This window comes from Phocoena phocoena, chromosome 11 (genome assembly GCF_963924675.1).
Source record: "Phocoena phocoena chromosome 11, mPhoPho1.1, whole genome shotgun sequence".
Lineage (NCBI taxonomy): Eukaryota > Metazoa > Chordata > Mammalia > Artiodactyla > Phocoenidae > Phocoena > Phocoena phocoena.
The window spans coordinates 7,490,888-7,601,632 of record NC_089229.1 but is presented as its reverse complement, the minus strand read 5'-3'; the positions used below and the strand labels follow the sequence as shown (position 1 = coordinate 7,601,632).

Sequence of the window (110,745 nt, the reverse complement as noted above, 5' to 3'; positions counted from 1 at the left end):
CCCGCCTCCTCCAGGAGGATTTTCTGCAGAGCAAGCTGCAAGCCCGCAGAGCAGTCGGTCTGAGAGCTTTCTCACAGAGTTAACAGTCCTCTTGGCAGCTTCCTGGAGAGCCTCTGGGCAGGTACTGTTTCTATGTGAGCAGCATCCTCTTGGGGCCTGGCCTATCATAGATGCTTCGGGTTTCCTCATTTGAACTGGATTCCAGTCAGGGTCACGGGGTGTTTCCTTAAAATGAACCATCATCTGAGAAGGCTGAAAAGCTTCCACTTAGGCCTGATGCTATTCCTGTGCTGATTCCAGCTAGGACTGATCAAATCAGTCTGAATTTTCCTCGGGGTGATCCTCAGCCCCTCCCTTTTCCAGTTTTACTCTCTGAGACGTTTCTCTGATGGACACCTCCCAAAGGGAAGAGAGAGGTGGGCGGCAGAACATCTTAGGCAAGCATCCTTTCCTCCTCCTCTGGGTGATGGATCATAAGGTTTTCACAACTGCAAGAGAATTCTTGGCAGAAACTCAATGGCCTTCAAAGCCCCGGGCAGTAATAGGAGGTAACAGGGGTCCATTGGGGCTTGTGGAGAACCGGCGTGTAGGTGTTCTGCCTGCAGGTGTTCACATTCAAAGCTAAAAATCACAAACCCAGGCCCTTAGCAAAGAGGTTCTGTTTGTTACTCCTGAATCTAGATTCTCTCTCAAACCCCTTTAAAATGGGGAGAGGGCTTCCCCGGTGGCACAGTGGTTGAGAATCTGCCTGCCAATGCGGGGTACACGGGTTCGAGCCCTGGTCTGGGAAGATCTCACATGCTGCGGAGCAACTAGGCCCGTGAGCCACAACTACTGAGCCTGCGCCTCTGGAGCTTGTGAGCAACAAGAGAGGCCATGACAGTGAGAGGCCCGCGCACCACGATGAAGAGTGGCCCCCACTCGCCACAACTAGAGAAAGCCCACGCACAGAAACGAAGACCCAACACAGCCAAAATAAATAAATAAATAAAATGGGGAGACTAGGGTTTAAAAAAGGAGAAGGGGGTTTGCACAGTGAGTCTGAAGAGTCCAGAACCATCAGTGTTTTCAATCAACACATTTGTCGTCATCTTTCTCTCTCTCCCTCCCTTTCTCCAACTCTCTCTCAAGTTACCACCTGAGAGCTAGTCTGTTTGCCTGGCCCCGAGAAATGAAATCAAAGCTTTTGACAGACAGATAGAACCATCTTAGGCCATCCCTCTCCTCTTTTCAACAAATGGAGAACTGAAGCCCAGAGAGGTCAAGTAACATGCCCGAATTACACAGTAATTTAGACAAGAGATAGTAGAACCAGATCTCTGGGGTTCTTTTCAATACACATGCAAAACAAGTCAGTTTATGAGTGTGAGGTGAGAATAAGGGGAGAGTGGATATTCCAGACCTCTTTCTCTCTCTATTGTGCAGCGGTTTTTATTGTTTTCTTTCTTTCTTCCTTCCTTCCTTTCTTCTTTCTTTTAATGTTTTGAAGAGAAAAGCAGACTGCCTCTGATTAGTTTGGTTTACTTTGAGTGTTTTAAATTCCATTCTTGTGCCTGAAAACAAACTTAATTGCCAATTGTAAATGGAATAAACGATATTTATTCTGGTTTCCTGTAGAGCTACCAAGGCTGCAGACTTGCCATTTAGTCAGATCAAAAACAAATGCCCGAACTATGTCAGACATGTGAGGAATGTAGAGAGAAAGTCCCAAGATCCAACTGGATGCTGGCCTTGGGCCCCGGGGGAGAGGCAGGTGGGCCTGGCCTACCCATATTGCTGGAGAGCCTGCCCCCTCCCCTTGTTAAAGATAACTCAAACCACATTCCCCCCTGGGTTCAAGCCCAGGGCTCCCTTAACTATTTTTTTTAACCTCGATAAACAACCATACTTAAAAGAATTCATTCACTCCATTACTCCATAACTACTGGATAACTACTCCAGTAGTTATCTACTATGTACAAGGCACTGTTCCAGAATCCAGTGTTGAATAAGATAGAAAAGGATGGTGTCTGGGGAGGAGCTTAAATTTGGGTCTAACGTGTATGAAGGGTTTCCTGGTACCAAATCCTTTTGGTAGATTATATTTCCTTTGAATAATTCTTTTGTTCCAAAATGGAAATTATTTAAGTTTTTAAATGAAAACTGACAGCAATTTAAAAAATTAGTACAAATGCAAAAGAGCATAAAGAAGAAAGTTAAAAATTACCTGTTTTGTTTTTAACAAAAATGTTATGTAGATTGATGAGTGGATGGATGGATGGAAGGATAAATATATGATAAAGCAAATACAGCAAATTCTTAACAAATGTAGCATAATATAGGGCTGTACAGTTCTTTCAATTTTCTGTATGCTTGAGGGACTTCCTGTGGTGCTCCAAGGACAATGGTGCTTCAATGACATAGGATGACCCTGCCTGAAAAAGTATCAGCGTTACACACCCTACTGGACCCTTAATCGCCATCCGCACCACCATGTTGCGATGGTTACGAAATTCCTCAGCCCACTTGGGCAACGGGACCTGTCCCAAATACGGAAAGTCATCTGCCCTGTCCCACTCTTACCCTATAGAAGGAAGGTGTATGTGCCTCGACCAATCAGTAAACAGAATTACACCTCAGACCATTCCTTTGTTTTCTGGCCATAAAAACTGATCAATAGCACATGTCCGGGCTCCACTCTCCCAGACTACTAGGAAGTCGGCCCGCTGTTCTGGCAGCGACCCTTCCCGCTAATATCTTCTTTACATTCTGCCTTGTGTCTGGAAATTCTTTTCCAACCCACGTTTGGACAACGACATTTGGTGGCCTGTACAGGGACCTCCAGGGGGGTCTCTTTCCCCACCTCCTCTCCTCATTCCTTGGGACTCTCTGTGAACAGGCAAGCTGCCGTGAAATCAACAGAGGAACTCCGGCCAGGGCCACATCCTGGCGTGTTCCGAAGGCTCCACGGCTCACTTCGCCCCAGTAACTGCCGCCCAGACGGCTGAGGATCCCTCTGTCTCCCTTCCAACTGAGGACTAGGCCAATTGGTATCGTGCGGGGATGGGTCAGGCATCTAAAAGCCGTTAGGGCGCCTGCCGCTTGAAGACTCCCGTGAAAGGATAAGAGGGTCACGGAACAGACCAGGCTGTTAGAGCATCCACTCCCGCCAAGACGACTTCCGTGCAATGCGAGGCACACCGTGGACGAAGCAAAGCACAAAGCCCACAGTCCCTTGGCCACTGCCTCCTCGGTAGGGTTAGAAGGCGGAATCCTCAGTCCTCTTTTCTGTCTCTTCTGCTTCTTTCTCCTCAGCTCGGACTGACTCCAGAGGACCTCACTGCCTCTAGATTGTCCTGGGAGAGCTCCTTCCCATCCCTGAGAATTTTCTATCAGTGAGTCAATTCCCAGCTGGTTTCCAGGAATTCCCCTCTCTGGTCACTGGTGCCTTAGTCGCACTGAGGCTAAGAATGGGTTCAGAGACGTCTATTCCCTTAGACTCACCTCTTGGTTGTATTCTCAGGAATTGGAAGGAATTTGACCCAGACAATCTCAAGAAGAAGAGGCTCATTTCCTTTTGTAACACGGCTTGGCCCCAGTACAAACTGAGGCACCAAGAACAATGGCTTCTTAATGGGACCCTAAATTACAACACAGTCCTCCAACTAGTTGGAAACTAGGAAAGGATTCTGAGGTTCCATCCGTGCTGGCCTTCACGGCCCTGGGTCAGAATCTGAGCCTGAGGGACTCCTGTCGCACGTGTCTCTCCATTGCCGCTTTAATGCCTCATCCTCCCACCCTCCTCCTCCAGCTTCACTACTTCGTCCCTCCCCACCTCCCCCTCCACCAGGTATCTTGGATGAGCCTTCTTGTCCTGGTCTCACCAGTCTCCTCCTCGACCTTCTCCCCAACCCCTACCTCCGTACCCAGAAGCAGACCTTCCCTCCACTCCCCACACTCGGTCACGAGCAGCCCGAAACTCAGCATCCAGTCCCAATATGCTTCCCCTACGAGAGGTCGCTGACGGAGACCTAGGTGCTATCAGGATTCATGTCCCCTTCCCCATGTCTGATCTCTCTCATATCCAAGGGAAACTGCGCTCCTTCAGCCAGGACCCCTCCACCTTCATCAGGGAATTCCAGGCCCTAACTATAGCCTTTGACTTAACCTGGCCAGATATTCATGTGGTCCTAACTACCTGCTGCATCACGAAGAAAAGGCCAGGATCGAGGCCGCGGCTCAGGCCTGGGCAGGTGAGGCACACGCCCGAAATCCTAATGAGAACCGAGCAGGGGCAGAGGCAGTCCCAAGGGCAGACCCAGGATGGAGACACCAGGCAGATGAAAATAGGCCAGCAGGAGGGCTCACTAGGAGAAACTACGTGATTACCTGTCTACTAGAAGGTATGAAAAAGGCAATCATCAAACCTGATTATAATAAACTCAGAGAAGTTACATAGGAACGCTCTGAGAATCCGGCCCTTTTTCAGGCCCGATGAGCAGAGGCTATGAGGAAATACACCAACCAAGACCCTGAGACCCCTAAGGGTCAGGCTATACTTGTAGTTCACTTTATAAGCCAGGCATCCCCAAGCATAAGACAGAAATTACAGAAACTAGAGCAAGGGCCACAGACCCCATTTCCTGCTCTACTTGACACGGCCTTTAAGGTCTTTAACAATAGGGAGGAGGCTTCTAGGAACAGAAGAGAATGAAGAGAGGAAGAAAAGTTAAAACGACACGCTCAGTATATGGCTCTTGCCATTGCTCAGTCCCTCCCAAAACAGACCCACGCGAGCCCCTCTCCCGTCTCAGAAACCACCGCTGAGCTGCTACCAGTGCGGTCAGCAGGGGCACAGAGTCAGGAACGGCCCACCAACCGATACCCTGTGCCCTTACTGTCACCAAAAGGGCCAGTGGAAGACAAGTTGTCCCTGCCACCCTCAAGCAGAGAGGCCAACGCCGCGACCACCCAACACTCGGGGCATTTTGGGTCCCAGCCCCCTGGGCCAAGGTCAAGGCCAATTGCCCCTGTTGGTGGTAATTGACTAGCAGGGGCAAGAACCGGACTGCGCTCTAGATCTGGGACTCCTGGGTGCGGATGACTGACGGTGCGCACGGCTCAATCTACAGGCGCCTGTGTTCCCCATAAGACCGGAGGAGCCCCGGGTAAACCTGGATGTGGCAGGGGCTACTATAACCTTTCTAATGGACACAGGGGCTACTTGGCCCTGACCTCCTTCTCTGGTCCCACTTGCTGTTCCTCAATCCTCTTAATGGGAGTAGATGGAAAGCCCTCATATGGCCATTTTACACCTCCCTTACCCTGTTCCCTTGAAAATACTCTATTCACCCATTCTTTCCTAGTTCTCCTGGCCTGTCCAATACCCCTGTTAGGCCGGAACCTTTTAACAAAACTTGAAGCTACTTTATCATTTACGCCGGTAAATATGGTTTTAATAGCCACTGAGAAGCTTACTCTAGCTAAAATCCCACCCCATATCCTTCACCAAGTTCCCCTGGAGGTACCTCCATTGCCTGACAGCTCTCTCTTGAACTCACACAACAGACTGCCTGTCTAGCAGCTCAAATTAACACCCGGCAAGAACAAATAAATTCTCTAGCAGGAGTGGTTTTACAAAATAGAAGAGCTCTGGACCTCCTAACAGCTAATCAAGGAGGGACCTGTGCAATGTTAAAGGAGGATTGCTGGTTTTTTTGTCAACCAGTCGGGCAAGGTCCAGACCAATCTTCGAGCAATTATTGAAAGAGCTAATGGATTCTACAGGGAAGCAGTCTCAGGGGGACTCGACTGGTGGGACTTCAAGACTAATATCTGGTCCTGGTTCTCTTGGCTAACCCCTTTCCTAGGTCCTATAGTAGCCTTTCTACTTCTCCTAATCTTCAGGCCATGTATTTTTTTTTTTTTTTTTTTTTTTTTTTTTTTTTTTTTTGTGGTACGCGGGCCTCTCACTGTTGTGGCCTCTCCCGCCGCGGAGCACAGGCTCCGGACGCGCAGGCTCAGCGGCCATGGCTCACGGGCACAGCCGCTCCGCGACATGTGGGATCTTCCCGCACCGGGGCACGAACCCGTGTCCCCTGCATCTGCAGGCGGACTCTCAACCACTGCGCCACCAGGGAAGCCCCAGGCCATGTATTTTTAACCTCCTTGTTAAGTTTGTCTCTTCCAGAGTACCACAAATAAACCTCCAAATGGTGATGCAACAAGAATACCAGCCAGACAACACTTGTACAACCCTTGAACAAGCTGCCATCACTTTCCATGGGGCCCGCACTCCTCCGTAGATAAACCCTGACAGAGAGCAGGCAACCGGAACCCACGGCCCCACGATGCCCCCGCTCAGCAGGAAGCAGCCAGAGAGAGTTTGTCATCCCTTCTCCTCACAAAGGAGTTCCCGAATGCCTGAGAGGGAATTAGGCAGTTAGGTAGACATGAGCAGGGTATGCATTAGGGCCAAGGAATTGGACCTATAAATAAAGAGAGGGGGGAACGTGGTGCTCCAAGGACAATGGTGCTTCAAGGACAAAGGACGACCCTGCCTGAAAAAGTGTCACTGTTACACACCCTACCGGATTCTTAATCAATCGCCCTCCCCACCACCATGTTGCGATGGTTACGAAATCTGGAGCCCACCTGGGCAACGGGACCTGTCCCAAATAAGGAAAGGCATCTGCCCTATAGAAGGAAGGTGTATGTGCCTCGACCAATCAGTAAACAAAATTACACCTTGGACCATTCCTTTGTTTTCTGGCTATAAAAACTGATCAATAGCATATGCTTGGGCTCCACTCTCCCAGACTACAAGGAAGTCGGCCCGCTGTTCTGGCAGCGACCCTTCCCACTAATAAATTCTATCTTCTTTACATTCTGCCTTGTGTCTGGAAATTCTTTTCCAACCCGTGTTCAGACCACCACACTTCCCTGGTGGTCCAGTGGTAAAGAATCCGCCTTCCAATTCAGGGGACGCGGGTTCAATCCCTGGTCAGGGAACTAAGATCCCACATGCCGAGGGGCAACTAAGCCCACGCACCTCAACGAGAGAGCCCGCGTGCCACAAATCACAGAGCCCACACGCCTGAAGCCCGCGCGCCACAACTAGAGGAGAAGAGAACCCACGCGCCACAACTAGAGAGAAGCCAGCACACTGCAGCGAAGATCCGCCTCAGCCAAAAATAAATAAATTAAATAAATAAATGTACTTCCCTCTAAAAAAAAAATCTTCTCTATGCTTGAACATTTTCAAGCATACTGGGGACAAATGTGACTATGTTTTATCACCTGCATTTCATCCACTGTATTATAACCTATCTCAGCTTCTAGGCTTATGGGTCCACCCCTCTCTTTTTTTTAAAATCACCTTCACCTTTGAGAATCTGAATTCTATGGACCGCTCCCCAGAAGAATGCATTATTTATTTATTATTTATTTAACCACACATTTATCAATGCTTTGCATGCAGGAACTCACTTAATCCTCTTAGTAACCCTATGGGTTACTCAGGTCATTATCCCCAACCTGAGCCTAAAATGGTACATTTTATCTTCAAGGTCTTTCCCTAAACCCCAAGACGCCTTGCTGGAGGACTGGGACCTGGGACTGTGCTGGAGCTGTGGGGAAAGGGGTTTATTTGCAGTCCCAGGACCTCACGTGGGGCCTGGCAATGAATGTTTTTGAGTGAGTGAATGAACACTGTACATGGTTGCACTTAAGACTGCCATGCACTCAGGCTCTTCCCAGGTAATAAGAAGGCATCTCTGGGGTCCAAGCCATGGCAGGCCTAAGCTTGGAGCAAGAGGTGCTTGCTGGAGAAGGGGTAACTGAATGATGTACCTGTCAGTTCCTCAAAGGTCAGAGCATGAGTGTCCACCTCCCATTCTCCAGCGACCCGCTCCTGTGACAGGCTCTTGGGGGTAACCAGTGATACATCCAGATTTAAGATATCCACATCACGATGCTGTGGTCTTACAGAGGGATGAGGCTGGGACTGAATTCTGTCTCTACCTCTTTCTTAGTCAGTTAACTGCTTTGTGTCTGTTTCTTCACCCTGAAATAGGTAAAAACAATCCCTACCTTACAGGGTTTGGGGGAGGGTAAGAGAATCAACATGTGCAAAGTGCTTGACTCATAAGTAAATAAAAAGTCGTGGCTGTTACTGCTATTTCAGCTTTAATGTGGGGACATAGGGCAAACTGTTGGTGCCACCTTTGGGGCCTTTCTCTCCAAAGTACCACCACCTCTGGTTGGGGTCTTGTAAGGGCCCAATTACCATCTCAGGCAGCTCAGATAGTTTAACTAGTTGATACCAAATTCAAGAGGTGAAGGCAGCGAGGGGAGGGCTGGTGTCCAGCTGAATCCTCCTTAAATGATGGACAGTCCTCATTTATTTCTTTTTTTTTTTTTTTTTTAGTTTCAGCATGTGGGATCTGGTTCCCTGACCGGGGATTGAACCCAGGCCCCCTGCACTGGGAGCGTAAAGCCTTAGCCACTGGACCACCAGGAAAGTCCCTCCAGTCCTTTTTTAAGGATATGTGTTATTCCACTGGCAGCCTGGGATGGTGGAATCACCATACCTTTTACCAGCTAGTGCATTTGAGGCAAGGTGCTGTAGTCCAACTGGCCTCAACAGCTTCATCCATAAAATGGGAGTGATAATAACAATGGAACCTAATCTGATAAATTGTCATGAGTGTTTCACTATAAATTGTACAGGAGGTATGGAAACGAACATTTATTCATCCCCGTGGGCTAGGCACTATACTATATGCTTTACAGCTATTATTTAATTGTAGTCCTTGAAACAAAATTTATGTTGATTAGGTTTTCTCATCCTTATTTTACCAATGAGGAGACTAATGCTGCAAGATTGCCTGGGGTCACACAGCTAGCAAGTGGCAGAGCTGGGACTCCAACAGACCTTGGTCTTTCTCATGCTGCCTCAGTGACAGCCCCACCGTACCACCCAGGCTCCCTAAATTGCCAGGCTCATCCTGTCTATGCCTTTAGCCCACGATCTTGGGACTATTACAGGTGACCTAGCTGTGCTTGTCAGAAATACTAAATCAGAATCTCTGGGAGTTCCCTGGTGGCTTAGTGGCTAGGATTCTGGGCTTTCACCGCCGTGGCCTGGGTTCAATCCCTGGTTGGGGAACTGAGAGCCTGCAAACCGCAGGGTGGCAAAAAAAAAAAAAAAAAAAAAAAAAAAAAATCTCTGAGGTGGTGGGAGGGGTTAAAGGTTTTCATTTTAAACAAGGCCCTCCTCGCAGTGAGTCAGAAGGCCATTGGACTTTGCTTTTCGTTTCTGGACATAAATGTCCATCACCCTAAAGCCAGAGGCTGCCTTTTTGTTTATTAATCTTAGAGTAGTGAAGGGAGAGATGGCACCCACAGAAGGAAAAGTTTGAGAAATTCCAGCGGTGCAGGTGCTTTTTACCCCTCTTTCAAGGCTCCCTTATGGTAGATAGTGAAAAGTGTGAGAGGCCATGTAAAGCACACAAGCTCTGGAGTCAGAACTGCCACCTTGGACAAGTCGCTTAATCTCTGAGCCTCAGTTTTCCATTTGTAAAACAGGCATGCTAAAACCAATCTCCCAGGATTATTGTGAGAATTAAATAGGCAAACTGTGCCAGTTTCTGGTCCCTCCTAGCATTTACCACAGCGTGTTTAAAATTTATCTCAGCGATGTATCTCCAGTCCCTAAGATTTTCTGGCACAAATGTGGAAAAGATAACATTTGTAAAGATAAAATCTTTACAAATCTCACAGCTAATCCTCAATAAATAAATTAATATATATATACACACACATATACAGGTACATATATAGGCATATATATAGGTATATATATGTACCTATATACACATATACATACATATGTGTGTGTGTGCGTGTAAAATGAAGAGGGTAGAGAACTCTCAGGAATCCACGGGGCAGGTGGTGGTAGGGTGGGATGACACCGTATTTGGAATCCGAAGCTCTGGATTCAAATCCAACCTGGACCTGGCCAGCTCTGTGTCAGTGCCAGGGATGCTGACAGCCAGTTTCTCCTTTGGTGATCTCCCCTTACCTTCTGGATCTTCTAAGCAGCCTCAAATCCTTTCGGGAAAGATCCCATACATACAACAGTCGAGGGAGGTCCTGATTCCTCTCTGAGCCTTTGGTCCTTATCCTTGAAAAGGTCACAAGGCATCTAGGGTTTTGGGGAGCCTTCACTGAAAGCATCTGGAAACCCCGGGGGGCTCTTTACACACATGAGGAAGGGCGGAGGCGCTGAGTTAGAACAGCATCAGCCCAGAAATGCAGAATTGCCAAAACAAAAGCCCCAAGAGGGAAGGACACTTTCTAAGAAGATAAAGGTTAATTCCAGGCATGAGCTTACCAAGGGGAAGGGGGACTTCCCCGCCCTCTCCGCCCCCAGGTGCTCAGCCCGCGCCGCCCACCCCCGGCGCCCGGCTAGGGGAGCCGCGCTCTAGGACCCGAGGAGGAAGAACTGCTGGGAGACGGTGCCTCCAGCGGGTGCTGCCGCGAGCGGCCGGCCGAGGGGGCTGGAAATGAAAGTAAAGCTCTCCGGAGCCACATGGACGGAGCTGCCGGGGCGGCGGCGCCGGGAGCAGGATGCTGCCGCCCGTAATTAAATAGCATTTACTCTTATTATTACTAATAATAATAACGTAATCATACCTCTAGTCATAGCATACCATTTATCGGGCTCGGCGCAGGCCCGCGGGGAGCGCAGCCCGGCCGAGGTGAGTGAGTGCTGCGCGCGGCCCGAGCCCCGCGGGGCAGAGGCCGGGGCCCGACCGCGAACCGGCGGCCGGCTCTGGAGGGCTCGGGGCGCCCGGGGGCCGCGCCGGGCTGGGAGGAGGTGCGGAAAGCCCTGGCCAGGCCGGAGCTGCGCGGGGACACCCGGAGAGTGCATTTTGCAAAAATGAATAGTCCCCCAACCCCCCTTTCCTTCTTTTTGGGGCTCCCTCTCCCGGCCCCCGTGCCCTGCCCCAAAGTTTCAAAGTTATTGTGCTGCCGGGGGCACCTGCCGCTGGGAGATTTGGCTGCCTCTGCAACCCCCCGAGGGGTGTCTTGGAACTAATTGCGTGGGGGGCTCTCTCCTGGGCGTCCGAAGCTTTGGGGTGTGCGGATGCTTTGCCGGTTCCCGCGATGGGGTTCGAGGCGATTGGCGGGGGCGTCGCTGGCAACGCGCCCCTTCCTTTTGTGTGCGCCTTGGCCCCGCAGCGCCGGGAGTTGGAGGGACCGCAGCCGCCGACGGGCCGCCCCTGCCGGCTGCGGCGGCCACGCGAGCCCGGGGATCCGGGGCCTGCGGCCCGGCCCGGGGGAGAGGGCGGCAGGAAAGGGGGGCGCGGTCTGGGGGGTGCATTTCCGGTCGCGGGATCAGTCCCTGGGCTCAGGCCTGTGAGGGGTCCGTCGTCCTACCAGGGGCGCACAGGGGCTGCGGGGGACAGCTCCAGCGCCTGGGGGGCGCCCCCGGGAGATGAGTGCACGGGAGCCACCCACCCCGGCCTCGGACTCCCCTCCTGCCCTCCGCGGGCCTCAGGGACTCCTCCCGGCCTACTCCTTCCTTTCACCGATTTCCTCTTAAAATCTGTCTGGCTCGGATATTTATAAGGTGCCCGGTTTGGGGGTCTTTCACAGAGACAAAGCAGTATTCCCAGGGGAAAAAAATCAGGATTCACTCTGATAGACTCTGATGGGTGTGATACCTACATGGCATTAATGGGTAAGAATAGGGGCTGGAGAAGGAATGGAGGGGCTGGAGAAGGGGCCTGGGCCCAGAGTGAGGGACTGTGGTGTCCACATCAGCTTTGTCAGGGATTTCATTTCTCTGGGATTGCTTACTGGGACTTTTGTTTCCTGGGTACAAGACTTTGAACTCCAACTTCTTAGCATTTTCCTCAGTGCCTGCAATTCATCCAGTCCCTTGAAAACAGCAGAATGCAGATCCTTGGATTGTCACACAAATGTGATAATTATAGTACATTTAGCAGCTAGTGGACACAAAATTCCAGCAGAATCTTTAATTCTACTACCAAGACTTAGACCACCTCTCCCCCCACATACTACCATACCCACCTTGGTCATCTTTCCCCATTTTCACTTTCCGTGGAAATTGGACTGCAAGCTAGAAATGATGCCCAGCCAATCGCAGTTGGAATAGGTTTGTGGTGTGGGCTTCCTTGAGCTGGGAAGGAGAAACCTGTGTCCAGGAGGGCTGAGATCTGAAGGTAGGAGAGAGATTTTGTGAGCCCTGAGCTGGGACGAGGTTCCATGGGTGCTGTGAATTCTAGGCTGTTGGCTTTTTGTTTAGGATGAACAGTTAAGAATGTGGGTTTGGGTGGATTATTTGGGGCTAAGAGCTGGGCTCTTGAGTCTTAGGTATAGGAAAGTTGAGGCATCAGTAGGTTTGGATTTGAAAATCTGAAAATAATAATCCCTTAAATAGCACTTTTTAGTTTATAACAAAAGGGCTTTCACATATGCTGGCTCATCTGTCCTCCATAGCAACCATGTCAGCTCGACATTTTTCAGTCTTTATTTTCCAGATGAGAAACCTGAGGCTTAGAGAGTTGAAGGTTCTCCCTGGAAGGTCACATAACAGAGCTAGGATTCCCACCTGGTTTTCTGCCTCCAAATCTTCACCTTCTCCCAGAGTCCTGGCTACCTTAGCAAGGTACTTTTCAAGCGCTTCTTGTGAGCTCAATGCGATGCTGTGGGGCAGGCTTGGGTTGAGTTTGCCACTTAGAGGCTGGTTGGGAAGAGAAAGTTAACTAGCGAACCAATGAGAGAACAAGGAAATGGTCAATGCTAGGGTCAATGCGGTGGGAGTGGAGAGAAGAGAGAGCTCTCAGGGTAACCTGGAAAAGTTAGGGAAGGCTTCCTTCAGCAAGTGGGTCTTGAGCTTGAAAGAATGGGGATGCTTGGCTGGGGTGGAGAAGAGGTAGGGGATTCTGGGCTCACCACAATTGCTTCTGCTCTGGGAGGTTGACACACATTCTGGCTAATTCTTACCGTGGCTCCTTGAGGGGTGAGCATTATTATCTCCATCTCACAGCTGAATGCACTGAGGAACCCATGATTTATGTGGCTGGCCCAAGATCACCTGGCTGGATTTGAAGCCAGTCCTCGGTGACTGTTAAGTGTGCTGCATGGCGTCAGAATTGGACCACCTCCATCCCAAATATGTAGAGAAGAACAGAGACCAGGACAGTTTGAACTGGCAAATGTTCCGGGGGTGGGGGCTTAAGCTAAAATGTCAGCAGGCTCCACAAGGCCAGGGAGTTTTAATGAACCAGCCCTGTGCCCCATGGCCTCGCAGGTACTCTCAGGAGGTTTCTGGAAGCCTGACTGCAGAAGGCAGAATGGTGGTGGAAGGAAGACTGAGCCCTGAGTGTGGAGATCCGAGTTCAGTTCCTAGTGCCTGCCAGTGCCTGGCTTGACGCCACGGAGGAGCTTGTGGCTTGGAAAGGAGAAAGATATGGATGATTAACCTGAGCTTCCCAAGGACAGGAACTGGATCTGATTCACCCTCTATGTCCCAGGCCCCCGTGGAGGTGCCAGGAGGACGCATTCAGCCATTTTGTTGTCAAATTGAATTATGTCCCAGTGTAGAGGAAGAAGATTTCTTTTGTTCTGGGGGGTGGAAGGTCTTCTGAGAAGAAGTGCCATTTAAATATTTGAAAGATGGGTTGAGGGCTTCCCTGGTGGCGCAGTGGTTAAGAATCTGCCTGCCAATGCAGGGGACACGGGTTCAATCCCTGGTTGGGAAGATCCCACGTGCCGTGGAGCAACTAAGCCCGTGTGCCACAACTACTGAGCCTGCGCTCTAGAGCCCGCGAGCCACAACTACTGAAGCCCATGTGCCTGGAGCCCGTGCTCCGCAATAAGAGAAGCCACCGCAATGAGAAGCCTGCGCACCACAACAAAGAGTAGCCCCTGCTCGCTGCAACTAGAGAAAGCCCGCGTGCAGCAACGAAGACCCAGCACAGCCAAAAATAAATAAATACATTAAATTTTTTTAAAAATTAAAAACAAAAGAAAGATGGGTTGAGAAAGGCCAGAGAAAGGGCATTCTAAGGAGAGGCACTGAGCTGGACAAAGGCAGGGTGGTGTGAAGTAAGAACAGGCAGATCATCTGGTACAGCCACGGTGCAGGTGGCAGGTGTGAGTTCAGGTTCACGTCAGGCTCTGCCACTGTGGTCCCTTAGGTTCTCCAGGCCCAAGTTTCCTTTTCCGAAAATGAGCCCTGAGGTTTGATGATGTTTGGTGGTAACCTCTGGGAGGAGCCCAAGTGCCCGGGGATCGGGACAGGAGACTCAGATGGGAGGAACTAGAGGGGTTTAAAATTTTTTAGTAACTTAATAAACACCAATCCAGCAATTAGCTAGTGGCCAGCTGTCATGAGTGGTTTCTCCTAGATGAGCTTATTCAATCTTTATGATAGCCCTATAGGTGGGCGCTATAATTGTCCCCATTTTACAGATGAAGAAACTGTGTTACAGAGAGGTTAAGTGACATCGTGTAAGTGACAGAGCTGGAGGGCAAACCCGGGCAGTTTGGCTCTTGAGCTGGCCCAGTGGAGGACTAGGTAAGCCTGGGAGGGAGGGAGGCAGGAGGCTGACGGGGCTGGTGGTGATAAGGTGAGACAGCAGAAGGTGGAGGTATCCTCTGAGGAAGTCTGGCTGCAGCCTCAGCTGGAGCCTCAGCTAGGGTTGATGAAGTGACTGCTACGTGTCAGCTCCCAGGAGTCTCCACAGAAGCCAGTTCCTTTCATCACATTTAATGGCTCATAGAAAACAGGCTCGTTTTCCTTTCTCTGTCATCACCAGCTATGGGGCTCCTTCCCACCTTATTTATTTCTCCTAGTAAGTCTGTTTCTTTGCAGGCGCCCTGATGGCTTCTGCAGGTGTGTTAGCGCTGTTTCCCCATCAGGCTGTGGAGGCCCAGAGGGAAGGGGCGGCAGCATTTCTGCATCCAGGAGACATCTCTAGTTGACTTCAGTTCCGCGGCAATTCCCGAGCCCCGAATCAGAGGCTGAGACCCAGGCCTGATGGTGACAGTGGCAGTAGTGACAGCAGCCACCATGTCTGGAATGCGGCCGTGTGCCGGCCCTGTGCTTGTGCTTTCTGCGCTTTCTCTTACTGAATCCGCTTAGCGACTCTTTGAGGCAGGAACAACTCTTAACAGCCCCATTTTGCAGATGGGGAGACTGAGGTTCCAAGATCACACAGCTGAGGTAGAGCAGGGGGTCAGAGGGAGCCAGGCCTGCTGGACTCCCGAGTCTGAGGTCTTAGCCGTCCTGCAGGAGACATGCTGTCAAGCTATTTCAGTCTCCATGGAGCTCTTTTCTTATCTGTCTGGAGACCCTAATGATCTAACATTTGTATCGTGCTTTTGCCCACAGTCTCTCATTAATCCTCAGGATAATCTTTCAAGGTGAAAGAGGTCTCTGTTTTTGAGAAGAAACCCGAGGGGCCACCCACCCCTCAGTTCTTCCTGTCTTGTCCACACCATGACTCAGAGAGGGAACCGGGTATCAGATTCCCTGACACTGAGAGCTGGGGTCAGCCAGCGAGAATCCATTGAGCACTTCCTTGAGGGTTGCAGGCAAGGTGGAGGCTCTGACCCTTCTGGGCTTTTCAGAGGTTCATCTAAGCTCTTGTTCTCTGGAGCATTCCATGTCATACCCTGTCCCTTTGCAGGCAGAGGAACACAGGGCAGGGAGTCCAAAGTCCTGCCTTCGTTCAGTCCCAGCACACACTTGCTGCATGAGTTGGGGCACCATCATCCCGTCATTCCTGGCCTCAGTCTCCTGTTCTGAAAAATGGCCTTGCTGATTCAGTCCCGTCTGCCTCAGGTTTGCTCTGAAACTTAAATGAAGGAACTTTGAAAGCTATAAAGACCACCTGGTGTGAGGGCATGGTTGTGATTGCCATGAACATTTAATAACGTCCAGAGTGTTCCTGAATCTTCTCCACTGCTCACCTTGATCCAGGCCTGGACCACTGCAGTAGCCTCCTAACTAATCTGACACCTTCCCCTCTTGTCGTCCATCCTCAACACAGCAGCCAAGTGGATGGTCTCAAGAGCAAGACCCTGTCACTCCTCTGCTGAAAACCTTCCAGTGGTTTCCTGGCACACATAGAGCACAGTGCTGGCTCTCCAGCTTGGCCCATGTGTAGCTCTCTGACCAGCCTCAGCCTGTCCCTTGCCCCTTCCTTCCTGCTTGGCCTGCCCTCACTTCAGTACTGCATTGGCCTTCTGTCTTTTCCTTGAATATTCTAAGTTTCTTCCCACCTCAGGGCCATTGTCTTCGCCATAGCCTGTGCCAGGTGTGCCCTTACCCCCCTCCCACGTTCCTGTGACTGGATCCTAATTGTCCCTTTTAAATGCCACCTCCTTGGAAGGGCCTTCACTAAGCTCCCAGCCCACCCCCCTCTCCATCATTCCCTGCCACATTTCCTATTTTAGTTTCTTTGTAACTCTTTTTTTTTTTTTTTGTGGTTCGCGGGCCTCTCACTGTAGTGGCCTCTCCTGCTGCGGAGCACAGGCTCTGGATGTGCAGGCTCAGCGGCCATGGCCCATGGGCCCAGCCACTCCGTGGCATGTGGGATCTTCCTGGACCGGGGCGTGAACCCGTGTCCCCTGCATCGGCAGGCGGACTCCCAACCACTGCGCCACCAGGGAAGCCCTCTTTGTAACTCTTAACTGTATCATTACTTGTGCATTTAACACTGGCCTTTTTATTTGTCTTTCTGTGCATGGACCACAAGCTGTCCAAGGCCAGGGACTTCATTAACCTTGTTCTCCCAGCATCTGGCAGAGCCCATTGCACACAAAGGTGTCCTGTGGTTATTTGTTGAGTAAATGAATAATAGTAGCAGGGTGGTCCAGAGCAGCCCTTGCCAGAAAAGAGTGGCCTAGAAGGAAACTGCAAAGAAATTGGGGTTGACTGACTGAAAAGTACTTACAGGATAATTTTGAAAGTTGCCAAGTATTCTCTGATGGTGCCCAGTTCAGCAGAAACACAAATTTCTGACCTCCTCTGGGTGTGTGTGTGTGTGTGTGTGTGTGTGTGTGTAGGCGGAGGGGACTATGTAAATCTACAAAATAGTCTTGGAAGGTGGATATCATTAGCTCCATCTTGTAAATGACAAAAAAGAGGCTCAGGCTGATTCCCTGAAAGCTAGCATGGGACAGGGCTGGGACTGGAACCGGCTCAGGGCCCTCTGCAGAGCAGCCCATGAAACTCTTGGTGCCCAGGTGGGGATTTCTCCTCCCATGAACAGGAGCAGTGACTTCAAATTGCTCAAAAAAAAAAAAAAAGAATGGTAACCAGTCACTCTGAGCTCTGGACTCTGGGCAAGCTCTGTTTTTTTTTTTAATTTTTATTTTTTAACAGTGAGCTTCTGTTACTTTTCTATTATATATATAAAAGAGTTACAGTTTCAATGTCTCACTTTAGCAGCCTAGCAGGTGGGTCTTGGAGGTGGAGAAGCAGGAGTAGAGCTTGGGCCCCTGGAGAAAGATGTGGGTTTGAACCCTTCTGTGCAGTTGGGCCCTTAGGTTGTTGCGAACAAGAAAAACAAGATGAAGAAACTAAAAGCCTCTTTGGGGGACTTCCCTGGTGGCACAGTGGTTGAGAATCCGCCTGCCAATGCAGTGGACACGGGTTTGAGCCCTGGTCCGGGAAAATCCCACATGCCGCAGAGCAACTAAGCCCGTGCACCACAACTACTGAGCCTGTGCTCTAGAGCCCACGAGCCACAACTACTGAGCCCGCGTGCCACAACTACTGAAGCCCCTGTGCCTAGAGCCCGTGCTCTGCAACAAGAGAAGCCACTGCAATGAGAAGCCCGCGCACCGCAATGAAGAGTAGCCCCTGCTCCCTGCAACCAGAGAAAGCCCGCATGGAGCAACAAAGACCCAACACAGCCAAAAATAAATAACAAAAAAAAAAGCCCTTTGGAACCAGAATGCTGTGGGAGGGTGGAGATTACGCTTTGCAGCTGACTCTTAGTTTGGCTTATAGTGGGGCCGTGGAGGGGGCCTGGGGGAAGTTTTTTGAACTTTGGTTTCTATTCAAGGTGGCCAGTTAAAAGAAACAAACTGCAGGTTGCTGAGGCCTGCGGGTATCCATTGCGTGTTCATTTCTGGACAGATGTTCCTGGCGGAGCCTGGAGGTGCCAGTACCTGCAGCTTCCTTCCCATGCGGCAGTGTGGCCTTGGGCAAGTCACAGATCCCTCCAAGCCTCATTTAAAAAAAAAAAAAAAAAAAAATTTATTTTTGCAAGTCTCGCTTTTTGGTGGAAAGGGGGGATAATAACACCTACTTCTGAGATTACTGTAGGGATAAATAACCTGATTCCTGAGAGCAGGGCTTCTCAAGCACCTCTGTACTGCAGACTTATCAGGCAGCCTGGGGAAGCCCATGCATGCCTTCTCAGAATACTCTTTTTTTTTTTTTTTTTTTTTTTCGGTACACGGGCCTCTCACTGTTGTGGCCTCCCCCGTTGCGGAGCACAGGCTCCGCACGCGCAGGCTCAGCGGCCATGGCTCACGGGCCCAGCCGCTCCGCGGCATGTGGGATCTTCCTGGACCAGGGCACGAATCCATGTCCCCTGCATCGGCAGGCAGACTCTCAACCACTGCGTCACCAGGGAATCCCCTCAGAATACTCTTTTTAAATGCATAAAGTAAAATACACAGGATTACAAAGGAAACCAATTCTCTTGAACTACAGCTGGGCTTTTACATCAATGCACTAAAAAATAAGACCTGCAGTGAGTCTAATGTAACTACTGTAGTTTTGAAGTTGTGGTGAGCGTGAACAATATTTTGTTGTGTCCGCAGTAGCTGAAATTTGACAGGGAAAAAGCTGTGTTTTCTTGTGCTGACATTACTGAGTGTATTGCCTACATTCATAATCGAGTGGAATGTTAAATATCAGGTAGGAGTTAGTGAAAAAAGTTGCAGATGTTTTCCCAGACCCCTGAAGAAAGGTCACATACCCCTGATTTCTCTCCCTGGGCCCCAGGTTCAAAACCCCTGCCATAGAAGGTGCTTCACGCCCAGCAGGTAGCCTCCAGAAGTGAGCTGAGACCCCTCCCTGACCTCCTTGGAGCAGAGGGTCCTCGGGCTCCATGCAGACCCAGAAATCTGATGAGGGAGGTCGGGGACTGTGAAATTAAAGCCTTCCTGGTCTCTCGGAGTAAGCCATCGAGGGCCTGGTGAGTCAGGAGAAGTACCAGGCGTGGAGATGCCGTAAGCTCAGGTGGTGTTCATGCTGTGCGTGGCCCGTCTGCAGGCTGCACTGGGGCAGGTGAGTGCTCAGGGTGGGGGGGTGGGGTGCAGTGTGAGTCTAGGCTGAAAGCGGCCTGTGGGGGTGAGGGAGCACTTTTGAGTCAGGAGGTGACACTGCGTGGTCTCCAGAGTCCAACTACCAGAGTTCAAAGCCCAGCTCTGTCACTTAGTAACTAACCCTGGCCGGTCACTTCACCTCTTTGTGCCTTGGTTTCCTCATCTGTAAAATAAGGATGATAGTAGTACTTTCTTAAGGGGTGTTATGAGGATTAAGTATTATACTTAAAGCTCTTAGAATAATACCTGGTAAGAGAAAGTGCTTAATAAATGATGACTGAGGGATTTCCCTGGCGGTCCAGTGGTTAGGACTCCATGCTGTCACTGCCCAAGGGCCCGGGTTCCATCCCTGGTTGGGGAACTAAGATCCCACAGGCCACGTGGTATGCCAAAAAAAAAAAAAAAAAAAAAAATTACTGAAACCCACATCTTCACTGTTATTCTAGGATTTATGAGACTCCACTTACTCAGAATATGTTTCTCTGTGCTGCTCAGAGATGAATCAGACCCAGCTTCTGGCTTCAAGGAGCTCCTAGTTTAGGGAGAGAATGGGAACATTAACTAGGATCGGTGCAGTGCTTGTGAGCTTGGGGTGCTGTGGAAAGGTGGGGTTTGGGGAAGGAAGGCTTCCTGGTAGAGGAGCCACCTCAGCTGAGCTTTTTTTTTTTTTCTAATTTGTTAATCCTCTTATTTATTTATTTGTTGGCTGCATTGGGTCTTCGTTGCTGCGTGGTCTCTCTCTAGTTGCAGCGAGCGGGGTCTACTCTTTGTTGCGGCGCGTGGACTTCTCATTGCGGTGGCTTTTCTTGTTGTGGAGCACAGGCTCTAGGCACGCGGTCTCCAGTAGTTGTGGCTCGTGGGCTCAGTAGTTGTGGCTCGCGGGCCCTAGAGCACAGTCTCAGTAGTTGTGGTACATGGGCTTAGTGGCTCCATGGCATGTGCGATCTTCCTGGACCAGGGCTCGAACCCGTGTCCCCTGCGTTGGCAGGCAGATTCTTAACTACTGCGCCACCAGGGAAGCCCTCAGCTGAGCTTTAAAGAAGCACTGGCATTAGGGTTGTTCCAGAAAGAGCAGGCAGCTTGAACGGGAAGCTGGGTGCTCCAAAGTTGCTGGAGTGTCACATTCCAGGCCTGGCCATGGGTGGGTGCTGTGTGACCTGGATGAGCAGCTTGGCCTTTGTCCTCCTGGTAGTGGGTGTCATGCAAGGTTTGGTTTTTTTTCTAACTTTCTTCACAGGAAGTTACAAAAATGGTAACAAAGAGTTCCCTTCACCCAGCTTCCCTTGATGGTGATATACAGCCAATATACATGATCAAAACCAGAAAACTGGCATTGGTACATTAGTGGACTACAGAGCTTATTCACTTTCCGCCTTTTCTTAAACCTACATTCATTTGTGCGTGTGCAGGCACCTGGGAGGGTTTTGATGTCGCACGGGGGAGTGACGTTGACATGTATGTCGGATACCCCTGACCACCAAATGACAGCAGATTAGAGGGAGCCTGATGGAGGCTGCTGGCCAGAGATGATGAGGGCCTGCTAGTGGAGATGATGGGAGAAGAGTGAAGAAGTGTTTGGGAGGTGAAGGTGGAAGGAATTGGAGATTGAGAACAGGATGACGGTTGGATCTAGGACTAGAGTTGGGGAATAATGGCGGAGGAGCAGGATTAGGGGAGAAGCTGCTGAGTTAAGTTTGGGATGTGTTGAGTGAGAAGAACACCCAGCCCAACCGGGATGGGCGCCAGGGAGGACTTTCTGGACACGGAGGCATCCAAGCTGGGTCTTAAAGGATGAGTAGGAGTTGGCTGGGGGCGGGCTGGGGAGGAGGAGGGCGTTCCACGTAGAGGGTTCAGGATGAGGAAAGGCACAGAGGTCCTCAACAGTCTGGGGACTGGACATCTGGGTAAGCGCTTCCCAGAAGGTAAGAGATGTGAATCTGAAATACTGGGGAGGGGGTGAGCCTGGTGGGAGGAATAGATTTGTGAGTCACTGACATGACTCATGAGATCATGAAATGCAAGAGCTCATCTGGGGAGAGCATGTCAAGTGAGGAGAGCACCGTCCCTTAACTGGAAGACCTGGGCAGAGGAGTGGAGGACCAGCAGACGCAGCCAGGGGTCCTAGAAAAGGCCAGTAAAAAGCTGTCCCCCACTGGACTCAGCAGCTCGGAGGCCTCTGGGACGGGGAGGACCCTTGGCAGGCACCCTCAGTGGAGTGGGCATGGGCTTGCTGGGAGTAGGAAGTGAGGATGTGGGAACAGCATAGACAACCCTTTCACGAAATGTGACCAAGAGGCGGAAGGGATAAATTAGGAGATTGGCACTGACATATACACGCTACTGTATATAAAATAGGTAACTAAGAAGAACCTGCTGTAGGGCACAGGGAACTCCCCTCAATACTCTGTAATGGCCTATATGGGAAAAGAATCTAAAAAAAAAAAAGGTGGATATATGTGTATGTACAACTGATTCATTTTGCTATACATCTGAAACTAACACAACATTGTAAACTATACTCCAGTAAAAATTTTTCTTAAATGTGACCAAGAAAGGGAATCAAGGTTGTGCTAGCCAGAAGGGGATTCAGGAGCAGAGGAGGGAATTATTTTGGGGGTGGGGGAGTCTTGAGCATGATGACACACTCAGGGTCCTGGGGCTGGGTCTGATTACTTAATGGGTGACAATAAGGGTAATTATGGTGATGTGTGTGGGCCCTGGGGCCAGGCTGCTAGGGTTTGAATCCCAGGTCTACCTTGTTTCAGCTGTGTGACCTTGGGCAAGTCACTTGACTTCTCTGTGGCTCTGTTTCCTCCTCCACAAAATGAGAATGATAGCAGTCCCTATCTCATAGGATTGTGCAATCCTTAAGGAAGGTATTATGTGTATAGGGATCATGACAGCCCCTGGAACATGGTAGCCACTCAGGAAATGTTAATATTATTACCTGATTGTGAATTTATCTCGGTCTCAGTTTTTCTCATTTATTTATTCAACACTCATTCATTCTTATCTAGGTAATGCTTGGATTGGGTGAGTTGATACACATTCATCCATTTCTTTTTCATCCAAACCACCATTTCCTGAGCACTTCCTCTGTGTCAAGCATGGGCCAGACATTGAGATTTTGGAGGGGCTAGCACAGTCCCTGCCTGGTCTGATGAAGATCTGAGTCTTTAAAATTCTGTCATTTTCAAACCCTTCTCCAAAATGGAAAAAACAATGTGTTTCCTTCATGGTTCTCAGGTCAACGGTTTGGTCTTTTTCTTGGGAAGAACAGTCCATGGACATTTTGGCAGTCCTGGAGCACTGGGCTTAAAATCAGGCTACTGGTTCCCATTTGGCCCCTGTCCTACTGTTGGCCTGATGTTAGTCATCTCATTTTGTATTTTAGATTATAAGGCTAATACTTGCTCTCTGCAAAAAGTCCAAACCATGGTGAGGTATATAAAGCAGAAAGGAAAGTGGTCTGTTGCCTCTTGGCAGATCCCAGTTCCCAGAGAGAACCAGTTAAATTGGAGAATATTCTCTCACACAGAGGTAATCATACAACCCAGAATGTTCTGAAGTCTGCTTTTTTCCTTTCTCAACCACGTACAGAGACATCTCCATGACAGTACATATCGATTCAATAGCTGCATTGTATTCCATAATGCAAGTGATTGATTAAGCTAATTCTCTACTGGTGGACATTAAGGTTGCTTCTAGTTTTTTTCTCTTTAAAAAAAAAAAAAGAATCCCTGGGGACTTCCCTGGTGGTCCAGGGGTTAAGACTCCGTGCTCCCAATGCAGCGGGCCCGGGTTTGATCGCTGGTCAGGGAACTAGATCCGCATGCCTGCAACTAAGAGCCTGCATGCCGTAACTAAAAATTCCGCATGCTTAAACTAAAAGGTCCCGCACGCTTCAACGAAGATCCCGCACACAGCAGTGAAGATCCTGAGTGCCGCAGCTAAGACCCAGTGCAGCCAAATAAATAAATAAATATATTTTTAAAATCCCTGTACAAATATAATTTGAGGGCTTGTACAAGGATTTTGGTAGGTTAACTTCTTGGAAGAGAAATTTCTGGGTCAAAGGGAAAGGGCATTTTATCATTTGGAAGGCTTTTGGCTGCAAGTAACAGAATTCCTTCCTCAAAATGGAGTTTATTAAAATCTCAAGTGATAAATGAGGGGGAGCAGTTCATTGAGTCAGTTTATTAAACACCTTTGGGCAGTCTTTCTTCTCTGCCATCTTCTTACTACGCTTTATCATACAGCAGCAGGAAAAAGGATTATTTCTCCTGTCCCATTTTAAGTGTGAAGGAAGTCTTTCCCAGAAGCCCCTTAGCTGATTTCCTCTCCTTCCTATTGGCCAGGGTGATGTCACATGCCCTCGTCCAAGCCAATCCTGGCGAGGAAAAGGACCATTACGATTGGTTTAGCCCAGTGCAGCTTCACCGGGGTACCTGGGAAAGCAACAGTATTGGGGCAGTGCCAGGGAGGAGGAAGGGGAGCTGGCTGGTGGGTAGGCAGCTCGCTCATTTTGGTAGACGTTGCTTCACAGACACCATCAGTTCACACACTCACTGTATTGGCAGTGTTGGAGAGTGCCCATTCCTCCGCCTCATCGACCTGGCTCTCTTCTCTCATTAGCCTCATGAGTGAAAAGTGTCATCTTGTTGTTTTAACATGTGGTTCTGTCATCAGTGAGTTTCTTTTCCTTTTTTTTGGCTGTGCCATGCAGCTTGTTCCCCAACCAGGGATCGAACCCAGGCCCCTAGCAGTGAAAGCACTGAGTCCTAACCACTGGACTGCCAGGGAATTCCCTGAGGATCGTTTATTTTTTTAAAATAAATTTATTTATTTATTTTTATTTATTTTTGGCTGCATTCAGTCTTCGTTGCTGTGCACAGGCTTTCTCTAGTTGTGGCAAGTGGGGGCTACTCTTCATTGCAGTGCACGGGCTTCTCATAGCAGTGGCTTCTCTTGTTGCAGAGCACGGGCTCTAGGCACGCAGGCTTCAGTAATTGTGGCACACAGGCTCAGTAGTTGTGGCTCGCGGGCTCTAGAGCGCAGGCTCAGTAGTTGTGGCGCACGGGCTTTGTTGCTCCGCGGAATGTGGGATCTTCCTGGACCAGGGATCGAACCCCTGTCCCCTGCGTTGGCAGGCGGATTCTTAACCACTGTGCCACCAGGGAAGTCTCCCCAAGTAACTTTTCTTAATGAATTATATTTCCTGTGAATTTCCTGTTCATGTTCTTTGCCCATCTGTTAAAGTAATCATAATGATTATAAAATAAAAATAGTTGATATTAAATGTTTATCTTGTGTCAGACATCTTATTGAACCTTCACATCACCCCTTTACAGTAGATATTACTTTTCCTGTTTTAGAGGCGAGGGAAGTGAGACACCGAGAAATTAAGCAGCTTGTATGCAGCTAATAGGGAACAGATCTTGGAGTTGAACCCAGGTGTGCACCTGGGTGTGAGGTCAGGTACCATGCTGATACATTGAGGGAATCATTTTCTGTTGGCTCTAATTCACAGCTGTATTTCTGAGGAGAGCCCATTTGAGGCAGATCCATCTTGAAATTCCTAAATTATAAGAACCTGGACCCAGGGTTGGGGGACTGCCCAGCTTGGCGGTGGGAGTCTCTTTTCTGTAAAAAGGAATAAGATTTGTTTGGCTTACATGCTCCTTGCTCCTCTACCAAGTGCCCTATCTGAGTCGTGCCTGACCCTCAAGGAACTCGCCTCCCTCTTTAGCTGAGAACACATGATCTTTTTTAACCACTGTCTTAGTCTGCTCTGGCTGCTATAACAAAGTGTCATAGACTGGGCGTCTTAAACAACAGAAATTTATTTTCTCACAGTTTTGGAGGGTGGACGACCCAGATCAAGGTGCTGGCGGATTTGGTTTCTAGTGAGAGCTCTCTTGTGCTTGCAGACAGCTGGCCGCCTTCTCACTGTGGCCTCATCTGGCCTTTCCTTGGTGATGCCTGCTTGCGGGGAGAGGGAGGGAGAACACTCTGGTGTCTCTTCTAATAAAGACACTAATCCTAGCAGATCAGGACCCTACCCTTATAACCCCATTTAACCTTAATTACCTCCTTTGAGGCCCTATTTCCAAACAGTCACATTGGGGGTTAGGGCTTCCAACATAAGGTTTTCGGGGGACACAAACATTCCATCTATCAATTCTGCCCTTGCCTCCCCCACCAAATTCATGTTCTCATCACATGCAAAATGGATTCATTCCATCCCGACAGCGCCCGAATTCTTAACTAATTCCAGCATCAAGTCTCAAGTTCAGAGTCTCATCTGAATGTGATACGGTTAAGACTGGAGGTGTGATTCATCCTGAAGCAGAATTCCTCTCCAGCTGTGAACTTATGACACCAGACAAGTTAGAAGGTTTCAAAATACAGTGGTGGGACAGGCATGGGATAGACGTTTCCATTCCAAAAGGGATTCATCGGAAAGAGGAAAGAGGTCACAGGTTCCAGGCAAGTCCAAAGCCCAATGGGGCAAATTCCATTCGATTTTCAGGCTGGGGAAGCATCTTTGGCTTGATGTTCCCCCTTCCCGGCCCACTGGGGCACAGCATCACCCCCACAGCTCTTCCAGCACTTTGCCCCCCAAGGCTCTGGGCCTGTTGAAAAGGAGGCAGTAGCCCCACCCTTTGAAACCAAGGAGGCAGCCCTGATGATCTCTGAATTATCTTTGGGGTTATATTTCCCTTTTCTTAAAGGATAGAGCATGTTTGCAGCCAAATGGCTCTATGATCCTGTCGTGTAGAATTCCTTCCAGAAGTCCTGCAGCCTTCCTGCATTCCGTCATCCAGCCTTCTCTGTCCCCTTTAGTTCAAACTGGAATTATTTCTGCTGGTATAATCCCATCTCTGTTTCTGACTTCTGCTGGTGGCTGATTTGATGCATACTGATGCATACTGATCTCCTTACCACACGGTTGTTCAGCCACACCCTAGGTGTTCTCTTCAGAACACTCCTCATTTTTTGCAATATGGATAAGCTGAGAATGTTCTAATTCTTCAAGTTCTGGTTCCTTTTGTTAAACGATTCCTTCTTCAATTCATCTCTCTTCTCTCGTGTTTTACCATAAGCGGTAAGGAGGACTCATGCCACAACTCCCATACCTGGCTTAGAAAGCTCCTCTGCTAAATATTGTTTCAGGACTTGCAAAGTCTACCTTCCACCAAACGCTAGAACACTTTTCAGCCAAGTCCTTTGCCACTTTCTAACAAGGATCACCTTTCCTCCAGTTTCCAATAACCTGTCCTTCATTTTCATCTGCGGTCTCACCAGAATTGCCTTAGTGTCCGTATTTTTACCAACAGTCCTTTCATGGCAGTCTGGGGGTTTTTCTAGCATGTACCTCAAAACTCCTTCAGCCTCTACTCATCGTCCAGCTCCAAAGCCACTTTTGTATTTTTACTGTTTTTATTTTTACTGTATTTTTACTGTTATAGCAGCACCCCACTTCTCAGTACCAAAATCTGTATTCGTCTAGCCAGGCTACCAGAAGAAAATTCTGGATCAGAGCCCTACCCTCGTGACCACATTTAACCTGAATTACTTCCTCAGAGGCCCCTTCTCCAAGTACAGTCACACTAGGGGTTAGGGCTTCAACATATTAATTTACTGGGGACACAAACATTTAATTCATAACAACCACGTATAAAAAAGTTCTTCCCAGGGCAGGAAAACTGAGGAAAAGGGAGGCATGTGGGGCATTAGGTGACTGGCAGTTTTGCTAATGAGATGAAATCTATTTGCCAGCCCTGGCCTGGGAACTTTACACTCAATAAAATGAATCTAGAGTGGTCGATATATGGATCCTGGGACAGGAAATTGAGAGAAACATATTTTTGTGTGGGAGCCTTCCCCCTAGTCACTCCACAGACACATCTGCCTTCTGTGGGACACAAGCGCTCACGGACACCAAGCACAGGCTCAGGTGCCTGGGAAGTTTGCTGAGCAGTTCCGCCTCTACTGTGCCTTTGAGGGGGGAGGGCAGCAGTGTCTTTACCAACCTAAAGTCAGCAGTTGTAGGCCTTGTGAGCCGTCTGAGTCTCACTCTCCCCATCTCTCAAATGTGGGTCCCAGCATGGTCCAGCCCACAGTCAGGATCAGATAAAATGTGGAAGATGACAGTGATTTCATAAACCATCACATGCAGCCCGCCAGAAGGCCTGCCCTCCCTGACACCAAGGAGCCAACTCCTACTCAACCTTCAAAACCTAATTCAGACGTTGCCCCTTTTGAGGAGCTTCCACTTTCTTTGTGCCTCATCCTAGCCTGTTTACCACAGGAGCCTGGTTTGGGGTACAGCTGCTGGGATATCTTTGTATGCCTCTAACTAGGTTGTAAGGCCTGAGTAGGGAAGGCACCCTGGCCTTCTCATCTGCATATAATGGGCATATGGCAAACGTTGACTTGAATGTCCAGCACAGGAATTCTGATCTAATAGCCACCATTTATTAAGTGTCTGTGGTATACCAGGCCCTGAAATGAGTGCCTTCTATGTATTAATCCTGTTGATGGGTGCTAGTTGTAATCTCCAATTTACCCAGCAGGAAACTGCCACTCGGGGGATCTGAACCCCTCTCCATAGCCCACGTCCATGGCTGCACTGCTCCTTTGGGATTTTGGTGGTTAGAGAAGTGGATTCACGCCCACCGGGTGAGGAACCTTCTTCATGCTGCCTGGGGCAGAGAATGCTTATTCCCTGGCATGGGCTTCAGACTTATCAGGAATTACCACTGGGATGGTTACAGGCAGCATTTGTTTCTGTTTGCTCAGACCTCAGGGCCTAGAGAGCTGACTCAGAGATGCGTCTGACCACTGAGGTTTTCTGAGAGAACTTTGGGCTGAACGGGGCCGGGGGTTGGGGGTGAGGGAGCGTAATAGGTCAGGTGTTCCCACGAGGCATGGGCTGGTGTGGGGAATTTTGTGTGTGTGTGTGTGTGTGTGTGTGTGTGTGTGGTTCTGTAACTTTATTGGACGATCACCAGTTAGTTCTCATCCACATTAACTGTAGATTTTTTAAAGTGGTGACAGGTACCTAGGTAACCAACTTATAGACTTTGTTTGGTGACTCTTCATTATGTTTTCTGGACAACCACACACGGATACGGTATGGGACATTCCTTATTCCTTTGGCCTAGACAGTTTTGTTGAGCCTGGTGTCAATGCGTCCATCTGGAGTTCCCATCTTCTTTGTGGAAGATTTCTGGATTTCTTTGAGTGCCCGAGGGGCGTGCTTCTTGAAACCCACCCCATGGATGTGCCTGTGAATGTTGACAGTGTATTCTCTGGTCACTACCTCGTTGATGGTGGACCAGCCCTTCTTCTTCTCGCCACCCTTCTTTGCGGGAGCCGTCCTGCCGGGCCGGGGTTGGAAAAGATGGTGTGGGGAGCTGGACCAGCTGTAAAGGTAAAGAGAGGCTCCAGGCTGGATAGGACAGAGTCTGGTTTGTGGTTTGAAAGACCCCTGTGATGACCTTGAGGAGATGGGGGCAGTGAGGAGGCTGGTCCTTGTCTGGGGCAGGTGGTGTGGAGGGATGGGCGTGGCAGCTGTGGCCACACCTGTGTGTGACGGCCAGCGGCACCTTCCCCCATCCCACAGCTCCCCTGCCGGTGCTGGGCCTCCCTGTGTGGTGATGGGTGCACCCTTGTCTTCCCCACCCGAAGACCCTCTCTTCCAGGGCAAGGATTGGGCCTGACCCTAGGCCCCCAGGAAATAGGGTGAATGAGTATGTGATGGTCGTGTCGACGGGACCAGGAGCGGCTCCATGGAGGAGCCAGGCTTTGAAGGATGGATGGAATTTCGTTCACAGGATTGAGAGGAGCATGGCTGCAGAGGTGGAAGGAACTGCAGAAGCACAGGCTAGGAGACAGGAAAGCCCAGCAGCCTGTTCCGGCTGGAAGCCTGCGTGGGGCATGGGTGTGAGGATGATGAGAGCTTGTGTCACAGACAGGGACACTGAGGACAGAGGGACCGATCAAGATACCTGCTCGGCGAGGCACAGGCGGCCCGGGGCCACTGCAGCCTGCCTCCTGCAGGAGAACAGGATCTTTGTGTCCATCCCAGGAGACACTTGCAGAGGTTTTGGCAGGAGGGAGGAGCGGTGCTGGAGAACACACACTTCCGTGGTTGTTGGACTGTTGCTCTGAGCCAGGCGCTCTGCACGAGTCTAACCCCTCACGACAGCCAATGCGGGGGGAGTGCCATCAGCCCCACTTTCCCCATCAGGAATATGACTGAGGTCCAAAGTCACATTGTGTGCACATGCTGGCCTTCACACCCAGGTCTGAGTCCAGAGCCCTGGCCCAAGGCCCTGGCAGGGTGAGCAGGCGTGTAGTGAGCACTTGCCAGTGGCCCTGGCCCTGCCTGGGGTGGGGAGCTGCTGTGTGCGACAGTGTTCTGGGATCCTGGAGATGCGGTGTGGCTCTACCCCTTCTGGGAAGGACAAGCGGGAGGAGGGAGGTTCTGGTGGCCTGAGCTCTTTGCTCCCATACTCTCGTCTCCTTGGAGCCTCACAGACACTCTGCTGGCCCTGGGCCACATGGCGTCTCACAGCTCAGAATGTGGGGCAGGATGTGGCCCTTGACAAGCTGGGTTCCAGCCCTGTTTGCCCGCTCACTGGTTGAGTGACCTTGGGAAAGAGAGTTCACTTCTTCGTGCCCCACTTTCCTCATCTGTAAAACGGGCTTAGTGACCCCTGCCTGCTTACCTTACGTGAAGGCAACATTGTAGAACCCAGGTGGAAATAAAGGACAAGGAAGTAGAGAATTTTTGGAAGGTGTCAATTTGATACACTTGCTGCCTCTCCAAAGTAGCTGGGTGGATTTTACACCTTTTTACACCTGTTTTCCAGTGAGGCAGTGAGGATCCACTCCCTGTGTCTGCATACCGGCCCTCTGTGGATGCTGTGCGGGGGCTGAGGTACAAAGCGGGAGGCCCGTCCCCCAGTCCCGGGCTGGGCAGTCCCACCTCCTGGCCTTGCCCGTATCCTCTTGCAGTAACGGTTTGATGGGGCAGAGCATGGAAATGGCCCATGAATGGCTGGGGCAGAAAGTGCTGGCCAGCTGGGCCGTGGGCACCCCAGCCTCAGATTCTGACCCAGGGAAGGCCCAGCCCCCTCCTGGCTGTCACTGAGTGGGACCAGCTGACCTCCATGGTTGCAGGGAAGGGGAGCCAGGTGGGCTGTCTGGATCTGACCATGAGCTCCCAGCTCCCGGGGGCTCACCCTGGAGGTACCAGACCCCTAGCTGCTCTGTCTGAGCCTCCCTTCTCCTTAAGCACCCCCGCCTTCAGTTTTCACTCCCTTCATCTCCGGAGCACATTCCTGTACGAGTTCAGTGCCTTTCACTTGCTGTGCAACTTTGGGCCATCCCTCAGCCTTGCTGAGGCTTGGTCTCCCTCATCCGTAACGTGGGGAATTCCCTCCACCTCGCCGAGATGGTGCAGGTACCGGGCCACCCCGGCCTGGTGCAGTGGGGGCCAGCCAGCTCATGAAGGGGGCTCCCTGAGCTTTGGTTTCCTCCTTGGTAAAATGGGGACAAAATGACACCCGCCTCATGGCAGATTCAGTGAGACCCTCATACAGAGTGCCTGGCCCATGTGTGGTGCTGCATTGTAGCTGTGATCATCGGCATTGTTTTTCTGTGTCTCTTCTCCCCAAACTGTGCTTAGTGGTAAAACAAGGTTTCTCCCTTGAACTTGAGGGTATCCCGTGCAGTATTGCAGCCCCAGCCATGCATGGGAAAGGGCAAGTGACCTCCAAGCAGTCCGGGCCCATCAAAGTCACTGTGCAAACTCAGGGTCCAGTGGGATATGGGTGTGGAGGGCAGAGCTGTGTACCTGGTTCAGACACTTTGTGTAGACCTCGAGACAGGTCACTGCCCTCGGGGACACTCCTGCCACCCGCCCTGGCACCTGTGAGGTGGGGTGAGCACGGGAGTGAGGGAGCACACGTTGGGGGCTTGGGGGTTGGACGGTGACTGGCCCCCGCTGACTGCCTGATGGACTGTGTTCTTTCCCCAGAGACTGATGGAGAGGCAGAGACGGAAAGCGGACATCGAGAAGGGGCTGCAGTTCATTCAGTGAGTGTGCGGTGGGCCCGGCTGGGCAGGGTCCTCTGAGGCATCCCCGGAGCACGCACTCTCAGGCTGCCTGTGTGTTGGGGAGTGAGGAGGTGGGACAGGCTGGGAAGGGGCTGGCATGGCAGGGGCCAGAGTTACCCCTAACCCTGAGCCGTGAACCCACCCCGCACATCTGCGCTCCCTGACCCTGGTTACCCTTTGGTCTCATCTGGCATATCCTTTTACCCTCCGCCTCCATGCCTGCTCCTACGCTCCCTGTTAATTCTCTTGCTTGTCTGTGCACATCTTATAATAAATCCCTAGTTCTTGCTTACTGAGCATGTCTTTCTGGCTCCGTGCTGGGCCCTTCACATCCATCATCTCTCTAATCTTCACAGCAGCCCAGTAAAGCAGGTGGTCTTGTCTCCATTTTGCAGATGAGAAAACCGAGGCTCAGAGAGGTTAAGAAACGTGTTTACAGTCACACAGCTATTAAGTGACGGAATTCTAACCTGGGTCTCGCTGACTCCAAGCCCACCTCTCTTTGCATTATTTGCCCCCTGTACCCACATGCCATGTTTGTTTTTTCATCTTTTTCTTTACACGTAAAATATTTTTACTAACGCTTTTCTTTTCTCTCTGAAATGGACCCTCAGAGGCATGTTTATCATGATGCTAATGAAGCATAAGCTCCTGGCCCCTCGCTCGCACGGGTCCTTTCTGAAGCCCCGAAAGGCTCCCTAAGCAATTCTTTGTTTCTAATTTTGTGTTCTTTTTCTTAAATACGACTCCCCACAGAACTGGGATTTGCATCTACACACCCTCATATACTCCCCAATTTTGTTCTCTCATAGAGACCTGCAAAACGCAACCTGCCTTTTCACCACAAGCTGGGTCCCTTTTCACACACACACACACACACACACACACACACAGGATCTGTTCCTGTTTATATTCACACACCACGCTCTCCTTCCTCAGCTTGCAGCACAGCCACTTTTCCTGGCTCTGGCCGGCTCAGAGCTGCCCTTCACTGGGGGTTCTTCTTCCATGTTGGGGAGGGCTTTGATTTTGGGAAAGTGCCTGAGTTTTATTCAGAGGCCAGTCTGGTGAACAAGGCAAGCCTTGGGAATTCTGTCTTTTTAAAAAATTTTTACTTTACATTGGAGTATAGTTGATTAACAATGTTGTGTTAGTTTCAGATGTACAGCAAAGTGATTCAGTTATACATATACAAGTATCTATTCATTTTCAACTTCCTTTCCCGTTTAGGTTATTACAGAGCAGAGTTCCCTGTCCTATACAGTAGGTCCTTGTTGGTTATCTATTTTAAGAATTCTGTTTTTTTTTTTAGTAAATTTATTTATTTTTATTTGTTTGTTTTTGGCTGCATTGGGTCTTTGTTGCTGCACGTGGGCTTTCTCTAGTTGCGGTGAGCGGGGGCTGCTCTTTGTTGCGGAGCACGGGCTCTAGGCATGCAGGCTTCAGTAGTTGTGGCACGTGGGCTCAGTAGTTGTGGCTCACGGGCTCTAGAGCACAGGCTCAGTAGTTGTGGCGCACGGGCTTAGTTGCTCCGCAGCCTGTGGGATTTTCCCAGACCAGGGATCAATCCTGTGTCCCCTGCATTGGCAGGCAGATTCTTAACCACTGCGCCACCAGGGAAGTCCCAAGAATTCTGTTTTTAAGTCACTGATTTTTGCGGAGCTGGAACTGTGAGCCCCAGACCTAGATCCATATCCCAGTGTCCCTGCTTCCTGGTGGTCTCAGTGCCTGCGAAATGGAGATGATGCCACTTCCCTCCCAGGGTCATTGTGCTTGGGATAAATGTTAGCCTTGTGTCCTTCTTCCCCTTCCCAAAGGGGAGCTCTGAGAAGGTTTAGCAACAGGCTTCTTGGGAACCCATAGGTTGGTCTCCTGAGGGACTGCTTTGCAGCATACATAGTAGGACCTGCTCCTTTCAAAATGACTGTTTCCTCACGTACCGACTTCGTGTGCTTAGCAAACGTTTATTAGGCACCTCTGGGCACAGAGCACCGTAGGAGCCATAACGTGGTCTGGACAGGTGGGTGGATGGCTTGTGTAGAGCCTTAAACACCAGGATGAGGCGACCTTGAGGACGGGGTATGACCTATTGAAGACGAAGCTGATGCTGGAAGAGGAGAGGCTGGAGGTGGGAGACCAGTTAGGAGGAGAGTGGTGGGGCCAGTGCTGGGGCAGGAGGGACGGGCCCTGGTCTCTGACGGTGGGAGGCAAGTGAGAGGGCAGGTGACTGGCCCCTCTGTCATAATCAGGGATACCTCCTCCCCGACACACAGGGGACCTCCGGCATCTCCTCTCACCACTTGTCACTTACTAGCTTAGGCTGCTCTTTTTCGCCCAGGTGTTCGCGGTGGCTCCGGGCAACAGAAAGAGCCCCAGCCCTGCCCTCTGGCCCTGGCTCTGATCTGCTCTGTGACCTTGGGCAAGTCACTGCCCCTCTCTGAATGTCTGTTTTCCCCTCTGTGACATGAGAGACCAGAAGACAAACCCCAGCTCCCTTCCAGCCCTGCCATTTAGCCTCAGAGATGTGCCTCAAGGCTCCTGGGCTGATGCTTGCTTCTGTACTGAGCTGGCATTGTTTTGGCCATGGGCAGGAGAGGGTGCGTAAGACCCCATCTACTTTTCTGAGTCTGGCATAAGGGGTTAGGTTCTGAGTGCCAGGCCTTGGCTGGGGTTGTGTGGGTTTTGCGGGCAGGGACAGAAGTGCAGAGACTCCCAAACTAAGGGGCCCTGAGGTGGACTTTGGGTGGCACCCAAGGGCCTGCAGTTGCAGGTTTTGTCTGGGGGGACATGGTCGTTCCCAAGGGCTGGTTTCTTAGGCAGAGGACAGCCGGCTGGAGCTGGAGCGCTTTCTCAGCATCTGCACCTGGGAAAGCCTGGCTGCCAGGCCCTGGGGCAAACACAAGACCTTCATCCAGTCTTCCATCGGAAACAGAGGGCCAGCATGGTGTTGATTTAAGGAGAAAAAACTGCTATCCCCTGACCCCAGTCCACAAGGTGATGTCTGAGGTCCGAGCTGGGGAGCCGGCTCTAGGCACAGTCTCTAGTCTGAGGCTCTGGCTCCTGGGCCTCCGGGAGGCTGGGAACTCTGGGCCCACCCGGACCTTGCGTCCTTCTCCTTTTCCTATAGGTCGACCCTACCCCTGAAGCAAGAAGAATATGAGGTTAGCGTCAGGGGCTGGGCTGGGGGAAGGTGAAGGGCGGAGTGTCCCTGGCGGGGGGCGTGGGGCCTGGGTGCCAGGGCTGGGGCTGAGTGGAGAAGGCCCCCTGAGCCACCCTGCACCCTGCCCCGGCAGGCCTTTCTGCTCAAGCTGGTGCAGAACCTGTTCGCTGAGGGCAATGACCTGTTCCGGGAGAAGGACTACAAGCAGGCACTGGTGCAGTACGTGGAGGGGCTGAACGTGGCCGACTACGCCGCCTCTGACCAGGTGGCCCTGCCCCGGGAGCTGCTGTGCAAGCTGCACGTCAACAGGGCCGCCTGCTACTTCACCATGGTGAGCTCCTCTCCTGCACCCGCTGCCCTGACTGGGCCCCCGCCGCCGAGAGCATCTGCAGCTCCACCGTCCGCTCCCGTGGCTCTCGACCCCAGCGCACAACAGACACACCTAGAGAGCTTTTACAGGGCTAATACCTAATAAAAAAAGGTTGGAATGATATTGGTGCCCAAGCCCTCCCCCAGATGAGTTAAGTTAGACTCTCGGGGTGGCCTGGGCCCTGGCAGGAGTCTGTGAGCCGTCAGGGCTGAGGGCTGCTGCCCTCATCGTGTCCACCGCCTCTTTCTGCAAACCTCTCCTGCCCCTGCCCCTGGGCGCCTGCCCCCCTCACGCCCTCAACCTTACTCCTGTCTCCCGACTTCCAGCTTCCTCCTCCTTCGCTCCTCCCTCAGTCTCCAGCCTCCTCCTCTTCTCTGTCCTCGCTCACTGACTCAGTCATTCCTTGACCCTGTGGGAGCCCTGCCGTGGGATCTGCAGAGGATCCAGCCCGTTCTGGAGAAACGGGTCTGCCCGATGCCCGTTCCCAGTTCCCACCGTTCTGCACGCTGAGCTGCCTTCCGGATTTCAGTCCGTGGTCTGCTGAGTGACCGGGCTCATCACTGCACGGTTTAAAGGCCTTTCCCCTCCATGTCCTGCCAGTGCCCCACAGCAGCCCCTTCAGCTGGACACACGGGTGCCCTCGACTGAGCCTGAACGCCAGAGCTGTTTCCCGGAGCTCTCCAGCCCCTCCCCGACACCCTCCTCCTCTGCAGGGAAGGGAGGCTGGTCCTCAGTCCAGGGGGCAGCGGGGTGGGCAGGAGGCTGGGGGAGGGAGGGTAACAGGTTGACCGGCCGCTGCCTGCTCCTGCAGGGCCTGTATGAGAAGGCGCTGGAGGACAGCGAGAAGGCGCTGGGCCTGGACGGAGACAACATCCGGGCGCTGTTCCGCAAGGCGCGGGCCCTGACCGAGCTGGGGCGCCACAAGGAGGCCTACGCGTGCAGCAGCCGGTGCTCCCTGGCCCTGCCCCACGTGAGTGCGGCCCTGCAGCCTTGCCCGCGGAGGCCAGGCTCCCAGCCCTCTGCACTGCCCTCTCTGGGGCCAGGCACCACACCTCTCTGAGCCTCGCTTTCCTCCGCTGAGACACTGATATTAACACCAGGCGTTGCTGAAAATACAGTGTGTATTGACCTACTTAATCCTTGTGACAATCCTTAGAGATAGAGATAGACACTATTATTATCCCCATTTTAAAGATGACGAGACAGAGGCACAGAGAGAAAGAAACTTACCCAGGATCCCGGCTAGGGGCTGGCAGAGCCGAGACTTGAACCCAGGCAGTCTGACTCTTAACTTCCACACTCTGAGAGTACAGGGTTGCAGTGGGCACCAAACGGGGTGCCACACGTGCGGGGACCTGATGTCCAGGCTGTCATCAGGTAGGCACGGTCAATGGGAAAAAAACCAATCGAGTGTCTTGCTTGCCCCAGCCCACGCACAGCTGGGCACACTCCACATCTATAAAGTGCCCTTCCTACTTTATCTCTGAAATAATGGGTGTGAAAGGGCTTGGAGAAGGGTAAATGCTGCCCAGGTAGGGCTGAGAGAGTTCAGGAGTGGGCAGGATCCTGGAGGGCTCCCTGGAGGAGGCAGGGCTTGAGTGGGGCTGGAAGAAGCCATTTGGGTGGGCAAAGCAGAAAGGAGGCTGTATGCACAGTGATCAAGGATGTCAGTTGCAGAGAACTGGCCTGCGTTTGGGTTCTAATCTTGAGTCTGCCACCTACTAGCTCTGTGACCTTGGACACACAGTTTAGCCCCTCTGAATCTTAGTTTGCACCCCTATAAAGTGGGGGTGGTAACATACCATGCATCATAGGGCTGTACTGAGGATGGAATCAGAAAATCACACAGGGCAGTTGGCACAGTGGCTAGACACAGTAAGTGTTCAGAACATTCACTGGTATTATACTTTCTATTTATTATTCTTGCTTCTCCAATGCAGTTTACTTCACCATTGAGAACCTCTCTTATGACCCAGTGCCCAACCTGTACTACATTCTCCAGCGTCTGAAGCAGGTCCACATCCGGGTCCCATGACCACCCACTCGGTGGGCAGGGTGGCTCTCACCCCACTGTACAGGTCAGGGAGCTGGGCCCCGCGAGGGCCGGTAACTCCCCTGAGGAAAGTATCCAAACAAGGACTTCTGGCTTCGAGTTGGAGAATTTCCCCACTTTCCAGTCCTTATGGGTAAATACTGACTGGGCCCTGCTCCTTGCTGGGCATCAGGACCAGAGGTGACCCAGACCCTGGACTCTAGGAGTTCGTCGGTGAGGTGGGGAGGTCGACGAAGGTACAGGATGTCACAGGATCCCCGTTGTCCCTTTGTAGCCCGGACTGCAGTCACTGTTTCTCTGCTTACTGATTGGTCTCCCCACTAGACTGGAGCCTCCGTGAGGCCTGGGCCCTGTCTGCCCTGTGGCTGTGGTGTCCCCGGCCCCTAGCTTGTTGCTGGCACACAGCACACAGAAAGTAGTACAGACCTGGAGGGAGGAAGGAATGCAGGTTCTGTAACAGCACCAACCATGGACCAGGCGCGTTCTAGACTTCACACGGCCTCGCTCCTTTGGGCCTGTGTTCCATCCCTGTGACCTCACTTGCAGAGAGTTCCAAGACATTTTTTGGTGAAAGAACCAAGTTGTAGAACAAATAATAGGTATGATATGATCTCACTTAAATAAAAAAAAGAAAAAAAACCCACAAAGCAAAACTAAGCATCCTTTGTCGTCCATATGCGCGTGTGTAAATTCCCAGGTAAGATCCCTAGGGCAACACAGCAGCACTGTTGGCTGTGCTCCCCCTGGGGAGGAGCCTAGGGTGAGGGTGGGGCTGATCCAGCGAAGCAGTTGCTCTTCCTCTAACATTTCAGCCTTCTACAGTGACACTGTTACTTGACGAATTATGGAAACAAAAGGAAAATATTGAAATAAAACCCCCAAATTATTCCTGTCCACTCCCCACAACACAAGGAAAAACAGAAGCACGGGTTCCTGGCCCCAGCCCTACCACGCACTGGCTGTGTGACTGGGGCAGCCCACGTCCCCTCCCAGGGTCCTGCTTCCTTATCCGTAACCTGGGGTAACAGGGACCCCCCCCTGCAGGGCTGCACAGGTGTCCGGAGCACAGCTCTTGAGTCAGGGCGGACTAACCACCCTACCCTGTGTCTTTCCTTCCCAGGATGAGAGTGTAACTCACCTTGGTCAGGAGCTGGCTCAGAAGCTTGGGCTGCGAGTTCGGAAGGCGTATAAGAGGCCCCAGGTAGGCGCTGGGGCCTGGGCGGGGATGGAGATGGGGAGACCTGAAGAGGGTGACCAGGAGCCTTTGGGAGATGTGCGTGAGGGGGCTGGGGCCAGGACAGGACAGAGGGGGTGACAGCAGGTGTTCTTCCCTGTGTTGGCTGAAAGCCCTGGGATGACTTCCAGAACCTTTTGGCAAAGGAAAGAACAGCCAAAGCTTCTAGCTCACCTTAGACACCAGCCGTTCAAACCCTCTCCGTCCCCTGCCCTGGCCGATTTCAACACCCTGGAGGTGGCCTCAGTTGAAGCTGGCGTCCTTTAGCCTCGTGTTCTCAAATCACCCCTGTGTGGTGCATATTTGAAATGTTGGTACCTGTTTGGCTCGTTCAGATCCACGTGCATTCATCTGGCTCCTACATTTGGCCAAGAAGCTGCACACCGGGGAGGGTATGGCTCTAGAATCTCTGCCGTGACCTTGAGCAAGTTAGTTCTTCTCTCTCCACCCTCTTTTCCGCATCTGGGATGTGGGGGAAATTATGCCCGCCTCAGAGGGCTCATGGGGGATCAAAGGGAGAGAGGTTTGAGGTGGTGCCTGGCACAGTGCCGGGCTCACAGTGGGAGCGTGTACGTGGAAGTCCTCTGCCCAGGCCATGGTTGCAGGAAGGAAATGCCTGAATCTGACCCAGGTGACTCCCTGCAGGCCTGGGGGCAGGGAGCTCAGAGGGCACCACAGACCCCACCCGCCTGGTCGGGGCTCCTCTGCTGCCCTGGCTGGTGGGACCCTGAGCACATTCGCAGAATCGTCATCTCTTCCCACGTCTCTCCAATCTCTGGCAGGAACTGGAAACCTTTTCTCTGCTCAGTAACGGCACTGTGGCTGGTGTGGCAGATCAGGTAGGATGGAGACCAGGACCCCGAGCCTCCCTCCCCAACCCCAACCCGCCCCAGGACCAACCTATCTTGGTTCAACCATCACGAGAGCTTTGGGTTCATTCTCTGGGATATAAATGACCGCAAGCAGCAGGGCCAGAGGTATCACACTGAAGGGTTGGGCTCAATCTGTCCTTGTCCCCACTGCTACAAGGCAGGCCCCTGCCTTGGGAAGAGGGGTGACTGACAGCTTGGGCCTGGGCCAGGGTCTTGAGGGTAGTCCTGGGACGCACAGCACCTCCACGTCCCAAGAGGGGCCTCCTGTGACCACAGGGGCAAAGTATGGGGATGAGCTGTGGCTGCCGGTGCTGGGAGTGGTCACTGCAGGGGAACCGTCGGGGTACCCTCACTCGTGGACCCCTGAGAAAGAAAACAAATGGCAGCAGGCAGGGTGGGAGTAGGAAGGAGGGAGAAAGGCAGTTGAGACCAGACCACCAGGCCTCGTCCTGGTTGGGGGCAGGAGTGGCAGGGCCTAGCACACACATCACACCCCACCGCCCGCCATACAGGAACTGCTCAGGTGGACTTGGGAAGGGACAGGCCGGAAGAGCGTGGATGGCAGCTGGTGCCCTGCCTCTTCGTTGTACGTAAGGGGAGAGTGAGGCACGAGAGTGAGGAGGGGACTTGGCCAGTGTCACACAGTTGGCCCCCGTCCCCCCAGAGCATGACAACACTTTCATTCATTCACTCAACAGACTCCCAGGGAACCACTTCTTGCCCCTGAGCTGCCACTGGGCCAGAGCTGAGTTAGGCGTGTCCTGGCCCTTGGGGCCTACTAGGCTGCAAGGGAGGCAGATGTGGACCTGCCTGTGTAGCAGTCATGATGGTTTGTAACCAAAAATCGTCAGGCCTGGCACCTACTGGGTCCTCAAAAAAAATACAATTAAGTGAATGTCTGAGTCTGTTCAGGCTGCTATAACAAGATGCCGGGAATTCCCTGGCGGTCCGGTGGTTAGGACTCGGTGCTCTCACTTCTGGGGCCTGGGTTCGATCCCTGGTCGGGGCACTAAGATCCCGCAAGCTGTGAGGGGCAGCCAAAAAAAAAAAAAGCCATGTATTAGGTGACTTATAAACAAAAGAGATTTATTACTCACAGTTCTGGAGACTGGGAAGTCCAAGATCAAGGTGCTAGCAGATTCAATCTCTAGAGAGGACCCACGTCCCGGTTCATAGATGGTCTTCTAGTTGTAACCTCACATGAAGGGCGGAAGGGATCTCTCTGGGGTTTCTCTTATAAGGGCCGTAATCTCATTCATGAGGGCTCCACTCTTATGACCTAATCACCTCCCAAAGGCCACACCTCCTAATACCATAATTTTGGGGGTTAGGATTTCAACATATGAATTTCTGGGGGACAGACATTCAGACCATAGCAGTGAGTGAATGAATACATAATCGCAAATAATTTCACAATGCCTGGAGGGAGGTGCTATTTACCCACTATTACAAAGGAGAAACTGAGGCGCAGAGAAGTTAGGAGACTTGTCTGAGTTCGTCCAGTATGTGCCAGGCACTGAGCTGGGGCCTGGGTACGTACGTGCTGAATAAAACCAACATCGTCCCTGCCCTCGAAGAGCTCACAGTCCAGGGCAGATGGACACTAGCCGTTTCTGGTTACAAACCGTGAGGAAAGCTCTAAAGGCAGAGGGTGGGCCACTGGGCCTGGGAGGCCTGATTTAGACTGGGTATCAGCAATCTGTAAGCTGAGACCCGAAGTTGAGAGTAGGGCAGGGCCAGGGTGTGTGGGTAGAACAATTCCAGAGGGCAAGGTGTGTACAAAGGCCCTGAGGCTGGGAGGAGCTCAGAGTGTAGGAGGGACCAAGTGGAGGGGGCCCAGTGGGGCTGGAACAGTGGATAGAAGCCACAGCACCTAGTCCCTGGTGAGGTCTTCATCGTAAGAGTGTTGGGAAAGCATTGAAGGCGGATAGCACTGATTTCGTTCATTCATTCAGAAGATATTTATTGAGTGCTTCTGTGTGCCCGTCATAGAATCGATCTAGGCACTGGGGACACAGCAGAGGGAGAAGCAGCCAAAGAGCCCCACCCTCATAAAACTTGGTCTAATTGGGGGAGACAAACAAAAAGTGGTAAACAAATAGTGACCAGTGCCTTGGAGAAGGGAGCTGGGGGGGGCCAGGCTATTGGTGGGGGGGGGGGGGTGGGTTGCAGGGTTTTTAAATTTTATTTATTTATTTATTTTAAACCTAACTTTTTTTTTTAAGATTTTTTTTTTTATTTGGACCATTTTTAAAGTCTTTATTGAATTCGTTACAATATTGCTTCTGTTTTATGTTTTGGTTTTTTGGCCGTGAGTCATGTGGGCTCTTAGCTCCCCGACCAGGGATCGAACCCCCACCCCCTGCACTGGGAGGCAAAGTCTCAACCACTGGACCGCCAGGGAAGTCCCTGGGTTGCAGTTTTAAACAGTAAATAGTGAGAGGGAGATACTTGAGCAAAGACCCAAAGGAGATGAGGAGTGAACTATGAGGAGGTCTGGGGGACCAGGCAGAGGGAGCAGCCAGTGCAAAGGCCCTGAGGCAGGAGTGTGCCTAGTGTGTGCGAAGAACAGCCAGGAAGCCAGCATGGCTGGAGGGGGCTGTGCAGAGCTCCTCTTCCCTCCTGCCAGTGGTGCTGGGGAGGCAGGGAGTCATCCAGGCAGATCCTATCCAGAGTTCCCAGATCTCGGGCTCCTGCCTCATTCCTGGAGCCAGAGAAACTAGGGCTCCCTTTTGTTTTCTGCTGATAGTGGCACAATTGTGCATTATAGGGCAACTCTGGGGAGACCCTGGCTGGGAATGTTATGGGGTATCCCCGTTCCTTCCTTCTCTTCCCACAGTGACTGCCCTGGTTCAGGTCACATCCCACTCTTCCAGGTCGTGGCTGGCCTCCCCTTCTCGTCCCCTTGACACTGTCTGGACTCCTCTTCCTGTCCCCCAACACTGCTGCTGGATGAACTCCGACAGCCTGGCCTCGTGGGGCTCTCCCCAGCTTAGAAACCCTCAGTGGTTGTAAATTAAAATATCTGAGGGACTTCCCTGCTGGTCCAGTGGTTAAGACTCTGCGCACTTTCACTGCTGAGGGCCCGGGTTCAATCCCTGGTTGGGGAACTAAGATCCAACAAGCCACACAGAGCAGCCGAATAAATAAACAAATAACTAATAAAGTATCTGTTTAAAAGTACTGTTATTAATCACATCCGGATACTGTAGCCTGACATTCAGGCCACTCCATGGTCTGCTTCCAACCTCCCTCTCTGTCCTCACCATCGTCTCCTCACGCGCCAGACGATGTGTGCACACCCATCCCCTTGGCTCCGTAGTGAGCTCACTTGAGAGCGGAGACTTGGGGGTCCTCTCACTGATGGCGTGGCCTAGAGGAAATGACGTCATGTCCTAGCCTTAGGTCCCCTCTGTACAAGGGAGATGACAGTTGTGCCCGGTTCCCAGGGTGGTTGTGCGGATGGGATAAGGGCGGTGGTGCCCGAGGCAAGGCCAGTGCTCGCACCCCTTCCCTCCAGCCAGCTCACAGGTCTCTTCCGGGACCAGGGACAGGGAGCCTGCCTGCAGGTCCTCGCGGGCAGCGAGGGGGTGCGTAGTGTGTCAGCTGCTCATCACAGCAAGCAGAGTGGCACTGGGCACGTACAGCAGGTGCTCGGAAGATCTTTGTTGAATGACTAAATGACCATGGCCAAAGGGCCACAGCAGATGTGGGTGGAATGCCCAGCTCCACAAGGGCCAACCCTCGGTGTCCACGGAGTCTGCAGCCAGGGGACCACAGATGGTGCCGTGCGTGGCAGTGGGTCTGCCTGCCAATGCAGGGGACACGGGTTCGTGCCCTGGTCCGTGAAGATCCCACATGCCGTGGAGCGGCTGGGCCCATGAGCCATGGCCTCTGAGCCTGCGTGTCCGGAGCTTGTGCTCCGCAACGGGAGAGGCCACAACAGTGAGAGGCCTGCGTACCACAAAAAAAAAAAAAAAAAAAAAAAGGAGGGCTGTGAGTTCTAGGATCAGACAGCCTGAGGCAGCCTTGTATTCAGTCTCACCTTAGATGTCACAGAGCCAGGCTGGCAGGATTGGGGCAGGTGGAGAGGAGGGAGCAGCTCGCACAAAGGCATGCAGGCAGGTGGGGAAGTGCACGCCACAGCCCAGAGCTGGACACAAGCCAGGCGAGTCCACTGGGGCCAAATGTGGAGGCCAGTGAACGAGAACACTAGTTTACCCAGGCCAACGTCCTGGTGGCTTGGATTTAAAATTCGATGCTACGCATTTAACAAACACAGCACTTCCTGTGTGTCAGGCACAGTTCTAAGCTCTGTACAAATGTCAAGTGATCTCATCCTTTTTTTTTTTAAAATTATTTATTTATTTATGGCTGTGTTGAGTCTTCGTTGCTGTGCGCGGGCTTTCTCTAGTTGCAGCGCGCAGGGGCTACTCCTTGGTGCAGTGCACGGGCTTCTCATTGTGGTGGCTTCTCTTTGTTGCGGAGCACAGGCTCTAGGCGCACAGGCTTCAGTAGTTGTGGCACGTGGGCTCAGTATTTGTGGCTCGTGGGCTCTAGAGCACAGGCTCAGTAGTTGTGGCGCACGGGCTTAGTTGCTCTGCGGCATGTGGGGTCTTCCTGGACCAGGGCTCGAACCCATGTCCCCTGCATTGGCAGGTGGATTCTTAACCACTGCGCCACCAGGGAAGTCCCGATCTCATCCTTTTTACAGTAGAAGGAGGAGGATGACTGTATCATCCTCACTTTACAGACAAGGAAACGGGCCCAGAGGAGATGAGGAGCTTGGCAAGAACATAGGGCGAGCTTGAGCCCAGCTTTCCCTCCAACAGAAGGTCCACGGGTGGCAGTGGGATCCCACCTGGGCTGGTTCAGCCTGGGGCTGTAACTGGGGGAGGGGATACTGGTGATTCAGGAGTGGCACTTGCAGCTTTGAGCTGCGAACTCTCCCTGCCTGGAACATGCGTGGAGGGCTCTGTACAACACCTCCCTTGACGGGTGAGGAAACGGAGCTCAGAGGTTATATCCCTTCCCCTGAGGGCACTCCGGCAAGGGGCAGATGTGAGGCTTGTCTGACCCCACTCCCCCTGCCTCTGGCCTGTGCCCTTCCAGCCCCCTGGTTAATTAGCATCAGCAGTAGTCACTTGGGGAGGGGCCTTGAGGGCCGGGCACTGTGGCCTTCCCAGCCTGTGTCTGTCTGACCTGCCCTGTCCTCTTCTCCACAGGGATCTTCCAATGGATTGGGGTCCATAGATGACATCGAAACAGGTAGTGTCCCTGACCTGAGGGGACGGGGTGGAGATGGGCCCTGGGGAGAGCTTAGCCCCTCCCTGCCAAGACCCCGGGAGGTCAGATGGGTCAAGCACCTGCCATCCCCGGCCCTGTAGACAGGGCTCCTGGGGGCTCCCTGCCCTGGGGACTACCTGAAGCATGAAAGAAAATAGTGGGTTCAGGAAAACAGACTCCCCTGCAGGGCAGGGAGAGCGTCCCTCCAGCCTGGGAAGGTGAGGGGCTGCCTCAGTTGGGTAGCAGTGGCCCTACCCCCTGCCGGGAGTCCACCTTTCCCCAAGTCCTCCTCTCCCTTTCTCTTCCTCACTGGCTTCCAGGAGGGGTCACATTTTAAAAGTGTCCTTGAGAGAGGGCATTGCATACCCCAGAGGTGGGCTATTCAGGCACTGACCAGGCCCATCGGAGGAACACTGCAGAACGAAAAGGCCCCTCTCCCACCCCATGGGGCCTCCCTTCACTACGGCCTAGCCTCCCCCGATGGGGTCAGGCCAGCAGGGCAGGCAGTGCTCCTGGCGGGAGCCAGGGAAAGGGGGGAAGGTGTTGGAGGAGACCTCAGGCCCTAGGACACCACCCCCAACTCCCACCAAGCAGGACCCCTGCAGCTACTGAGCCCACCCCCATCCACAGACTGCTACATGGACCTGCGAGGCTCCCCGGCCCCCCTCCCCTCCCCACCCCCCATGCCCCTCTTCCCTCACGTTCTGGACCTGCTGGCCCCCCTGGACAGCAGCAGCGGGGCCCTCCCCGGCACCGAGAGTCTGGATGACTTCTCCGATGGGGACGTCTTCGGTCCGGAGCTGGACACCCTCCTGGACTCGCTGGTGAGCCGTGCTGCCCCCTCCTCTTCCCGGAACCCTTCTCCCCGCCGGGACCCCATCACATCCATCCTCACGTCCCGTGTCGGGGGGAGGGAAGGCCCCATCTCACGTCGCAGTTGCAGAAACTGAGGCCTCGGGGGTAGGGGAGGGACTCGCTCTGGATAGAAACACAAAAGTGCAGAACGTGGGTCCAGAAGGGACTGTAAAGATCCCTGTGGTTCCACCTGTGGGACAGGTCGGGACTGAGGCCACCGGGCAGGGGCGGGGGGCGGGGCGAGGTGGGCGGGGTGGGGCGAGGTGGGGAGCCTCACCCGGGCCTGCCCAAGCCTGGGCGCTCGAGTTCTCCTCCAGCCCCTCCCTCTCCTCCCTCTGTTCCCACCTTGCAGTCTCTGGTGCAGGGCGGCCTGCCTGGCAGCGGTGTGCCCAGCGAGTTGCCCCAGCTGATACCCGTGTTCCCCGGCGGGACCCCGCTGCTGCCACCTGTGGTGGGTGGCTCCATCCCCGTCTCCAGCCCACTGCCCCCTGCCTCCTTCGGCCTCGTCATGGACCCCTCCAAGAAGCTGGCTGCCTCGGTGCTGGATGCCCTCGACCCGCCAGGCTCGGCGCTGGACTCCCTGGACCTGCTGCCGTACTCGGAGACCCGACTGGACACCCTCGACAGCTTCGGGTCGACCCGTGGCTCCCTGGACAAGCCCAGCTCCTTCATGGGTGAGACCTGGAGGGGCACATTCACCCCCACCCCCTGTGCAGTTGGGACTGTAACTCTTGTTTTGCCTCGTGGTCTGGGGCCGCGTCTTCCGGCTTTGTGTCTCCTGCAGTGTTCCGCACAGTACGGGGCTGAGGCCTGAGGGGCTGCATGTCTTGTTCAAGGTCAAAGAGCAGGGCTGGGGTAGTCCAGGATTCCAGGCTTGCAGTGTGGTGCTCTTCACCCAGCCTTCCAGGGCCCTGGGTTCACCAGATGGGTGCGCGGATGGTCCTGAGGCTGGGGGAGGGGGTGCCAGGTCGTGGGCTCCTCCAGCACCGCTCTGACCTAGGGACCCCACAAGGAAACAGACCCGCCTGGGCCTCTGCAGGATCGGCTTTCCGACAATCGGACCTAGCTCAGGGCGCTCACTGCCAAGTCGGGTGCGTGGGGCTGCAGGGGGCACAGATGGGCTTCACAGAGACTTCCTGGAGGAGGTAATAGCTGAGCAGGGTCACGTGCTGGCAGAGGAAGCAGTGCGACACAGGCCTAGCGATAGAGGGCCTGGCGGATGAGCAGAGGAGTCAGCCGGAGGGGGAGTGGGTCGGGGGCCTTGAAGGCCTGAGGCTAGTCTCACCGGACCCGCGAGCCGAGCTGAGGAGCTCGGGCTTTGTCCCGGGGCTGTGGGGGTGCAGAAGGTGTAAGTACAGGGTGGGCATGCCCAGGCTGAGACATTTCTCTCTCCCCGGGCGGTGGCCCAAATGGGAGAGGATGTGTGGCCTGGATGGCTTCTCCTAGTTAGAAATACGGGAGAGAAAGTCCTCGGAGGGTCCTCCTGCCCTTCAGCGCAGGACAGGTGACCCCTGTGTCTTCTTGCCCAGACGAAGCCGACTCACAGGACCATCGTCCCCTGAGCGGTACTCAGAGACCAGCCCCCTCGGTGAGTGACTCGGTGAGAATCGGTGCGCAGGTACCTCGTGCTCTCCGGGGGACGGAGAGGAAGTGGTTGTGGTCTCCAGAGTCAGGGGTGAGCCCTCAGCGTGGGATAAGGTGCTGCATCCCCCAAGGAGGCCAAGAGCGGACGGGCCAGAGATGGTCTCTTACCAGCCCTTCCAAATCCTTCCTGGCCCAGCCATGTGCTGGGAGGGTGAGCAGAGGGCACCACCCGCCGTTGTCTGGCCAAATCGGACATCAAGGCTCAGAGGAGTTAAGTAACCTCTCCAGGGTCAGTAACATCCGTGGTCTCAGGACTCAGCCAGGTTTGAGTTGAGGAGAGCGCTTGACCAGGGCTTAGGTGGCCTGTACTCTGGCCTTGGCCTAGACACTAGCTGTGTGGCCCTGGGGAAGCCACCTAACCTCTCTGAGTTTTGCCTTCTTCCCCATCTGTTGATGCCTTGGGGGCTTGGGAGAAAGGATGGGAGTGGGGGAGGGCCTGTGCTTAGGCCCCAATCAGGGCCACTCCTGCTTCTCCACTTTCATGTTGGGTTTTAACTCAAGGAAAGGTTCTGGGCCAAGGTCGCTGTCACCCGTGCATCGCCACTAGGCTGATCTAATCCTGCTGGATTCTTGGATCATGTTACAAGGGGCTCCCCAGCTGGGAGGGTGGAGGAAGAGGGGTCCTGGGCTGCAGTTCTGCTCTTGGGTGGGATTGGGGGATGTCACAGTGCCCCCCAGCCTCTGGTGCCCAGGCTGGTTCTGGTGGCACCGGCCATCGTCCAGCACCCCAAATGGCCAACCTCCCCCTGTCACAGCCAGAGCCTTCCATGCCCAACACCGCCTTGCTCATCAAGAACCCCTTGGCGGCCACCCACGAGTTCAAGCAGGCGTGCCAGCTCTGCTACCCCAAAACAGGTAAGGTCACACCTTCATACTCCACCCTTCTGCCCAGAGATGCCGGGAATCTCAGGAGTGTAGAATCCCAGAATGGTAGAATCCCAGAATGACACAATCCAAGTGTACCAGTCAGAGATAAGTATGGGAAGACAGAAGCCCCACCAGCTACTCCGAGCAGACAGGGATGTCATGTGGGAGGCAGGGACTTTGAAAACTGCCAGAAAGCCTAGAGGAGTGGAAGCCCAGAGATTCCACCGGGCCTTTGGGCTACTTCTCCACAAGCTGAAGCCCAGAAGCCAGGGTCCGCCGCTTTCACACAGAGCCCAGGGGGCTGCTGAGATTGCTGGCCAGCATCACGGCCGCCCCACAGCCCAGAGGCTGAGGAAGGCAGGGTCCAGCTGGCTGCTGCAAAAACACATCTGCCGAGGAAGGGCGCCTGCACCTCTGTCCACATCCTCTCCGTCCACCTCTTGCTGGGTGAATTCAAACCTTGCCTAGAACGCAGAGGGCAGAGGAGTCTGGGAAATGTACTTCCTAGGCTTCCAGCCCTCAAATCCAAGGGAGACTGTAGGAGCAATTCAAAGTAGATGCCCAGTGTTGGTAGACACTTTTCAGCACACCTAGAATTTCAGAATTCTAGAATCATCTTTTTATTTTTTTTCTAATTTATTTTTTTTTTGGCTGCATTGGGTCTTTGTTGCTGTGCGCGGGCTTTATCTAGTTGCAGAGAGCGGGGGCTACTCTTCATTGTGGTGCATGGGCTTCTCATTGCGGTGGCTTCTCTTGTTGCAGAGCACGGGCTGTAGGCTTGTGGGCTCAGTAGTTGTGGCTCATGGGCTCTAGAGCGCAGGCTCAGTAGTTGTGGCGCACGGGCTTAGTTGCTTCGCGACATGTGGGATCCTCCCGGACCAGGGCTCGAACCTGTGTCCCCCGCATTGGCAGGCGGATTCTTAACCACTGCGCCACCAGGGAAGTCCCAGAATTTCAGAATTCTAGACTCTAAGACTCGCAGTATTTCATTTGCCAGAATCCCATAGTTCCGACATTTTAGAATATTCTCTTGGTATCTCAGGGTTACAGATCTTACCAGTCTAGAGTTCTCCCTCTCAGAGGTGCTGACGTTGACAGGACACGCATGTCACGCATGTCACACACATGTCACCCCTGACAGAGCCATCCTGCCAGAGCCCGCGGCCCCGTGCGGTGGGCAGCAGAGCGCCGTCTTGCTGGGTGGCTATGCCCATGAGGAAGTTTCTTCCTTGCACAGACCACACCAGCCTCCCCGATCTGCACGCCCACTGCTCGCTGCCCCCTGTGCTGGGGAAGCAGAGCCGCTGCACACCTGGTGCTGGCCCAGCCACGTCACGTGGGTCCCCACGAGGGACCTTGGTCCTCTTGGTCTCTTTGGGGAGACACCCTCCGCCCCATTGTTGGGGAGAGGAGGCCTTTGGTCAGAAGATTCGAGAGCACCAGGGAAGAGGCAAAGGAGCAGGGGAGGGAGGCCGAGTCTGGCAGTGCTTTTCCGGGGCAGGAAAAGAAAGGGACAGAGCCTGCTCTCTGCCAGGCACCGTCTTCATCATTTGTTCCAAAGAAACACTGAAGTGGTCAGGCTCACTGTAGAGGCAGGGTGGTGGTGGAAAGGGGGTGGGTGCTGAAAAGGGGCTCCCCTCTGCCCAAGCCCCCTGTCCCCAGGGAGCATATGGCAGGGAAGAGATGGCAGGAGCTGGCGGGAGGCCCAGGGGAAGGAGGCGGGCGTTTAGGCAGCAGGGCAGTCAGTCCCCATTGCTCAGGCCCGTTGGCTGTCACCCTTCAGTTCTGCTTCCGGAACCAGTCCCTGTCCTCCCTGCCCCCACAGGCCCCAGGGCGGGCGACTACACCTACCGCGAGGGCCTTGAGCACAAGTGCAAGCGGGACATCCTGCTCGGCCGCCTCCGGAGCTCCGAGGACCAGACCTGGAAGCGGATCCGGCCCCGGCCAACCAAGACCAGCTTCGTGGGCTCCTACTACCTGTGCAAAGGTGGGTGGGCTGCAGCAGGGGCAGGTGGCACGGCCCAGGCCCAGCTTCTCACGCCCGGCCGCAGCTCTGCTTCTCATCACGGGCAGACAGGTAGACAGACGGGTGTGGTCCATGAAGGAGGGATTCCCATCTCAGATCGAGCAGCTCCTGCCCTGACCAGCTCCACAGACAGGTGGGAGTGTTTGGATGTTACGCTCAAGCTGGGGCTTCACCAGCAGAATGCACTCCCGGGTGCAAGGCTCAGGTGGTTCACGGAGAGCTAGTTTCTGTTACACTGCAGGGTCCCAAAGGGCTGTTGGAAGGATATGGAGAGAGAATCCATGTAAATCACTGGGGACTGGCCCACAGTAAGGGCTTGATAAACACTAGCTTTTAAAATTTAATAGGTTGTTGTCATTTTCCTCACTTCTGGCTCATGTCATTTGGTTGACATTTAGTGGACATTTGGCAGGTACCTCATTTGCTTTCTTCTACTCCCAAACCAAGCATCTCGGTGCAGTCTGCACAGCAGGACATAAACAGTCTTGATATTGTTAAGTGTTTCATAGTGTCGCCCTTCTGTACCCACCATCACACATCCTCATGACAGCTCTGGGTGAGGAAGGAGACTTTGGGAGTCTGTTCCAGGTTCCGCCTTTGTCCCCCGACCCAGCCCGTGGCAGTAGCCCACCCAGGCTTCCTGGATCAGCTCTTTGTCTGCCCAGGTGGATCTTAAAGACTTGTCATTTCTGAGCTCGCAGGCCCCCGCCAGCCATGCCCTGGCCAGCGTGGATGGAGTCCCAATTCTACGAGGCCTACAAGTCCCCGTCTGCCCTAAGCATTCCCCAGATACGCTGAACCCTGACTCCTTTGCACATGCTGTGCCCTTTGAACTTGGTCATCCTCTGCTCCTCCTTCAAGCAGCACCTGGATCTTGGGAAGCCCTTCCCTGCAGGCCTCCCCACTGGGTGTGGAGCTGGTCGCAGTGCAGAGCAGTCTGTGAGGTCACCTGGCCATCCGGCCTGCTCATCTTCGTGTGCCTGCAAGCTTGGCAGGGGGCTGGAATGGGGCGGACTTAGAAAGAGGGTGAGGGAGGGAGAAAAAGAAAGAAAAACAGTTCCCACCCCCAGGAAATGGCGGGTCTCTGGATTATAAACCTGCTGCCTTCCCTGCTCCCTGGCCCCCGGGAGTTTTATTTATTGTTTCACTTAATCCACACAACAACCGTGTTCTCTGTTTATGGACAGACAGCTAAGGCTCAGGAATAACGGGATCCCAGCCCAAGTCTGCTGGACCCCAAGGCCCATGCCTTCCTGAACCAGTGGTATATTTTCCTGGTGCAGAATAATAAAGATAAAACGGCTTGTGTATGTCTACAAAGCCCTTTACCCACCTGTCGCCTTGCCTGACCCATACCAGGCAGCCTTGTGGGGTGGTGGAGCCGCGGCGACCGCCATGCTTTGCACGGGAAGGTGCAGATCTGGCCCCCACACCCAAGTGTAGAACAAAGAAGGGCCTGGCCTGGGAAGCGCTCTCCCTGAGCTCCGCCGCTCCACCCCTGCCAAGCCTTCCTGCTCCGCAGGCCCCACCGGGGGTGCTGTGGGCTGCCATCCCGCCTGGCGGAACGTGTGTCCTGTTGCCTCTTTGCAGACATGATTAACAAGCAGGACTGTAAGTACGGGGATAACTGCACCTTCGCCTACCATCAGGAGGAGATCGACGTGTGGACGGAGGAGCGGAAGGGCACCCTCAACCGCGACCTGCTCTTCGACCCGTTGGGGGGCGTCAAGCGCGGCAGCCTCACCATCGCCAAGCTCCTCAAGGAGCACCAGGGCATCTTCACGTTCCTCTGTGAGGTACTGGCCCCTCCACGGTCGATTCACAGATAGGGCTGGGGAGGGGCTCCCGCGGGCTCCACTGTGGACTGTCGGCCCTGGGACCCGCGGGTTTTGGAGGCCTGACCTTAGAATCCACAGGTCCTGGGAGTTTCAGAAAGTTAGACCCATACGCTCCCATCGCGCTAGAGCCCAGATCCTATCCAGTCCCCTCATTGTTCGGAGCTGGAAACTGAGGCCAGAAAGAGAAGTAACCACATCTGCTCTTTGCTTCCTGCCATCGTAGGCCAGACTCAGGTGCTCTAGGAACTCATCCCAACCCACCCCATGCCCCCTCGTCCAGCTGTGCTGGCTTCAATGCCCACTGCACCTTTCTGTCCACTTCCCTGCCTGTGTCCACGCTGTGCCCTCTCCGTGGGGTGCCCTCGCCGTGTGTCTACGTCTTGGACCCTCTGAGGCTCAGCTCTGATCCCAGCAGCTCCACCAAGCTGTTCATTTCCTCTCCAAAGCTGTCACGGAAGACGCTGCTGGCCCCCTGCCTCCCCACCCAGGCGTGGTGTGATGAGGGCAGGGACGGTGTCAGGTCCATCTCCGTGAAGGGAGGGTGCTGGGTCCAGGTTGCTGGCAGGGTTCGGTGCTGCTCGGCCAGCCCCCATCCATCACACAGCCGGCCCTTCCCTCCAACTCTTAGAGCAGGTGGGCTGCCCTCTCCCTTTAGGGGATCACAGCCCACAGCCTGGTGGCTGCATATACTTTACAAAGGACCTGAAGTTCTATTAGATCTTTTTCCAGCTTCACAGTGAAGATGTGGGACAGAGCAGGTGTGGTTTCCCCCAGGTTACAGTTGAGGAAACTGAGACTCAGAGATATGGAGTAACCCCTGCCCCAGGCGTTTGCAGTGGTGGGATCAGAGAGGTGGGGACCACAGATCCTGGAATTCCCTTCCTCACTCCCCTGACTCAGGGCAGGGCTTGCAGGGACCCAGTCTGTCCCTCCTGGGTGGCCATGCTGCATCCCAGCCCACCCCACCCCCTCCCTGGGCAGATCTGCTTTGACAGTAAACCCCGGATCATCAGCAAAGGCACCAAGGACTCTCCGTCTGTCTGCTCCAACCTGGCTGCCAAGCATAGCTTCTATAACAACAAGTGAGTGGGACCCACAGCCGGACCCATGGCCAGGCCTGGGGTGGGGCGGGTGGAGAGTCCCCCTGGGGCAGCTTGGATGCCTGGGGAGCAGAGGGTGGGCCTAGGATGTCAAGGCAAGGGGTAGGATTTGGGACTCAGGTCCAGCATCCACCTGGAAAGGACAGAACCACATTTATTGAGCATTTTCTATATTCCAAGCGTTCTCTTGGGTATTTTAATGATCTTGGCAGTCCTGTGGGGAGGAGTGTCTCTGATGAACAGATGAGAAAACTGAGGCTTGGAAGCAGCTTACTCAGCCGGCAGGTGGGGGCCACATCCCTGACTCCCATCCAGCACCCTCCACTGTCCCAGCATGGGCGTTGGACAGGGAGTGGGAGGGGCTGGGTGGGCTCCGGCACCCACCTGCGCTCCCTCTGACTCCTCTTGGCTGTGCCCCAGCATGGCTGATGGAGCCCAGGCCCTGAGGTCAGACAGAGTTGGGTCCAAATCCCAGCTTGGACAATGGTCTGTTTTATGTCCTCTGGCCACTGTGACCCTTGGTTTCCTCATCCGTAAAGTGAATGATGATCCCAGTCTCCTAGGGTTGCTATGAAGGTAATTAAAATTCCCAGGCCAGAGGAGATACTCGATTATTACTCCTCCGGGTGCAGGACCAGCTCTGGAGCATCGAGCTGGGGAACCTGAGAGAGATGCCCCCTTCTCCCAGCCTCGCAGCAGGTGGGGTCTGGTGCCCTCCTCCTGCTGGCAGCTGTGGCTTTGAGCTGTCCGCAGGTCAAGGCCGGGAGAGGGGCACACAGCTGAGGCCCAAACCAGAACTGCCTGAGCATAGGACCCCCACCTCTTCCCTCCTGTGCCAGCAGTTAATAGGCGGGAGGCACCCACGGAGGAGCCCCTCCCGTGGGTGAACGGCACTGACCCTGGGGAGGGGGCCCCGACCGGGAATGGGCGGGATGCGGACTGCATTGTGCGCCCCCCATCCTGCCCGCCAGGTGCCTGGTGCACATCGTCCGCTCCACCTCCCTCAAGTACTCCAAGGTCCGCCAGTTCCAGGAGCACTTCCAGTTCGACGTGTGCCGCCACGAGGTGCGCTACGGCTGCCTGCGGGAGGACAGCTGCCACTTCGCCCACAGCTTCATAGAGCTCAAAGTCTGGCTGCTGCAGCAGTATTCAGGTGAGGGCGAGGGGCTGCACAGTTCAGAGGAGGGCGGTGCCGGGCTGTGGGGCTGCAGAGGAGCCAGTGCTTCCTGGACGTCACAGGACGCGCAGGCTCTGCATCAGGGAGCTTGCAGGCCCAGAAGACCCTGGATTTCTCCCTGTGTGGCACTGCCAGGGGGACACGCGGGGAGAAGGGCAGGGAGGCAGAGCCCCGCGGGCCACCTGGGGGATCTGGTCATCAGCGGCCCCTCACTGAGCCTCCACTGGTCCTCTGTGAGGGGATGATGTCAGCTTGGCCTCAGGAATGAGGAGGTGGAAAGCCGCTCGTTTTCTCGCTCACCTAATGGGACTCCCTGAGCACCTGCGCTGTCAGGGGCTTGAGCAAAAATGAGTCGGGGCCCTGGTGTGTGTACGCGAGGGCAAGGCAGACAGTCTGACGGGGAGGTACCAGGCCCTACGTCCATCTGCTCTGGGGTGCACACTGTCCCCCACCGCCTGTCATCGTCTGCCTAGCGGCATTGTTGTGTGTGTGTGGAACATAAAATAATGGCGCGTCTTAACAATCGTTGTCTTCTTCGAGCTGATGAAATAGGGTGATAGAATTTCAGATGTGCGTCAGTTGTGTGAGGAAAGTAAAGCAAGCAATAGGATGGAGAGGGACTCGGGGTGGGGGCATTTGGGATAAGATAGTCTGGGAAGGCCTCTCAGAGGAGGTGACATTTGAGCAAGGAAGGGCAGGGAGAGCATTCCAGGCAGAGGGAACAGCAAGGCTGGAGGCCCTGAGGCAGGAGCAAGCTTGGTACAGAAGGAAGGATGTCCTTCTGTATGTGGGGATGTGAGGGCAGAGCAGCTTGCCCCTGGGGGGCGGGGGGGCGTGTCGGAGATGAGGCCTAAGAGGTTGGCAGGGACCCAAGCGTGAAAAAACCTCTAGATGGTACACAGAAATAGTTGGGGTTGTTCTAAATACGGTGTGCAGGGCTTCCCTGGTGGCGCAGTGGTTGAGAGTCCGCCTGCCGATGCAGGGGACACGGGTTCGTGCCCCGGTCCGGGAAGATCCCACATGCCGCGGAGCAGCTGGGCCCGTGAGCCATGGCCGCTGAGCCTGCACATCTGGAGCCTATGCTCCGCAACGGGAGAGGCCACAACAGTGAGAGGCCCGCGTACCGCAAAAAAATAAATAAATACGGTGTGCAGGGTTTGGGGGTAGGGGTTTGAGTAGGTAGAGTTGTATGGCCTGCTCGGTGTCTTTAAGAAGTTGCTCTGGCTGCTGCGTGGAGAACTGAGGGGCCAAGGGCAGATGGAGGGAGACCTGGGAGGGTGTGGCTCAAGCCAGGGTGGCAGCGGGTGGAAGTGGTAGAAGTGATGAGATTCTGGGTGTGTTTTGATGGTGGAGCCAACGGGAGCTGATGGACCAGATATGAAGTATGAGACGAAGGACGGCATCAGGTCGACCCCAGTGGGGTTACCGTGTTCTGAGGAGGGGAGGCTTCAGGAGGAACAGGTTGGGATCACATCAGGGCTCGAGTGGGGCGTGGGGAGTCTGAGCTGCCTGTTGGACTTCAAGTGGAGAGGTTGAGCAGGCAGCCACGTGTGGGGGTCTGCAAGGTCATGGGAGAGCCCTGGGCTAGAGGTACATCCATCAGCAAGAAGATGGGTGTCAAGCACATGCCTGGCCCAGAGTAAGCCCCTGATGGCGAGTGGCCTTGGGGGAGCAGCAACCATAGGGCCAGGTCGAAAACTAAATCAGCTCTGGAAGAGGGACTAGAAGGCTGTAAGGGGTTGGGAGGAGGGTGGGCCTCATGGAAGAGGCTGTGAGCTGCCCCTCGGAGGTGGGCGCAGTGTCCACAGTCACATTGGGAGGGTCTGGGCCACAAGGTTTGGGTATTTGCCCTTTGCCGACTGGCAGTGAAGGGCCCTGGCCCCTCGGTGATCTGGGGAGCCGGGCCGGGCCAGGCACAGAGCCTTAAGAACCAGCACGCTAGAGGCTGCCAAGCAGGGCTCAGGCTTGAGGCCCCGCTGAGGGAGGCGGAGGCCAAGGGAGGGGGCTGAGCACCTGGCCCGAGGGACAGGGCCACGGGCGTGGGTGCGGAGAGGCCCCTGCCATGCTGCCGAGCCCACATCTTGCTCCTGCATTTTATTCTCTGTGTGAGCCTGGAGCAGGCCTCTGTCTGTTCCCAACTGCAGATGAACCAACAGGCCCAGACAGGATGAGTGGTTTCCCTGTTCCCCTCATCTTTCCACGGCCTAACTGGGGAGTGGGGCTCCTCCCTGGGCCTGGGGTGGTACCAGCACCTTGCAGACCCCCTGCCTTTCTCCTCACTGAGCTCCAGGGATGCTGTGTCTGCTCCCCCCTCACCAGGCATGACCCACGAAGACATCGTCCAGGAATCCAAGAAATACTGGCAGCAGATGGAGGCACACGCAGGGAAGGCCAGCAGCAGCTTGGTAAGACCCCGGGCTGGCCTTGGGGGTGAGGTCAGCCCCCACGAGGGCCATCCCCCATCCCTTTACCTGGACATAATTTATTTACCAGGAAATTGTAAGGAGAGTATGAAGAATTTGTGTATACCTTTTTCTGGATTCCCCGGATGTTAACATTTTACTACTTTCCACACTCACTTTGTCCTGTGTGTATGCGTGTGTACGTACACACATACACATTTATTTACAGAAATATACTTTTCTGAACCACTAGGGAGTAAGTTGTAGACATGATGCCCCATTACTCCTAAAAACTTTAGTGTAAATATAAGGATTTCCCTGACCGTCCAGTGGTTAAGACACCACGCTTCCAATGCAGGGTGCGCAGGTTCGATCCCCGGTCGGGGAACAAAGATCCCACATGGCCAAAAAATAAATCAATAAGTAAGTAAATATAAGGACACTTTCTTACATAATAACCACAGTACAGTTATCAACATCACAAAATTCACATTGGTGGACTTATCCGAATCATGATGTGCTATTATTCAGATTTTGTGAATCCTCCCCAAATCCCAGCAACACACTGCATTCATTTGTAGTGTCTTTAATCGCCTTTAGTCTAGAGCAGTTCCTCAGTCTTTCTTTGTCTTTAGTGACATTGGCATTTTTGAAGAGGCAGTTGTTTTGTAAAAGGCCCATCCCTTTGGGATTGTCTGATCGGGCAGGCACGTCATCTCCATCTGTCCCTTCACCAGCAATACCTTGGTAACTTGATTAAAGATGCCTCCACAGTAAAGCTTTCTCTACTATGAAGTTACCCTTTCCTCCTTTGTAATTAATGAATATCTTCCAGGGAGGTCCTTGGAGACCATGTAAATGTCCTGGTATTCCTCAGCCTTTTCCACCACTGCTTGTTTCACCTCCCACCCCTCTGGATCCTCACCCTGGTCCTGAGGACGTGAGCTGGGGCGCAGTAGTGTGTTTGCAGGCAGGAAGACTGAGGCTCAGAACACGCTAGAGACTTGCCCGGGGCGCACGGAGCGGAGTAGGTCCCGGGTTCTCTGACAGCTTCTCTAGAGCTCGCTCAGCTCCCTCCCCACCTGCACCATCCCCATCACCCCTAGGTTTCCTCATATGAAATGGGGATCAGGGCCCAGGAGACAGTGAATGTGAGGTGAGGCCTCTCGCCATCCACACACGAGGGATGACTCCCTCACCATGCCAGGCCCACGCACTGGTCACCTTGGGAGAAGCCTGGGCCTCTGGTCCCTCTTGAGGCCTGCCTGGGTGTGGCAGTGAGCCAGGGAGCAGCGCAGGCTGGCCGGTGGGGTAGGCCTGGGCCAGTCTGGCAGACAGGGCTGCCCGGCCCCCCTGGCCTTCCCCCCGTCTCCCTACCCCCTCGTTCCTGGTCCTTTTTCTTCCTCTCCCCTCTTCCTAGTTGCTCCTGTCCTCTGCCCCTCTCCTGTTCGGTCCTCTTCCCCAACCGCCACATGGTTTATTTTTGCTCCTGGCCAGGAGCCTGGCTGGGAAGCAGTGCGGGGCTCAGGCTGGACCTGCAGCGTCATCTGGTAAAGAGAACACTGAGTCTTCACCACCTCCTATCCCCCTGACCCCCCTGCATCCTGCCCACCCAAGATGCCACTCTCAGGCCTGGCTCAGGAATGGGGCTTCTGTGCCGGACCTGGCTGTGGCCCAGGCATGAGGCATCTTGCTTGCTTGCCATCAGAGGGTGGGGCCAGTGGCAGTGTGAGGCCAAGGACAGGATGCCAGGGTAGAAGCTGCTCATGCCTGGTGCCCGTGGTGCAGCTGTACCGTCCTACAGAAAAGCATGAGCCCCTGCCTCGCACCAGGTCCCTATCCTCGGGCCACTTACCCGTGGCGGGGTTAGTAACCTCTCTGAGCCTCTGCTTCTGCTCAGTCAAATGAGAATGACCCCTACCGCCCCCAGGGCTGTCGAGTCTGTGCAGTTGTGAAAAGGAAGCTCAGTGGGCCGGCATGGCTGTTCCCTAGAGCAGTGGCTAAACCACAGCACCCCTCCGGACCCCACTTACCTCATCCGTGAAATGGGCCTTCTTACGCTTCTGTGAGAATCAGTGGAACATCTAGAGGTCTATAGTGACACGGATAAGCCTCCTGTCTGCTTTAGCCAGACCGTGTCCCAGTTACAGAGGCAGGATTTTACTTTGTTGTCTGGATATGTATTATCCTGGGGCTGAGCCAGGCCGCAAGTCTCCCAGCCAGGGGTCAATCGGCACCCAACAAAGTGAGAGCCCCCTGCTGCTCAGGGGAGGCCCTGGGCTAGGCAGTGCCGAGGACACAGGTACTCCTGTGTCAGAGGAGGAAGAGCGGAGGGGTGACTCCCCATCTGAGGCTCCAGGGAGGATGGGAAGGCTCTAGCTAGCAGGAGGGACAGCAGGGTGGCCAGCACAGCTGGGCGAGGGGGTTGCAGGTGGCAGGAGACAAGGCTGGGTGGGCACTTTTTCTGCCTCTCACCCCCCACCCTTTCCCAGGCAGGGGTGCAGAAGAGCAGGCCCTCCTGCCTGCAGGGGAAGGGCTGAGGCAGAGGACGGGGAGTGAACATGGTGGGGTCTTTGAGAGTCCAGGGCTGGTGCCCAGATGTCTGTCCCACCACCTGAGGCAGCCTCCTCCATCCCCACTCTCTGCGGGTGCATCCCACCTTCTAGGCTCTGCTCTCCACCAGGCCTGGCCCTCATAACTAGATGAGTCAGTCAACATGAGGTAATTCAGGTACTATGGGGGCCCATAGGATGGGCAGCTGCCACCTAGGAGAGCTTCAGGGAAAGCCTCCTGAAGGAGGTAGTGCTTGAGCTGGGTTTTGAAAGTTTTCAGAACAAGCCTGATGAAGAATGGAGAAGGGCATTCCAGGCAGAGGGAACAGCATGTGCAAAAGCAGGGAGATGTGAGGTCGAATGCTGTGCCCAGGGACACGCCAGCAGCTCCAGCAAGCAGGCCCGTGGGAAATAGCCAGTTACGGCAGAGAGCACTCCATCTGGAATCCAAGGCCTGGCTCCCACCCTGAGAGGCCATGGGCCTGGAGTTAGGGGGTCACTTCCCACCACCAAGTGGTAGTGGACCAGCCCACAAGGCTCCAGGTGGCCCTGATGCTCCCGGAGGCCACCTGTATATCAGACCCCGGGGCCTCAGCCTGGTGCCTGTGGCTTCATCAGTGCGTCTCCTCCGCAGGGTGCCCCGCGGACCCATGGGCCTAGCACCTTTGACCTGCAGATGAAGTTTGTGTGTGGCCAGTGCTGGAGGAACGGGCAGGTGGTGGAGCCTGACAAGGACCTCAAGTACTGCAGCGCCAAGGCCCGGCACTGGTGAGCCAGGTGCCGGGCGGGGGCACGGGCAGGGTGGGGACCACCTAAGCACCGCAGGCGAGGAAGCCAGGCTCTCTGTGGAGGTCACACAGCCCGCTCTATCCTGCAGCTGGACCAAGGAGCGGCGGGTCCTCCTGGTGATGTCCAAGGCCAAGAGGAAGTGGGTGTCGGTGAGGCCGCTGCCGTCCATTCGCAACTTCCCACAGCAATACGATGTGAGCGCCGGGGTGGGGTGCAGGGTGGCAGCGGGACCTCGGATATGGGGCCGTGGGGCCCCAGGAGGGCTTGCCCGCTGGCGGGGCAGTGACACAGTCCGGCGAGACTCAGCAGGGTCTCCCCATGCCTGCCCTGCAGCTCTGCATCCATGCGCAGAACGGCCGCAAGTGCCAGTACGTGGGGAACTGCTCCTTCGCGCACAGCCCGGAGGAGAGGGACATGTGGACGTTCATGAAGGAGAACAAGAGTGAGTGGGCAGGGCGGGGCTGATCCGGACACCCCCCTCGTCGGCAGGCCCAAGCGCACCTGCTGAGCCTCGCTTGGCCACGCGGGCCCCACTCCGGCTGCACCGGGCTGAGCCCTCTCTGGGTCTCCAGTTGACCGGGCAGCCCAGCAGCAGGGGTCCCATAGGGGTCGAGGGACAGAGTAGAGGGAGAATCCCCTCTCACCAGGCCCTGCATCCCCTATTGCCCATCAGTCCTGGACATGCAACAGACCTATGACATGTGGCTGAAGAAGCACAACCCAGGGAAGCCGGGGGAAGGGACGCCCATCAGTTCTCGGGAGGGGGAGAAGCAGATCCAGATGCCCACGGACTACGCCGACATCATGGTAACACCCCATCCCCTGGGGGCCCTGGTCCGAGCCTGACCCGGAGCAGCTGTGCGGAGGGGCTCAGCCTCCCTGGGGGAAGTGGTCCCGGCACAGGTGGGAGGAGCGGGCGCCCACGGTGGCTGTGTCCCCAGATGGGTTACCACTGCTGGCTCTGCGGCAAGAACAGCAACAGCAAGAAGCAGTGGCAGCAGCACATCCAGTCTGAGAAGCACAAGGAGAAGGTCTTCACGTCTGACAGCGACGCTAGTGGCTGGGCCTACCGCTTCCCCATGGGCGAGTTCCGGCTCTGCGAAAGGTGCCCCCGGGAGGGCAGGGCTGGGCGGGCTGTGGGGCGGCCTGAAAAGGCGGAGGCCACGGCCAGCTCTGGCTCCACTTGGCCTGGAGGTGGCATAAGGCGGGGTGGGGATGTCCAGAAAGACAGCTGCTCCTGGGTGTGAGGACCCGGGAGTGGGGCGGAGTGGCGTTGGAGGTGGGGACCCGTCGCCAGGCCACGCCCGCTTTCCCCGGGGCTGATGCTGCATGGGGAGAGGCTTGTCGGGGGAGGCGGAGTGGCCGGCCCCAGGTCCGGCAGCCCGTGGAGGAAAGGGCACAGGGCTCGGGCAGTGAGCCTCCTGCCACCCACAGGCTCCAGAAGGGCAAGGCCTGCCCGGACGGGGACAAGTGCCGCTGCGCTCACGGGCAGGAGGAGCTCAACGAGTGGCTGGACCGGCGCGAGGTGCTGAAGCAGAAGCTGGCCAAGGCCCGCAAGGACATGCTTCTGTGCCCACGGGATGACGACTTCGGCAAATACAACTTCCTGCTGCAGGAGGACGGGAATGCCACTGGTGCCGCCCCAGAAGCCCCTGCTGCTGCCTCCGTCACTGGGGAGTAGACCAGCTCCTGGCCGTGGGTGAAGTCCTAGGATCGGGGGCAGGGGTGGGCACGGAGCGCCTGATAGGAGGGCCGGGGCAGGCCAGGGCTGGGTCTGGGGCCCCCAGCCATCCTCTCTGCCCCCACTGCCCCAGTGCATACCCAGGTGCACGAGCTGCAGCCCCACTCGGTCCCAGGGTCCTCATCCTGCTGAAGCCCTGGGCAGGTCCTCCCCTCCCCAACCCCGGCTCTCCTGGTTGCGGAGGGAGGGGCCTGGTTGACCCCTCCAGCTTCAGCCTACAGCTTTAACTTCCGTCTACTCCTAAAGGGGGCCCAGCGCTCAGGGCTGGGGAGCGTGGGGTCCCCACTTGAATCTGCAGCAGAAGGGTCCTTCCCCCTGCGCCACCCTCACCCCTCCCCACCTCCCCTGGGGGCAGATCAGGATAGAACAGAGGGCAGGAGGCCCCACCCAGCTTTAAAATGCAGCCCCAGGTTGGACTGGGGATACTGTACAAGTCACTTACCCTCTGGGACCTCAGTTTCCCCTCTGGTTGGAAGAGTGGGAGGGGCTGGGCTACATGATCTCTGGAGCCTGACCAAGGAGCGTGGCTCTCTGGTGAGGCCACCAGCCCAGCCCCTCTCCTTTGTGGGCCGCTGAATGTAGATTGTAGGTCGTCAGAGGCTTCAGAGATGACCCAGCCCAGACCCCCATTTTGCAGATAGAAAAACAGGCCTAGAAGGAAGGAGTTCTCTACCCAGCATCTCCAGCCCACCGCACGGTAGAGCTGGAATGCAGACTGCGGTCACAAGACTCAGGGCCAGTTATCAGCTGGAGCCTCCAGGCTCTTGGCAGGGATGTGACAGTCTCTGAATCCGCTGGAATCCCGGCAGCACCGCCCAGGGGTTGGTTGTGTCAGCGCCCTGTAGAGGGACAGTCCCCTCTGAGGATGGTCCTAAGGAGTATAGCAGCATAGGTCACTTCCCCATGGCTGCTCCCGGAGAGGTGGTACCTGGCAGGGCACCCGTGGGCTCAGGTTCTGCACGAGGTACTGGGGGGATTGGGAGGGTGGGCGGTCAGGGGACATGGAGAGAAGGGAGACTTAACCGTGGGCAGCATGGGCTACTCCAGGATCGGACACAGCCCCTCTTTCTTGGGGACTCAGAAGAGTCCTTTCCCTTTCTCCCCTAGACCCAGACATACAATTAGGACCATCCATCCCAGCCCCTCCCTGGTCCCGACCCTGCCAGCTGCCTGGGACCCCAGTTGACCCCCAACCCCTGCCCCCCCCAAGCCCTCTCCCATCCCTCTCATCTGACGTGTCTGCGTGCACCCCCCCCTCTCCATCCCACCCCTTGTGGGCAGACCCAGCCTCCCCTGGTTCCCTAGACATTCCAGAACGCCCCACACCATTGGCACAAGGGGTGGGGCCCCCCGGAAGGAGCTGGGGACTGAGGCTGGAGTTGGTGGGAGGGTGAGACAGAGAGAATGGAATACCCTTTATTTCTCCTTAAACAAGCATTTCGAGTGTGCGTTGAGATGATGGCGGGCACCCTGGGCCGCAGAGAACCCTGTTCTTCTCGCTGCCACTGCCCAACCTTTCCCTGATAATTGTGGCATGCATCCTTTCCTCTCCCTGCCCCTTCCCTCAGCAGGCCAGCACTGCGGAGTTTGGGTGCTGGTGGTGTGGCTGGAGGGGAGGAGAGACCCAAGGTGGGGCCTGTGGCCGTGAATGTTGATGACACTTGTTTTCCCTGATCCGTGCTGTTGCAGTCTGTCGTCACCAGCCTTGTTTTTAGTGTGTATATATGTCGCCCCCGTGATGCATATATACACAGGTATTAAATATATCGCTCTATATAATATTACATATGTGTGTGGTATCCAAGGAATCACTTCTAATGAGGGCTAAAGATAAAGAATTTGGCCGGAAAATGCAGCCATCCTGGCATAATGAGGAGGGACTTTCAGGGTCATCATGCCATTTGCAAGGACTGAGGGACTGGAGCGAGGGGTCAGAGGTGATATGGGTAGCGGGGGCAGAAGCGGCCCCTGCCTGGGCCCAGCTCCGCCTGATGGCGTCCAGACCACCCCAGCCTAGTGGGGAGAGAGCATGAGTGCTCGGGGAAGGAAAAGGATTGGTGTTTGTCTCCCACCCAAAAGAATAGGATTAGAATCCAGATTTTTCTTCTCCATCCTGTTATCCCTGCAGGGGCCTTGGGATGTGGTGCTCCCTGGCTTGGCCAGAGCTGGATCCCCCGCAGGCTTGGAAGAAAGCGAGGGGCAGGCGGGGAGTAGGAAGTAGAGGCGTGGCACAGCACACTTCGAATGATGCGTGTGATTATTTCACTTGTGACTCGGAGAGGCTCAGATCGGGCCTGTGCCCCCCGGCGGCAGGCAGGGACAAGACATCACGGCAAATATGGTGAGGGGGGACAGGCACCCTTGATGGGGCAAAGAGGGATGCTGCGTTTCTCAGCTGGGCAGTGATAAATTTAATGGTCCTTTAAAAATGTCTGTGTATTAAAAAATTTAAGAATACCACACTTTAATATTAAATATCCATAAGGTCTAGTATCTTGATAATAATGTAGATGTTTTAATAACAATTTTTGTCCTTCTTAAAATAAAATGAAAGAAACTTCCTTCTTTTAGCCTTTGTTCTAGAAAATAAACGTGTGCACTTTGACCTCTGTCCCTGAGGTGTTACTCCTGTTCCTTGCTTCCTGGCACTTGTGCCCGGGGACCTGGGCCCCTCTTTACTCATGGGGCAGAGCTGGCTGGCGCAGGGCACGCCCCAAGTCAGACATTCCGAGGGGTGAGGGGCAGAAGGTCTGTGTCCTTGTGTAAACAGGGCAGCCCAGCTGACCCCGGCTCACGCAGTGCCTCACTGGCGGGGACAAGTTGTGCTTGTCCGGTGGTCAGGGGGCTCATGGCCTTCTGTGTGGGGCTTTCCACCTGTACCCACACTTCCCTGCTTTTACTGTGTGCACTGTCCTGGGTTCCAGAGGGCTGTCTCTGTGCCCTTTCTGGGTATGGCTTTTCCAGAAAGGTAGGGGGCTATGACATGCTTTGGAATTTGATCCCAACTGCAACCTGGACTCCTCTGGGCCTGAGGGAGATCCAAGTCACATGGGCCCAGCTTCCTCCTCCTTAAAAGAGAGCATATTAGATCAGGGATTTTCAATCAGGGACACTTGTATCTGCTAGAGACACTTTTTTTTTTTTTTGGCCACGTGGCATGTGGGATCTTAGTTCCCCAACCAGGGATCAAACCCGCGCCCCCTGCTGTGGAAGCCCAGAGTCTTAACCGCTGGACCACCAGGGAAGTCCCTGGAGGCACCTTTTCTAGTCTCTTGGATCGTGTGCGGTGACAGTGATGGAGGGGGTCCTGATGGGAGGTGCTGCACACGTTTAAGAGTAAGCTCTCGCCAGACAACTTCATACTACAGTACGCAGTGACCCCAGGAACAGAGGTCCAAGGCCTGTGAATTCTCTCGGGACAGGGAATCATTTGGGCCGGCTAGGCGGTAGGGGCTCAAATACTTGATAAATGACCAGATGAGTAACAGGAGCAGCTGACTTGATTGAGCACCTTCTGTGCGCCAGGCATGATGGATGCAGCAAGTCTGTCTCCATAGCAACCTGTACATTTGGTGTCCACATCTTGGCCCACAGAGGTTCAGTGAAGGTTCCAAGGACCCTCAGAAAGGAGACAAAAAAAGATCCAGAACACTGGGAACTGGGTGATCGGCAAGGTCCCTTCAGCGCTGACGTTCCAGGGTTCTTAGCAACCCTGGCTGCACCGTGAAAAACCAGAGGGGCATGGCAAGGCCCAGCTCCCAGAAGAAAATGCAGACCCATCCTCAGGCTGAAGAGATTGTAAACCTGCGTCAGGACCTCCCTTAAACTTAGAAAATCGAAGAAAAAGATAAGCGGTACTTCAAGTGGACCTAGTGGACTAAATTCTTACATTCTCATAAATTCCCCTAAATTCTCTTCTAGTTCTCTTTTAGCTCAGGCTGGTAAGCACTAACTGAGCACTTACCCCATATCAGATCCTGGGGATACAAGATCACAGACAAAACGTGGCCTTCCTTGAATCCAGTCTGCCAGGGGAGATGGCTCTGCATGGAAGAGTGTAGGATGATGTGACAGGCACGGTGGTGGGAGATGCCAGGTGCCATCAGAAGGCAACTCATCCCAGCTGGGGAGCTGGGGAGGGCTTCCTGGAGGAGGTGAACCTGGATTTGAGCCTTAAGAAGATTGTTGGATCATTGTAAGCCATGTGTACTTACTGTTCTGCACCTTTCCTTTTCTCTCAAGTGTATTTCACACGTGCATCTCCACGCCCCGGTGTATCCTAGATACTTACGGTCAATGGCTTCATTCATCAAGGTGCCAGGTTGGCTTGAGCAGCCCGCAGTTATTGAATGTGGGCCCATTTCTGGTCTTTGGTCCTGTGATTAGGGGCTGCCATGAGCACCACCACTCCCGTGGCGCCGCAGCTCCTCCTCTCTGCCTCTGAGGAAGCTGCTTCTGAAAGGTGGGGTGACAGGCAGAGGTGGAGATGGGGGCAGCTCTGCATCTCTCTAGAGAAAGCCCCAGAGGCCTCTGCCGGAAACTGCATCCGCATATAGCCCCCACCAGGGGAGCCATCTACAGCAGACATTAGACCTCTGAGGCAGGAAACCCAAGGAGTACAGGCAATCCCAACATGCCTGCCATGCGGGCCCCTCCGGATGTCTCCAGGCTTGTTTGTGGCCGCCCCTCTCCCTATCTCTGCCCTCCCCAGCCGCTTGACCCAGCGTCCTGCTGATGTGGCCCCTGTATGAGCCATAGGTGATGCTGCCAGCTGGACACCCTAGCTGCAGAGTGCGGGGTGCCACGTGGGCTGACTTTCAGTGGCATGAAAATTCCCTGAGGCGAGGGACTTGCCTGGCCAGGTCTGTTATTTAGCTTTGAATTCCTTACAAGGTCTAGGCTGGTGCCAGGTATGCAGTGAGCAATCAGTCAGAATCTTAGAGCCTTCGTACATTCATACGTTGGAAGGGGTCTGACAGGAACAAATCGAGAGTGAAATGTCATGCGGCAGGTGGATGTATTTGAGACACATTGGGGACCTCCTGTTGCCTCTGAAATCGTGCTCTGTGGGCGCCTGCCCGCTCCACCTTTGGGGTAAGCCAGTCTCGAACACAAAAGTGTTTTGGGGCCAAGGAATGGTTAATGCACTGGCCCAGCCTCAGCCCCAGCCTGCGAGCCACAGGTCAACTTAAGACAGCCTGTGTGCCAGGTCCTCCGCACCTTTGCTGTCCCCCACTGCCAGGGCCCCCAGTTTCACAGAGGCAAAGGGCACTGGAAGGATAAATAAGAAATTAAATCTGTTATGAGGAAGGGGAACGAGGAGGAGGGACACGGACAGAAATGACATTTCTGAAGTATACCTTTATCAGGGACTTCCCTGGTGGCACACTGGTTAGGAATCCGACTGCCAATGCAGGGGACAGGGGTTCGAGCCCTGGTCCGGGAAGATCCCACATGCCGCGGAGCAACTAAGCCCGTGCAACGCAACTACTGAGTCTGCGCTCTAAAACCCACGAGCCACAGCTACTGAGTCCTTGTGCTGCAACTACTGAAGCCCGTGCACCTAGAGCCCGTGCTCCTCAACAAGAGAAGCCACTGCAATGAGAAGCCCACGCGCCACAACGAAGAGCAGCCCCCGCTCGCCGCAACTAGAGAAAGCCTCAGCAACAGAAAAAAAAACCAACGCAGCCAAAAATAACAAGTATACCTTTATCAAAAGTTTTGAGCTTTGAGCCATATACTGTTTTTTGTATTCAAAACTTGAAATTAATTTTTAATTAATTTGGGAAAAGAACATGGTTTGGGGAGGACTATTAGGGTGGCAAAGTGGGTAATTGGAGGATAAGCTGGGGCTTTTGGGAAGAGGAGAGGCTAGAGGGCATCCTGAAGTATTTGCTGTTTGTGCAAAATGGAATTTTAGAAAGCGGGGAAAGACTACATAGAAATCAGCTGTGGTGCAGGAACCAAATTCTTACTGCATCCAACCTGGAGCGTCAGAGACAGAACCAGAGCTGAAAGGAACCTTGGAGGTCACAACATTCAGTGGTTTTGGAACTGAGACCCAGCAGCTTGTTCTAGATGCCACATCACTGCGTGGAGAGGTGGAGCCAATGCCCCCTCCCCCACCCCACCCCCAGCCCCAGCCGGCCAACGCAGGTGTTGGTCTTTGTGGAGGGCGACATACAGAACTTTGGCTTCAACCACACGTTCAAGTTAAGTGGCCTGGGGACCTCCGAGGCCAGTGTCCTGGTGAGAGGGCCAGGGAGGGGACTACAGCAAACAGCAAATTGCCACCAAGTTCCCCAGGCTGGGACACAGGCTGGGAAGCAGGACATCGTCCAGGACAAGCCTGAGCCCGGTTGACAGAGCTGTCCCCCTTCAGTGGTGCCTGCTCTGCCTGCCCTCCAGCACCTGTTCGCTAGGCACCTGCCTCTTCTCCCCGTCCCCGAAGACCAAAGGAACCCCAGGCTGCAGGTTTGTCGCTCCCCTTAGAAGAGCAGGCTTCAGGCTCTGCAGATGGTGTAAAGCCCCAATTACGCATGCCACATGCACACCGTATGCCTGGGAGGGCACGTGTGCATGCATAGCATATGGACCAGCATCAAAACATGCCAACAACCCCTCGAGACTCACAAGCCCACAGGTAGGTGCGTGACGCCCACTCGTGTGCCTGTGAGTGCCAACACAGTACATCCTTGTGCTGAGCTGCCTGCTGCCAGGGTCTCGGGGCCCAGCCCGGGCTGGCTTCCTCGGCAGGCCCTGCTCTCCGTGGGGCCCAGCCTCCAGGGCTCCTCTGCCCAGTGGGCCGGAGTGTGTAGTGCATGCCCACTGCTCTCACCTGGCAGGCCTGGTCCTGGCTCCCAGCCTGAGGGAGAACTTCCCTTTGCAAAGTTAGATAACACCGGGCTCTCTGTCAGAGGATTGGTGCTGTGTCTCCACGTGCTGAGGCTGGCGCAGGGCCAGGTCCGCCCTGCCAGGCAGCAGGAAGGGAAGGCCTGGCTGCAGCCGGAGCTGGCAGGTGGCCGAGCCGGGGGTGGACGGGCGGGCCGGGGCCCGTGCTGCCCATTGGCTGCCTCGGGCTCCCGCCCCGCCTGCCTCCAGAGCCTGTGGCTCCCCGGCCAGCTCCTGCCTCTCCAGCTGCTTCTAAACTCCCCCAGCAAGCACCCCCTGCCGGGCCATGTCGAGCTGCGACAGGATTGGAGTGGCCCCTGCCATGGACATGCCTGAGGTCCTCAAGTCCCTGCTGGAGCACTCTCTGCCTTGGCCAGAGAAGAGGACAGGTAGGAGAGGACGTGGTCTGTGATGGCTGGCTGCCCAGGTGCCCAAGGGGTGGAGGCCGCCGTAGGCACATTGGCCGGATAGGCATCTCCAGGCAAGGGAGGGTTCCCAGCAGCGGTCTGCCCTTGGCCTCTTCCTGGGCGAGGAAGGGCTGGGGTGCAGAGGGACACGGTAGGGAGTGGCACCGTCACTCAGGGACTGCCCCCAGGGCCTGCTAGCTTTGGGAAGCCGTGGCCAGCGTGTGGCCACTGACAGGTGCCGTGCTCACGCGGGACAAGGACAGGACCAGAGGGCCCTGCTGAGAGTACGCACTGGATGCTGACTGCTTATTAAGTTCCCTCCCTCTGCATGTTGGGGTGGCAGGGGGCTGGCAGAGACTGTAGATTCGGAGAGCCTCCCGTGTCTGGAGAAGAGGCTTTCCTTTGGGCGTCTGCTTCGGCTTCCGCTCGCTGGAGGGCTGAACCCGTGGATGGGCTGGAAGCTGTTATGTAACAGGACCACAGGCTGGAAGCCCCGGTTCCTAGGATACCACAGGCAAGCACGGGGCGAGGGAGCCGGCGGAGGAGGGTGTGGACCGAGGGGCAGAGCGGGCAGCCAGCACCAGGTGTCTCCCGCATCCTGCCTGAGAGGCCCAGGGCCATGCGAACTTTGGGCGCCAGCCTGCTCAGGGGGCCCCCTCTTGCCAAATATTTCTCCAAATCGCTTCTGTTCGAAGATGTCAGGTCCTCATTGCTCAAACTGCACAGGTGCCTTTAAAGGAGCCCAGCTGCCCTCGGCTGCCAGAGTCTGACTTAGGAGTCCCGGGTGTCCCCTCAAGGGACCTTTCTCAGGCCTCTCCCTCACCTGCGTGCTGGCACCTGACACATCTCATCCCCAGGCAGCCCTGGCTGTCCCCACAGGACTTCCTTCCACGGAACCCTTAGGCCACTCCCAAACCGGAGGCCGAGGACACACACCACAGCCCCTGCCCTGACACACCTCGGGGAGCCAGGCTCAGGAAATGAGGGCGGCAGGCTCCGTTCATGGAGACACAGCCCGAGGGAGGAAGGCGGCTCCTAGAGCTCGGGGCAGGGTTCCCCGTGGGCTCTCTCATCGAGCTCCAGGCCCCCCTCAGGCCTCACCTGTGGGCAGTCTGTGCCCTCCTGGCACTCAGGACCCCAGCTGCTCACCAGGAGAAGCCCATCACCTCGAAACTCTCAACTCAGCCTGGCCGATGAACCACAGCTGACTTTTTCTTGCCATCTCTGAACACCCTGTGTGGGTAGGTGAGGCTGGAAGTCCTTCCAAAAGCTGGAGGAATAGGGCTCCCTTCTTGGTCTGGGCACCCAGGGACGGTAGGGTGGCCCAGGTGGCCCAGTGCGGGCACAGGGAGCAGCTGGGCTGCCGGCAGGTCTGCACGGTCAGGTCCCGGCTGAGCAGGGAAGGGGTCTGGGGGGCAACTCAGGGCGCTGCTCCTCGGACCTGAATAACAAGGTCTATGAAGAGCAGCAGCAGCTGCTGGTCCCCAGCTCCCAGCTGGTCCCCAGAGCCCCGCGACAGCTGCAAAGTCCCCACTGCGCACCGTGGACGGCAAAGTCAGGGCCCAGCACGGAGGGGACTTGCCCAGGGTCTCAGGGAGAGCTCTGCTGAGAACTGGTGACCTCACAGAGGACAGTTGGTTTGGTACAGCTGGGTTGGTCCACGGGGGATGGACCAGAGTCTCAGGCCACCTCCTATCACTTCGCTACGTGGTGTCTCACTGAGAGTCAGAAGCATGAGACCCGGGCAGACTGACAGATGCCAATGGGTGGATGAAATAAGGGGACGAGGGTCGAAGAGTCAAGGGGATCAGTGAAACCCACAAAGACCTCGCTCTTATTACTGCCCCTAACCTGCCATCGCCACTTTCCAAAGCTCCCAGACTCTCCAAATCTTTCATAAAAATAAACGTATCCAGCTGAAGGCACTATACCTTGGTGAAGACAGTGCACACACCATCACAACTAGGATTTCCAGTGGGCATGTAGCAAGCATAGTTGACCCTTGAACAACATGGGGGTCAGGGGCCCAACCCCCCTCACAGCTGAAAATCTGCGTATAACTTTATAGTCACCCCGTGGGTACATGTTTCCACATTCTTGGATTCAACCAACCACAGATCACATAGTACTGTACGTAGTTAGTGAAAAAATCCACGTGTAAGTGGACCCGCGCGGTTCAAACCCGTGTCGTTCAAGGGCTTCTCCCCCGTGTGCATCCCTCACTCTGGCTTCAGACCCCCGGGAGGGGGGCAGCAGAGGCGCTGGTTGCTCCTCGGGATTTCTCGCCCGGTGCTGTGGTGTGAGCGGCGCAGGTTTCTCCGGGGTGGGGGACGGAGACCTCTTTACAAAGTCCCCACTCTCCCCAGCCCGGTGACTATGCTTCAGCTCACACGGGGGTCACGTGCAGAGCACACCTTGGGTCCAGCGGGAGGGGACGTCAGAGGGGGGCCGTGCAGAGGGTGAGAACATGCCCTCACGAGACTCTGCTCTCCCTGCAGCCTCTCCATTTTCTAAATCAAGGACGCTCCCTGAGCCCCGACCTCGGGGCCTCTCCCTTTTGCTGCCCCGGGCCTCCCACCCCAGCCTGTGTAGACTCCCCCCTTTCCTGGGTAAGCAGACTTCCTCCAACAGTGCTGACCAGGCTCGAGACTCCTCGGCTTCAGGCTACAGCCACCACCCGGTGGCCCCTCATTCTGAGCCACCCATTCAACCAACTTTCTTGTAGGCAGAGAAATCTACATCCAGCCAGAGAGTGGGTCTGTGTCCCGAGCTCTGACTCAGTTTCCCCTCTGCCTCTGGGCCCTGACCCCTAAGGACTGTTCTTCCTGTTTCCGCACCTGCCTTTTCTCCCAAGGATCCTCTTCCAAGAGGCCACTCTGTTCCAGGCTGCTTGCTCTCACACTTCCTTCTCCAGATTCTGGAAAGACCCTGCTTCTCTAAACCACGCTGTTAGCTCTTTACAGCCTATCCTTTCCTCATTCCTTGGCTGTGTTCAGAGGCTGCCCCTCATCTTTCTGCCAACTTTGGTCACTCGGGCCTCCTTTTCAGGGAACCATGTAGCGTGAAAGCATACCAGAGGTTGAATAAGGCCATCACTTTCAGCTGAGCAGGCAGGTTCCCCGTGTCAGGAGCTCCTAACCAGAATCGCTGTGGGCCACCCAGCACGGTATCCTTGACATGCCTCTCTCCATCCCCAATCTGTGAGAAGAATACTTGCTTCACAGGTTTGTGGCCAGGATTAAGTGAGCTATCCCATGTGAGAGCGTTTGCAAACTGTGAAGTGCCACACTGTTTTCTCTGTGAAAGGCAAACAGCAGCTGGGCCTGGCATTATGCTCCTTCCACGGACATCACTTTTGCAATCCGACCTTCACTCCCTCATTTCCACCCTCCTTTCCATGGATATTCTCCTTGAAAGAAGGGGACGTTGCAAGTTTGTGGGAGCATACTCAGGGCTGTCTCCTTGGAAACACGTGCTGAGGCTCCTGGGGGCATGGTGCCAACAGCCCCGCACCAAACAGGACAGGCCAGCTGAGCTGGCCAGAGAAAGGGCTGAATGATAACAGGCCAGATCTTAGTGGGACTCGCTGGGGCAGAGGCAGGGGTCTGGGTAGCCTCCTCTTGGGGAATTGAGGTGAACAGGCAAGAGAGTGGACTCAGTGCAGCCTGGGCTGTCCTGGGCTTGGCATCAGTAAAGTCCATGTGGTCGCCTCCACTCCCAGTCTTGGGGAACCAGAGCAAACCCGAGAAATCATGAAGTTTGCTTCCAGGGAAGAAGTGCGGGAAGGGACCTTCTTTGTACTGGATGTGTTAGTTCTAACCCTCGTTACCACCTCCTAAATGGCAAGGAAACACGCTCAGAGGAACTGGCTACCCTCGGGGCCAGCATGCAGGCCTGCCTCTTCTTCACCCCAGCGTCAGGGACTCATCCTTCTTCTCTACCTGTCCCCCAACCCCGTCCCATCCCCATCACCAATCAGGGAAACGTGAGAAACTCATTCTCACCGAGTGCCAGAGACTGACAGCAGTGTCCAGCAGTCCAGATGGCTTTTACACCTCAATGGGCCTGTCCCAAGGCTAGGTTGCTAAAGGAATGAATCCTGGTTCTAAAGGCCCCTGTTTCCCAGGTGTGTCCTGGGAACCGTGCTCAGTGCTTTTACATCTCCATCCGTGAAACGGCTTTGCAAGGGAGTTGTGATGATCCATTGTACAGATGAGGAGGCTAACGCTCAGCGATGGGAAGGCCACACAGTTGTCGAGGGGCTCCAACCCAGCTCGGCCGGCTTCCAGGCTCCTCCCTACCCACGGAATTCCCTGGGGTCTCTGGAACCAGGTCTCAGGGCAGTACCTCTCGAGTCATCCAAACATTCATCACGTTGAGTCCTTGCTACACTTGTGGCACAGCGACGAGTGACACAAACACTGCCCTTGTTCGCCTGCTGTTTGCATTCCAGCGGGGAGACAGAGAGTCAGCAATCAGGGAGGTCAGGGCCAGCCTCTCTGAGGGAGTGACATCTGAGCCAAGGCCTGGAGGGTGACGAAGAGCCAGGTACATCAAGAACTTTCAGGCTGAGGGAACAGCACCTGCAAAGGCCCTGTCCTGGGGCAAGAAAGATACATGTGTCTGAGGAATGAAAGGCCACTGTGGCTGCAGGAGGTGTTTTATTAAGTGGGAAGGAAGGAAGGGGTGAGGTTGGAGAGACCCGCAAGGGGGAGAGCCTGCAGGGCCTTGAAGGTCATAGAGAAGAGTGAGGCTATCACCTCCCTGCCTGCAAGGTCCGCCCCACACACGCACACACACACGCACACACACTATTCTTGGGGAAGTGGTAGCTTAGGAGGAACAGGGTGTTTCGAGGACAACCCAACGTGAAATTGTGGTAAGTGACAACCTCAGGTGAGCACTTGCTATGCTCCAAGTGCTAGTCTCAGCAGTGCGCCTGAATTGACTCCTTTACTTCTCAGGCTCAGAGGTTAAGTAACTCGCCCAAGGTCACACAGGAAGTAGTCAAAGCAGGAATCAGACCTAGATGTTCCAGCTCCAGAGCCCACACCCTACCACTGCACCAACACAGCCTCCACTGGAGGGCCCTTGGCTGTCAGGAAGTGGCTGTTGAGACGTGGCAGAGCCTGGAGGTGAGGGCTGCTCTCTGGAAATGGCTCTTGGGGCATTCCCTTCTACAGTCCAAACCTGGGCAGCGGACAAAATGCAAGCCGAACAGGAAACTGGTATTCTTGAGAGTATTGAAGAGATGGGCAAGAGTTAGCGAAGGGCCTCCACCTGCCACTTCTCCCCTAGGACACACTGAGACCGAGGTACAAACCACAGCCCAGAACCATGCAGCCACAAGGTATGTGGGCTCGAAAGGCAGCAGTTGTGGGCAAGGCCAGTGGCGGGAGACTTGCCATAAAAACGGTTCATGTTTGTTATTCCAGGTTTGATTGTGAATCAAACACAATGACTGTTATTTCATGTCAATAACGTTCCAGATGTATATGACTTGGCTCTGAAAGGTTTTGTTAACCCTCCTACCAGCACCCACCACAGAGCGAGCCGACAAATACTTACTGAGTTACTACCCTGAACAAAGCTCTGTGCTCTCCTGCATTTGGTATCACAAAGCACCCAGATCACTGGGCTTTGTTAGAGCTCAATGGAAGCCTTCTCACTGTCCTGCTCTTACAGACACCAGGCTCATGTCACATTGTGCAGTAAGTCAGAAGACGGAGTCGTACTGTCCTGTTAGATGCTGACTATGTGGCCAAAGAGATCATTATGTGGTATCTGGTCAAAGGCTCCCATGCTGGAGTTTTAGTTCCTCTGAACTTCAAATTTAAATAATCCAAGTTGGTATAGCAGCTTAATGAAAGGCACCTGTTCTGCATATGCTCAACCAAATTAAATTTTTAACTTGGGTTGGTTAGCAAGTTTCTGGAACTCTAAAGAGTAGAATTTAAAGCCAGTCCAGCCCTGGAAAATGGATGTTTCACATCCTTTCTCTGCAGTAGCTTAGACTGAAGAACCCACTCACAGCCTTGTCCCCTCAGCCAAAATAATCGTACTCCTCACCCAACACAACCTGAATGAAGGGGAAGGGTGGAGGCCCATGCACTCCACGCCATTCGCTGTTCAGGCTGCCACTTGACGTTGCTTCCCACACGTAATCCTCATAACCACTCTATGAGGTAAGCAGAGCCATTTCCGTTTCCAAGAGAAAAGTAACTGAGACTTAGGCAGCAGAAGTCCCTAGCTCAAGGACAAGTGGCTGGACAGTGCTGTGGAGAGACTCTACCCAGGTCTGCGTCCCAACCCCACAAAGTCACTGCTGCCCCAGGACCACATTTCCCTCAAGAAGTTGCTGCATTGAAACCCTATTGCTATAAAATACTAAGGTATCACTTCATAGCTTTAAAGTCTTAACCATGTAATAATATGTTCTTTTTATAGAGTTTCTTTCTTTGCTGGGCTCACAAACACTATGGAAATTAGCTAATTACTTCTCACAACATTTATTCCTCCACTAAGAGAAGGGGCAAGGCTGTGCTGTTATTCCCACTTTACTGATAGGAGGGAGAGGTAGAGACAGGATGCTGTGGCTCTTCTCGGATCAGCCGGAGAATGAAGACAAGAACATAATGGCTCCCGCCTCCAGGATGGTGCTGTTGAGTGCTGCCAGTTGGCAGTGTAGCTCACCTCCCAGCTTGCAAGTAAGCATGAGAGAGAACATGTTTATAATGTTCCTGCCGTGGTGTTTGTGACACACCATTTACCCTGCGGTTGTCCAGGGGAAAAAAAATCCCTCTTTGGGGAGTGTCGGTACATGAACAGAGGACCGAATCAAAACTAAGTTTTAAGGCCCTAAGCTGCTTACTGAGCTTCTCACCAGTGCCACTCGCCTGTTAAATCAGTTGCTCCAGGACGGGTGATAAGCAGAGTAGGCATTATCCCTTTTGGACAACTGCAGCTTTAAAAAAAAAAATCTAAATCTTTACTCCCTCTTACTACATACCACCTTTGTCATAAAACGAATGTTATAACCTTCCACTGTTATGTTACTACAAATCCTCCTCTAATATCTTGAGAAATTTTTTCTCTTCAATAATGTCACATTAGCCATGAAAATATACATTTAACTCTAATCCAGCAAGCTGCTCTGCGGCCAAACTAGCCATTTTTGTTTTTAAACTTCATACATTGTTTTAATCAATTTCCTCGGACCGTCCTTTGAATTTTGTTTCTAAAAACCTCTAGATCAGGGCTTCCCTGGTGGCGCGGTGGTTGAGAGTCCGCCTGCCGATGCAGGGGACACGGGTTCGTGCTCCGGTCCGGGAAGATCCCACATGCCGTGGAGCGGCTGGGCCCGTGAGCCATGGCCGCTGAGCCTGCGCGTCCGGAGCCTGTGCTCCGCAATGGGAGAGGTCACAACAGTGAGAGGCCCGTGTACCGCAAAAACAAAACAAAACAAAACAAAACCACTAGGTCAGTTTATCCTAAAGATATATTAGTTTAGCCACATACAGAATACCACTAACAACAACCCTGCAACACAACAAATGTTCTGTACACAATTTAGCACTTTCACTAAACAGCGACATGGGCACCATACCTGCCTCTAGGATAACGGATACACCAAGCAGTGGATTTGTACCCATCAGTGGTAGTAAAGCTATGAAAACTACTGTTTGTGGCAGGGTTGCAATTGTACATTTTATACGAACTGGCTTAGGAAGCCTCACAAGGTCAATCCTGCCCTATCGCCGCCATCTGACATATAAGGAAAGGTGGCCTGGAGAGATGAAGCAGTTGGCTGCAGGTATCAGAGTCAGAAAGTGACTGAAGTCTAGTTAGTGTGGCCATAAGAACTTGAATTTTGGAGTCAAGCTCCATCCCCTGGCCTCGACCACCACCCAGATTTTCTTCAAACCTCTTGATTTCCAGGCTTGCTCAGGGGCCCAGCCTCTTCTTCCTCCTCAACTCCCAGTTCTGATTGCATCAGCCTGACAACTTTCATCTAGCTGGGTGTTGCGGTCATGCACCTACCCTATGAACCAGGGACCAGGCCCTGCCATTCCCCAGCCTCGTTCATGGAAGGCGGGAGTCACTGGCCGATACAGGACAAGTAAGCCGAAGTCCCTGCCCTCTCAGGGAGGGAGAGTCTAGTTTTGTTTGGGTTCAAGGCAGGGTATGATCTGTGCTGTAAAGAGGTACAAAGTTCTGGGTGCCACTTAGGAGCAGCTTCCTATAAGGCCTCCACACTTGTGTACCCCCTCACGTTTTGTATTTTTAGGCGTTTCCTGAGGAACTCCCAGGGAGTATTTGTAAATATTTTGAGAAGAGGTAGTTGTCCCACAAAATGTGTAACCGGTACCCTGTGTAAAGGAATTTTGTTTTATTTTTTTCCCTAGGAAAAAGAAGGGAAGGTCCTAGAGAGGAACAGAATTTCAGAGCTGTTTAGGGCTTTAGAGATTATCTAGCCCAACCCCTAAATTTTATGGACGAAGAAACAGGCTCAAGTGAAGCAACTGGACTTTCCCAAGGTCACAAACTAGTAAGTGCGAGGACGGAAGCGTGTACTCTGACTCTGGCTCAGGGCCGGGCTCGCTCTCTCCACCCGCGGCCTCAAGAATGCTCCCTCCACGCTAGTGTTTATCTGGCCGCCACGCCCGCACCAGAAACCCGGGATCAGTGAGGAACCTGACACCCCCTTCAGCGGCGGCCAAGCCTGCTCCGGCCGTCCCTACGGGAACATGTCGCCGTCCCCGGCCCTGCCCTCAGCCAACCTCTAGATCGCGGGGGAGGTAGGGTGAGGACTGGCCTCTGCGTCCCTGTCCCACGACCCTGGGCAGAGTCCCCGGAATAGAAACGCCCGCCCCGCCCCGCCCCGCCCCGCCGCAGCCCCGCACGTGCTGCGCCTCGTGCACCGCCCCGGGCCCCGCCCCCGCCCTCCATTGGCTGTTCCGCGCCTTCCTTCTTCCCCCTCCCCACGAGACTGGACTCGGCTGCATCTCCACGTGACCCGCGCGGGGGGGGGCTCTCTGATAGGCTCCCCCCGCTGGCATGGCTGCTCCCAGCCCCGCCTCCCTTCAGCGCGTCCAGAAGGTGGTGAGATTGGGATGCGAGGGAAGGGAAAGCGGTTACAGTGTTCCGAAAGAAGGGCAGGGGTTACGAAGAAGGAGGCGAAGGTGAAACCGCTGGTAGAAGGGAAGGGGCTGTCGCCGAAAAGGGCCTACGACCAAGACTCCAGCAGGCACCAATCAGGTGACAGAGAGGCGGACGGGGCGGGGCCTTCGGCCCTGCTCCTCACCTGGCCCCGCACGTGTCTCGTTTACCCGGGCGGCCTAACCAATTACGGCCCGGAAGGCTGAGCCTGCCCCTCCCGCGGGGCGGGCCAATCTAAGGCTGCCATCCGGGGAAGTTGGCCTGGCCTTATGAATAATTAATATGACAGAGCCTGTCCGCAGGCGGGGTAGGGATGGAGGGAGGCGGGGGTGCCGCTGGGCGCCTGCGCAATAGCTGCCCGTGTCGGCAGCTGCGGCGGGTCGCACGGCTCCGTCCCATCTCGGGGGGCGGGCGGGGGAGGCGAGGCGCGCGAGCAGAGCGCGGGGCACGATGTCCGACGCGGGCGGCGGAAAGAAGCCGCCTGTAGAGCCGCAGGCGGGGCCGGGCCCGGGGCCGGGGCGCGCAGCCGGGGAAAGGGGCCTGCCGGGCTCCTTCCCTCTGGTCCTGAAGAAGCTGATGGAGAACCCCCCGCGCGAGGCGCGCCTAGGTGAGGGGAGGGGGTCCGCGCGCGCCTGGGGGCGGGGTTTCTGCAGGGGCGGGGCCTTGTGAGGGCGGGGCCTCGGAGGTCGGAGGTCGGGGTGAAGTGGTCCAGCGGAGGGGGATGGGGTCAGGGATGGTGAGGGGCCCGGAGGGCGAGGCAAAGGGGGTGGGAAGAGAAGGTCGGGGACGAGTTGAGAGAGGTTGGGTCAGATGGGGGTTGGCGGGGAAGGGTCAGGAGGGAGATGGTAGAGTGGGGGTCGCAGTGAGGAGGTTCATTGGGGCGGCCGGGAGCGCGCGCGACGTGTAAGGTTTACTGAGGAGGCTGATGGGGGTCGCAGCAGCCCCTTAAACGAGGCTCCAGGGCGCCTTCTCTGGGGACGCCTGCATCAGAATCACTTGGGGGTGCTTGTTTAAAATGCCGATTTCCGGGCCCCACCCTTTACCCACCGACTCTGCGGCTCCTGGGACAGGAATCTGCATTTTAAGGAGAGCCCCACCCCACCTCCGTGATTCCAAAGTCCACTAAAGTTTGAGATGCCCTGATAGTGAATTGTCTTCGTATATGGCCGTCCCCCCTCCTGAGAGGAGGACCTGTCTTCATCCCTGCGTGTGAGTATCCCCAGGTACTAGGTACTCACTGGAGATTTTCTGGAAATGAGTTTCAGGGCTGCTGCTGAGGTGGGGGAGGGGTGTCAGGAGAAGGAATGGGAGGCGACTTCTGAGGGGGAGGTTGGGATGAGACAGGTATAGGGATGAGGGTTAGGACGAGGCCACTGAGGCCCTTCACCTGGTTGTTTGGGGCTGACCCTAGTCTTTGGGGCCACAGTGGCAGGGCTGAGCTTTGTCTTGTTTCCTAGGCCACAAGGGTCCCTGGGGCTTATATGGAAAGCAGGTTTGGCCTTGTTTTTTGGCCTGGGCACATGAGGTTCAAGGAGCAGCAGGAGTGCCACCTACAGTGGAGTTTTAGGTGCACTGAGGGAGGATTTCAATCTGAGAGATTTTAATTTCGTAGAACCACTGGTGTAGTTCAGGGATTTGGGAAAGAATGGGCCTTTTGTGAATTACCTGTCTGGGGGGATTAATTTTATTTTTTAAAATGCCATTTATCTTCCTTTCCTGGGTGTGTTCTCAGGCTCCCATCCCTATGGGTTGGGTTACCAATAGCTTCCACAACATCAGGTGAGGCCAGGCTCTCTTCTCCTGCTTCAGGACCTCATATGCACAGACCCTTTTGTTTGTTTTTAAGGCAATGCTTTGTTCCAAATCTGGGGCTGGGTTAAGCTGCCTCAGGACAGGTGTCCACATCTGTCAGGTTCTGTCAGATTACCAAATAATAACCATCCATCACAATAGTTCTACCTTACCTTTGCAGAATGCTCACAGATCACTTCAGCATAATCTCTATTTAGTCTTCCACAGCCATCCAGTAGGGGATTACCCCACTTCTCAGATGGAGAAAGCTGACACTCAGAGAGGTGAGGATGTTTCCTCAAGGTCACGGAACTAGCCCTTACATGCTCTTTACTGTATCACTGGCAACCACTGATGATGTCAGTCCCTCTGACCTGAGTGAGGGGCCTAGTCCTTTATCATCTCTTACAATTAAAACTCCATCTTATAAAAACACTGATTAAAAATATGCTTAATTGCTTAGGCCAGACAAAACCTGGAACTCAGTGTTACTCGTCCTTTTAGTAGGGCTGTTTTTCTGTCTCCTCCCTTCTCCTGCCTCCTTTGATCCCCATGACCCCGCCCAACATGGATCTCAGTCATTTCTGAACAGAATGTAGAGTCAATATCCCAAGGAAGGAGACCAGGGAGGCCATCTGGCCCACCCAGCCCACCAAAGCTTGGCTCTCTTACTTCCCATTTGGTTTTAAACGAAAGCCTGGTACAGAAGGCAGTTGCAAGAATTCGAGTTAATTTGTATTAGAAGCCGTGACCAAATTCTGTTTGTCAAAACCTCCACCTTCTTAACTCACTGGGTGTGTCCATTTTTATTGGACCAACAGGCTGCTTTTTGGCTGTCTGTGGTCTAGGAGTCCGTGCATGACTGGTTCATTTCCAACATAATCATATTTGATTTCTCTTTTTCATTTCAGAATCCAGAATTCAAAGTTGTCTCCCTCAATTTGAAAACCTATTATGAACTTGTCATGATTTTATCTCCCACTTCTCTGATTAGCCTCCCTGTCACTTTGATTTCCTTCCAACCTTGTCACATTTTTCTTTTGTCTTTTTTCTTAATTTACCCTTTCTTGGATATCCAATCCACGTGTATAACTTTTGGGCTGAAACAATTAGGTGGGATCGCGTCCCCACTGATTGATCAGTTTTGCTTTGAATGGGAGCACGCTTTCTTCTACAGCTCCACCCCTCTCTTCCCTCCCAGAAAACCTGCCTTAAGTCTTCTCTGCTTATTCAGGGATAGAAGTCTCTTGAAATGGTTGCTCTGAAAAAGGTCCTGAAAAGACAGCTCCAGGCCCTCTCTTTTTGAGAAACCTGAAGGGAGTCTGTTTACAAACCCAGCCTTCTTCATTCATTATACACATCTTCCTATGGCTCACTGTCTGCCTGCTCCTGTATTGGTCCCCGAGATCTAGAAATGAATCAGACACAATCCCTGCCCTGAACAAGCTCACGGTAATAATGAATGCCTGCTATGTGCCAGGAGCTCTACAAGACACTTTCAGATGTTACCTCTGATCTTCACCAAAGAGGCAGCTTTTTCCTTATATACAGTGGAGGACACTGAGGCTGGGAGAGGTTGAGTAACATGGCTAAAGTCACACATCACTGCAGTGGGTGGCAGAGCTGGGATTCAAGCCCCGGGCTGGGTTGCTGTGGAGAAGCGCAGCTGGAGGGGACAGGACAGGAGAACACAAAAGTTCTTGGCCTGAGGAATCAGCCCTTTCCTAAGATATCAGGAAGGGTCAGAAACTCCATTTCCTCCCTGTAGCCTCTCTCCAGCAGATGGTAATCCCACAGCCCATTCTGAATTAACCCTGGGGATACATCAGGCCTCAGAGCTTATGGAGAGCATCCTAGGAAACCCAGGCACGGATGAGGGTCTGCTGCCACCTCTAAAGGAGACCGTTGCTCCTGGTTCAAGCACCAGGTTATAACTGGAGAATAGAATGGGCTCTTGACATTCATGGATGGATCAGGACTCCGAGAGAGGTGGGTCCACCCTGTGAGGCTCACTGCTCGCCTCCTGGGATTGAGTTACCCTCTTGAGTGATGTCTCATCACAGATTTTGTGTCTGCAGATAAGGAAAAGGGGAAGGAAAAGCTGGAGGAAGACGAGGCTGCAGCAGCCAGCACCATGGCCGTCTCTGCCTCCCTCATGCCACCCATCTGGGACAAGACCATCCCATATGATGGCGAGTCTTTCCACCTGGAGTACATGGACCTGGATGAGTTCCTGCTGGAGAATGGCATCCCTGCCAGCCCCACCCACCTGGCCCAGAACCTGCTGCTGCCTGTGGCTGAGCTAGAAGGGAAGGAGTCGGCCAGCTCCTCCACGGCGTCCCCACCATCCTCCTCCACCGCTGTCTTTCAGCCCTCGGAAACCGTGTCTAGCACAGGTTGGTGATGGGCCTTCGGGCAGGGCCACCTGCCGCATCCAAGGAAATCTGCTTCCCGCTGAGGGCTGCTTGTGTCCACGCACCTAGTGAGCCCCTCCTCTCAGGGGAGGTCCCAGTGGGCCTACAGGGAGCAGAAACCCTGTGCTCCTCACCCTTCAGGACAGCCTCCCAAGGCTGGACATGAAAACAGCAGTCCCCTCGGCAGCAGCCGGAGCCTTTCTATTGGTTGTTTGCCGCAGCTGGTTAGCCCGGTGGAGCGAGCCCTCCCAGCCAGAGGCTTCACAGGATAGAAATCCCTTCTGCATCCTCGGTGCTGCTCTTTACCCCCACGCGCACCTCGCCACAGATGACTAGGAAGCTCAGGCGACACTAATAATAACAACAACGACAGCTAACATTTATAATGTTTAGCACTTACTCTGTGCCAGGCATTAACATAATCCTCACGAAAACCCCCTTGTGAGACTGATACTGTTATCCTCATTTTATAGGTGAGGAGACTGAGAAGTTAGGTAACTTGCTCAAGGTAACACAGCTGGTAGGAAGTGGAGGCAGCATTGAACCCAGGATGTTTGGCTGTTTAGCCAGGTTCTGCTCAGGCACTGGCATGAAGAAGGCATTTCTGCTGCCAGGACAGATATCGTCTTTGGGATTCCTCCCACATCCTTGTGTCCTTTTTCTGTTTTACCTCTGGAGATCAGTTGGTTGGTTTTCATGCCCCTGGGTCACGAACCCACCAGAGGAGGCATGGCCCCTGTTTCAGGGGCTCTGCAAAGCTTTCTGCAGGCTCAGTTCGAGGCGTATAGGCAGATGTCTCCCAGGAATGACCCCAGGAACTGGTGTGGAACCCAGGGAACCTGCACCCAAGGAATTGTCACGCTCAATTTTTTTTTCTTTTTCTTTTGGAAAAACGTTCAAATACAAAAGTAAAGGGCTGCTATAATGAACCTCCAGTAACCGTCACTCAGCTTCTATAATAATTAACTTGTAATCTATCTTGTTTTCTATAACTTCTTCCATTCCCTTAACCTGATTATTTTCATTCAAATCCTAGGTATTGTATCATTTCATCGATAGATATTTCAATATATATCTAAACTATAAGGGCTCTTTTAAAAAACAGAACAAAAATACCAATTTAACATCTGAAATTGACAATACATCCATCAGCACTCAAATTTCCAAAAAGTTGTCTCATAAGTGTTATTGCTTTACAGTTCCTTTGAATCAGGAGCCAAACAAGACCCACATGTTTCAGTTAGTTATGTTTCTTAAATCTCTTGTAATCTATGGGGTCCCCTCTCCTTTTTATTTCTTTGCAATTTATTTGTTGAAGAAGCTGAATTGTTTGTCCTGTAAAGTATTGCACATGCTAGATTTTTCTGACTATATCTCTGTACTGCCTTTTAACATGTTCCTCTGCCCCTCATTTCTTTCCTGTAAACTGTTCAGCTTGAGAGGCTTCAGCTGATTCCAGCCAAATTTTTGTTTGAAGGCAGCGCTTTTTTTTAAAAAATTATTTATTTAATTTTATTTTTTTAATTTTTGGCTGCATTGGGTCTTTGTACGTGGGCTTTCTCTAGTTGCAGCGAGCAGGGGCTTCTCTTGTTCTCTTGTTGCGGAGCACGGGCTCTAGGTGCTCAGGCTTCAGTAGTTGAAGCACGTAGGTGCAGTAGTTGTGGCTTGTGGGCTCCCGAGCACAGGCTCAGTAGTTGTGGCATAAAGGCTTAGTTGCTTCGCGGTATGTGCGATCTTCCCAGACCAGGGATCAAACCCGTGTCGCCTGCATTGGCAGGTGGATTCTTAACCACTGCGCCACCAGGGAGGTCCCTGAAGGCAGCTCATTTTTGTGCTGGTCAGGTTGTCCTGCAAGGCCGGTTCCATGTGTGGGTAGGGGACAGAGCTGGAAATGAGCCCTCTTCTTACACCTTAGACCACCTAGGTGACATTTGCCTTTGATTTTGTTTTTAAGTAAACCTTCTTAATGAAGTACGGCATCCAGAAATGCCAGTATCATAAGTATACCACTCAGTTAATCTTCACAGAGTGAACCCACCTGTGTAACTACCACCCAGATCAGGATAGAGAACACTGTTGGGATCCCCAAAGTGCCTTGGGACCCCTCTCGGTCCTTACTCCCCAGAGGTAGTCTCTATCCTTATTTCCATCACCAAAGATTCATTTTGCTTATAGTCGAATGTTCTGTAAATGAAACTGTATATTATGTTCCCTTCTTTTTTTCAACAATCATAAGTCAATTACATTTATACTCTCACATTTATAGCATCCTGTAACTAGCCTTACAGTAACATATAAATCATGTGGACATCAGTAACTAACAAAATAGATTTACAGAACATACTTATGGAAAATTCCTGTGACAGAGAGAAAAGCCACGATACAGATGAAGTAAGAGTTGTACACATGGTAGAAATGAAAGAGTTCATTTTTCAGTTCCTTCTATAGAAAAGACATAAGTAGTACGTATTCTTTTGTGCCTAGCTTCTTTCCTCAGCTCCGTTTGTGAAAATCATCCACGTTGTTGCCTGCCTGTAGCAGAACTTTGTTCATTTTCATTGGTGAATGGTATTCCATTGTTGTATTGTATGACTACACCAGTTTATCCACTCTTCAGCTATGGGCACATGAGATGTTTCTAGTTTGGGATTGTGCATAGCACTGCCTTGAACATTTGCGTGTGAGTCTTTGGTAAATACCTGTATGCATTTCTGTCGGGCATTTACCAAGGAATAGAGCAGCTGGGTCATCAGACATTTACTCAATCAGCATTTGTAGATGTTGCCAAATAGTGTACAAAATGGCTGTAGCCATGTATACTTCCACCAGCAGGACAGGGGAGGTCTAGTTGCCAGCCTTGGGTGCCTTGACTGTTGTTTATTCCTATAGTTACCACATTGGTCCCTGGTCATTCACTCCTCTGACACTCATCCTTGTTTGTAATTAACCCCTTTGATAGGATACAGTTAGTTTATATGCATGATCCAGTTAAAACCTAAGTCTGATCATGTCACACCTCTGCTCAGAACCCTCCAATGACTTCTTTCAACTCAGGGTGAAAGTCAAAATCAGTGGCCCTATTGACACTTGGACCAGATAATTTTTTTGTTGGGGTTGGGGAGGGACTGTCCTATGCACTGTGGGATGTTTAGCAGCATCCTTGGCTTCTACCCACTAGATGCCAGTAGAACATACCCCCCCATCCTAACATGGTCACATATCCCCTGCAGAACAAAATCGTCCCCTATTGAGAACCACTGCTTTATAGGGATTAAAGGCCCCATGTTTTCTGTTCTGGGCCTTTCCGGTTACTCCTGCCTCTCATCCACCCACTGCAGCCACAATGGTCTCCTTTGCTCTTCCTTGACTATCCCAGTGCTTGCCTGTGCACAGACCATGCACCTGGTGTTCACTCTCTGAAATGTTCTTCTCTCAAATATCCACATGGCATCTGACAGTTTTATATAGATACTTGTAATTTATCTTGTGTAATGTTGGCCTTCCCCACTAGAATAACATTCCATGAAGGCAAGGACTTTTACTTGTCTTGTTCACTGCTTTGTCTTTGGCATGACAGTTCCTGGCATATAGTAGGTGTTCAATAAGTATCTGTGGACTGAATAATTATTTTGTGTACTCCTATCAGTAGCATTGAACAAGTAGGCCAAAGGCGTAGATTTTTTAAATAAATTATCTCTAATAACACATAACCTTTGGACAGGTTTTTTTGTGTGTTTGTTTGTTTGCTTTGGCCGCTCCACACAGCTTATGGGATCTTAGTTCGCCATCCAGGGATCGAACCCGCGCCCCATGCAGCGGAAGCGTGGAGTCCCAACCACTGGACCGCCAGGGGATTCTCCCTAACACATAACCTTTGACTTCTGAAAGTTCCTTAAATCCAATGTCCACTATAAAGCCACAGCCGGGTAGGGCGGTGAAGAACAAGGATTCAGAGTCAGCCAGACCCAGACTTAAGTTTTAGTTCAGTCATTTACCATCCATGTGATCCTGGGAAAACCATGTCATTGCTTTGAGCCTTAGTTTCCTCATCTGTAAAATAAGGTTAACACCCATCTCCCTTTCAGAGTTGTTATAAGACTAAATGAGCACAGCCACTGATTTGTCTCAGGGGATTCAGAAATGGAAGCCATTTCGTTATTCAGTCTGTGTCCCTAACCCATCACAGTTCCTGGTGAGAGTCCGCTGTTTCTCATTACTTGAGAACTTGAAACCACAGGAAGTTAAAGGGGTATGATGATTTAATGTTCTGCTTACCATTTCCGGGGGGAAAAACAATCGGAAAATTTTGTCTTTTTCGAGGGCCTCTGTTTCCTTTTGAGCATTTTGTTCCTAAAGGGAAGAATTCTTTCCATGTTTGTGTTGTTGAATTGAATCACATATGCCAATCTGGCTTCGGGGCTGGTGCTGCGGTAGTTTTTCTTCCCTCCAAGCGGCAATGGCTTGTGCAACCTTGAGATTCAAGCAGGTGTCTGGGTGTGTGACGTGAGTCTTGGCTGTCCAGTGAGTCTAGACTGTTTCAGGACCACCTGCCTCTGTGTCTTTCAGAATCCTCCCTGGAAAAGGAGAGGGAGACACCCAGTCCCATCGACCCCAACTGCGTGGAGGTGGATGTGAACTTCAATCCCGACCCTGCCGACCTGGTCCTCTCCAGTGTGCCGGGTGGGGAGCTGTTCAACCCTCGGAAGCACAAGTTTGCAGAGGAGGACCTGAAGCCCCAGCCCATGATCAAAAAGGCCAAGAAGGTCTTTGTCCCCGATGAGCAGAAGGTAACCTGGTGTATCCACTGTAGTGAAGGTACAGTGTTGGTTCAGAAGCCAAGGGGCTGTGCTTCTTCACATTCGATTTCATCTAGAGCACCCTCCCTCCTGTGGACACATTTAGGAAGGCTGAGTTCAGAGCTTAGAGCCACATCCTGCAGCAGCTCAGAGAAAGAAAGGGAGTTGGGTGGCATTTGGCCCCAGCGTGACTCCCTGCAGCTTCTCTCTTTCCTTTCTGGCAGCCAGCTGTGCTGATGCTCTCACTTCCCTGGCTTCAACCCAGCCTTCGGGCAAGAGCTCACTAGGCCACAGAAACTGGGGTTGAACAAGCCCTCACTTTGAAGGACAGAGGATGGTTGTGTATTGCCATCCCATGGATTAGCAAGCAGCCTTCAAGCTGGTGGTTTTGTAGGAACTGGGAGGGGGGAGAGAGGAGGATTCTGCAGTTTTTCCCTTCCCTCTGATGAAAAACTCGTAAGAAGGACTTTTCTTGTAAGCTTTGGAGTCAGGCAGACCTCAGGTTCCTCATCTGTAAAGTAGGAATAACCATACCTGCCTCTTGAGATGTTTCTGAGGCTTTAATAAAAACAACAATAAATACAGTAAACCTTACTGTAGGCCAGGCACTGGTAGGCCAAGCACCTTGTACATATTAACTCATCTTATCCTCAAGCAACTCTAAGAGGTCATTACTGTAATTATCCCCTGTTGTAAAGATGAGGGGCACGAGATATTGAGAGGTTAAGGAACTCGCACGGTTCCACTGCTAGAAAGTGGCAGAACCAAGATGTGAACTCAGGGGACTGGACTCAGAGTGCCCACCCTTAGCCACAGCCAGAGTGCCTAAGTGAGGCAAGAGTATAGGCACTGCTTTATGTTGGAGCAGCACAGAGCAGGCCACCAGTAGGTGGAGCGCCCTTCCTTCCACCACAGATCCCACCAAAGGCTTGCATTCTCATCCCGCCTCCCTGGGAAAGGGCGGGGCCCCTCGGTGTCCCGGGGCACGTGCAGCTCCTTCCCCGGGGTCCCAGCTCTCATTCTGGCTGGACCACGTGGGTTATATGAGGAATCGGGTGTATGCAGTGCTGGCAGGAGGGGAAGGTTGGGTTCCCTCATGGGAAAGAGGAGAGACCCACAGAGGACCCTTCCTGACAGGACGAAAAGTACTGGACGAGACGCAAGAAGAACAACGTGGCGGCCAAGCGGTCTCGGGACGCCCGGCGCCTGAAGGAGAACCAGATCACCATCCGGGCGGCCTTCCTGGAGAAGGAGAACACAGCCCTGCGGACGGAGGTGGCGGAGCTGCGCAAGGAGGTGGGCAAGTGCAAGACCATCGTGTCCAAGTACGAGACCAAGTACGGGCCCTTGTAACCCGTGCCCCCACCCGGGCACGCTGCCTCACCTCAGACCTCTGCCTGGGACCCCTGAAACCCACCCATGCGTGGAGACTTATGACTCGTCGTGGGCGCATGGCAGTGCACTTGCCCCAGGAGCCTTCACGTTCAAGCTTCATTATCACATGGCCAGCACGGCGACTTCCCTGGGGGCCAGCCTCCTCCCTGGCGGGATGCGAGAGAATCTATGAGGTGGTGACTCAGCCTTAGTCTCTGTTCTTGGCTGTCTCACCGGAAGGGGACCTCTGGAGCATGGGCTCTTCTTTTCCAGGGTACCCAGGCTTCCCTGACTCTCCCTGCTTCTCCAGCCTGGGCCGTCCTGGCCTGTCTCTGCAGAATGAGTCATGATGGCTGTCGCCCTTACATCTTCTCAGGTAGCAGGGCGCATTTCCAGGCAGGGAGGGTCTGTTGTCCTCCCCAGAAAGTCTTAGAGAAAAACATCCGTTCCCATCTTCCTCAAAGGTAAAAAGACATGCCAGCTCCTCTGTAGTGTCCACGTGGGTGCCAGGCCGCAGCGGCTGGGTGTCTGCACAGCCTGGGACAGGCTTTGCGTCTGGGCCTGCAACAGAAGTGCACCCAACCATTCCTGGCTCCCTCACCCCTTTTCTCTGTGGCTCCGAGGCCTGGAAGGAGGAGGCCCTGGTGAGGGGTTCCCTCTGCGTTCCATCCGCCGTTGGTTGGGGAGAGACTCCCAGGGTGGTGGTCTCTGAGCCTTGGTCGCCGTGCATATCTCCTCTTCTGCAGGTCACTTGTGGAGGCCGCCTGAGTCAAATTTGTCCCACCAGACTGGGCCTCTGGGCCTGCTGTTTCTTTTCATCCAGTGACCAAGCTCAGATCTTGGATTTAAAAGAAAAAGTCTCCTCGTCTAGGAAGCTTAACTTCCTGGAGCTGGGATGCACCTTCTGCATGGTGTTCAGAAAACCGGTCTCCACAGCCCCTCACGCTGTAGGTGGGGAGCTGGGGCATGTTTCTCGAGAAGCTCCCACTCTTTCTTGCTCTGCTTTCCCGTGTGGGCCAGGCCCGAGTCCACTGTCCCTGAAAAGCAGAAGAGGGCTTCCCAGTTCTGGCTTCAGGATCCACCCCGTGCGAGCGGCCTGGAGGGCGTCACCAGGCAGGACACCTGGTCACCTGGTCACAGCACAACTCTTTTGGAACAGCAGGCTCTTGGGACATTTACATAGGCTAGAGCCCCCTCGATCTGGGTCCCAGGAGACAGCCACCCATGCAAGCCTGGCTATGGTGTGGTGCAGAGGGGCCCACCTCCCAGCTGCTCCTTTCTCTTGTGTCCAGCTGGAGTCGTCCTTTGGCTCTGCCCAAGAGATTAATTACGGAGATCCGTGGAAGCATCTGCTCGCTGCGGTCAGCTGGGGCACCCAGAGATGGGTGTATTTATTTGCTCAGGGCAGGCAGCCTGTGGTAAGGAGGGGTCAGAGGTAATGGGCACACTTTGTCACATTCATCACTGGCTTTATTTAAAGTGGTGGCTTGGAGTCCTGGGCCTTGACCCCTAAAGACTTTTCATAACAGATGTTAAGAGCAGGGGAAGCCATCCACTGGCCGTGGACCACACCCCAGGGGAACGCCACGGCCCTCCAGGGACCTGCACACCCGTCTCTCCAGGGGACTTGACAAGGGTCCCTGAGGCCAAGGGATGTCAGCGCCCTCCCTGCAGGCCCCTGACTTTTACTTTGTGGTTCTATGAAAACCATGTTCACACTTTTCACTCTATTGTAACCACAACAGGGCAGTTGCATCCGGCATGTCAGTGTCCTGCCCTGGGCAGCTCGCCCGCCCAGGCACACTCCCTCTGGTCTGGCCACCCACCAAGAGGGCACTTCTCATTTTTGTTATTGGTAGAAGAGCCACCAGCTTAAAAGCTCTTCATTTTCTTTGGCCAGAAGTGTATGGTTTGTGTTTTTTTTCAGTTTTTTTCCCTAAGGGATGGACATTTAGTCTCCGGGTGGTGTCCACTTTCCGACCCCAGCGGGTGAGATGATGACCTGATGTCTCTTCTCTTTGTCCCACCTTCTGCCTGGCCAGTGCCCTCCCCTTTTACACCCCACCCCCCGCCCCCCCCCCGCCCCGCTGCCAGCCAGTGGGTGTCTGGTTCTCTCCTTACTTGGGAAGAGTGTGGTGCTGGCTTCTTTTAGAAGAGCCCCTTTGAGCCAGGAGCCTGGCAGGGACAGGAAGGAGATATCTGTGGAGGTTGACATTTTGGGGAAAAGGGTGCTCAGGTAAGCGTGTCTTCTTCCCAGGCTTAAGAATCAAGCCCTTGCAGGAGGAGAGGGTGGTGCCTACTCAGTTTCCATTGTGGAGTTGGGAGTCTCCTTGACTCCCCGCTGGACCCTCTCTGTCTCGGGGCTGACAGCCAAAGACTGAGGCACCTATGCTCAGATCTTTGACATCCTCTAAAAAGCACTGGAGACTAGAGACGCCAATGTAAATGGCTTTCTATGGGCTTGCAGTGGGCTGGGAAGCGCCATCCCTACTTAAACACCCTGTCTTCAGCCTCATTGCAACCTCAGAACAGACAAATCATGAATGAATGAGCTAGAATCTTGCAAGAATATGCATATAATAAATGTATATCTAGATAGAGAAATATATATATTCAGAGAGAGAGAGAGAGAGAGAGCTTTCACAATGGCCAGCAGCCTTGTGGAGGACCTGGGTAATTCTTACCCTTGGCCAAAGGAAAGGGTTTGCCTGCCTGGGTCCTGAGGTTGCGGAAGGCACGTAGTAGTGAACCTTGACTCGGTAAGCATCACCCTGGTGAGGGGACCTGCTGTGGCCCTGGCAGGCAGCTCCTGCTTGAGGTGGGGTGGCAGGCATGGGGGCCGGCAGAAAAGGGCCCCTTCATGCTGTGTAGCTCTCCATCCAGGGCCCTGGAAGCAAAGGGCTGAAAGGCCCTGTTTTTCATGGCAAAGCCCCACCCCAGAGCTCCTTTAACATCTGTTAATTAAGTGCAATAAATTTTTCTAGAAAATGGCAAAGATGACTTCCAGGTGGATATTGCTGTCTTACAGTGTTGGGGATGCCAGAACACCACTTGGTTTTATTTTTCTAAGTGCATGTGACGTGACAGAGTGTGTGGGGCTCTGCATCCTTCCCTGGGAGCTGGCATTCCAGCAGGCCTCTCTCTCCTTTACCTTTGCTGGGGAAGGAGGCAAGGCGCAAACCCTTCTTCCCAGCCGGTGAGGGCAGAGGCAGAGCGTAGCCCACTGGCCTTATGTGCGTGTGTGCGTGCGAGTGTGCCGCTGCCGGTGGGCCGGAGTGATGTGGCGGGAGGGAAGCGGGGAATGTATCCTTTTCAAACGAAATTAAATATTTTGAGATGAGAGTTGTGGGGCTGTCTTTTCTCTCCTCCCCACTTCAAGGCCAAGTCACCTAACCACGCTGTGCCTCAGTTTCCTTGTCTGTCAGCTAGAAGTAATTTCTGCTCCCTAACCTCACAGTTTACTCAGGAAGGACAAGTATCAGGCCCCAAGCAGTTAGAACAAATAAAAGTGCGGCACAGCTGGTAGAAATACAGGGAACTGCTCGTGAAAAGTGTCTGCAAACAGGGAACCCTCAGTGGCAACATGGAAAAGGGGCTGGTGGTGGGATTCTAGAGCTTTTCCTTTTGCCAAATTTTGTCTACAGCCATGAGACCATCACAATTAAGACAAGGTTACGGGGCTTCCCTGGTGGCGCAGTGGTTAAGAATCCACCTGCCAATGCAGGGGACACGGGTTCGAGCCCTGGTCCGGGGAGATCCCACGTGCCGCGGAGCAGCTAAGCCTGTGTGCCACAACTACTGAGCCTGCACTGTGGAGCCCGCGAGCCGCAACTGCTGAGCCCACATGCCACAACTACTGAAGCCCGTGTGCCTAGAGCCCGTGCTTCACAACAAGAGAAGCCACTGCAGTGAGAAGCCCGTGCACCGCAATGAAGAATAGCCCCTGCTCGCCAAAACTAGAGAGAGCTTGCACACAGCAACAAAGACCCCACGCAGCCAAAAATAAATAAATTTATATATATAAAAAAAAAGACAAGTTTATGGACTTCCCCGGCAGTCCAGTGGTTAAGACTCCGTGCTCCCACTGCAGGGGGTGTGGGTTCGAGCCCTGGGATCCCTGGTCAGGGAAGTTTGGACAAGGTTATACACAAGGGTGCAGCTATTTGCTCAGCACCAGAACTGTCTTGCTGATCCGCTCAGCATTGGCGTCCCCAAGACCCCTACTCAGGACGGGCCCAGGCTCCTGGGGTGGGCACGGAATAGGTGTCCCACCCTTGGCAGAGCCTGCTGCAAATTCCACCCCCTTCCCGCATCTCCACCCACTCTTCATGCTGCTTCTGCTCACTGTGTGTGTGCATGTGCGGAGCTGGTGCCGCCTGCTTCCTCAGTGAGGCCCAGAGCTGCCTGTGGACAACCGTGGCTGTTCTCTCGTGCTTCCCGTGCTGCGTGTTGTTAATGCTCAGGGTTCCTGTGGTTTGAGGGACCAGGAACTATTTTGTTTCTAAGGGGAAAAGCATGCATTTGGAGTGTGGAGATGGGCTGGCAAGGTGGAGGTTTTTTTTTTTTTTTTTGGCTGTGTTTGGTCTTCATTACTACGTGCGGGCTTTCTCTAGTTGCGGATTCTTATTGCGGTGGCTTTTCTTGTTGTGGAGCACGGGCTCTAGGCATGCGGGCTTCAGTAGTTGCAGCACACGGGCTCAGTAGTTGTGGCTCTAGAGTGCAGGCTCAGTAGTTGGGGCGCACGGGCTTAGTTGCTCCGCGGCATGTGGGATCTTCCCGGACCAGGGCTCAAACCCGTGTCCCCTGCACTGGCAGGCGGATTCTTAACCACTGCGCCACCAGGGAAGTCCCAAGGTGGACTTTTTTAAATGGCCATTTTACAGTAAACATTGAAGCTCAGAAAAGCAAAGTGATATGCCCCAAACCAAAGCAGCAGGGCTAGAATTCAAACCCAGGGTGGGTTTCAACTTTTCAAATTCAAATTCCTAGACGGTTCTTGACCTTGGGCTCAGGGCAGTGTCACACACCCCATCTTTTCACCAACTGCACCCTTGGATCTTTCCATTCCTGACAGCTTACAGAGCCTTCCAGCTCAGCCTCCCCTCTATCCCTGCTCCCAGCATCGTGGGTGCCTACCACATTCCTAGGCCTGGGTTGGGTGCTTTGAGGCACTATCTTATTTGAACTTCACGGAGGGATGTTGTTACCCCCTCGTACAGATGGGGAAACCAAAGGTTAGAGAAACTTCATTCAGCAAATATTTATTAAATGTCTATTTTGTGTCAGCCCTGCCTCCAGACTTCACAATCTGCTTGGAAAGACAAACGTTACACGGATAAAAATAAGAGAATGACGGATTGTGGTAAGTGATGTGGCTGAGAAGATTGGGATCTGGGAGAGAACGTTTATATTGGAGGGGTCAGGGAAGACCTCTTTGTGGGTGGCATTTAAGCTGAGACCAGAGGATGAATGGATGTGACTTGCCCCCAAAGCTCCCACACAAGTTGGGCACAGAGTCAAGTCCTCAGGCAGCTGCTTTCTTTTTTTTTTTTTTCTTTCTTTTTAAAGATTTTTTAATTTATTTATGGCTGCGTCAGGTCTTAGTTGCAGCACGCAGGATCTTCGTTGAGGCATGCGGGCTCTTCGTTGTGGTGCGCGGGTTTTCTCTTCTCTAGTTGTGGCGCACGGGTTCCAGAGCGCGTGGGCTCTGTAGTTTGCGGCATGTGGGCTCTAGCTGAGGCGTGCGAGCTCAGTAGTTGTGGCACGTGGGCTTAGTTGCCCTGCAGCATGTGGGATCTTAGTTCCCCACCCAGAGATCAAACCCATGTCCCCTGCATTGTAAGGTGGATTCTTTACCACTGGACCACCAGGGAAGTCCCCTCAGGCAGCTTCTGACCTCCATCCATACACCTCAGTTTCCCGGGCAGACGTGGCCAGACCAGCTGGCCGAAAAGGAATGGGCACAGGAAAGCAGTTACGAGAGGACCCAGGGTGCATGGAACCCCGATACCCCAGCCTCCTGTTACTGAGGTTGGGAATAAGATGCCTGGGGAGGCAGATGTAACTCAAACAGAACCTTTGGCCCAGGGGTCCAATCTTTAGGCAAAGGCCTTGTGCAGGCCCTGCCCCACCCCTGAGCCACCTTGTGGTCTCCAGGGGCTGCTACATGGTTAGCTGACCCTAGCCCTGGGCACAGTTGATTGGTCAAAGAGTGAACATGTGACCCAACTGGGCCTAAGAGGCCCTTCTCTGAGATCTGTGAACTTGGGATTTCTCTCTGGAGATGAACTGCTGTAACCCACTGTGTTTTCTGCTCTGCATACAAACGCTCTCACTCACAGCAGAGATTTGTATGACCGCGGGAAGCACAGGGGCTGTGGGCTCGGACTATGTCAAAGCTGGGAGATCTCTGCCGAGCATGTAGCAGGTAAGAGCGCAGGCTTGGAATTAGTCCTGGGATCAGATCTGCCTCCATCACCAATCTGGGGTGTGATCTTGGGCGAGTCACTTCCCCTGGCTGGGTTTCTGGCTTTTGTCTATAGAATGGGCACCAGCCTCACAGGCACCTGGCACAGGGTGGGTGCTCCCCACACGGCAGCTGCTGTTGTGGCGATGCTGCAGAGGGTAGTGAGCAGCACAGAGATGAGCCCTCGAGGCCTGGCAGCTGCCAGCCGTGGCAAGGGGTACGGGGGTGTCCACCGGATGGTGTGGGATGCAGCCAAGGTTGGAGCAGCTCTGTGGCCCCAGGCAAGTGGCTCCACCTCCCTGAGCTATTTCCCTCTCTGTACAGCAAGGATGTGCTACACAGATGTGCGAGTGCCTGACACAGTGCAGCTCGTCTGACACAGTCCTCCCTCCCACCCACCTCCCTGGAGGACAAATCGCCAAAGCTGGACACATGCCCCCTTCCTTGACTGTACCCAACTACCACACAGCCCCATACACCCCCCGCGGCTGTGCCACACTGGCCCAGCTGGCAGCTCCTGACGTCAGCACCTAATCCGGGAAAGCTGCCAGCCAGAGATAGGGCTGAGCAGCAGAGGAAATCAGAGACAGGTTTGAAGGGGGTGCCCCCAGCCCCCAGCCAGCGCTCCCTGCGCTCCCATCAGCTTCTCACTCCAGCAAAGCCTCCCAACCGAGCAGGTTGATGCCGGGACCCCGTGGAGCGGGGCCTTTTACTGTGAGCAGTGGCTGCACGGTGCTCAGCCTCCGTCAGCTCCCAGGCTGCAGGTGTCTCCAAGCTGGGCAGGGGGCATCCGCTCCCACCTAGATTCCAGGCTGACTCCAAGTCCCCGTGGGCCAGGGGGTTGGGGATGGTGGCGAGCAGAAGGGGCTGGAAGCCAGCAGGGCCAGGTCACTCAGGGCTGAAGAGCATGGCTGTTTTCCTGGGGTCTGAGTCCAGAACTGCTTTGACCCAGCTCTGTGGCAAGGCTGGGCCATGCCCCCGACCCCAGGCCTCTGAGAAGCTGCTAGACCGAGCTCAAATCGCCCTAAGAGCCTACCCTAGAGCCTTGCCAAGGCTGCAGGGGTGTGACTAGAGCAAGTGGAGGTGCCAAAAGCTGGGGCCAGAGTCCTGAGCCAGGAGCCAGTGCCCAACCCACCAGACTTGCTGGGCTTCTCTTGCTCTGGGCCTGAATTTCCCCATCTGCACAAGAGCCCTGGACTTGTGGATCTCAGTACTGAGGTTCAGACTCGGGAACACCCCAGGCATGAGCAAGCCCAGCCTTCCCTTCAGTCTCTTCTCTGCTTCACAAACTCCTAGTCATCCCTCTAGGCCCCAGTCAGCTGTCACCTCCACCAGGAAGGCTTCACAAACACTCTCGGGAACCAGCTGCTCCTCTTGCATGGTCCCACACCTCTACAGGCCACCCAGCCAGGCCCCCTCCCTCCCTCACACTTGAGGTGAAGATCCAATGAGTTAAAACTTGTGAAATGCTTAGAATAGTGCCTGACATGGAGCAAGCAGCCGTAGATGCCAGCTATTACTCTTATCACCACCTGTATTTTACAGGTGAGGAAGCTGAGGCTCAGAAAAAAGGAATGACTTTTTTTTTTTTTTTGCCACACTGCACAGCATGTGGGATCTAGTTCCCCAACCAGGGACTGAACCGGAGCCCCCTGCTTTAGAAGCATGGAGCCTTAACCACTGGACCACCAGGGAAGTCCCAGGAATGACTTGTTCTAATCCCACATTTTGTCAGTGGTTGAGCCAGGATTTGGACCCAGGCAGCCCAACTCCAGGGCCCTCCCTCTCAGTCTTCCTGCCTGTTACTAGAGATGAAGTGTCCCACCCCCAGTAATCCAGTCCCTTCCCAAGGGCACCCATCCCATCCCCACTTGCCTGGGAAAGGACATTGCCACTGAGATTCTCTCTCCCGTGTCATCAGCCCCTCCCTCTCCACAAGATCGTTCTGTCAGCCCAAAACATGCTCTAAAATCTTCCATCCTAAAAATTAAATAACCTGAGCCCCCATTGCCCTCCGGCTACCACCATTCTTCTGCTCCCTTTACCGTGAAACTCCACAGGAGTGAGTCGTACATTCACAGCCCCCCTCAGACTTCCACCCTCCACTGAAGCCACCTTCTCAGGGTCACACTGATGACTGCCTTGGTGTTGCCACATCAACCTGGGTCGATCCCAAGCTCGTCTTTCTCTGCTTCTGAGCAGCGTTTGGCGCAGTTGCTCACTCCTGCCTTCTAGAAACCCTCTCTCCCCGGCTCCAGATTCACCTCCCTCCGTGGCTGCTCCTCCTGTCTCCCCGAACTCTAAATGTCAGAGGCCCCAGGGTCAGCAGGTGCCCTGCTCCCCGGGTCTTTCACTCTGTTCAAGGCCTGGAGTGCCATCCATGCCCCGGCAACTCCCACAGGTGTCTACAGCCCCATCCTCTCCCCTGGGCTCCAGACTCGTGCTCCACCTGCTCCCCTGCCAGCGCCACCTTGACCTGCCCAAAGGCTCCTGGTCTCCCCATAGCTACTCCTCCTCAGTTTTCCCTTCAAAGTGAGGGGCCCCACCATTCCTCAGGTGCTCAGAATAAAGCCTTGGGGTCATCCTTGATCACCTGCTTTATCTCACAGCCGCATCCAATCCATTCACAGTTCCTGTCAGTTCTAGAATCCAGCCATTTCCTTCCACCCCCAAGGCCACCCCGTGGTGTCTGAGCTGCCATATGTCCTGCCTGGGTTATGGCCGCCTCCTCCTGATTTCCTGTTTTCACCCTGCAGACTGTCCTCCTCACAGCTGCCTATAACCATCGTCATATCCCGTGGCTCCCAACACACTCAGAAACAAATCCAAACTTATCACCGCAGCCTAAAAAGCCCTTTGAGACCTGGCTGTCTACCTGGTCCACTTCCCCTCCCTCTCCACCCCTGGCACTTTGACCCTTTTGCTCCGCCTGGGTCACGCCCAACTCCTTCCCATCTCAGAGCCTTTGCACTTGCCGTTCCATCTGCCTGGAGTGCTGTCCCCCAGATCTCAGCCCAGCCCCATTCGCAGTGCCTGGCCTGCCTGGTGCTTGGCACTGTCTGCCAAACCCACAGGGACAGGAGGACTGGACCAGGGCTGGTGTGGCAGGAGCGCCACTGTCACCACCAGGTGGCGCTGCAGACACATCCCTGGGCGGTGACCTCTGGTCCAGCCTCCAGATTTGTCCTCTCAGCAAAGCCTCGCGGGGCCTCCCGTGCCAGGCTGTGCTGTGAGGCACCAGCTGCCTCGGCCCCGCCCTGCCTGCTCTCCAGCGGCTGCTGGCAGACACTGTCTGGAGGTATCCAGGGAGCCTGGAAGAAGGGAAGGCTGGTTGCCTCCCAGGGCCTGTGCTTCTAGGCTCTTTCTGGGCAGGGAGTAGACGTGTAAGCCTGAGAGGGACGTGTGGGGAGAAGGGGGGCTCAGCCAGAGCAAGGTGTCTGGAATGAGGAGTTCCGGGGAGGCCTTGTACTCAGAGTCTGCCCATCGAGCCTGGGTTTGCATCCCACCTCCTTCTGTCCTCTGTATGTCAGCCCTTGCCCAGCCTCCCAGAGCAGCGGTGAGGAGTCAGGGCTCAAGTCATTTTCAAATGGATTTTTCCAACAGAACCTCGTTTTTCAGCCGTAGTCTTCTCCAGAAGGCCAGCATATGACACTGATAAAAGGGGTGTTGATCCAAGCTCAGGGTGCTGACAGGTCCTTAGTCTAAAGTCACTTGAGAGGGTAAGTGTGTGACAACCGTGAGTGATGGACACACCCTACCCAGGGTGTTGGTGAGGGCCGTGGTCCCACTGGGAGCTGCCCCAGCGCTCTGTCTATTTCTGCAGCTGGTCTGAGCTGCAAGGCATCAAGAAAGACTTGAGGCCCGCAGGCAAAAAGCTGTTTTTAAAAATGAATTAAAGAGTGGGTATATGTATACATATGACTGATTCATTTTGCTGTACAGCAAGAAACTAACACAATATTGTAAAGCAACTATACTCCAGTAAAAATTAATTCCAAAAAATGCATTCAAATCAAGACGGTGACAACCCCAAGGCCCAGTCACGGATTCCAGGTGTCTACAGTGCCTGTCTGATGACCCCCAGCCCTGGCTGTGGGACCCTGGCAAGTCCCTTGCCCTCTCTGGACTTCAGGAGGCAGAGGAGGCCACGGTCTACCTCCAGGGGCCCATCTGTTTACCTTGGCAGGTCTGGATTTGGTGATCAGAGACATTTGGCCAACGGCCTGGCTCCACATGGCCCTCAGAAGCCTGGTGGATGCAGTCAGGAAAGCAGAGCATGTGTGAAGAGAACCTTCAAGGAGGGGCCTGGGGGCTTGGGCTGTGGGAGACAGGGTAGGCAGGGTGGGGTGGGGTGGGGAGGGGGCAAGGAGCTGACCAAGCCCTGAGAGTTTAAAACTAAACCCTGCCTGGGGCTTCCCTGGTGGTACAGTGATTAAGAATCTGCCTGCCAATGCAGGGGACACGAGTTCGAGCCCTGGTCCGGGAAGATCCCACATGCCGCGGAGCAACTAAGCCCGTGCACCACAGCTACTGAGCCCGCGTGCCACACTACTGAAGTCCACGCTCCTAGAGCCCGTGCTCCGCAACAAGAGAAGCCACCGCAATGAGAAGCCCGCACACCGCAATGAAGAGTAGCCCCCATTCGCCGCAACTAGAGAAAGCCTGCGCGCAGCAACGAAGACCCAACGCAGCCAAAAATAAAATAAATAATAAAATACGAATAAATAAATAAACCCTGCCTGAGTGCTGTCAGCTACAGCCAACCGTGGCTCCCAGGGCCTGGGCCTGGTGACATCATCAGGGCACAGGATGTCCCTGGCAGTGACTGGAGGTGGCAGAGGGGACATGGTAGGACAGAGGGGGTCCTCATCTGCACTTTCTGCACCTGGGAGTTGTCTGTGTTTGGGGAGAGCCAGCCTGGGTTGTCACCATCCAGAGGGGCTGCCAGGGGTCCCTCCTCCCCCAACACCTGGGAGCATTTCATTTTGCATCTGAGAAAAATGAGGCCCCTACTTTGAGAGATCTGACAGCTCCAGAACTGGAAGCCAGCAGTGCTGGCTCTCAAGTAGTGATTCTTGAAGTCTGGTGGGCATGGGGTGGGGGACCATTTGGGGAGAAGGCTCACTTGGACGAGGGCAGGGGGGAGGCACCAGCTGAGCAAGTGCCTAGGTCTGTGCTCCACGTTGCTCAGAGCAAGCAAGCTCCTCCTGCCTATCCATTTCCTCTGCTCCTCACTCTCATCCCAAGGAGGGACTGGCAGGGATTAGTGCTGCCCCCATTTTATAGATGAGGAAACTGAGACCCAGGAGCATAAAAATCACCTACTCCAGGCCTCACAGCACATCACACCCAGCTGGGATGGGGTCCAGTGTCCCCTGGCAGTCTCCAGCTTGAGCTTCTAGAGCCAGAGTGGGTATAGGGGGCTGCCATGGGAATACAGGGAAGGGGTGGGAGGGAGGCCCTGCCACCTCTGCTGTGGCAGTGTCCTGTGTTTAGCTTCCCTCCCATCCCTCCTCTTCCTCATCCCTCCTCCAGGGGCTCCAAGCCCCCATGCACTCAGGACCAAGTCTGGCCTCCTCGCCTGGCCAAGGCTCGCCCTGCACATCCAGCTTCATCTCTCACCATGCTCCTGACACTCAGCCTCACCAAAGTGCTCATAGATTCCTACAGAGGTTGCTATTTCAGGCCTCTGAGCACTTGAACAAGATGTTCCTGCTGCCTGGAATGCCCCCTCCTGTATCCTATCTTCCCCGGGGAATTCCTATTCATCCTTCACAATTCCGCTCTGAGCCTTCATTGCTCCATCGAATCACAGTTATGATCGTGATTGTAACTGCTGTATGTTTGCTGCCCGCCTCTCTTCCTGGACTGGCGGGGCAGCAACAGTATGGTACTCCGCTCTCCAAGCCCAGGGTCTAGCTAACGCTTGGATGAAGGGATTAAACTGAGCCTTGTAAGGCGGGGCCAAGGCCCACTTTGCAGGAGAACGGTGGGGGTCTGTCCCTTAGTTGGCGTTAAAGGGCTTTACTGGTGGGGGTGGGGTGTTGCTCAGCGTCCACAATTCATTCTCCGGCCAAGTCTCCCAGGCTACCCTCCCCAGAGGCCGTCGATGGCTCTGCCCTAACCTCTCCCCTGCGGGGTCTTTCCATCCTGCTCCATCAAATCAAAGCAGGGGCAGTCCCAATCTGCCACCCTCCTACTGTTTGCTTTCTCCCTCTCCCAAAAGCAACCACAGCACAGACCGCTCTCAAATCTTAGAAAGGCTCATAATTCTACTAGGGAGCCTGTTGCAAATGCAGAGTCCCAGGCATCATCCACGGGAGGCCCACTCAGAGGGACCTGGTGCGGAACCCTGGAATCAGCATTGTTAAGCAGCCTCCCAGTGGCCCCGATGATCCTACTTTAGGAGCTTCCTGGGATGCAATACGGAGACCCAAGATAATGCCCTGACGAGGGGCAGGGAGGGAGAGCCACTGCCGTCAAGGTGGGACTCGGGGCTGGGGACGACCTCCGGTGGCAGTTGCCGGGCCTTATGCACAGGGCTGTCTCAGTCTACTGGCCAAAGGTGGGCCCAGCGGCGAGCGGCATTTGTCGCACCAGGTGTGCCTGCAGGCCTCAGCGCCGGGCCTGCTGCTGCCTCCCTTCTGTGCTGGGGAGACAGACGCGGATATAAATAACAGCGAGGCCGGGCCGGATGAAGTAAGTGCGAGCAGGGAGGCAGGAACGGCCGCCAGGGAGAGGGGGAGGCAGAGGCGCTCCAGCGGGAACGGGGCGGCGCGCGGCTGACGCGGGCCGGGAGCTCCCTCGGGTCCCGGGTGACCTTCGGCCGGGGGGTGGGAGGGCGGCCTCCAGGCCTCAAGGCGGGTCCGCGGCGCTGCTGAGCTCCCAGCCAGGCCCGAGCCGGAGGTGTGACAAGGCCTGGCTAGGGGCTGGGGAGGAGGCTGCGGGGCGCCGAGGTCGGGCACTGGAGAGCCAGCGAGTGGCTCTGAGCAGGAGACTCCCCGCGGTGAGCGGCCTCGGCCACTCCGCACGCCCAGCCCGGGACTCGGCGACTTCGCCGCGCCCGCTCTGGGACTCGGTCTCTCCAGCTGTAGGCCCGCCGGGTTCCCCAGCACTCGCGGGCAGGAGCGGGGAAGGGAGCGCGGAGGGGGCTGTCCTAGTGTGGAGAAGACGGAACAGCCTGGCTCTTCCCGGGAGAGGGCGCCCCCAGCGCCTCCCTATCCCTTATCCGGCGCCGGCGCTGACGCCCGCCCAGCCCCACCTCGCCCCGCCCCGCCCCGCCCCGCGCCCGTTACGTAACCCCTCCCTCCCCTCCCCCTCCCCCTCCCCCTCCCCCTCGTGCTCCGCTGTGGTGTGGGGCTGGGAAAGGAGAGGCTAGGGCTGCCTCTCTCGGCGCTGCCTTGCTTGGCCCGGTATCCTCCCTTTCTGCTTAGTGCCCGAGGGGAAACTGAGGCAGCTGTCCAGCAGGGCACAGTGAGTGGGGGTGCACGCGGGGATGGGGGTAACCGCCCTCGCTAGGGTCCTTGGGCCCCCAGGGGAGCCCAGACTGCGGTGAGAGCCCCAGCTCCGGCTGGGGCCACGACTTCCTCCTCTGAACAAAAGTTCCCTTCCTGGCCCTGACGTTGGGGGCTCTGGAGGTCCCCTGCTGAGGAGTCTTCCGCAGTTGCTTTTCCCATCCCACTGTGTGTGGGCCACCAGTATCTTGAATTCTAAAGTCAGGCAGTGAAGCCCAGTGGTGACTGGTACCTCTGCCTACCCTCTGGGTGACCTTGGGTAAACTGCCTCTCTGAATCTCACTGTCCCCACCTATAAAATGGAGCTGCTCGCAGGCCCTCCTTCTAAGGTCTTAGGGAAGAACCCCACATTTCAGCACCTGCTGAGTACTTAGCAAGTTAACTGTGAACTGTCCTTATCCTCCACTCACCCCTCCCAGGGCCTGACAAAGTGCAGGACCTGGGCCTGGCCCTGGGCTGGTAGGCGGTGCCCCACTGGGCCAGTCAACTCCCAGTGCACCTTGGCTTTTGCCCGGGGAGCACGTGGTCCAGGTCTGCCCTGGGGCCCGGCCGGCAGCTGCAGCTGAGGCTGTTGCTGAAGGGCCTGCTGGTGCAGCACAGCAGGCCCTGCCGGGCTGTCCTCGCACAAGACCCCTGGGAGCACCTGGGGATCCCCTGCAGTGCCACCCGTGGTCTCTCTCTGAGGTAGCCAACCCAACACGTTTTGAGCACCTTCTAAGAACAGGCTTTGGGATGAAGGAGGTATCTGCCCAGATCTCTGTGGGAGCCTCAGTCTCTTCATCTGCAAAATGGGGACAATCACACCTCCCTCCCTCCCCTCTTGCTTGGCCTCTGCCAGGATGAGATGAAATGCCTCTAACCCTGCTCACCTTTATCGGGCCTGGAGTGTGAGTCCAGGGCTACATGTTAATTTTACCTTCAAACAGCAACTTGAGGTGAGAATTGGTATCCTTTTACAGTTGGGGAAACCAAGAAGTGGAGTAACTCCTCCAGGTAGGGTGATCAAAAGTCCTGGTTTGCCCAGGGACAAACACTTTCAATGGGAAAACTGGGAGTCACCAGGCCACACAGCTCGCTAGTGACAGTGTCTGAGTCCGAAGTGGCAGTCCGACTCCAGAGGCCATTTACAGCAACACCGGACTGTATTTCCCTCCATCAGTATTTTCTAACTGTACGAATGCATCTCTTCCTGCACCTGCCTCCAACCCTTGCTGACTACCGTGGCTCGTATATCAGGATCTAGGAGAGTCCTATGGGAAGCAACTGAGGTCTCTGGGTTCTGCTGCTGAGTTCCTAGCACCCCCTTGGCCCCTCCCTGGTTCAGCTCTGCCACAAGGAACCCCCCAGGGTCCACCCATCAGGCCCTAACCATTTTGCCCACAGGGGAGGCTGGGTTCCTACTGAGGGAGCCACTGCCCCCTGATCTCAGCTGTGTCACTTTGGAGCTCAGTTCCCTCACCTATAAAATGAGGGTGATAAAGCTGCTTTCCGGTTGCTGCTGGAGATTCAAGACAATGTAGGTAAAGCTCCTGGCACCCCGGAGGCCCTCAATATATGAACATTGTTATTGCTGCTATAATGTGGTAATTATAGCAAACTGTTCCATCAAGGGCTTCCTCTGTGAGGGTAACTATCCGAAATGCTTTCCAAGCATTGAAGCCCGAAGAAGTAGACACCATTTTTCAGGTGGAGTTCTGTGTCTCAGGGAGGCTGTGACCTGCCTAAGGCCACAACAGTGAGCAGCTGGACTGCCATTTGCAGGGTTCTGTACTCTTGGAGAACTCAGCTCAAGTTACGGCAGCTGCTGGTGATATGGGGCAACTAGGGCACAGGGTAGGGAGGGATTGCTGAGGTCCCCACAGGGCGCCAGGCCCCCTGCCTGCCTCCCGGACAAGCTGGTCCTCTGCTTGCCCAAGGTGGCAGGACAGGTTGTAAGAACCAGCCCTTTGCTCAGGCCAGGCTGCTCCCCCGGCCCGCCCCCCCCCGCCATTCGGCCGGCTCCCTGAACCCTCTGCCAGTCACTGTTCCCTGTCTGCCAGCCAAGCTCTGGAGCAGTCCAGGACATTGTGTCCAGAGAGAGGGCCAAGTGGGCCCCTCGCCCATGGCCGATGACCTCCTGCCCCGCCCCTCTGGGCCTCAGGCCAACCTGGCCTGTCCCCGGGCCTGGCACGCCTCAGCCTCTCCTGCCTCTCTGCATGCCCTGCTGAAGAGGGGTGCCCGCTGTTCCAAACCTTCCTCTCCCAGAAGGCAGCCCTGAGTCCTGAGGGACAGGCTCCCTGGGGTGCCTTTCAGAGGAAGGCAGCTGGGCTCTTGAGAAGCCTATTTTCCTGCTCCTGGCATTTTTGCTCTCCCTGTCCCCAAATCCAGCCAGAGCAGGTGAGAGGCCCCCTTGGGCAGAGAACCGACTGCGACTGCGGGGCCCCGTGCCGACACCGAGACGTGAGAGGATACAGCCTTATCTCCCCTGCCCCCTGCCCCCCATGGCTAAGGAAGCTGAGCTACAGAGCAGTTTGTGCAAAGCCCCACAGCGGCTGAGAGTTAAGAGTTCACCATGGGAAACAGGAAGGGGGCCGCCCCGGGGAGTGAGGGGCACAGAGACGGGAGGAGCTGCACCTGCTCGGAGGCACCCTCCTCACCACTCCCTCTGCCGCGTTCTCACCATGTGGCGCCCTTTTGTTTCCCTGAGGGTATTTTTCTCATTTGTTTATGGATTTACTATTTATCTTGCCCACTAGAACGTGAATTTGGTGAGGGCAGAGACTTTGTCTTGTCCAACAGCTTCATCGAGGAATAATTGATAAACTATAAGCTGCACGTACTTAAAGATTATAATTTGATAAGTTTTGACATATACCGTGAAACAATCAAGATAATGAATATATCCATCACCCCCCAAAATTCCCTTGTTCCCCACTTTAATCCTTCCCTCCAGTCCCTTCCATTCCTCCTCTCCTGTCCCCAAATAACCACTAATCTGTTTTCTCTTGCTACATGATTAGTTTACATTTTCTAGAATTTTCTATAAATGGATTGAAACAGTATGTGTGGGTTTTTTTGTTTTTGCTAGGGCTTTCACTCAGCATTAATATTTTGAGCTTCATTCATGTATCAGTAGTTCGTTTCTTTTTTTTTTTGGTCTTTATTTTATTTTTATTTTTTTGTCCGTGCCACGCGGCATGTGGGATCTTAGTGCCCTCACCAGGGATCCAACCCCAGGCCCCCTGCAGTGGAAGCACAGAGTCTTAACCACTGGACCGCCAGGGAAGTCCCAGTAGTTCATTTCTTTTTATTGCTAAGCAGTATTCATAGTGTGGGTGTACTAGAGTTTGTTCAGCCATTCTCCCCATGAACGACATTGGGTTGTTTACAGTTTAGGGCTAACACATAAAGCTGCTATGAACATTTGTGTACGAGTCTTTGTATGGACAGTTATTTCCTTTTCTTACGGGTGAATAGGAATGGGATGGCTGGATCATATTGTAGGTAGATGTTTAACTTTTTAAAAAATTAAATATCTATTTTTAAATTTTATTTATTTATTTTTGGCTGCATCGGGTCTTAGTTGTGGCACGCAGGATCTTCGTTGAGGCATGTGGGATCTTTCGTTGTGGCGCTCGGGCTTCTCTCTAGTTGTGGCGTGCGGCTTTCCTCTTCTGTAGTTGTGGCATGCAGGCTCCAGGGCGTGTGGGCTGTGTAGTTTTGCGGCACGTGGGCTTTAGTTGAGGTGCGAGCTCAGTAGTTGTGGCACTCGGGCTTAGTTGCCCTGCGGCGTGTGGGATCTTAGTTCCCTGACCAGGGATTGAACCTGTGTCCCCTGCATTGTAAGGCAGTTCTTTACCACTGCGCCACCAGGGAAGCCCCAGAAGTTTAACTTTTAAAGAAGCTTCTAAATTATTTGCAAAGTGGTTGTACCATTTTACATTCCCACCAGCAGTGTATAAAAGTTCCTAATTCCTCCACATCTTCGGTAACACATGGTATGGCCTTTCTTTTTAATTTTAGCTATTTTTAAAATCATTTATTGGGCTTCCCTGGTGGTGCAGTGGTTGAGAGTCCGCCTGCCGATGCGGGGGACACGGGTTCGTGCCCCGGTCTGGGAGGATCCCACGTGCCGCGGAGCGGCTGGGCCCGTGGGCCATGGCCGCTGAGCCTGTGCGTCTGGATCCTGTGCTCCGCAACGGGAGAGGCCACAGCAGTGAGAGGCCCGCGTACTGCAAAAAAAAAAAGTCATTTATTATTTTTCCAAATGTTCAATTTGATTTAACTTTTTAAAAAAATCTATTTATTGATTTGGCTGCAGCAGGTCTTAGTTGCGGCATATGGACTCTTAGTTGCAGCATGCAGGCAGGATGTAGTTCCCTGACCAGCGATTGAAACCAGGCCCCCTGCATTGGGAGCGCGGAGTCTTACCCACTGGACCACCAGGGAAGTCCCTTAATTTTAGCTATTTTAATAGTTGTGTTCATTGTGGCTTTAGTTTGCATTTTCCTAATGACTAATGATGTTGAACATCTTTTCGTGTGTTTATTTGCCATCGATATATCTTCTTTTGATATAGTCAAATCTTTTCCCAATTTTGTGCTGGGTTGTTTGTTCTTTCTTTTTGGCTGTGTTGGGTCTTCGTTGCGGCACGCGGGTTTTCTCTAGTTGCGGTGAGCGGGGGCTACTCTTCGTTGTGGTGCGCGGGCTTCTCATTGTGGTGGCTTCTCTTGTTGCAGAGCACGGACTTTAGGCGCACGGGCTTCAGTAGTTGTGGCACGTGGGCTCAGTAGTTGTGGCTCGCGGGCTCCAGAATACAGGCTCAGTAGGTGTGCACAGGCTTAGTTGCTCTGTGGCATGTGGGATCTTCGCGGGCCAGGGCTCGAACTTATGTCCCTTGCATTGGCAGGCAGATTCTTAACCACTGCGCCACCAGGGACGGGCTGTTTGTTTTCTTATAATTGAGGATTTAAAAAAATTGAGATATAAGTGACTTTTTAAAAAAGATATATTTATTTATTTTATTTATTTTTGGCTGCATGGGGCTTAGTTGCAGCATGCGGGATCTTTTTTGAGGCGTGTGGGATCTTTCGTTGTGGTTCATGGGCTTCTCTCTAGTTGTGGTGTTTGAGTTTTCTCTTCTCTAGTTGTGGCATGCAGGCCCCAGGGCGCGTGAGCTCTGTCGTTGTGGTGCACAGGTTCCAGAGCATGTGGACTCTGTAGTTTGCTGCACACAGGCTCTCCAGTTGAGGCACGAGAGCTCAGTAGTTGTAGCACGTGGGCTTAGTTGCCCCAGGACATGTGGGATCTTAGTTCCCTGACCAGGGATTGAACCTACATTGTAAGGTAGATTCTTTACCACTGGACCACAAGGGAAGTCCCGAGATATAACTGACTTTCAAAATTAGTTTCAGGTGTACAGTGTAGTGATTTGATATTTGTATATCCTGTAAAATGGTATAATTGAGTTTTGAAAGTTCTTCATAGATTCTCTATAAAAGCTCTTTTACAAAGACTGTATTTTGCCTACATTTTCTCCCAGTCTATAGCTTGTCTTTTTATTCTCTTAACAGTATCTAAGGGAATTTTGATGAAGTCCAATTTATCAGTCTTTTCTTTTATGGATCATTCTTTTGAAGTCGTATCTAAGAAATCTTTGCATAACTAAAGATCACAAATATTTTCTCTTGTTGTTTTTTTTTCCTTCTGTTTTTTGGCTGTGCAGCATGCAGGACTTTAGTTCCCAGACCAAGGATCGAACCTGCACCCCTGAAGTGGGAGCGCTGCATCTTAACCACGGGACCACCAGGGAAGTCCCTTTTTTGTTTTCTGTTAAACATTTTATAGTTTTAGTTTTACATTTCTGCCCCCTGGATATCTCTGTGGCTCCGTGAAGGGGGTCATCTGCACTTGCTGTGCCCATGGCTTTACCCCCTCGCTCCTCCGCTCAGGAGTCTTGTTTCTTTTCCCATCTCCCTGCCCACCGCCTGGAGCCCCTCAATGTAGAGTCCAGGTGCCATCGTACCAGCCCAGCCTGAAGTACTTGGCATGTGTGCTGGGCCATAGCCCCTCCCCCATGAGCTTCTATCAACCCTCTGAAGAGCCTTCCGGGGCTGTATAGGAGCCTCCTGCGGCTCGCTGACCTTCCTTCTGCCGTGGATCTGATCAAGGTGTTGAAGTCATAATGACCTGGGGTCTGTCTTCTACTCCACTTTTCTACCACTAGAAGTCTCCCTGTCCTCCAGTAGGCCCATGCCCAGGGCCCAGGTCAGGACCTCGCACAGAGGAGGGGCTCTGGGGAGGTTTGCTGATTGAATGTGTGAGAGAACTCTATCTCTGCTCCTAGCCACAGATGCAGCAACCTGGGCATGAGAGACTTAACTCTCACATTGGAGGTTAGATCCCAGCTCGCCACCTGGGCTATGGGGCCCATGATGCGGCCTTGAGGACTTCTTCGACCTCATCTTTGCCTGTCTCTTGTTTACTGCTGGCCTTTTCATTCCCTGAACACACCGTACTCTTTTCTACCTCGCCTTTGGGAATGGCTGACCTCTCTTCTGCTCTCTCTGCCAATTCTCTTGTAATTCAGATCGCGGGTTGAAAGCCCCCTCCTTGGGAAGGTTCACCTTCCCCCAACTGCTCAATCTCAAGGAGCCACTTGGTCACTAGCTACCATCACCAGTTTTGATTGTCTTAGTGGAACATCCTCACCATCTGACAAATTCTTCACTTATTTGTTTGTGGTTCCTAGAACATCACTTCAGGAAGATGCCTGGAACAGTGTCCAGCACTTATGGGGCCTCCATGTTGAATGGTAAACGTTGAATGTTGAGTGATTTATTGGAGTCAGTTAGGGCAGAGCCAGCCTCAGGACCCAGATGTCCAGGTGGCTGGACCAGGCCTCTTTTGCTTGGCCTCACCAACCCTGCCACAGGTCAGCAGTATTCTGATCGGGTCCTCATGCCTGCGGGGGTCTCGGCTGGTAGCCCTATGGTCCCACCCAGCGATCAGCCCATCACTCTTTTCTCCCCTCCCTGGGGAAGGTGCCACAGCACAGGGTCCTCCAGGGCCCTCACCAGGGCTCAGGAGCCAGTGGGGCAGGAAGAGGTGCTGACCCAGGGACCAGCCCAAATGGCCTAGCTGGACAGGCGCCTAGCCTCACTGCCTCTCGTACAAATGGGACAGAGGTCAAGAGGGGAGAGAGATATTTGAGGTTACACAGTGTCGGCAGCTGTGAGGACCCACTTCTCTCGCTGGCAGTGAAATTCCCCAAATTAAAACCCAGAAAATCAGCAGGTTCCTGTCACCCAGGGGCTTGGACACTTCCTGGCTGGTCCCAGCCTGTCCTTAGGCCTGCCCACTCAGGACTTGGCTGAAGTGGCCAGACCCAGGGAAAGGAGGAGGGAGGGCAAGAGTGTGCCCCTCCACCCCATGACTCACTTGGGGGAGGTGGCATTGAGGGGACCAGACAGTGGCATCCCCTTGGCCCAAGGGCAGTCGCTGACTCAGGCAAGCAGTGACGAATGGAGCAGGGTTCTCCTGCCACCATGACTCACCCCTACCCACCCATCTGTTCTCCAGGAGAAACTATTTTGAGGGTGATTAGTATACGTCCCAGGATGCTACCTTGCTGGGGGACAAGCAGCTTCCCACTCTTGCAGAGGGCAGACTGGGGGCCAGCCTAGTGTCTGCTTTGAGAATGGAGTTTCCTTTTCCACCCCAGCCTGGTCCTGCTGTTGGCAGGGTTGGGTTTCAACCTGTTTGCTGATTCAAGGAAGCATCCTGGACTGGGCTGGCTGCTGGTGTTTGAGGATGAATGATTATGGCCCTGCTGATGAAATGGTACTTGTCATTTATTCTGGGCCAGCTACGGTGCTCAGCATTTTCCACTCACTGTTTCATTTAATCTTCACAAGTAGGTGTAATTATTATACCCATTTTAGAGGTGAGAGAACTGAGACGCCTGAGTAGGTGGAGTGGTTGCTTGAGGTCACCCAGCTCAGGAGTGGCAGGGCTGGGATTGGAATCCTTGTTTTCTCAGGGAGCAGAGTCTAGACTCTTCCCTGATGGGCGCCCTCCTGACACGTTCCCTGGGGAGGGGACTTTGTCTTGCTTTTCTCCTTCCTGGCTCTTCTTTGCCTCCTGATCCCTGGGCTCCCAGGCCCCCTGTGTACACCTCTCCTGTAATTGCTGTCCCACCTGTGCTCCCCAGGCAGGCAGTGGGTGCTCATGGAGTGTTTGTGAATAAGTGAGCCTTTTATCCAAGGAACTCTGAGTCTTACCAGAATGTTCTTTCTCCCCTTACCCCCAGGTCTCCCACTGCACCCCTTCAGAGCCAGCAATTGGTGAATAAATGGAGGCAAGAACGTATGAATGAATCATTTCTGTGCCTGAGCCATGGAGAATTTGGAGGTTTGTTCAAACCCGGACTCTCTGTTCTTTCAGCTGGAGGGGCTGGCCGGGAAGGCGATCTCGGCACCTGAGCTGGGCC

The 110,745-nt window shown here is 53.9% G+C and overlaps 2 protein-coding genes and 1 pseudogene across 3 annotated transcripts; 2 read left to right on the top strand and 1 right to left on the bottom strand.

Annotated features, from left to right (window-relative positions):
- Window positions 1-23,457: 23,457 nt before the first annotated feature.
- Window positions 23,458-30,550, bottom strand: LOC136131305 (large ribosomal subunit protein eL31-like; annotated as a pseudogene).
- An 873-nt stretch (window positions 30,551-31,423) lies between these two features.
- Window positions 31,424-61,403, top strand: ZC3H7B (zinc finger CCCH-type containing 7B). Its single transcript, XM_065887387.1, has 22 exons — window positions 31,424-31,476; window positions 34,625-34,658; window positions 34,791-34,988; window positions 35,839-35,997; window positions 38,201-38,281; window positions 39,097-39,153; window positions 44,412-44,454; window positions 45,103-45,296; window positions 45,680-46,001; window positions 46,857-46,915; window positions 47,727-47,826; window positions 49,664-49,825; window positions 51,455-51,660; window positions 52,684-52,784; window positions 53,774-53,955; window positions 56,299-56,384; window positions 59,568-59,701; window positions 59,811-59,916; window positions 60,056-60,164; window positions 60,396-60,529; window positions 60,664-60,827; window positions 61,157-61,403. The coding sequence occupies exons 1-22, from the start codon at window positions 31,424-31,426 to the stop codon at window positions 61,401-61,403; spliced, it is 2,931 nt and encodes a 976-aa protein (XP_065743459.1).
- A 7,237-nt stretch (window positions 61,404-68,640) lies between these two features.
- Window positions 68,641-88,274, top strand: TEF (TEF transcription factor, PAR bZIP family member). 2 transcript variants are annotated; one of them, XM_065887335.1, is made up of 4 exons: window positions 68,641-68,743; window positions 81,790-82,107; window positions 86,692-86,912; window positions 88,059-88,274. In XM_065887335.1, exons 1-4 carry the CDS (start codon window positions 68,641-68,643, stop codon window positions 88,272-88,274), a joined length of 858 nt encoding a protein of 285 aa, XP_065743407.1. The 2 variants fall into 2 exon arrangements, with proteins under 2 accessions (XP_065743407.1, XP_065743406.1); XM_065887334.1 differs by lacking the exon at window positions 68,641-68,743 and adding an exon at window positions 78,371-78,527.
- Window positions 88,275-110,745: the final 22,471 nt, after the last annotated feature.

Excerpts from the sequence above, each read along its gene's own strand:
- TEF (XM_065887334.1), top strand. The coding sequence starts at position 78,371 with ATGTCCGACGCGGGCGGCGGAAAGAAGCCGCCTGTAGAGCCGCAGGCG. Across the intron at positions 78,528-81,789 it reads CCCGCGCGAGGCGCGCCTAG|ATAAGGAAAAGGGGAAGGAA; the intron begins GTGAGGGGAGGG and ends TTGTGTCTGCAG. Across the intron at positions 82,108-86,691 it reads GGAAACCGTGTCTAGCACAG|AATCCTCCCTGGAAAAGGAG; the intron begins GTTGGTGATGGG and ends TGTGTCTTTCAG.
- ZC3H7B (XM_065887387.1), top strand. The coding sequence starts at position 31,424 with ATGGAGAGGCAGAGACGGAAAGCGGACATCGAGAAGGGGCTGCAGTTC. Across the intron at positions 46,916-47,726 it reads CTCAGAGACCAGCCCCCTCG|CCAGAGCCTTCCATGCCCAA; the intron begins GTGAGTGACTCG and ends CCCCTGTCACAG. Across the intron at positions 60,165-60,395 it reads GTTCATGAAGGAGAACAAGA|TCCTGGACATGCAACAGACC; the intron begins GTGAGTGGGCAG and ends ATTGCCCATCAG.